The 144,179-nt window shown below is 39.0% G+C and overlaps 3 protein-coding genes across 6 annotated transcripts; all 3 read right to left on the bottom strand.

The window, feature by feature from the left end:
• Positions 1-12,836: 12,836 nt before the first annotated feature.
• LOC148879495 (LOW protein: PPR containing-like protein) lies at positions 12,837-15,298 on the bottom strand. Its single transcript, XM_088961034.1, has one exon. It carries the CDS (start codon positions 14,864-14,866, stop codon positions 12,839-12,841), a length of 2,028 nt encoding a protein of 675 aa, XP_088817160.1. The 5' UTR covers positions 14,867-15,298; the 3' UTR covers positions 12,837-12,838.
• A 1,526-nt stretch (positions 15,299-16,824) lies between these two features.
• LOC148879494 (pre-mRNA splicing factor SR-like 1) lies at positions 16,825-35,956 on the bottom strand. Of its 2 annotated transcripts, XM_088961031.1 has the most exons (5): positions 35,778-35,956; positions 35,059-35,447; positions 34,666-34,746; positions 27,989-28,060; positions 16,825-18,785 (listed from the first exon to the last, which is right to left on the bottom strand). In XM_088961031.1, the coding sequence occupies exons 2-5, from the start codon at positions 35,344-35,346 to the stop codon at positions 17,889-17,891; spliced, it is 1,338 nt and encodes a 445-aa protein (XP_088817157.1). In that variant the 5' UTR covers positions 35,347-35,447; positions 35,778-35,956; the 3' UTR covers positions 16,825-17,888. The 2 variants fall into 2 exon arrangements, with proteins under 2 accessions (XP_088817157.1, XP_088817158.1); XM_088961032.1 differs by lacking the exon at positions 35,778-35,956 and having other exon boundaries at positions 27,989-28,148.
• Positions 35,957-57,602: 21,646 nt separating this feature from the next.
• Positions 57,603-121,905, bottom strand: LOC148879493 (Sec23/Sec24 protein transport family protein). Of its 3 annotated transcripts, none has more exons than XM_088961028.1 (13): positions 120,888-121,905; positions 120,409-120,582; positions 103,920-104,081; positions 77,945-78,096; positions 73,690-73,765; positions 73,429-73,604; positions 73,252-73,333; positions 65,645-65,722; positions 64,784-64,945; positions 64,394-64,657; positions 62,435-62,539; positions 59,760-59,908; positions 57,603-57,979 (listed from the first exon to the last, which is right to left on the bottom strand). In XM_088961028.1, the coding sequence occupies exons 1-12, from the start codon at positions 121,608-121,610 to the stop codon at positions 59,768-59,770; spliced, it is 2,295 nt and encodes a 764-aa protein (XP_088817154.1). In that variant the 5' UTR covers positions 121,611-121,905; the 3' UTR covers positions 57,603-57,979; positions 59,760-59,767. The 3 variants fall into 3 exon arrangements, with proteins under 3 accessions (XP_088817154.1, XP_088817155.1, XP_088817156.1); XM_088961029.1 differs by having other exon boundaries at positions 57,603-57,986; positions 120,888-121,875; XM_088961030.1 differs by lacking the exon at positions 57,603-57,979 and having other exon boundaries at positions 59,395-59,908; positions 120,888-121,873.
• Between the last annotated feature and the right edge of the window lie 22,274 nt (positions 121,906-144,179).

Below are 144,179 nucleotides of genomic sequence, written 5' to 3'. Positions count from 1 at the left end.
ACCATGTTATCAGGTTTGTATTTAGTTAAATAAATAAAGAAGAAGGTTCTGGTATGTCTGGATTGAGAAGTGATGGAGAAGAAGAAGAAGAGAAGAGGAAGACGAACAGAATAGGGCAGAAACAGTCTCTATCAAGAGAGACAGCTGCAGCCCAATATGTTATATTCAAAAGAAAAGAAAATTACAGTAATACCCCTGTAACTCTAATATATGAACAGAGACAAAACTGAACCTAAAAAGGAAATGAAAAAGACCAAACTACCCCACGAAGACACTGTATTTTAACAGATGGTAAACTGCTTTTCCCTGTGCATAACTACCCTCCCAGATGGAAAATCAGCCAAAACATTATGGGACAAAATTGCTCATTCTAATAATGACATTTTATAGGCAAAAATGGTCACTGTTTATCTTACCTGGGAAACACTTTTGATCAAAATAATGTGGATAAATACAGTTACCAAGAAAAATGGATTCCTGAAAAGATGAACAGGCATAAATGTGATAAGACATGACCCAATCCTTTAGAGCATGATTCAATTATAAAATAACACTTCTCACATGCCAAACACCCAATCGAACAATCACCAAAAGCTCAAAATATGCAAAGATGCTGAGACAAGCCCAAATCCCAAAATCCACCAGTTGGCCCATATAATTCTACCTTAATAGCTTCGATCAACCAAAGAAAACAAGATCCAACAACCAAGCCCCAAACACCTCTACCAAATTCAAGAACCCAAAACATAGTCACTATGGAGATTGTAGGTTTACAGTAAGATTGATTAGTTTTCTTTACTAGCTTTTAACTTTCAAAAGGTATTTAAGACTTCTGTGGTTCTTATCTGATTGTTTCAATGATTTTACAGTATTTATCGTCACATACATGAGATGGATATAGCTGTCTCAAGTATAGAGTTAAATGAATATGGTTTTAGCATTTTTCTGAACATGGGAATATACCATTTTCTACCTCCAATTCTCATACAGAATTTAGTTCACTGCTCTGGACCAGCTGTTTTCTACTGTTCAACATGTTTCTATTTGGGGAATATAAGTTCCTTGCAAAGAAGAAAGAATCACCTATTCATTCCCTTCAGGTCAACTTCAGTGAATTCCAATTTCAGAATCAGTTCCAGTGATCCCAATATTAGAGCTGCAGAACTGAAATACAAAGACCCAAATCTTGTAAAAAGCAGGCTTTCATAAAATAAGAGAAACTACTTCAGAAAAAAAAAAAAATCCAAGGTGCAGTGTTGACTATGGATTTACCTGATGCGTCACTTCCTCAGCTTGCTGAAATTTCACATTTGGGGTTGGCTTGACTCGCTGCAGTTGTAACTTATAAGAGACAACAAAATGAATCAATTACAACAGATTTTGGTCTAACCACCTTTTGGCTCTCAGTTTTGTAATTTATTGATCTCAAACATCAGATGTTTCAACATCTTGATGCCATTTGCATATTTATTTATCTTCCAATTGCCCTGAATAATAAAATGGGGTGGAAGCGTAGGATCATCGGGTAAGACTGTATTTTTCTGGAGAGATCTCCCAAATGAGAATTGTTAGTGTCGACAGTATAGGGGCAGTTTGGTCTTTTTACTTATGTTTAATATGAGGTGTAATGTTAAATTAAGTGGTGTGCTCCATACTCAAGTAGGGGCACAAGAATTAATTTGTTTTTTATATAGAAAACTATAAATTCAACCTGGTCGACTAGAGGAGGGATTTTTTCTCTCTAGGTCAAACCAGTCTTTCTTCTCTCTTCTTCTCTTCTCTCTTCTCCTCTCTTCCTCTCTCTTCTCTTCTTCTCTTTCTCTCCTTTTCTCTTTTATTCTGAAACTGAGAGATATACAGGTCTGAAATTTATCATGGTATCAGAGCCAAGTTAAATCAGTTCAGATCTGTGTAGTCTTCTGTGCACCCCAGTTCAGTAGTTTGCAGATTTCTCTTAGGTTTCTTGGAGTTTGACAAAAAGGCTGAAAAGGAGTGATCATTTTTTTCCTGTGGAGGTTTTAATGCCTCCGATTGGTTGTGTTGTGGTGGTTTCAAGTGGCTGGTAGAAAACCCTCTAATCAATGGATTGAAGAGGGCTGCTACAGTAGTTTGTGGTTTAACAGTTTTGAGGTTCACTTGTGTGGTTCAGATAGGTGGGTTGTATGAGGATATAAAGGGAAGTAATGTCTGATGTGCTGAAGACCTAGTATCAGATGTGTGAAATGTTGGTGTGATTTTTTTATTTTATTTTTCTTGACAGTGTGGCCGGACAGAGATAAGAGGAAGAAGAGAGAAGAGAAGAGAAGAAGAAGAGAAGAGAAGAGAGGAGAGAAGAGAGAAGGTTTGCAATGTAACAGTACTTGCGGTGCCGGTGTTTATTTTACTATATATAGGGCGACAGAAATAACAAGGGAAAAGACCCTTGTGCCCCTGAGTACAATAACAGACATAACAGAAATAAAAAAACGAAATAAAAAAACACTTTAATTAGCCAAACAGGCCCTAACATCTGCAACTAAGTTATTTTAACATTATTCTAACACTCCCCCTCAAGTTGGAGCATAGATGTCAATCATGCCCAACTTGTCACACAAATATTTGTGCAAGTTGCTCTTTCGAGCTGACATATGGTGTGCACACTTCTCCACCTTCAAGTTTCTCTCTAATAAAATGCTTGTCTACTTCAATGTGTTTCGTCTTATCATGCAGAACTGGATTAGCAGCAATATTGATGGCAGCTTTATTGTCATAGTAGAGTGACGTAGGATTGCTTACTGCGAAACCCAATTCACCTAACAGATTACTTATCCACATGATTTCCGCAACCCCATGAGCCATCGCTCTATACTCTGCTTCAGCACTGGATCTAGCCACCACACTTTGTTTTTTGCTTCTCCATGTGACAAGGTTTCCTCCTACAAGGGCACAATAACCACTGGTAGACTTTCGGTCATTGACTTCTCCTGCCCAATCTACATCAGTATATACTTCCACTTTTAAGAGACTATGTTTCTGGAACAACAAACCAGCTACAGGAAACTTCTTGAGATATCTCAAGATCCTCTCTGCAGCCTCAAAATGAGTTGTCCTCGGTCAGTGCATGGATTGACTAAGGACACCCACTGCATAGGAAATATCAGGCCTAATCATAGACAAATACAGAAGTCTCCCCACGAGTCTCTGGAACAACTTTACATCTTTCAAAAACTCTCCCTGACCGTCTCCTAGATGGTGATTAGGTTCAATAGGTGAATCAGATGGTTTTATCCCCAACTTGTCTGTATCTTCTAGTAGATCTAGTACATACTTCCGTTGGGAAATAAAGATGCCCTTGTGAGAGAGGGCAACTTCAATTCCAAGAAAGTATCGTAAGGGGCCTAGATCCTTCACCTCAAATTTAGTGGCTAAGAATTTTTTTAGTCTCTAGATTTCAGCCTCCCAATCTCCTGTGATCACTATGTCATCCACATACACAATAAGAGCTGCAATTTTACCTTCACCTCTTTTCACAAATAGGGTATGATCTAACTGGCATTGTTTGAATCCCATCTGTTGGACTACTAAATGGAACTTACTAAACCAAGCCCGAGGTGATTGTTTCAACCCATATAGGGACTTTTTTAACCTGCACACCTTTTGTTCATTGCCTTTGGCACAAAACCCTGGGGGTTGGGTCATGTACACTTCCTCTTCCAAGTCACCAATTAAGAAGGCATTCTTGATGTCCAATTGGTGAAGATCCCAGTCAAGATTTGCTGCCAAGGAAAGGAGAATCCAGATAGAGTTCATCTTCGCTATTGGAGCAAAAGTCTCTACATAGTCCACTCCATATACCTGTGTGAAGCCTCTTGCTACCAGTCTAGCCTTGTACCTTTCAATAGTTCCATCAACTTTGTGTTTCACTGTGAACACCCACTTGCACCCCACTGGTTCCTTCCCCTCAGGAAGATATACCAACTCCCAAGTACCAATTTTGTGTAAGGCATCAATTTCTTCCTGCATTGCATCTGTCCATTCAAGTTTTGACAAAGCTTTTGCCACGGTCTTAGGAACGGGGACACTATCCACAGAAGAGAGAAAGGCATGGTACGAAGGTGAAACATGCTCATAGGACACAAAATTAGGGATAGGATGATTAGTGGTACAAGATCTAATACCCTTTCTCTTAGCAATAGGAATATTAGGATCAATGGTGACAGGTGAATCAACATTTAAAGGAGCAATGGGAGCAAGTGTACTTGGCTGATGAGACGGATCTGCCTCAGGTGAATCCGATGATGTTGGTTGCATAGTGTCCGGCTCCACAGCACTTGAACTCTGCTGGCTCTTATGGCGATGATGAAAAACCCGGAACGGAGGAGGATCAGGTAAAGGAGGTAGTTGAATCTGAGTCGTTGCCTGTTTCTCCTCAACCCTACTCTCCCCCTGAGGAGAAACCGAGAAGAACGGTTGACTCTCAAAGAACGAGACGTCAATGGAAACATAGTACTTGCATGCAATGGGATCATAGCAACAATACCCCTTTTGAGATGAAGGGTAACCAAGAAAAACACAAGGAATAGCCCGAGGGTCAAGCTTACCACGAGTAGGTGACAGGTTGTGGACAAAACAACGACACCCAAAAACACGCATCGGAATGGTGGACAGCGGGGCTGTAGGGAACAAGAGCTGATGTGGGGCCTTATACTCTAGTAGCCGAGAGGGCATGCGATTGATGATATATGTCGCACACAATACTGAATCCATCCAGAACTGTTTTGGCACATTCATATGAATCAGCAAGCCACGAACAACTTCGAGAAGGTGACGGTTTTTTCGTTCAGCCACACCATTCTGTTGGGGTGTCCTGGCATAAGAGCTTTGCTGAAGTGACCCACTCGAAACAAAGAACTTCGTGAGATCACTATGGAAATATTCCTTTGCATTGTCCGATTGGAAGATATGAATTTCCGTTTGGAACTGAGTGAACACCATGCGTTGAAAATCTTTCACAATTTGTGGCACTTCATCTCAAGATCGCATAGGGTAAACCCAAGTGTATCGAGAATAATCATCAATCAAAGTAACAAAATACTTATAGCCAGCTGCAGTAGGTAGAGTAACAGGGCCCCAAACATCAGAATAAACAATATGAAATGGAAATTCAGATCTTTTATTTCGTAAAGGTAAAGAATTTCTACAATGCTTACTCAACTGACAAGTTTGACACTGTAACTGACTCACTGACAAGGGCTCAAACAACTTTGGGAACATAACTTTTAACGACTCAAAATAAAGATGACCTAAACGACTATGCCATAAATAGGCCTGACTCTCACTCGACGAACTTGTGGACTCAGTCGCCACTAGACCAACATTATTCTCCAACACGTAGAAACCATCCACCATGCTTCCTCTACCAATCGTCTTCCCCAAGGTCAAATCCTGAAACACACATGAAGATGGAAAAAAGGTGACTAAGTAGTTCAAAGAGTGAGTAAGACTACTAATGGATAGCAAATTAATAGGTAATTCCAGAACATGCAGGACATTAGGAAGAGTAAGGCCAAGTGGGAGAGATATGGTGCCTCGGCCAGCTATGGTAGAAAAAGAACCATCAACCAGTCTTACCTTATCTCTCCCAGAGAGAAGGTTATATGTCTGGAACAAATTTGACTTAGGGTCATGTGATTTGAGGCTCCGGAGTCAATAATCCAAGGTGAATCAGTAGTATGAGATGACACATGGAAGGTTGTGGCATTACTTGATGTAGACGCAAATGAGGTAGGAGTAGGCCCAAAATCCACCTAGCGGAGAGTCCTACCATACAATTCCAAATGTTCAGGGAAGGAGTTGATAATATCTTCCTTAGGGTCAGAACCGGGATGTCTCTCCTGAGTTACGGAAGGACTAGTCTCTATCGATGCCATATTAGCTGAGTTATACCTTTTTTGATTCAACTGGCCTGGTTTCTTGCCCTAATCCGGTGCTGACTTCTTACCCAAATCCTGTGCCCATTTAGGTTTTCCATGGAAATCCCAGCATGTATCTTTCGAGTGTCGTGTCTTTTGGCAGTGAGTGCACCAAAGCTTGCTTTCATCTTCTAATTTTTTCTGAGTGTCACCCCTTTTAAAGCCACCTCCGACATTTGTATCTGAATTTCCCCGGACCGCTAGGGCACCTGACTCCCCTTCTACACCATTCATCACACTTCTTCTGCTTTCTTCTGACTGCCATACACCTCCTGGACTGATGGCAAGTCTTTACTACCCAAGATCTGTACCTTGATGGACTCATATGATGAATTCAGCCCTAGGAGGAAGGCAAACACTCGTTGCTGTGATACAAGTGGCTTATAGGCCTTCGCATCTTCATCACACTTCCAATTCACATTCTGATATTGATCAAGTTCTTTCCATATTGATGTCAAATCAGAACAGTACATCGAGAGACTCCTCTCACCCTGCTTGCAAGTAGAAGATTCAGCTTGTAGTTGATATATCTTGGCATAGTGTCTCTGTTCTGAATAAGTGGACTTCGCTTGTTCCCATATCTCACAAGCAGTTTCAGCCCACATAAAAGTCTTCTTTACTTGTGGCAGCATTGAAACCAAGAGCCAAGACATTACCATATTGTTCTCTTGGTTCCACCTATCATGCTCAGCACTTCCATACTTCAGTTCCTTTACTCTCCCATTGATGTATCTTATTCGCCCCCTAGCAGTGATGTAGAGTTTTATCCCCCTAGACCACTCAAGGTAATTCAGACCATCAAAGGGAATGACAGCCATGGGAAAGCTCATATCCATTCCCCCACTCACTCCATTGTGGCTCCCTGAGATCTCTGAAGTAGCAGAATTCTCAGTTGACATGGTCAAGCAGTTAATTAGTCCCAAACATCGGACTTAGGACCCCTCCTTACTCCACAAAACAATGCTCCACTCAGTTCACACCCACACACTTGGGTTTACCAACCAGATTGAGCACAAACAGTACCAAATTCCGGACAAAAACTGAGGTAATATTCGGCAGATTTCAGACCTGTATAGTTTTAACAGTCCCCACCTACCAGAATTCCAGAATACTTTATACAAGAGGGCATAATCATACGCAATGATATTGGCAAAAGTCAGAATGTCTAACAGCCACTAATCAGCAGGAGAGATCCTTCTTACTTATAGTCAACTCAAACCATTGAGAAGACAGGTCATCCTTGACCTACAATTTTCTTAACACATGAACAGGATCACACGATCCAAGAAAACTAGGGCTACACAGGTTCGACAGCATTCAGCTGCCCCAGATTCATAGGGTTTTCACTTGGCACATGACCAAGGAGAGTAAAGAAGAGAAAAATAGGGAGATCTGCTCTTTGGGTTGATCGATCTTCTCTTGACAGTAGGATTGGTCGATCTGCTCTCTTTTAATCAGCATTCCCGCTCTGATACCATCTTGACAGTGTGGCTGGCCAGAGATAAGAGGAAGAAGAGAGAAAAGAAGAGAAGAAGAGAAGAAGAGAAGAGAAGAGAGGAGAGAAGAGAAGAAGAGAGAGAAGAGAGAAGAGAGGAGAGAAGAAGGTTTGCAATGTAACAGTACTGGTGGCGCCAATGTTTATTTTACTATATATAGGGTTACAGAAATAACAAGGGAAAAGACCCTTGTGCCCCTGAGTACAATAACAAACATAATAGAAATAAAAAAACACTTTAATTAGCCAAACAGGCCCTAACATATGCAACTAAGTTATTTTAACATTATTCTAACAATTTTATTTATTTATTTATTTTTGTGTGTGTGTGTGTAGTGCCGAAAGTTGAGAACAGTGGTGATTACCATTGCTGAAACCTGTGACAGTGAATGTCTCAGCAGTGGTTAGCCATAGGAGTGGAACAATGATGGTCATTCAGCTATAGGAGTGGAACAATGATGGTCATTCAGCCATAGGAGTGGAACAGTGGTGATCATTCAGCCATAGGAGTGTAGTGTGGTGATCAATGGTAAGTGATGGGAGTCAGCAGTGAACATAAGTCTGTTATGATTCCCCCTGATTACTTGAATGTGTAAATGGCCTCCATCAAACTAAATGGAGAGAATTACGTGCCTTGGGCCAAATCTATTGAAGTTTTTCTCAAAGCTAAGAAGAAAGTCAAGCATGTGAGAGAAGACAAGCCTTTAGTTGACTCTCCGGAGTACAGTGATTGGGAACAAGAAGATGCACAGATTATGACTTGGTTATGGAACAGCATGGAACCTAAGATTAGTATGAACTTCATGTTCTTAGACACAGGCAAGGAGATTAGGGATCATGCAAAGAAGCTTTACTCAGGACAGGACAATACCACTAGAATATACCAACTCTATGAAGAATACTTTAATTTGCAACAGGGTAATCAAAGTCTTGAGGGGTACTATGCTAATCTAAGGACCTTAGGAATGAGTTAAATGTGTATCACCCCCTTTGCATCTGATGTCAAAATTCAGCAACAACAGAGAGAGCAGCTTGATGTGACCAGATTTTTTAGTGGGATTGAAGTCTAAATATGAGCCGGTGAGAGCACAGATACTAGGTGGGTCTGCCCTCTCTTCCCTTGAAGAGGTGTTTACCCGTCTACAAAGGATTAGCATTGGACCTACGGAGAATCCCACCATTTTAGATAGGTCTGCTTTTGCAATGACAAGAGGGGGAGGTCGTGGTGGTAGAGAAGGAACTTATCAGGTTCAACCAGGTCATGGTGGTGGTGGTGGACCCATGTACAGTTGTGGTGGTGGATGTGTTGGAGGTCGAGATTCAGGGGGAGCTCGTGGTAGAGGACATAGTAATGGTTCCAAAAAGTGTACACATTGTGGTATAGAAGGACATACTGTTAATTTTTACTATGAACTACATGGCCCACCTTCAACCTGCCATCATACGGTGTCTAGTGGTGGTATGGCACAAGAGATTCAACAAGCCGATAAGACACCTTCCACATCTATAGATGCCTCCGGGCAAGAAATGATGAGTATTCCACGTAATGAGTATGAGAAGTTGATCCAGGCTAATTCTCAGCCGAGTACAGCTATGCTTGCCCATTCAAGTATGGCTTGTCTGGCATCCAAAACGCCCCATTGGATCATTGACTCTGGAGCTTCCAATCATATGATTAGAACTCCAAGTGTGTTCTCTTCTCTTTCTTCATCATCTACAACCCACATCGTTACCCTTGCTAATGGTTCCACTTCTTTTATATGTGGTATTGGTAATATTAACACTGGTTTAGTCTCTTTGTCTTAGTTTCGTATGTTCCCAAATTCCCTTTCAGTCTTATGTTTGTTAATAAATTGACCAAGTCTCTCAATTGGTCTATCACTTTTTTACCCCTTATCTTGTGTTTTTCAGGATCTCCAGACGAGGATGAAGATTGGTGGACATGAAGCTGGTGAGTTGTATTATATTGATGGTGGTGGTGGTTCATCAACGGCTCTTCAGTCGTCTCTTTCTCCTCTACAATGGCACTGCAGACTTGGTCATCTGGCTCTTAAAGCTCTTAAGCAACTTGTTCCAGCTTTGAGTCGTCTTTCTACTTTGGATTGGCAATCATGTCAGTATGGGAAACATCATCGCATTCCCTTTAGTCCTAGAGTCGATAATCGTATGTCGAGTCCTTTTCTTTGGTCCATTCGGACATTTGGGGTTCTAATAAAATAGTGTCACACAATGGTTACAAGTATTTTGTTATCTTTGTCAATGATTATTCAAGGATGACACGGATTTATCTTATGAAAGAATTGAGTGAATTATTTTCTACACCTTTTTAGCAATATTTAGAACATAGTATTATTCATCAAACCTCTTGCTCTTACACCCCTCAACAAAGTGGGGTAGCTGAACGGAAGAACCGCCATATCGTGGAAATTGCTCGGTCCTTGTTACACCATATGAATATGCCCAAATGTTTCTGGAGTGATGTTGTGCTTACATCTCGCTTCCTTATTAATCGAATGCCTATGTCCATCCTAAATGGTCAATCTCCCTTCTCTATTTTGTTTCCTACGTTGTCTCCTTTTCCCTTCTCTTTTCGGGTTTTTGGATGTGTGTGTTTTATTCATAATCTTGGTCTTGGAGTGGACAAATTAGATGCATGATCTACTAAGTGTGTCTTTCTTGGTTATTCTAGGACCCAGAAAGGGTAGAAGTGTTATAATCCCAAATCTTGACGTTGCTTTGTGTGTCCCGATGTTACTTTTTTGAGTCGGTTCCATTCTTTTCTGGGTCGGATATCTCTTCTTCTTCTCCTCTTCTGCTTCCAGTTCTTCTTGAGGACCCCATTCCCCTTATTCCAGTTGTGCCTATCCAGCAAGTGTATACGCATCAACACAGACCGGATTCTTTTGCTTCCAGTTCTTCTTCTTCTTCTCTTTGCCTCCGGTGCTAGTTCCCGCTGAATGACCACATATCCAGCAAGTGTATATGCATCAACATACATCGGCTCCTCCAGCTTCTTAACCGTCGACGGATCCGACAGTTGTTTCCGCAGCCCTATCACACACTACTTCTGACCTTGACCCTCCCATTTCCCTATGGAAAGGTAAACATAGTTGTACCCTTCATCCTATCTTTAATTACGTTTCTATATCTCACCTTCCCCTTCCCATCGACAATTTGTTTCGTTGTTGTCTTCTGTTTCCGTTCCTAAGGATGTTCAGGAAGCCTTATCTCTTTCGGATGGCATCAAGTAATGAAAGATGAACTCTCTGCTCTGGCTCGTAATCATATGTGGGATCTCACCACTCTTCCTCCTGGTAAGCATGTTGTAGGATGTAAGTGGGCATACACTGTCAAGTATTTACCTGATGATAATGTTGAGCGGTTAAAAGCTCAATTGGTTGCCAAAGGTTATTTACAGTTATATGGTTTTGTTCGTGTTATGATCTCTCAAGCTGCTATGTATGATTGGCCTTTGTTTCAACTTGATATCAATAATGTGTTTCTGCATGGTGATCTTCTTAAGGAGGTCTATATGGAGCAACCACTCGGGTTTGTTGCTCAGGGGGAGGATGGTAAGGTGTATAGGATTAAGAAAGTTGTTTATGGACTTAAACAGTCTCCTCGTGCATGGTTTGGCAGATTTAATGAAGTAGTGAAGAAATTTGGCATGAAACAATGTTAGGTCGACCACTCAATTTTCAGCTATGATTCTGGTATTGGGAAGATTTTATTGGTGGTATATGTAAATGATATTATCATCACTAGCAGTGATAGGTTCGGGATTGATAGGATGAAGACCTTTTTGCATGATCAATTCCAAACAAAGGACCTTGGTAAACTAAGATATTTCTTAGGGATAGAAGTAGCAAGGTCCAAGTATGGTCTTAACTTGTGCCAAAGGAAATATGTCATTGACCTACTAGAGGAGACAGAGTTGTTAGGTGCCAAACTAGCTGAAACACTCATGGAATTGAATGTCAAGTTGAGTAGTGATGCAGGTGAGGAGTTTGAAGATCCCTAGAGGTACAGGAGATTAATGGGTAAGCCAAACTACCTAACCATTACCCGGCCAGATATTTCATTTGTATTTAGTGTGGTGAATCAGTTTATGCAGAATCCCCGAGTTCCACATTGGGATGCAATTCTAAGGATTGTAAGGTATTTAAAGGGAGCTCTTGGTCATGGCTTGTTATATAAGAGTGGGGGAAATTTTGAAATAGAGGGATACACTGATGTCAATTTGGCTGGTTTTGTATTTAACAGAAGGTCCACTACAGGTTATTGTACCTTTCTTGGGGGTAATCTGGTGACATGGAAGAGTAAGAAGCAAACAGTGGTGGCAAGAAGCAATGCAAAAGCTGAATGCAGAGCCATGGCACATACAACCTATGAACTAGTGTGGTTGAGAAACCTTCTACAGGAGATAAGGTACACAATTGACACTCCAATGAAGCTTTATTGTGACAACCAAGCTATAGTCCACATCTCTTCCAATCCAATTTTTCATGAGAGAACAAAACATATATAAGTTTATTATCACTTTGAGAGAGAGAAAGTTCTTAGTGGGGTGATAAGTACAGTATATGTTAACACAGGAATTCAATGGGTAGATTTGTTCACCAAAGGGTTGAGTCGGGCAAGAGTGGAGTACATATGTAACAAGCTTGGATTATATGATATATACTCACCAACTTGAGGGGGAGTGTTAGTGTTGAACAAGGTTCAAAATATTGATACGTCGGTAGGGGCATATCGGGTAAATCGATACTATTTTTTTTACCTTTTTTTATTTTTCTTCTGAAACCGGTTCAGTGGGGCCAGTTTAGGGCTCCTCCACCCCTTGAACTGGCCAGACCCCCGAGTGGCATATCAGAGGGGTCCCAGAACAATACGTGTCAATATTTTGAACCTTGGTGCTGACAGTATAGAGGCAGTTTGGTCATTTTACTTGCATTTAGTATGAGGTGTAATATTAAATTAAGTGATGTGTCCCATACTCAAGTAGGGGCACAAGAGTCAATTTGTTTTTATATAGAAAACTATAAATACAACCTAGCCGACTAGAGAAGGACTTTTCTCTCAAGGTCAAACCAGTCTTTCTTCTTTCTCTTCTTCTCCTCTCTTCCTCTCTCTTCTCTTCTTCTCTTCTCTCATCTCCTCTCTTCCTTTCTCTTTTCTTCTTCTCTTTCTCTCCTTTTCTATTTTATTCTGAAACTAAAAGATATATAGGTCTGAACTTTATCAAGAATAATTGACGGTAGGTCCTAACTCCTAATTCACTCAGCACAGCTAGTTGAGTAAACTAACCTGACCATTTTTTAAAATGTTGCCAAACTATCCCAAATGAATTGACATATTTAAGATGATGGAGTTCCAGAAAAGGGCCACGATTTTATAGGAACTTTCTAAGTCTTTTATTTGTGTTTAATTGGTTCAATTCTGCATCCAAATATGATAACATTGAGTAAATAGCTTCAGCTTCAGAATGAGATGTATTTCCGGAAGTGAATATGTGCACTCTGTTTCCCACATAGACCCAACTGCAACCAGCAAGCTTCTTGACCTCCCTTGTCTTCATCATCTTCCTTATCCTCCCCATCTCGCTCCATTTCCCCTCTGCAGCATAAACATTGGCCAACTGCACATAACGTGCTCCATTATCTGCTTCAATTCGTAATAATTCATCCTCAGCCTCTCTCGCCAATACAGTGTTTCCATTCATCCTGCAAGCACTTAGAAATGTCCCCCATATCACAGCATCTGGTTCAACAGGTATTTTTTTCATCAATGCCATTGCTTTGTCTAACTGGTTGGCCCGCCCATAGAGATCAATCATGCATGAATAGTGATCAATTTCAGGTGACAACGCAAAATCATCTGTCATGCAACTGAAGTATTTCTCCCCTGCTTCAACTGATCCAACATGACGACAAGCAGAAAGAAGACCAATGAAGGTGACTGCATCAGGTGTGATACCTCCCTGCAGCATCTCCCTGAACAACTGAATGGCTTTTCCTTCACACCCATGGTGTGCGTAACCAGCTAACAATGCATTGTATAGGACACGATCTCTACTAGAAACTTTAAGAAAAATATGTTCTGCATATTCTATTTGTCCACACTTGGCATACATGTCAACCAAAGCGCTGCTTAACTTCTCTTCCATTTGAATCCCTGTCCTCAGTATGTAGCCATGAACTTGCTTCCCAGGATCCAGAGATGCTTGAATTGCACACGCACTAATCACATTGACAAGGATCAAAGCATCAGGAACCACAATTTCTTTCTCTTTGAACTCCCTAAAAAGTTGGAGCACAGCTTCACATTGCCGGCACTTCAGGTACCCAGAGAATAAGGCTGTCCAGACAACAGAATTCTTTTCGGCCAATGTATCGAAATGCCTCCTTGCATCCACCATGTTCCCGAGAGAAGAATGCCCCACAATTAGCGAAGTTGTTGTATAAGCATTTTCTGAACCAGTAACATGAACTGACTCTGCATACTCTGTGTTCCCGCACTTACAATACACATCCACAATCCCGCTATTTATGAATGGATTCGAGCTCAACCCAGCCTTCAAAACCCAAGCATGAACTTCTTTTCCATTCCTCAGACTCCTCAAACTTGAGCAAGCACTCAGAACACTAGCGAAAGTATGCTCATTCCAGCTAATTCCATTTTCTTGCATCTGAACAAACAATTTTAAGGCCTCTTTTCCGTAACCATTTTGAGCGTAACCCGAGATGAGTGTGTTCCAGGAAACCGCATCATTTAATTCGGGAGCTTTCCGGAATAGATCAATGGCCATTTCCATGTCCACTTCTCTACAACAAGCTGCAACCATGGCATTCTTAGAAACCAAATCCAACACCCCACATCCATTAAACAATTGACAAGCTTCAAAGAAGCACCCACACTTGGAGTACATATCGATGAGAGAGCTCACAGCAAATCCACTAAAATCATTAGCAGTCTTCACCATATATGCATGCAGCTGGCTCCCATACAATGGGGCTACCAACTTTGCCGACAAGTTGAGCATGGTTGTAAGTGTGAACTCATCGATCCTGAACTGCAGCGCCTGCATTTCAGAGAAGAGTTCAAGCGCTTGGGATTCAAAACCATTGACACTTACGTAGCCGGAAATCATGGAATTGTAGGTAACAGAATCTTTATCGGAAGCAGAGTCAAATAGAGCGCGGGCCTGTCTCAAGTCTTGATTCTTAATATAAGCATAAATAATGGCATTCCAGGTGAAAACGTTTCGTTCGGGCGTTGCATCAAAGACATGGCGGGCTTCCTTTAAACGGTCAACTTTGGAGTAGAATTGGATGAGTTGGTTGTAGATGAAAACCGGTGGAGGGAGACCATTTTTGATAAGTTGGGCGTGACGTCTAAGTGCTGCTTCTAGCGGTTTCATCTGCTACGTTGGATTAGACAAAGGTTTGCGAAGAGAGATCGTGTGCAAGGATGGAAGCATTATTTTGCTGGGAGGGTTCTTTGCCTGTGACATATGGAACTTGGAGAGTTGGAGTAAGACTTACTGTAGTTGCAGGTAGCAAGGCAACCTGCGAAAACCAAGTATTCTATGCAGGATTTCAGGCTGCAGCGCACAGTAAATTACTCCTTACATTTTTTGTTTCTTTTCTGGATTGCGTTAAACCAATGGAATCTCGCATCTGCAATTTCTTTTTAAACCTCCACTTACATCTCACAAATACTTAAACCAGCAATATGGAATGGAAAAGACTGTTGGGTAGTGAAAACAAAATGTTCAACAATATACGAAATCATTCAAAAGCCAGCGGAATTGGTTAGTAGTGAAGTGTGGGTCTCATTTTTAGTAATTTACCTAGGAAAATTTTAATACTTATCAAGTGGGCAAGTTGTGTAATTATGGAGGGAAAATTGGCTAAACTGTATAAAATTAAAATATTATGAACAAAAAAGAAAATTATCATTTATCCATCTAGCAAATAAAAATATGGATATATATACCCATCCGGTAATACTACTTGAATAATTAATTTATCACCAAACAAATGGGACCTTTAAAAGTAACTCCATTAGGTGATAAAACAAAATGAAATAGACTAAAGAAGTATTTGACATCCATGTCGTTACTCCAGAAAACAATGGCACGTCATTACCACATTAGGTGATAAAACATTAACATGTTTGGAACTGCTTTTTCATAAAAAATGGTGATCCAAGTCACATCTTGGAAATCGAGAAGGTGCAGTTTGGAGCAACGCTGAATTCAACATTTTCTCAATTTACAGTGATGTAGACTTCCTATAATGGATACTAATGCTGAAAATAAATATGGAGCACTGGTACCAAACAGAAGGTATTGATGTTGCCCCAGGAAATGTCATACCCTGACAACAACGTTTCCAAACAAATAAAGACACTGTTGCTTCCAACCCACACATATACAGTACTGTTTTTTCAACAACACACCATGTGCGTAGACTAAGAATAGCTCCAAGTCTCCACTTGGCTATGTGCATAAAGAACCATAAGCAATACAGAAAATGATTTATTACAAGTTAGGGGCTATAAGGGCAAGGGATAGACAAAAAAGGACATGAGCAAATAGTCAAAAATGGTTAAGTGTTAAGAATTTAACAATGTATATAGCATTAAATAGAATTTAATGGACTTGCCAAACAAGATTCATGTAGAATACCCCATATAGTTGGGCTTGGATGATGATGACTTAAAGTTTCCCTGAATTTTATTTTCATAAAACCTTGAATTTTGACCCCTCAAAAATATGTTTCCTGATGTTTGGGGTAAAATATATTTGCTGACCCCTTTAAACTATACTTACCTTAACCAATTCGATTAATATGACATAACAAGAAGTGTTGTCATGCTATTAAAGGATTTAAAGGTATGTTTGGTTCATAGAAATAGGGGTCTAAAATTAGAATTGGAATAGGCCATTCCGATTTCAACTGTTTGGTTGGATGGAATCAGATTACAATTCCCCTTTTGTGGTGAGGTGACATTCCCCCATTTGAGGGAATAGTCTTTCCCTCCCCCTCCTTGGGAAATGAAATCCATTCCACCTAATTACAATTCCCATTTTGATTCTTGTTTGAATTAAACAGACTATGGGAATAGATCATTCTGTTTATGATTTCAAAGGATTTGGATTCCAATTATGATTCCAATTGTGAACTAAACCAACCCTAAAATTTATAATTTGTCCATGGATGATGTTGCATTAAAAAATTATAGAAGTAAATATAAAGTACATAATGAAAAATTAAAAAAGCAAAATGAGAAATAATTAAAATAACTGAAACAGAATGCTCTCTCTCTTGGTCTTTAATTTTAAGTTCCTCCTTTTTTTTTGGGGGGGGGGGGGGGGGGGGTACAAAGGGAAATGTGAACTTAATCTACGAAATACGCAACCCAAGCAATCTTACAGTGCTAGGTAATCCATGGCCCATGCGCACGTGGGAGATGTGGGTTCACATGTCTGGACTCATTTATGAGCCAGTCTGCTACTTGATTTCCTTCATGGTGGTACAACTGCACATACGAGAATGAGATCGATAGGTTCTCCTCCAGTTGGGATTCTCTCGTAATCTCCATGGAACTTGGATGTCATGTAACCACCCTTCAGCAATCAGCACCTCACCTTCAATGATGAATCTTCTGCCACCATTCGCCCATTTAAGAATTTCATCTTTTTTACCCATGACCCAACTATATATGAGCATTGAAGTGATTCATATTAATTTTCTCCTATCCTTATTACTCAGAACATAAAAACATTTTTATTTTTGCACGTCATAACGACAAGGATGGATCACAGACGTGCATCTTTTTTCACATTTTGGAAACGTTTGAAATCACACAGCGGAGCTATATCAAAAGTTTGAACTGCGTGACAAATGACGACGCAGACTAGAATTTCCAAATGTAGAGGACTGATTCAGCTTGAAACCATGATAATACCAAGTATACTGTCAACAACTACCCACCAAGAAAGGAGGATGCATGCATGGCTAGCCCCCAAGGCCCTAACCGCTTGCTGGTAATTAAGCCAATAAATTTATATATAAATGAGACCAAGGACGCAGAAGCATCCTCAAATAGGAATATGGAATCACTACGCTTCTGAGAATCGAATCCCCACAAGTTTAAACCCTGTTCTCTGCATAAATGTGCATCCAGTAAATTGGAAACCCTGCTCTCTCTGCAAAAATCAAGAGAGAGCCATCCTCGCCTATGAAAATTATGACGCAAATTTTATGCAACTTCAAAAGTACAATTGATGCAGACGTCAACAACTAGAGTCGTCATTTTGCACCTCATCACAATGATCCTTGGAGTAGTATCCATGAGATTGAGAGCTCTGTAGTCTCTCTCTCTCTCTCTCCCCTAATCCAAATATAAGAAAAGAGCATCCCCCACCCAGGCTGCTACTTCCAAGTAGAACCACCTAGTCTAATTACTTCCTCTGTACTGCTATCCTTAGCGCCCCTTTCAGGTCCATTATATGCTTTATGATTGCCTGTGTCACCATAAAGATCTCTCAACTTGGCCAGATTGCTAGAAGCAGATGTCTTCTCCTTGTTTGCATCTTTGAATGGGCTTGAACGATCGACGCAATCTTGCAAACTGTGGCTTCTACTCCTGCTTTTACTTCTACTCTTGCTTCTGCTTCTACTTCTACGAGAACTAGATTCTCTGTGCCTACTTCCATCGTATCTGCTTCTTTCAAAGTCTCGTCTGCTACTTTCTCCTTCTCTGTCAGCATATCTGGACCTGCGATAATCTCTACTCTCATGACTTCCTCGTCGATCATATTCATGCCTTCTGTCCCTGTCCCTCCCTCTGTCCCTATCCCTGTCTCTCTCTCTGTCCTTTTCCCTGTCCCTCCCTCTATCCCTATCCCTATCCCTCTCCCTCTCTCTGTCCCTGTTCCTGTCCCTGTCCCTGTCCCTGTCTCTGTCCCGGTCCCGGTCCCGGTCCCGGTCAGTATGGTCTCGATCAGACAAATCACGACTGTGGCTGCGGCAGCTGCTGGGAGACTTTCGCATGTCATCCGCACTGTTTCTGTCATGAGAAAGTGGTATGGTCCGCCGAACAGGTGAAGAGTCCCTTGTGGATGCACGATGAGGGGCACGCTGACCAAAGGAGACTGAAAGGGCAGCTTTCACAGAGGGTGGACGACGGGCCGTATCATCAGATCCATGACGGTTAGATTCCCCAGTGACTCCAGAGTGCTTGGTAGGAAGCTTCATCTTCTCAAGGTTGGTAACCATCTGCCGCATAATAGGCACAGGGATGCGAGGGAAAAGTGTATCGAAGTAGTACTGCAGGAAAAGATGAACAAGTCAGTCATTTCATTTTCAAGCAAAGTGAATACGCCAAAATAAGCATAATCCAGTTGATGATATTGGTAAGAATTAGAAAAGTACAAACGAAAACGCTTCCAGCTTTGGGCCTTGCAGGTTTAAAGTCGAGGACATTCGGAATGGAAAGTTACATCAGGTTGCTAACCAACACCAAGCACTTAGATGTTAGCCAATGCAATATGAATATGAATCATGAATTGTTTTATGTAATTTAAAATGAAAATTACCAGTACCATTAGCTAGCTATCACATTGTAAAGGTTTTAGCACCTCCAAGACAACAAATATTTTGTAACGAGACATCCTAGAACAGGTCCCTATGCTTAACGACTCCACACTCTATTGATGAGGAAAGTTTGAACCCAAAAGCCTCTAGCTACATGTCCAAAATAAACAATCCCCTTGACAAGGTAATTAAATCTGAAACTTTCGTCAACTAAATTCAACCAAGTTAAAAAATCCAATAAATGTTGGAAGTTCAGAGCATACATAGAAAAGGAGAAGACACGTTGACAGCAAAAGATAACTCCGCTTTAATGGATGTCCCTCACACCCTCAAAATAAAAGAAAATTGCAAAATACACAAAAACAAAAATCAACCAGCATGATATTTCAGCTACGGGAATACAAGAATTTTCACTATAGATTAATAGGTAGGGTATTCAAGAACCATGAAGGTGAGAAATTAGCACTCTACTGTGGTCCAATTGGCAACAATCAATTAGAGATGAGTAGTAATGTTTACTCAAGGGTTGGGGCTAGCTTTGTCCAGGATATATTTTATTGAAACTTGAAGGAGACTTGAAAGTATCAAAGTAGTAATTCGTTGGATCAAGGATGGTTGTACCTTCACTCTGTTGTGAAGGCACAACATTAGTATATTCACTAACTAGGGAACCTGGGGTAGGTTAGCAATTAGGGGTACTGTGCTTTTATACACTGTTTTCTTTTATTCTTTTTGATAAAGAAGGGAAATAAAAAAGGATTATGTAAATCTCAGGGTTGCACAACCCCACAAGTTCATGCTACAAATGTGCGACATCCAAAGGGATTGAATCGGTGCATGTGACTTGGCCTTGTAGATAATCTCTAATCCATTACTCCAATCCTTTCTTCTTGCATTGTCAAGCTAAGGTATCACACTTCCATGGTGGTTGATTAATATCCAATCAGCTGCTTGGTTACCTTCCCTCAATGAGTGGGGTGTAGATAATCTCCAATCCTTTCTCCTTTCATTGTCAAGCTAAGGTATCACACTTCCATCGTGGTTGATCATTCCCCAGCAAGATGATGATTCCAGAATTACCTTCAATCCAAACTCTTCTATACCCACTCTACATCGCCATCTCATGAGACTTGAACGCAGCCCAAAAAACTCCATTACATTGATAGTTGATCTTCCAATGGTACCGGCAATATCTTTGATGATCCTTCCATCCATGGTTCTCATTATGCATCCATACAAGCACTGACCATCTCCCCTAACAGAAGCACCAAAGTTGATCTTGATCATTCCTTCAGGGGGGGGGGGTCCACTTACATGTTAACTTGGGCTTCTTGCCCATTGACCCATTGACTTACATGTATTCATTGAGAGCTTTCATTGCACCCTCCACAATCTTAACCGGTCCATCAAACTTCTATTGGTATTTTTATTGCATCTGTGCTTCCAAATGTACCAAGTTAAGAGTCAGATTTTTCCCAGAAATTTGGGAAATCCTTTTGAGTGGTGCTCTCCTCCATTGCTTTCCACCATTGAATGAATGTCATGTTTTGGTTTCTTGGGGTTGGCATTGTGTCCTCTACTATCGTTCAAACTAGCCTTGCCATTTGACAAAGTTTTGGGGCATAGCTGGCTGGCATTCAGTGCAGCTGTGAAAACACCTCTTGTATTATTATTGGAACAACTCCCGGTGTGAGATATCACATTGTTCGAGGAACCCTAGATGCTGTCGGAGTAAAGGATTGTCAACAAGGGCGTTCTAGTGCGTTGTAGATTCTTATCCAAGACTTGTATCATTTGATGATACCATGTGAATCGCTAGAAACATGTGAAGTGTATGGCTAACCCAATAACGAAAGAGGAATTACTTTGATTCAACTATCTCCTTCTCGACTCGCTTGCTTGAATCGTAGATTTCGGAAACCAAGTAATCACATAATATACCCAGTGATTTTTATCTCTTTTTTGAGATCCAGGAAGAAGAACCGATTCAATAAATCTATGGAATTCCCAAAGTAATTTTAGTTCTTACTCTAAGTTTTCTTGTAAAGTCTCTTTAAACTGTTATTAAACAAAAACAAAAAGCAATGAAAATGGTTCTAAATATCTGGAGTCAGACAAAAGAACTGGCATGAACCAACATGCATGTAAACAAGATAACTCTAATTTCAATGTGCAAGTGAACATAACCAAAGCATGTTAGCAAATAATCAATATCTAAAACACTAGTCTTTGTTTTTTGATCAATAATAACACTACTCTTGTTTTCACATCTGAAAGCGTGACATTCTGTGATCCATATGGCGTAGACAAGAAAGAAACTAAAAAAAATCAATAAATAAAAAGTTGAAGAAAAAAGAAGGTACATGCACAAAAGGGCACGAGATGTGTGAGTATATCTGTATTCTGAACAAATGTTATTCCTCTTTTCAGTTGGAAACCTCCTGAACTGAATACAGCCTGAAGAGAACATACAACCATCCAAGAATAATTCTCAAATCAACAAATATTTATACCAATCATGAGTAAAGTTAATTAGTTATTAATAGATGACTACATTTGGTTAAAATTTAATCAAAGAAGTGGCAAAACTATTAAAGATGCAATGAACATGTTCAACTTATAAACACTTATTTTTAAAACTTATATAATGATTGCAAATTCATCTGAAAGAAAGATTTAAAAACTTATTCTTGAAACAACTATCAAGGTCCATTCCACCAACTCTGGTTTAGTGTAGAAAGAATGACTTGAAAAAATAAAAAACAGCAGAGAGAATAAAATCGGCACATGATGATAATGATGACTCCTATTTTAGTCCACAATAGAGAAGAAATGGGTTAAATTTTATGTAATTAAAAGAAATAAATATTCAGCTTAAGTGTCTTTCTCTCTCTCTTTTTTTCACGGGGGAAGGGGGTAGCAAAGGATAGGATGAATGCAGGAAAAAACAAATAGAATAATAAGAAAGAAATTGATCTTTTTTATATTATTATCTAAAGTTGCATTGAAATATACCAAATTTTTTGGTAGGAAGATTTAATTTTTAAAACCAAAATTTAGAAGGCCAAAATTGAAAGAATTGTGTAAGAGCTACTAGGGAAAGGTACGATCTAATCAAACTCCAGTCCTTATTCTTCTCTTGTTCTCCTAATCAAGAAGAATGGAACATGGAGGTTTTGTGTTGATTATTAGGCACTCAACCATATAACAGTAAAGGACCAACTTCCAATACCCATGATAGATGAACTATTGGATGAATTGAAAGTTGCCACAATCTTTTCTAAACTATACCTTCAGTTCGACTATCACCAAATCAGGGTATATCCCTAAGATGTTCATAAAACTTCTTTTTGCAACCTGCCCTTTTTTTGAGAAAGGTAAAGTATAATTGTAATAATAATATGAACAAAATACATCAAGATGCTATATTCAGGGACCCTAAACACATGTTCCCCTCTGACCTTGACCCCCCACCCTGCTTTACAAAAAACTGTCATGTACAAAAAAGGATTCAAAACCTACACCCTTAAACAACCTATGATCAGCCAGCCATGAAAACAACATCCCAAAATTTTCTGATAAATACCATCAGCAGAAGAACTAGACTTGGTTTTGAAGATCCTTGCATTCCACTCTTGCCAAATACACCAAAATACCACCACCGGGGTTATATTCCATATCCTGCACTGCAACCCGCCCTTTTTTGGCAAGACAAGGTGCACTACTTGGTTCAAATTGTAGAGAGAGGCCAAGTTATGGCTGACCCCAAAAAGATGATCAACATGATCAACTGGCCCAGGCCCACATCAATCATGAGTCTTCGTAGTTTCCTGGGCCCTATCAGCTACTATTATCATTTCATTCACAACTATGAACTCATCGCAAGCCCACTCACTCACTTAGTTACTCTAAAGGAATTCATTCTCCAGGACTCATGAAGCCCAACAGGCTTTTAATTCTATGGAGGAAGCAATTTCTACACCACCCACATTGGCTCTCTCAGACTTCTACACAAGATTTTGTGATCAAATGCAGTAAATCTAAGTCTAGAATTGAGGCAGTTCTCACACAACAAGGACAACCTATTTCCTTTTACGTCAATGCCTTATCTCCTCGGGCCAAACGTAAGTCTACTCATGACAAGGAGCTGATGATTGTCGCCTTATCCATACAGACGTGGTGCTCTTACCTGTAGGGAAGGCCATTTATTATTAGAACAAACCACCAGAGTCCAAAGCATCCTGGAGCAGCAAGAACACAATCCAAAGCGGCAAAGGAGCTTTAAAAACTACTAGGATTTGATTATAGGGCCAAGTAAAAGCTTTGGCCATCCAACGAGCTTAGTCCAACCTCTCCCCATCCCGGACCTCGTTTTGGGATGATGCGACCATGGATTTCATAATTGGGCTTCCCATGGTGGCTGGCAAGTCTGTAATTCTAGTTGTAGTGGACAAACTCACCAATACAGCCTCTTTGATACCCTTTCACATCCTTACACAGCCTCTTTGATTATAGGGCCAAGTAAAAGCTTTGGCCATCCAATAGAGTGGCCTATGCCTTGTCCAGAGTCCATGAGCTGCTACTTCTCTCTGAATATAGGCCCATCTATCCTCTTCTTAAGAAGCTGAAAAGGAGGCCCATCAAGATGTTGTGTAACATAGATCCACGATAGAGTCTAAGATGATCCCTCAACTACGAACAGGTGCACGATAGTCGGTGAACATCGCTCTTTAAGAACCGCTTGGTGGTGATAGCTAAATCTGTCCTCTTGACCAAGTTGTCATAGCTCTTTCATGAATCTCCTATTGGAGGATATTCTGGAATCCTCAGAACCTACAAGTGAATTGTGAAATTCGACTATTAGACCAGGATGAGAAAAGCAATACAAGACTAACCCGCTGTATCACCTAGACACCTACTAGTGCTATGGGAGGATATTAGAACAGGCACACTATAGTCGGTGAGCATCTGTTCTTTAAGAGTCACTTGGTGGTGATAGCCAAATCTCTCCTCTTGACCAAGTTCTCATAGATCTTTCATGAATCTCCTATGGGAGGATATTCTGGAATCATCAGGACCTACAAGTGAATTGTGCAATACTACTATTAGACCACGATGAAGAAAGCCATACAAGACTTCATAGCCTGTTGCGTCGTCTACTAGTGCTGTAACTATGATATACAAGCGCCAACGAGCTTAGTCCAACCTCTCCCCATCCCGGACCTCGTTTTGGGATGATGTGACCATGGATTTCATAATTGGGCTTCCCATGGTGGCTGGCAAGTCTGTAATTCTAGTTGTAGTGGACAAACTCACCAATACAGCCTCTTTGATGCCCTTTCACATCCTTACACAGCCACTCAAGTAGTTCAGATAATTCAAAATTTTAAAAAGGTTACATGGATCCCCTTGATCCATATTGACAAACAAGAACCCAGGCTTCATGCACCGGTTCTTGTCATACAAAAAGGCACATTTGAAGGCAATAATCATGAACAAAGGAAAAAAAAATGAAGAGCTAGGGACAATAAAACAAATTGTGTAGCATATAGCAAGTCTGCATATAATGTTACTAAAAAAGATGAAATCAAATAATGACCTATATATATGTCAAATGCCTCCTCTAAATTCATGTCAGTAATTGTTGTTATAGATTCCTACCAAAACTAAGCAAATAAGAATCCATCTAATTATGCATACGAGACAAAGGACCTACAAGCAAGGATTGAAATATCGATACAATACGTCCAATATGGGGTGCATTGTATCGGTATCGACCATACCCGATATGAGATACGCTACGATTGGAGATGTATCCTGCCAGTCATGCATATTGGGCCGATACAGATGTGCATCGATCAGTATTTAACCGATACATAGCGATACACCATGTCCTACTAAAAAAATGACAATATAGGGATTCGAACCCAGGTCACCCAACGCGCAGAGTGCCTTAAATCAACCCTTAAGCCACTAGGCCATCTTGAGTCTTATGCTAATAAGTTAAACAAAATAACTTTTATTAAATTTAGTATCTACATGTAATTCAAATAAATAATGCATATATATGTTTAACAACTCCAACTAAAAATTAAAAAGAATAATATTCAAAGTTAATATTTTATAAACTAATGAAATAAATAATCTATCAAATCCACATTAAATCAAAGATGATTTTAATCTCAAGAAACCTATATAAATAAAGCATTAATAATAGAATAATTATTTTATAATATTAAATAGAATCTATCGAATATACTAATCAACATTTATATCCAGTGATTTAAAGGCACATCAGAGACGTGCCTAGGCACACAAGCAACACGCGTTTTAGGATATGCACCTCGCCTAGGTCCTAGGCACAACCCTTTCAAAAGGTGCATGCCTGGTGTGCCTTGCACCTCAACCCAGGTGTGCGCCTTTTGAAAATTCCACGCTTTTTTGCCTTTTTTTTTAACCTAGCATTTGCTAATGTTGTTCATTCATTCATTCTAATAAAAGATCTTCTTAAAAGGCACACCTGAGACGCGCCTAGGCACACAAGCGACATGCGTTTTAGGATATGCACCTCGCCTAGGTCCTAGGCACAGCCCTTTCAAAAGGTGCACGCCTGGTGTGCCTTGCACCTCAACCCAGGTGTGCGACTTTTGAAAATTCCACGCTTTTTTGCTTTTTTTTAACCTAGCTTTTTCTAATGTTGTTCATTCATTCATTCTAATAAAAGATCTTAAAAAGCAATTAAAATTATAAAATCATTATTTTTGTGTGAAAACCCTTGTTTTAAAAGTGTAAGGCACAAAAAAGGCACAAGGGCCAATTTGCGCCTGAGGCACAAGAAACAAGGCGAAGCGCACGCCTTTTTAAGAAAGGCACAAAATTACAAAAAAAAATCTAAAAGTTCAAAAAAAAGCCAAAACAATTTAAAAAAATGCAAAAAGTTCAAAAAATATTAAACATAATATTAATAAAAAATATAAACTTAAGTTTTAAAATAAATGTTTTAATAAACCTATTATATAAAATTAAAATACATAAACATAACATGTAAAGCGCATTAAAATGAAAATTTAAAAATAAAAGCAAACATATAAAGCATTTTCAATCATGTAAAACCCACAATCTCTTTTTCTCCTTAATTGCATTGCTTCAAGTAGCTAATGTGATGTAAAACATATTGCATTCTTGATTCTCTGAGTCGCCTTTGTACTATGCCCCTCGAGGCAAGCCTGAACAAGTCTATGTTAGGGTCTGAAATTCTTATTTCTCATATAAACAAAATAATGATTTTATAACTTTCATTGCCTTTTAAAAAGATATTTTATTGCAATGAATGAATGAACAACATTAACAAATAGGGGGTTATATATTTTTATATTATATATTTGTATAAATTATTAATTGATATCTTAATTTACATTTGATAATTTAATATTTGTTGACTTTTTTGTTAATGTAAAAAAGTAAAAATAGTAAAATAGAAAATAATTGATATAATAATTAAAATATAATATGTGTATATATTATGTGTCTTGAACTCTTGATTGATGCATTATCAATAAAATTGTATGATATTTATACACCCCACCATATTAATTGTAATATATTTTTCATATACACCATTAAAATATACATTTCCTATGTATTTACACATTATTTGTGTTTGATTTAAAATTTAGATTTATTAATGTATTTATGGAATTTATGTGTTTTCCCTAGCATATCCAAGCATTTCTATATTTTTCGTCCCTATCCATGTGTTTACAAAGTGCATTCGTGTCTGTATCCATATCCAAGTTGTCCAATTCAATACCCGATACCAATACCTTGATCCTTGCCTACAAGGCTTAGAAGTCCACCTTGTCTCACAATTTAAGTTTCTCTATATAAGGACCAACTATGATCAAGGTTATATCCCCAATCTTCCATATCTTTTGCCACCATTAGAGAACTTAGTTAAATTGAGGAACAAACCGTGGATAAAATATTTAGATCATAAAGGTGGTTTCAGCATTTTCAAAGATGCTGAAGCCAACAGTGAAGATTTGCAAACCTAAATCTAATGGTCAGGCTCTTTATTTTCTTCATGAACTTTATTGTAACATGTATTGTTTATACCTATCCTCAAGTGACAAGAAAAGATTTTCTAGCTTATTCCTTGGCAGAAAAGAAGGCCTTTGATAAATGCATAAAGCAGAACAAAGGAATACATACCATGTTGCAAATGGCGTGGTTAAATTAGTCATGTGTATGGAAATTCCAAGGGTTTATCCAATAATCATGTGGCTCAACAGAAGTTTTGAATGCACTAGCAAAGATTACTTTACACGTAAGAGGAAATAATTAACAACAGCTCATACCAATTGATAGATGATAACACCACACTATAAGTGAATTACTTGATATGCGAAATTTTCAAGCCAACTTGCAATGCAAACTAATACTAAGATAAAACAAGCATATCATAAAGACTAATATACATATAAAAAAGGAATTAATATATGGACACAGAAATAAAGATGTCGTGTCCCTCGTAGGAAGTGATGGTACCCATCCTAATTGAGGCCATAGATATGGCAATATTGACTTTATAAAGCTTATGATGTTGCTAATCCCATATCCAAAGTCCATCAACCCTAACTAAGGGAGAGAGCATTTTAAGAACTAGACCATAGCAAGTCACTTCTATACAAAGATTGCTTTTCAATGAGCAATAGTTAAAGATAGTTGAATATGTTACATGGAACATAAAAATAGGAAGATTCCAAGTGTTGGAGTATTACACCTCACAATATTTCCACCATAGCAAGTATGGCAAACAATAAAAAACAAATCAACCTTTATAATATAAACCTAATGCAGAACAGATAGAAAAGGGCAGGCATAGTAAGCAGACTTTCCCATGATACATGAGCATAATTAAGTTAATAAAAACTGACCTGTCCAAGAAGCAAATCCCGCACATAGGCACCCATAGTTGTTACTCGACCATTTGATCCTGGAGAGAACTCCTGAAGGGTAATACCACAATCATATTCTTTTTTTTCACTGTTGCAAGGCATATAGATGATTCCAGGCAACAGTGGAGTGCCTAGTCACCTAGGAAATAAAATAAAATACTAAATTATAGATCAGCTTCCTAATTTTATATACCAACCAGAATTCACATAAATTGAAAAAAAAATATATCTTCTTTACTATTAACACTTTGTTCTCTCAAAAGATGGCAAATCATCATGTTTGATCTTAATCAGATCAGACTGACTAAAGAATGTGACCATGGCATCCTAGAAAACTAATATCAGACTGAAACATCATTTTAATATGTAAAACCAAGTTGGCATTATGGTGTTTTGGAGAAGAAATAAATGCAAGACTTTTCAAAGATAAGTCTAGGTGTACAGAAGACATCATTGAAAATATATCTATCAAGGATGCACACTGGGTCAAAACAATGGAATTTAAGCCATTTATAACTGATGACATCATTAGAAACTAGAAACATGATGGCCATCATGATGGCCAAGTGGATAAATTTTAGAACAAGAAGCGGCAGCTTCTGCAATTTGGGTTCTGGACCAGAATTTGAAGCCTTAGGAGTCTGGACCATCTTCATGGATCGCAGCTACTTAGTGAAATGGGCCTCCAAATTGTTGGCTCCATTGGAAGATCCATTGCTGGAATCAAAATTGTCTTTAATATCATAATTATGTCTAGTTTAGTAGTTTGCAAATGCATTTAGTCTTATGTCTTGTAAGTTGTGGAGTTGTAGTAAGTTGTGAATGCATTAAATGGTTAGTATAGTGTTAATTGTGTTAGTCAAGGAGTCAAAGTTGTCATTTTTTTATAATAACAGGGAAGGAAATTTTATCAAAATAAAAAACCACAGATTACAGCCTGGTGTAGAGGTTACACCACAAACCATTACAAAAACCTTTCTTGGATCTCAATTGCACAACAAAAGGAAGACCCTAAATCTGACATGGAAATTTGAGCAAAATCTGTTAAAATGAGCACCCAATCAGTGACAGCCCTTCCTATAGACTCCACCACCTTTTCTAGCCCACTAGCCCACACTGACTGTATTCAAAAACTCTTCTGTTTCTTTCTCTCCAAATGGACCAGCATACAGCAAACGGAATACAGCTCCAAACAATTCTGGCTTTTTTGCTTCCATTGAAGGACAACCACTTGGAAAAAATTTCAGCCAGAGACTCGAGGAGGAACAGCTGCATACCAAATAATGCTAAGTAATATCTCCAGCACATCTCAGCCACACTACACGAAAAGAACAGATGAAAGACTGTCTCCTCACTTTCTTTGCACATATGGTATATGTTTGCTGGTCAGTGGTAAAGACACCATCCATAGCCACAACCATGTAAAAGCCTCCACCCTAGATGGAACACAATTTCCCCACACACCTCCACAGCCCCCTTCCCCCATCCGGTCTTTAATCAAGGCTAGATAGAAGGAATTCACCAAGAATTTCCCTTTCTTGCATTCCTTCCACCACAGTTCATCCCTTGAGGAACTAGAGACCTTTGATTTCTCCAATACTTCCAACAGCTTTACACATTCCTCCACTTCCCTATCCCAAAGGGATCTCCTGAATTTCAGGCACCAAATCACCTTGTCCCCCCTCTTCTCAAAGAAGTGGCTGATGGGAACATCATGGTCAACCAACCTGTAAAGTCTGGGGCAAATCCCACACAGCCTCCCCACTCCAAACCAGTCATCCTCCCAGAATGTTATTCTGGAGGCATCCCCAACAAAGTAACAGGTGAGATCTCTAAATTCTTGGTTAAACTTCATGATACCTTTCCAGACACTCACCCCAAAAGAAGCTGTAACTTCTCTTGATTCCTACCCAAAGCCAACCACCCCATATTTCCCAACCACCACCTCCTCCATAGGGAATCCTTCTCCTTTTCTAATCTCCACAGCCACTTGCCCAACAGGGCCCTATTAAACTTCTGATCCCCAAACCCCCGTCCTTCTTTCGTCTGCAAACTAGGAGCCAGCTCACCAGACCTCTTCTATTGAGCAAACTGCTTCTTTGGTCAAAGTTGTCATTGCTACTGCTGCTGTAGAAAAAATCTATATAAACTGAACAAAATCCTGCAGTCAACTTCAATTTTTGGACTGTCATTTCTGGTTTCTGCAATCGTTGTGTATTCATCTTTGCATCTTTTATAGCCCAATTGTACTGTCTTGTGGGTGAAATTTTCTCTTCCAGCTTGTACATGAGAAACTGTCCAGTTTTAACATTAAAAACCTGCTGCAACTTTGTCTCACCCTCTAGACCATTGTTGGTTCATTGGAAAACCTGAGAAGTGAGATCATACCAATTTCAGGCTTGGAGGCTGAAGCAGTAAGAGGTGCAGGTTCTGTCCACAAAGAACACTGCATCAAAAATAGGTGGTTGATTGATTGATCATTGGCTACAGTGGCTTAAACAGTAATATGAAGCTAACCACCTAAGGATTCATAAAGATGAACTCTGATGGCCGCAAGCCAAGGGAATCAGGCCCTCTTGATGTTGGGGGAGTCTTCAGAAAGTGGGAAGGAAATATACTAGCTTTACTCTAGGCCTGCTGAGATTGGTAACTCCGACAGGGTAAAGTTGTTAGCTGTATTGGAGGAACTGAAAGGGCAAAAAGCCTAAACTATAGGGTTCATATAATTGGAAAAAGAAAAGCCTCATGCCTCAGCGTGGCTGAAGAGGAATCAAGAGAGTGCTTACAAGTACAGACATGCAATCAAGAGACAACAGAGTTAAAGAAGGAATTGAGAACCACTGTCATATGAGTACCTAGATCTGCTAATGGACTAACAGATGGTTCTTATAGACCTTCAAAGAGCTAGGTTGTTAGACTTCTTATCAAGTAGAGTGTTGAGATGGTTAACAATATTAGAGAAAGCAATAAAAAAATCCAGCTTGGAGGTGGTGTTATTTACAAATCCCCAAGAAATCAAGAATACAAACGTTGTCACTTGTAAATTGTGGAAAAGTGACAAATGGAGGGATATTTATTTTTCTTTTTCTTTTTCTTTTTTTTTTTTTTTTTTTGATCAACAACACAGAAAAAAAATTCATTAATTAGAAAAAAAAAATCAGGTTACAACAAAGAGCTGTGAAAAGAAAACCAGCTTTAGAAGCTGACCCAATCCAAGATTACATTTGAGCCCAAAAAATATGTGTTTTATGTACCCCTTGCTTGGCTAAGCTATCTACCAAACTGTTGGCAGTACTCCTCACCCATCTCACTTGGATTGACATGTCCTTTGATAGTCATTTAAATCTCCTGAATTCATTCCTCCATTTTCATGTCACCCCTTCCCCCTTATGCAAGCACTTTACCACAGTTTTCAAGTCACCCTCAGTAATAAGCCTACTAATACCCAGTTCATTTGCCTTCTCAACCCCATAAACTGCAGCCAAAAACTCTGACCTTGCCATATCACCTTGCTCCACAGGACCAGAGTATAAAGCAGTTATGCTCCCCTCTTCATCCCTAATGGCTCCCCTATACCTGAAGGAGCACATTGTTGGTGGTAGGAGATATGCTGAAGTATGTAACAAATGCCCCATAGAAGTCAAGGAAGAGATATTGGCATACTGCAATCAAAGAAGTATACGAAAGATGACATGGTTTTTTTATATCTTGTGAAGGGCTACACAACAGGGGGTAGCCTATCCCCAACCATAACCCCCCCCACCCCAACCCAGGTGCAGGTGGGATTCGATCCCAAGTCTCTGCTACAAGCAGCAGGAGACCTTACCAACCAGCTGGTTGGCACCTTGCATGAAAGATGACATGGTTAGAATGCAAGAAGCAGAGAATTCCTGATTTATGATGACTATGAAAATACCATTGAAGTAGAAGATGATTTAGGTAATGAAGTTCAAGGTTCTTAGTTGTGGTAAGCATGGAAGATCGTATCTACATCTACTGGTAGTGGTTCAAGTTCTAGTGCTTTTATCTCTAGTGGATTAAGTCCCAAACCACCCATAAGACAATAAAAATCCTATGGTAATAGCAAACAAAAAATGAAACAAGCCACCATTACTGATAGTCTGAATGCCTGATACGTATAATGAGAAGGGAGAGAGCAACTTTGCATATACATTCCTAGATGATTTTACCAAGCCATATGAAATTAAGCTAACTTTATGTGACAGGTGCATCATCAGAATCCAGGTATTTCAGGCATAGGAGGTGTTTTCAGAAATCATGATGGGTGTGCTACAGCACTATATTCAGGACCCATAAGACTAGGGGATTCCGTAAAATCTGAACTACTTGCCATTCTACAAGGATTGAAGTTGGGCAGGTTAAGTTCAAAAACATAGTGCTGAAAGTGGACTTGAAAGCAATAAAAAGATGGCTACAGGATGAAAGTGCAAGGAGCAAAGCAGTATTGGTACACATTGAAAGAGAAAATGGAGATCATTTTCATTTATATTGTATGTAAACTGAAAAGTATGGGGCTGAGTAGTTGCAGGCTTGCAAGCTAGCCCAACAAAAAGGGGTTGCTTGAATAGCATTCTTTCATTAAAATCAATAAATCTTCTAAAGCTACCAGTAAAAAAATAGTTCATCAAAAGTGCCATCAGGTTCCTAGAAGGCTAAGGCTACAAAAAAACGATCAAAGGGATAATCCAAATGCTGGAACAGAACATTCAAATAATGAGGCTGACTCTGAAGAATGGAACTCCTGGGTAACCCTGTATAAGGTTATATCCAGACTAATGAAAATCAAAGAAGAATGAGGGAAAGATTACATTAAAAGCTTTTTTCTCACCAAGGCCAAGCTAATTATAAATTCAAGAGTACTAAACCAGACCCAGCTTTAGGCTCCAAGAGAAATTAAAAGAAAAAAGTAAACTAAAGAAACCTTCCTGTCCCATTAATTGTGACTCAGGTATTTTCAGAGGAACAAGGAAGGAACCATACATAAGAGTCTGCTCCTTTGTCCGGTCTGCAAGGAGTACCCTTCTTTTTGAGAAAAGGAAACTTTCATTAAAAGAAGGGAAGGATATACAAGATGTATATGATAATGATCAATCAGAAGCAAAACAACGAAACAATAAGCCTTCCCAACCCATTAAAGAGGATGCTCTATATAGCTGTACAAAAAGTCCCTGCCCACCCCAGATTACACAAGAACATCTGCTACTGAGTTCAAATTCCTTGGAATCCACCTGAAGACACAATGGATTTGAGATTGAATAACCCTGATTTCATTAATCTGATGAGAGAATGTCCAAGGCCCCTCCTGATGATTTAACATCCAGTTTATGACCACCTTTGAATCACTTTCCACCACAAACGAAGAGATGTTCAAGGATTTTACACACCTCAGCCCCGCCAGCAAGGCCTGTACCTTAGCTTCAACCGCTTCAGCCTCTCCAATGGAACCACTGTAGGCCCAAACTTAAGTGCCTAGAGACGTGAAAATTCTGCCACCTATACCAGCCTGACCTCTGTGATTAAGTCTACTATAGAAGCTGCCATCAAACGGGAGGATGAAGTTTGTAGGAGGTCTGCAAGGAGTTGCCTCAAGAAGCCTCTGAAGGATGTAGGCCCTAATGCTTTGCTCATTGATGGAATCCCATATATGGGTAGGCCAGTGGGAGCTTTATCGATGGGCGTAGGGTTTTGATCATTAAAATATTTTCCTTTCTGCAGTTTATAGAGGATGCTTGAGTTTCCTGCCCCTCCCTCTAGCATAGTTGTCAAGGCGACGCCCAGGCAGATAAACTAATTTCTTTTCATTATTTTCTTATTTGTTATGGTTTAATCAACACAAATATTGCTAACTGCGGTATTGAACCCTCAAAGACTTCAGAATTTGAACCAATAAGTAAGGGAAAAACTTAAAGTTTTGTCTAATCAACACATTTCTTCCTCCACCTTTTTTTCTTCTTTTCCTATAACAAAAATAGGGGTTCAGTCCCCATATTTTTTTAATTTTCTTTTCTTTCTTCTTTTTCCTCTCATAAATATGTTGATTTTCTAGACATAAACACCATCTTTCCTTAATAACTATCCATAATTTTCATAAGAAAATTATGGATAGTTATTAAGGAAAGATGGTTATGGAACCTAGGGAACTACCTAGGATATGTATTTTCCACTTAAAAAAAATCCATTGCTTAGGCGACAAGGTGCCCCCTGTCACTTAGCCTCGCCTTAGCGCCTTGAAAACTATGCCCTCTAGCAAAGGGCATATTGGGTCTTTGGTTTGCTTGTTTGGTGAGATGGATCTGGTCAGTTTCCAACTTACCATATATTGACACTTGTTGTTTTGTTGTACCAGTAGCACCTCTATGCATCTTCTCTCTGGTGTTCTGTTAGTTTGGTCTAACAAGGATATTCTTATGTTTTGTTCTATGAGATGCTTTCATGGTAGTTGTCAATTTGCAATTTGGGATTAGTGGCTTTACGCATTTCAGAAACCTTTAGTGTCTAATGGAACCTACTGAAATGGATGGCATACAATGGCACCATAAGTTCTAAGAACACCCAACAGGACAGGGCCACAATGAACACATACAAAAGTATACTGGAGATAAAGTCCTTGTTGATAATGAAAGGGATAAAAATACCTCTTCATCTTTGACATAAGGTTCAAACCATCCCCATAAAGTTTTTGGATCTGCAGCATATCTCAAGTAGAGGAATCCAACCTGCAAAACAGCATCTGATATCAGTGCCAATATATTGGAAGCTGAAAGTTGGAAGTGAACCAAACATGTCAAGTAAACAGGTAGATTAAGAAAGTAGAAGGTGCAGTTACAACTGTAAGCAGCACCTAATTCCAAGGAACTTCCTATGATGGCATAGAGGTCATTCATCGAATATTCATGATAAAATTATTCAGTCAATTTGCAAGCAAGCATTCATGTTGAACAACTTTTTCAAGGAAATAATAATTCATACAAATTATGTTTGGAGAAACATACGTTGCAAATGCAAAACACATGTAAGAAAAAGCTTACAGCTCTAATATAAGGAGAATCAGGGTGCTTCAATAGGCCATGCATTTGCTTTACGGTAAGCTTCATTGTGAAAAACTTGTATAGAAGACAAAATGCAGTTGACGGGCCTCTACAGTTCCCAGTCATCCATGGCTCGACGTGGTCAACTTGATTGTAGATCTCATCTATGACTTCATGGTAAGTCTTCAATCTGTAAAGTTCTTTAAAATAATCTGAAGAAAGAATATTCACACACAAGACCTTCTCTAGCAAAGAATCGATTGGTTTCCCTGAAGTCTGAATCTCCATAACGTCGCAGTTTAATTAGTTGAGTCCGGTCCTCTTCGAAACCCAACTCAGAGAAAACAAAAACAATCAACAACAGCAGACCCAAGCGTTGTTTCCCACTCCTACAACGTGAAGCCAATTGTTGAAGAAACAGAATATACAATACATTAACAAAGAGAGATAATGAAGCAACCCCAAAACCAGGAGCTAAGAACACATTAAAAAAAGAGAAACCCTAGATTATCAAATCAGAACAGCACCATCGGCAAAATCCATGAGAATGAAACCTTGAAAAAGTATAGAGATAGAAAACTGAGAACATTGAGAGGATGCAACAAACCGGAACCCTAAATAGAATAAAGCAAATGATTTTTAATCTTTGGAAAAAAAAAAAAAAAAAAAGAGTATCATCGGTTGAGATCTAAAGGCGAATAAGAGAAGATTCTGCCTACCCTTCAAGTATATAATCTGGTTGTTTATCGAATCCTCGAGGCTTCGCGGGAAAAGAGGCACCGAAGGAAGATGAGGAAGGTCGAGCCAAGCGGTCGTAAGTAGTACGAGCCCTAGAAAGTTAAGTTCAAACAGGTTATCTCAATTTCTTCTTCAGACTAGAGACGCGACCAAGAAATGCAACCCCAATCAAAGATAACTGAGGCTAAAAAGGGAATTTCATTTTTTTTTTTTTTTTTTTTGAACCGTTGGGAGCGATGGGCTCTGAAGTTGCGAATGGCTGGGGACGGGCCATACGTTCATGTAATCTAGTCCAGGCCTTTTTGTATAGATTAATGGGCGCTCTAGATTAATCCAATCCTGGCTTGGGACGAAGGATCTGAGGCCTGCATTACATTTGGCAGGAAATAAGCCCATGGTAAATCCAATTCAGCCCCGATACCTTGTACTTGAATCCATTTCTGTGTGCCAATCCATTGTATTTACTATTTAGGGCTGTAATCGGGTCTTAATAGGGCCAAATCCAGTCACTTCCGAATTTCAACCGAATAATCGGTTATTGATACTTTAAATCTCGACCCCAAATCGATTCTGTTCGGATTTGGGTTTAATTGAGGCCCGCTTTTAATAATCCCTTTCGGATCAGGTTTTAAGTCAACAAAAGAAATGCATCTAGAGGTGTAAAATAGGCCATACCATGTCAGCTCATGGGCCATTGTGTGCTGCCCTCCTCAGGGATAATTTAGGGATTGGCCCGGCATGGCCCACAGCCCAAGCCAATGTAGGCCCATGCTGTATTGTGCCATAATACGGGTAGTAGGCCGTGTCGGGCCGGGACATGAGGTGGGCCTTGGGCATGGGTCGAATGAAGCCAAACTTTTTATTGACAATTTTTATTTGTTTATCTTTTTACTAAGTAAAATTAAAATATTTAACTTTCTTTGTTAACTATTTGAAAAATAAGAAATCTAACAAGGAAATGAAAAAAAAAATACTTAACCAAATAATAAGTCAAAGAGACTTACTCAAAGTAAATAACAAATTGGAAGAAAAATAAGAATTTTATTTCATTTAAATTTGAATAATACAAAGCATACAATGGTTGGATGAATGAAATATGAAAATTGGAAATGAAATAAATTAATAAAATATAAAGAATATAATATAGTTAGAAATTGAAAATAACAATTATGTTATTAAAAATATCAAATAAATTAAATAAAATTAAAACAAAGTTTACAATAATTTGGGAAAAATGCTATACAACTATTGATTTTACAAAAAATCTCGACTTCACCATTTTCTCCTATTGTTCTTGACTTTGATCATCTGCTTCAAGTTAAACATCAGGTGCAAGGATTAAGGTATCGATACGATACTTCCGATACGAGGCGTATCATATTCGTATTCATGATCATGGATACAGGATATGCTACGACTGGATATGTATTCCATGAGTCATGCGTATTAGTATGATATGCCTTTGTATTGGGTCGTATTGCACCGTATCAGTGGATAACATCTAATATAAAATGTCTATATTTTAAACCATGATTTTGACATAAATATTTAAATTCTTGTTTTCTTGCTCCATAACTTTTAATATATATAATACATTTTCTAATTTTAGAAATATGAGTATAAATAATATTTAAAGCATCCTAAATACATAAATATAATATGTGACATGCACCATTTGATATGAAATAATTACCATTTAAACATGGTTTTAATTGAGATTTTAAAATATTTATTGATGAATCATTATTACAAGCATTATCAAAACTTAAAGAAAATAATTTATTATCAATTCCACAAGAATGTAAAGTATTTAAAATACTTGCAGCAATAGACGACGAGTATGTGGTCATTTAAGCCTAGTGAAACATAAAACTATTGTATTTAAAAACCAATTTTCAACAATAAAATGACCAATAACACAAATATAACTTATGTTTAATTTAGAAGTCCAAATATTAGAAGTAATTGGAACTTTAGAATTAAAATTTGATAGCATATAAATTAAATTTTGTTTATATGAATAAAAAATTTTAAAGCATACGATCTAATAGTATTTCTAAAAACATTTTTAAATTGTGGATTTACAAAATTACATAACCATTTTAAAGTTTAGTATCTTTAGCTAACAAAAATGGTTGTTTAGCATGTACAATGTATTTTGCTAATTCTTGCCTCATTTTTTATTGAGAATATTTAAAAGTACCAACCCCCCGGTCCAATTTGTGTTTGTGTTGTTTATTTCCCTTCTTCTTCTTCTTCTTCTTCTTCTTCTTCTTCTTCTTCATAGGTGAGCAAATATTTGCCAAATGGGCAGTACCACCCTTGCTACAATAGCTAAATCATTTCCTACATTTTTTGTAAACAGTTCTTTTTTCCATTCCCCTGAACCTCCTACATTTTAAATATTTTCCAAACCGGGCTAATCAACTTAGTGCCATTCTTTTTCTTTCCCCTATTATCAGTATTAGGGGTGGAAGTTCCATCAATATCAATAGCATTCATATTGGTGCTAATACTATCATGTTGCGTTTGAATATCATCGAAATTGAACATATTGGGGAATTGTTTTTGGGAGAAGTCGGCCATTTTATTTACATTCTTAAAAAATAAAAATTAATTTAATTACTTTACCCGGGTTGCTAGTTCAGAATCCCAACTTGATTTCAATGGTTGAAGCCTTTCAACTCCAAGAGTCCAAACCTCCCGAATTGCAAACTTGAGAGTTGAGATACTTGAATTGTTGAGCAAGCCTTCTTCTTGTTGAAACTTCAATAACATTGAGAAATGGAGAATAAAAAAATATATGAGAGATTGAGAGATTGAGACTTGAGAGGGTATGAAAATTACAGATGAGATTAAGAGAATTGTTGAATTGGTGTGATGAGAATGGTGGAGGATATGACTATTTATATGAATTAAAAATAATTCAATTGCCCAAAATACCCTAAAAACTAGTCATTTTTAATTATTGAGAGGGGTATTTTGGTCATTGTAAAGTTATTTATCAATTTACCCAAAATTTCCCTCAAAACTAGTTGTTATATAGCTGTTGGGGGGCATTTGTGTCATTCTTTCTCCTCCAAAACTAAAATACATAAATACCCCCTATATAGCTATTTATAGTTGTTGGGGGTATTTATGTGAAAAAAAAACCCAAAAAGATAAAAGTAGCCATTAGGGCGGCTAATTCATCGGATAGGCCGAGCGCAGCCCACCACGGGACCGTGGTCTATATTGCATTGGCACATGGGCTGTGGGCAACACGGTGTGTGCCGGCCCGTAGACCTAGAACCGCAGGCCCAGCACGGCTTGGACCATCATCGGGCTTAGCACCTCTAATTGCATCAACAATGACAAAATCTTGTTTTTTTTTAATTACTTTTTTGGGTGCTGGCCTATAGGGATGGTAATTATGATTGTTAAGACAATGAGAAACACATGTTCAGACATTAGTGTCACTTGGTTATTATTGATAGGTTGGTAGCTTGTACGGTTGCAAACGGATCGAATCAAATTCGGGTGAGGGTATATCCAAATTGATTCTATAAGATAAAAAAACACCCAAATTCGATTCGAAACCATTGGATATTCTAGTTATCCTGTTTGAATGCAATTCGATAAATACCAAATATGCAATTTGAATTCAATTCAATTATGAGATACAAGAAGATTGATTAGTATTATCTACATAGAAAATTCATATAATCTACTATATATTATAAAAAAATGGTGAAAATATTGTTTGACAAAGAATAAGGGGGAAAATACGAGCTTTTCAAATAAATAAAAAAAAATATAAGAATCAGGGGTTGTTTGGTTCGCAAGAATATGGGTCTGGTCCGTCTGGAATTAGAGTTGCAAATCGGGTTGGCCCGAGTTGATTATTTATACTAGGGCTTTGGGTTGGGCCCATTGAATTTTTAATAAAATCACAACTCTAATTCACAAAAGTAACACCCTTATCTGGAATTAGAATTGGAATGGGTGATTCCGATTCCAACTGTTTGGTTGAAAGGAATTGGAATCCCATTCCCATTCCTACTGGAATGACATTCTCGCATTTAAGTGAATGGCCATCCCTCGTCCCCTCTTGGGAATAAAATTTCATTTTAGCCGATTCTAATTCTTATACTGATTCTTGTTTAACCCAAACAGATAATTCCAATTCCAGCTCCAATGGATATCAATTCCAATTCTGACTATGAGCAAAATGGACCCTCTATATTATCTACAAAGAATAGGGTAACACAAGAAGATTGATTAATATTATGAAAAAAATGTAGTTTTTTTAATTCATTTAGCACCTTGTAAATTCTACCGTTCTGCCAAAACAGTTGCAGTGGTGAGCAGTTGACGATGGATATTGGTAGTGAGTTCAGCTTTGGTCAGTGCAACACCCATTCCAATAGATGAAAGATTGCAAGAGGCTGTTCGTATGGTGTGAGAACGAGCTTGTATTGACCAAAGCTGAAGTCATTGGTAATGGCCCATTTATGATAATCAATACTCAAACAACAATCCAAATATGTATGGTAACAAATAGTGTACTTGCAAAATTTGTTTTTCTCATCTCCAACTCTGCCTGAGCACTATTGATCCCATCCTATTTAATTTTTTCTTCCCATTTCCCAAGCCCATCCTACCCCAAACTCGCCATTACATAAGTGAAATGTGACTGCCCGTTTGATAAAAAATGGTGTGATAGGATAGTTGTAGAGATGCCAGTAATGGGACACAAGGGAGTGGTTTGAATCCTCTCTTAACCCTTTCTACTTTACATATTATATATTGTTTCTTATAAATCATATATTTATTAGGGTTTGACTATAATAACACTAAAATAATTTATAACGAATTAACTAATATCATAAAAATTGAAGTGAATCAAATGTTTTTTTATTAAATTTTATTAGGGGGCTTTGTTTGGTCAAAGCTTTTTCAATATCAAGCCTATGCCTTTGTATCATAGACTCCCCCATACTTAATAATATACACATAAGTTTATAATCAAGCAATGGAAGTGAGTACTTGTTTTAAATATATTCAAGCTTGAATATATCGGGTATCCTAATGACAAAACCCAAACCCTTCCCAAAATCCTTTAAGGTTTTAATTTAAAATCTCAAAGATGTCCCACACCCTATAGGTTTTGATAAATAAGTCATATTAGGGTTAGGACAAGTCAATGACCCAAAAATTCTCACAAATTTCCATCCTTGGGCCCAAAAAGTCATAAACAAGTTCAAAACAAAATAGATACATTAATCTTGAAGATTAAATGTACAACATGCTCAAAAATAGATATTTATACTATATTTTAAAATGCAGTTGTCTATGTCAAATTCCTCATATTGCTTCCAAATCCTTTTAGAATTATGTGTTTTTTTTAATTAAAAAAGGTAAAAAAAAAGAATATAGGGTTATTTAAGCTCATCCATAACCAATCAAGTTAATAAACAATTTAACATGGGCACATTTTTAACACCAACTATTGCATCACATGGGGCTCATTTAGCACTCTTGATTTGCTACCCACTACTTGTTCCCACATCTATACCCATTGAACACCGCCATTGTATATTGGAAACATCTCCCTATGAATGAAAAGGTAGATATTCCTAATGTGAAATTGTTGTGTCCTTTGGGTTGAGATGTGGGAACAAATAGTGGGTGGCAGATCCGAGCTCCTCATTTAGTACACAATTAAAAACGAGATTGGATTTGCTCCTAACACCAACCTCACAATAATTCATTTGTGCATTGGGAATACTCTACAGTTCCTATACATGTGTTATGTCATTCTTGGGAAGAAAGAGAAATGGGCATTGAAAGTCAAGTCTGGATCCGTTCCTCATAGTGTGTGCCTTACACCAAGTTCAAAGCATGTGCATGTCTTGGCCACACATCGGGAACATCCCTCGTACTTGAATTTATTACTCATGGGGAGATATTCTTGATACAGGGTGGTATGTGAATGCGAGGTCAGTATGAGGCACACTTTTTGAGGAGAAATCCCAATTCTTGAAAGTTAGGATTTTCTCCCCCAAAGAGGAAATCGGATTTGGTGCTCATAAAATGATGTTCACAATGTTTGTGCCTTTGTGGTGATCATAAATTTTGTGAAAATTGAACCCGCTCTCTCTAAAACGTGCACACTCTACACAAATTTGGTGTTCATACCACCCTCACAATAGTTTAGTTGTGAATTGGAAGCATCTTTCATGAATGAAAGCATAAAGTATGAAGATGTTCCAAATGCACAATTGCAAACTGGTGTGAGGACAATGAAGATCGATTCTGTGAGGACAAAATCTGATCACGGTTGGGATGTGTGCTGGGCCTGGGCACACTCTATGGAGACCAAATATGCTCCTCACACAGGGCACCTCACACCAACCTCACACACACACACATCCTACCATGTATTGGGAGCATCTTCCGTACTTATAAGTTGTTATTCACGGGAAACGTTTCCAATGCACGGTGGATGTGCTTGTAAGGCGCCCATGTGTGAGGAGCAGATCCCATTCACACTCTATGGTCATTGATGAGAGAGAGGGGAAATGCTAGGGTTTACAGATATGGGCTAGCGACCTAGCAGGAGGGAGGGGACACTACAAAAACTAGGGTTATGCTACGGAAAGAAAGAGATAGAGAGAGAGAGAGGGATAGGGATAGGTTAGCAGAAAACCCTACTGAAAACCATTATTTCATTTCATCATCTGGTTTTGTTTCGAAAGACATTAGGTTGGTTCTGGACATGGACTTGGACAAAGGGTATTTACATCATTTTAAGAAATGACGAACCATAATTTATCGTTTAAAACTAGCAGAGGGGGCCTTGCGTTGCAATGGCTCGCTCATAAACTATCAAGCTTGAGCTCGATTCAAATTAGAGACTTGAGCTCTATTTCGAGCTCGAGCTCGGCTTGAGTCAAAAGCTCAAAAGTTCGAGCTCGACTACCTTTCATTATAGGTGTCTAAAGTAGCCGAAATCTCCCTCAATTGTCGAGGTGCCAAATTGAGGTCTCCCTTAGCTGCTGAAGTGTCGAGCTAAGGATTCCCTAGCAAGAAAGGTTCAAAATATTGGTCGATATGTATCGATCTCTAAGGGGGTCTGACTGGTTTAGGGGGTGGAGGAGCCCTAAACCGACCCTCCTGAACTGGTTTCTGAAAAAAATAAAAAAAGTAAAAAAAACAATATCGATTCGCCCGATATGCCCCTATCGGTGTATTGGGCGTATCGATATTTTGAACCTTGCTAGCAGGTGAGGTATTGAGCTAAGGTTTCCCTTAGTTGACAAGGTGCCGAGCTAAGGTCTCCCTCAGTTGTCGTGATGCTGAGCTGAGATCTCGCTTAGTGACTGAGTTCTGAGTCGAGGTCTCCCTTAGTGGTTGAGGTGTCATCTAAGTTGAGCTTGATTCGAACTAGAGACTTGAGCTTGAGCTCAAAAGTTCAAGTTCAAGCTCGGCTTGGCTCAAACTCGACTACCTTTGATTGCAAGTCCCCTAGCAGCCAAGATGCTGAGCTAGGATGATTCTTTTAAAAAAATTATGAAACTTTACCTTGTTTGATTGGGAAAAATGAAAGAATTTTAATCTTTAGATTTAATCCCCATGTGTTTTGAGAAGTGAGGAATCCAATGACAAAATTTGTCTGAGTTTCTGGGTTTGGGTTTGGTCATGAAAAGAATCTTTTGCAATTGTAGGGAATCTTTAGTTTTTTTTTTTTTTTTAATTCGGTGGGGGTGGTTTTCAAAGTGTGTTGGTTTAGGGAGGGATTTTTGAGATGGTTTGGAAAATCTGGGTGATTTGGTTAGGGTGTTTTCAAAATTAGGGTTTTTGAGGATCTAGATTTTAAAGATGGTTAGTTTATTTTTGGGGAATTAAGGTTTTGGATGATTAGTAGAGGAATCAGAGTTTGGGGAGAAATAAGTGGGTTTTAGTTGAGGATAGAGTTTCTCAAGCTTTTAGTGTATTTAAATGTTCTGGGATTTTTTAGTTTTCTTTTAGGTTATTGGGTATATGGGAATTGGTTAAGGTTTTAGAAGGGATTAGGAAGGTTGTTCAAATTAGAAATCTTGGTTTTCACATTCCTACTCCACCTTTGGCCTATGGGTATTTATGGGAGTTTGAGAAAATGGTTTCAAATTATTAAAGCACTACATTGTGATTATTGTAGATAGGGATGGATTCAAGCCGAGCTGAGCCAAATAGTATGAGGCTTGAGCTCGGCTTGCCAAGGTTGTATACGGCTCGAGCCAAAAACTCATAAGCTCGAGCTCGATTTAAGGAAAAATATTTTATAAAAAAAAAAATATTTTTAGTCGCTCTATAAATTAGGTGGTGACTCCTTCACCTCCCCCTTTTGAAAATTTATTCCTGCATATCTAGAGATAGAATAGAATGCAACATGTGGTAGGAGGTGGATTCAAGCTGAGCTACGTTGAATATTTGGCTATTTGAGCTCGGTTCGGTAGAAAAACATGAGGCTTGCGTTTGGGATCGAACTCGATTCGAGCTAGAATCATGAGTTTGAATTTGGTCAACGTAAAAGCTTCTATGTTCGAGCTTGGCTCGATTTGAGCTTGACAGTGAGCCATACTTCATATAAAAAATAAAAGATCATATATGTAAAAAATTGTATATATAAATAATTAAAAAGCATATAAAAGATTATATATATATAAACAAATTACACATAAAAATTATTTCCTATTATACATATAAAAATAGCAAATGAGAGCTTGGAGGAGTTTAATAGATCTATCAAAAAAGGGGTGATTTGTAAACTGGATTTAGAAAAAGGCTTATGATTTGGTGCATTGGTCTTTCTTGATGGAGGTGATGACCAATTTTGGTTTTGGGGATAATTGGTGCAGATGGGTTTTGGGTTGTATCAGGAACTGCCATTACTCCATATTGGTAAATGGGATAGTGATCGATTTTTTCCCAGCCTTGAGAGGGATTAAGAAAGGAGACCCCCTCTCTCCCTTTTTATTTACTTTGGTAACTGAAGTTCTAGGGAGACTAATTTATAGAGAAGATTATAGGGGCTTAATCAGAGGTTGGAGAGTTGGGAGGGAGCTTGTGCCACTCACACAATGGCAATTTGCAGATGACACCATGCTCTTTTGTGAAGCAGGGGACCCTAATAGGATTAGAAACTTGAAGCTCATCACTATACGACTTTTTGAGAAAATGTCAAACCTTAAGGTGAATTTTGAGAAGAGTTGTATAGTTGGGGTAAATAAGGGCGAGGGAGAGATCTTTGAGGCTGCAGACATCTTAGAATGTGCAATAGCAAACTGGCCCCTTAATTACTTTGGTTTGCCATTGGGTGATAACCCTCAGAAAGGTGAGTTTTGGTTTCCGGCTGTGGAGTGGTTTGAAAAGAAATTAACAACTTGGAAGAAAAATTATTTGTCTCTTGGAGGGAGAACCACTGTAGTCAGGTCTACTTTAGCTAACCTTCCTATTTACTTTTTGTCAATCTTTAAGATTCCGACAAAGGTGGCTAGTAGATTAGAAAAACTAGTGAGAGACTTTCTCTGGGAGCCGGGGGAGGAGAAGAAGGATCATAGGGTGGGGTGGGAGATGGTCTGTAGGAGTAAGAGGGATGGAGGTTTGGGTATCGGGAATTTAAGGAATAAGAACTTGGCTCTTTTGGGGAAATGGCTTTGGAGGTTCTCATTCGAGAAGGACAAACTTTGGGTGAAGATAGTGGAAAGTATTCATGGGGTTGCAGCAAATGGATGGGACTCTGGGATTCTGGCAAGGAGTACAAGAGCATCTCCTTGGAAAGTTATTCAAGCTATTATACCTTTGTTCTCTCCATGGATCAGGTATGACTTGCACTTTGGCAATCTCATTAATTTTTGGGAACATGTTTGGATTGCGGACTCCTCCATAAAAGACCAATTCTCAAGTTTTTTTGCTCTTTCCACTTTTAAAAATGAACTTGTGCTTCATTCATTGTTCCTTCTAATTCTATTTTTGGGGTCGGCTGGAACTTGGGCCTACGAAGAGATATCAGGGACACAAAGCTTGATGGTATCTCATCACTGTTATCCATTCTTGAAGGGGTGTTCCTAGATCCAACAAAGGTAGATAGTAGAATTTGGACTCTCACCCCCTCTAGTTCTTTCACTTGTGCCTCTTTCTTTAGTGGTCTCACACATTCTTCTTCTCCGGGCTTGTCTTTCCCTGTTAAAGAGGTGGGTGTCATCCTATACCTCCAAGGTTGAGAGTTTCTGTTGGGAAGCCTTTCTTTGAAGAGTTAACACAGCAGATTTACTTGAAAGAAAAAGACCCAATAGTTGTTTTTGTCCTCACTGGTGTGTCCTTTGTAAAGCTGATGGTGAGTCTGGAAATCACTTACTAATCTCCTGTTGGTTCACTAACATCATTCCCCCCCTTCGAATGTGCAAAGCCTATTCACATGTATGCTGTTACGACCAACAAAAAGGGCCATGTTTATGTGGAGGTGTATAAGGGCTGCAGCAATCCGGAATAGGAGGAGTAATAAGAGATGAACAAGGGAAGCTGTTAGGTATGTATTCTGGACCAGTTGGGGTGGGAGATTCTTTGAGAGCTGAGATTCTTGCAGCTCTTGAAGGGGTACAAAGAATCAAAGATATGCATATTAACAAGTTGATCATAGAAGGAGATTCTGACCCAATACGAAAAGGGGAAAGATAGCTTATTTGCTCAGGGGAAAAACCGTTATGATCACAAACAATCAGGTTATGGTGGACAGACCCAACATGTCTTCCACAAGAAGGTAAACTGTCAATGAATCAATCCCAGCAGTGCAAAATTTTAGTCTTTTATGCTCTTTAGCGAACAATACTGGGAATCCTTCTACTTTGTTTTGTTTTCTAACAATAAGAAGAGTTAATTTGTCTCATCACTTTTTTTTTTGGTAATTAAGGAATTTTGTTAGTAGCAACTAGCAAGTGTGGTTATTCAAACCACTTTTTGGAGTTCTGGTTGCCCATATGTACTGATTTAGGCTTATTTTCTTAGATTGACATTAATCTTGATTTTTATTTGTAAAGTAGTATTTGATATTATATCAAAAAACATGTTTCTGAAACGTCAGTTTCATTGCCGAGGATTGGAGATTGATTTCAAATAATCCTAAAATTTTAATTTGTTTGCCAAGGGAGGGCCGCCTCCCTTGATATGATGTGTCAAGTGTTATAACTCTTGATCATGATCCTTTAATCCTACACACATGTAAAGCAAGCATGTGCATTTGGTTTTAGAAATCTTACAGGAATTTATTACCATTGCATTTTTGGATATTGTGGATGAACTTATTGAGGTGGATATTAAACATTGATGTCATGTTATGGTGAGAGAAACTTTTTGGACCAAACTTGCTCTGTTCTTTGACGATGCTAGGCCTGCAAACATGTTTCACAACACCCAATCAAGGTCAGTGTCTGTAATTTACATTGTTTTATCACATTTTTCTTTTTTGTTGTGTTTTTTTCCTACCCTTGGGCTAATGTTTGCTAGTCTTGCATTTTGAGATTGGTGGAGACAAGAAAGGAAAGACCAGTTCTCTCTTTTAAATGTGCCTTAAGGCATTACGGTTCTTTTCTTTTCTTTTTATCTTGCTCTTCAGAATTGCATTGTTGTTCTAATATATATACTTGTTATTAGGTTGGAAATTGTTTAGGATGTCTTGGAATTGGGGCTCGAAGTCTGGTTGCTTGACTTGGAAGAATTTCAACTATATCAGGCATGGGTTAGGGTTTGAGCCCATGAAAATTTGACAAATTTCTAACCCCAAGGTGCATCCCCTAGCCTTGTTTCAGTTTTCTACAAGACGTTTAGTTAATGAAATTTCTTAAATGATTGTTGAGTTTTTTTTTTTCTCGAAAAAAGTAACAATGAGCCATCCATTGATTACAAAAAAAAAAGAACAATTAGCTTATGATAGATGCATCTCTTTAATGGCAATTCTCTCCAATCACACTTGCTCCATTGATTCTTCTATTCCCTTTTTACCTAATGTTCGTCCTTATTTTGCCTCAAAGAGCGAAGTTTTTGTTGATGATAGATATTGGTGGGTTATCCCACTTATCTTCCTGAAAAATTTCTTTTCTTAGGCATCGTTTTTGATAATGCTGAATCCACTCTTATCTCTGAAAAACAATAGACGATTGGGATCATGTCTAAAAGTGGATCTGAACGCCACTTTCAGATCTGAAACCATAAGAGGTTACCCAACTACTTAATGTGGTCAGAGGCAATTCATAGTTGATAAAATGTCCTAAATGCCTTCCTATCTGAGTTAAAGCTTCAAGTCTCTTCCGATGCCCGCAACTCTACTAGGGATAATTTATAGGTAAAAACAATGATTTTTTAGTTTTTTTTGTCTTCCTTCTCCATGCTGGCAACTCTATGTCTCTACCAGTGATGGTTTTCATTTCTCACAATGTAAAAAGACAATGAATTTTACTAGCGACGATTTTCGTTTCTCACTTCGTAAAGCTTTCCATTAATGGCGGAGCTTAAGGAAAATTTTCTCCTGTTTAGACCCTTTGCCTCCAACCAATCGCTTTTCCAAGGCACAAATTTCCTAGGGCTGAAGAAGCATGGGCAAAGTATGCATCTCGGTGTCAATGCTTTTGGGAACTCTCACCTCATTTTTGTAGAACCTGCGACATCTACTGATGACACCGACGGTGGTTCCTTGTGGAAGGTGCATCTACCAACCATTTGCTATTTTGACTTTTTCAACGGCTGGATGAACTCTTCCCTTTGGATTAAAATGGTAAAGTCCACCATTTTCAGATGTTGAAGGATTGATCTATCTCAAACAACTTTACTTGCCTAAGCGTCCTTTTGTCTTTACACTTCGGTGCATGTTCGTGACTGCTTTCATGCAGTGGTTCTGGCTTATGAGGTGGGCCCTGCCTGCCCACTTGGACACTGATAAAGCCATGTTTCATGGAAACCCTTGAAAGATGGCTTTCTTTTGGCTAGAAATATGGCTTTCTACTTAATCTTTGTGCCAATTTAGGAGGGCTGAAGCATAGCGTATGCCTTTCCATAGTGGTTCCCACACAAACTGCCTATGACCATAAGCCATGTTTAGTGAAAAATATTGAGAGCCCAAATTGGCTCAGTTAGTCTTTGGAATAGCTACCACCTGCTTTTCATCCTCGTTGCATAGCTTATATAGAGTGCTACAAAGTATTTTTAACCAAGGATCAAAGTATTGAAAAGTTGGAAAAACAATTTAAATAGACGTATAACACACTGAGGTGTATTTTGGATAAAAATGGTTATGGAAGAAAAATCAAATTAAATGCAAGGACTAAGGTATCGGTATCGAGTATAGTATCAGGCAATTTGGATGTGGATACGCTTTGGAAATACATGGATATGAGTGAAAGATACAGAAACACTTGGATACACCAAGGAAATGCATAAAAATCACATAAAATACATTAATAATGTTAACCAAAAGCTGAATTATCTATGAATAAGATATAAACACATGAGAAATGCATACCTCAATAGGTTATATGAAGAGAAATATTACAATAAACAATACCGGGACTCTAGAACATTCAAGCATAATACAATTGTTACCACTCTTTCAATTTTATTAATTTTTGGGAATATTTATTAATTCGGTATTTTTATTTAAATAACAACTCTTTTTAAATAATAAATATTTTTTCATTTTTAATATATATTGCTTTTATTTTACATATAATTGTAAAATAAATCATTTAAGGTAGATAAAATAAATGATTTATTATTTTCAGTTTTTATTAAATTTTTGGGGAAATTAAATCTTAAATTATTCATTTCAATTTTTATAATTATAATTTTTTGTTTTCATTAACTTTGTTGGAAAAATTTATTTATTTAGTATTTTTATATAATAACTATTTTTCAAATAATAACTACGTTTTTATTTTCAACATATAATTATGTGTAAAATAAAAAATATAAATCATCTAAGGTAGATGGAATATATAATTTCTATAATTTTAGTTTTTATTAAAATTTATGAAAAAAGTTAAATCTTAAATTATTTATTTCTGTTTTCATAATACTATTTTTAATTTTTGTTAAAGATGAAAAACAATCTAAAAGTAGACAATATACAGTTTTGTCAAACTAGGCACGTATATGCCTCCGTATCGGTGTGTATCGAATCGTATCCACCGATATGACATGATACGGACCATATCCACTGACTCGTAGGATATGTATCTAGTTGTGGCATATCTTGTATCCATGACTATGGATACGGATATGATACGACGTATTGTATCGATACCTTAATCTTTGGCTACATGTAAACATAAAAGTACATTGTTGTGCATATAAAAAAATCTCTTTAATGGTCTCCATGGAAAAATATTATAATCTTTTTTAGGCTAACATATCATAATTCAATATGTGCAATACAAAATGATAGAAGATTCATAAATGATAAATCTAAGAAATAAATCATATTCATATACAAAAGACTTAAATTTTGATTTACATAGATTATATGCTTAACCACTAAATAATATTGGTAAATTAAATGGCTAGCCACGAATTATACACTTAATATTTAAAACTAGTGGTGGTGTTGTATTTCTACTTTTTTTATGTGTAGAATAGTAGAAAAAATTTATTTTCTTTTTTAGTTATTGAGTTTCAAACTTTCCTTTTTATATAGCTTATATATTATGAGAAGCACATAAACAAAGTGGCTTAGTTGATACCTTATTTAGTTAGTTGTGTTGGGTTGAGGCAATGGGTTGTTTCCCATTGTTTAGCCCTATAAAGCCAAAAAAAACTGTACTTAGCATGAGATTAATAACCAAGTAAAAAAATTCAAAATTGAATTGATTAAGATAACCAAAAACTTGCATTAAGTTCTTTTTTACTACATTTTACCATTGAACCAAAACAATCCATTAAAATCTATATTAAATTAAATTAATAAAAACAAAGTGAAAAACCTGAACCCATGGAAAGGAGCAAAATGGAGGGAAAAACTTGATAACCCAAGGATAAGAGCAATGATTTGTTTAGATTGGTTCATCCCATGTACTAGTGGGCAAATTTGGGTTTCTAGACATTAATTTGGGTCCAAGCTAAGGTTCATATTTAATGGGGAGGGAAGATGTTACAAACATTGGCTATTAAGGAGAGAGAGAGAGTAAATATGGATTTTATGAGAGGCAATAAAGACCCATGAGTTTTTAATGATTTAATATAAAAATAAATATGCACATGTATGAAAAAGGAGAGGAAGAAGAGGTACTGAGCTCCGTGGTGAGAGCATCCTCACCTCCCTTATTTCCTCTTTCTATTATATATATATATATATATAGAGAGAGAGAGAGAGAGAGAGAGAGAGAGAGAGAGAGAGAGAGAGATGCTTAACCACTAAATGCAAAAGAAAAATATTTAAGTGATTATTCCTACTAAAGCTATCATGTAATTGCATTTACTTTTCCCACTTATATTAATATTTAAGTTTAGCCACTTAAACTATCCAAAATGCAAATGTTAATATTTTTTTTGAATATTATTATTTAAGTTTAACCACTAATAACGTTTAAGTTTAAGTAGTTACATGCTTCATCCCGAGGAAGTAATGATGATCAATTAATCCAACTATCCTAAAAACAAATTATAAAGTATAAAAGATTCAATAAAAAAAGAATAAAAATCCTGATTATAAATAAAAAAAAGAAAAAAGCAAATAATAATCAAACAAATTTTCATTGTTTAATGTTAGACTATGATACCAAAAGGACATAATACCAAAAAACTTGTAACCAACCAACTATCAACTATATCATAAAAATGGTAATCAATTTCATCAAAATTCACGTGGGGATGGTTTGATTTGTCGAACATCTTCCTGTACCATATAGCATAGATTTTTTCTATTATAAATATAAGTAAATGAATTCAAATCTACTGCCCACAAGACACTACATTCCGTACAATAGAAGCATCTCTTGTATGCAATTGGAGATGTTCTCAATATATGACTGTAGTGTCTTATAGGTAGCAGATCCGGACTCTTAGGGCTGTTCGATAACATGATTGATTTTGTTTTTAAAAACAAAAAAAAAAAAGCTATATTTTGCAACAGCAAAATGGGGCTACCTTAGCGCTCATATACATAGACGAACAAATGCTTGAGTAGCACCCAGAGTTCCTCCAAACCCTTCAGTTGGGGGAAGTGGAGCAGATGTCTTAGCTCGGCAAATCACCACTGAAGCGGCTGGAGGAACTCTAGGTGACACCAAACGCTACTCTGCTCTGGGCCCTTCGAATTGTCTTGGCTTGGCCCCAGTTGGATGGTTTGGTCACTTACTGTTCACATATATGTAATTTATACATACACATGCAGTCTGCATAGTGTAGGTGAATCTCTTCAAGGTGAAGCCCGGTAGATTTGATTCCATTGAGAGGATGAACTTGGTCGTTCTTGTAGACTGTTTCTTTTCAAGTGCCAGGTTCATTGAACTTAGCCTTATTCGTAGCTTGGCTGGCAACAGAATCAATTGAGAGCTTTTCGTAACTTCTGTGATTTGGTGAATGCCAATAGAGCGTTCTCTCTCTATCTATTTTTTTTTTTTTTTAGATTTGGATTTGTTCATTCATCAAATCTGTTACTTTCTACTTGTATTGTCAACGTTAGCCTCATTCAACATTTTACATTTTTCTTCCTCTCAACAATTCAACTATGGGAAAAAACATTATATCACCAACTGATAATTGAGATTAGGGATGGCAATTTTCCCATTTTCCTGATCAGTGATTGCTGTGGAGATCCGCCCTGAATGGAATGGGAATGGGGATTTTTCCTGCAGGGACGGGGATGGGAAAATTTTCATCCCCATCGATGGGGACAGGGTAGGGATGGGGAGAGCCCTACGGAGACTCCAATCCCTGCCCTGTGTAATCCCCGTTAATATATATATATATATATATATATATGTATGTTTGAATTTTTTTTAATAGGATTGTAAGTTTTAATTATTTTATTTTTATTTTTTGATTGGCATTATAAAAAATCATGGGGAGTGGAGTTCCCTGTGGTGAGGGGGATGGGGATAACCTTGTCCCTGTTGACAGGGATAGGGACATGGATGGGGATGGGGAGTGGTTCTCCATCCCCACTTCACCCTACTGCCATTCCTAATTGAGATATGGGATCAAATCTTGTTGGGGGTAAAGAGGATGGAGATCCGAAAAAAAAAGAATATGATATTGAAAATATTTATAGCCAATCAATTGGTATCATAAAAGTGATAACAGTCAATGGGAATTTTGATTGGTCAAGGCTCTTTGGATATCATGTCTTTATAACAGTTGCTTTTTCTTTATAATATATTTGAACTCCAATTACAAAGCCAACATGCTTACCGATGATGATATTCAACATATGGACCAAGTGTTAAAAGAGACTGCATAGAGATTAAAGAAGCCAAAAAGAAAAAAAAAATAGAGATAGAGATTGCATAGAAGATTGCAAGTTTCTGCATTTGATCGGATGGTGGAGTTGTGGAGAAAAGTTTATATTCAAGTTGGTAAGACAGACTTTGTAACATAGTTTTGAAAATCGGATTGGACTGGACGGTTGGATCGGTTGACCTGGCAACCAGTCTGGCAACTGGTTCCGTTTCACCCAAAAAAATGTTGATTGGGACATTGATATGCTGATCCATGCAGTTGAATCATCAAATCAGATAACGGTTTTTTTATTTTTTTATTTTAATTATTAATTATTTTTAATTTTTAAATTAGAATGGGCCATCTACTCAAATTAGACGATTGAACCATTTGACCCAAGAACCAGTTTTTGGTCTTTTTTATTTTATTTATTTTTTATTTCTAAAAATCAAAATAGGCCATTCATTCAAACTAGACGATCAAACCGATCGCCAAAATGATTCCGTCTCCCATCCAATTTTAAAACCTTGCTTTGTAAAAAAACTTACCTAAAAGATCAGCTTGGCTAAAATTGGGATGAAAGAAGCTCCAATCCTTTTTACTGCTTATAATCGGATGATGTGGAAAATTTTAATCAAATTGATCCCAATTCTTCATAGATGGGACAGGTGGCAAATTACAGGAGATCAAGATTTGTGTACGGCCTAACTTATAAGGAGATCGGATCTGTTCCTCACACCTGGCGCCTCACACGCATATCCTATTATGCATTACGAACATTTTCCACTCTTATTATTTATTATTCATGGGAGATGTTCCCAATGCACGTGGATATATAAAATGCCCATTTGTGAGGAACAGATCGGTCACACTTATGAGACCATAAATGTTAAATGTTAATACCTTGTAGAGTGGTTGAATTGGAACATTTAGATGATGTTTGGTATGAAGAATAAAATCAAATGACGTGGCAAAACGAGATTGCAGAATTAACGAGCCAGTTGCTCAAACCAAACACCACTTGAAAACTCGAGTGTTGGTCTCCCTCTCCTAGTGGAGAGAACTTTGGCTCCTATTATTAAATTATAGGTACAATCACCGTTAAAATCATGAATTTAAAGTCATTTCACTCAGCATTTAAAAATTTTGAGAAAGATAAGGAAAAGTGGATTAATCATCCACCATTAAAAGCCACTGTAGTACGAGCGGATCCATGTAAAGGTAATGAGATAAGGTTCCATCAACAAATGTTATCCAATTAAGAAGAAAAATGACATTAACATTAAGGCTCGGTTGGTTTTTTGTTAAGTTGTTTATTCGGGTAAATGCATTTATTTAGGTAAATAAAGCAATGACCATTTTAGTCATAAAACTTCATTATTACAAGGGGCATTTTTATCTCATTCAAGTTGAGGAAGGGTGATTTGACCCGATCTATGAAACAATGACATGTGGACACTGACCCGACATAAGCGATAGCCCAGCATCGTGGTCCGGTATAGCTAAGTAATAGGCCCCTAAAGCAGCTCGCCACGACGTGAGCTCCCGGTTCCCCGAGCTACCTCCAAAGGAATATTCCGAGACAACTTCAGCTCGCAAACTAAGAAAACCAACTCGCCCGAACTCCCAAACAGGCAAGTCATCCCGAATGTCTACTATTGGCACTCCTAAAGTATTCCTAGATCACTACAAAGTAGCTCGCGAATGGGTCGCACGGACATTCCGCAGGAAGCTTCTATCTGACAGATTGTACCAGTCAGACTGCACCATATCCCCTACTGCTGACATAATCCCTGTCCTTTCGGTAGTTTGTACCCACGTCTCTCAGTAGGTGGAGCCGTGCTTGTCACTTTGGAGACGTGTCACTCGCCCAGGTAAGGAGTTCATCCCAACGGCCACCTGCGCAGCCCTGGCAGGTAACGACTGTGGTAGGGGATCCAGTGGCGGTTATGCCCAATCCCCCAAGGAGTGCCCCTATAAAAGCCCTCAGGGCAGAAGAGAAAGTTCTTCGGAGAAATAGACCAAAAAATCTCTTGAGCACAGGAACACTGCAAGACCTAAACTCTTAACCCTCATTTTTTCCTTTCACTCCCCATACATAGTACTAACTTAAGCATCGGAGTATTCCCATCGGGTAAACCCCCGGGAATCCTTCTTTTCATCTTCTCAGGCCCCGCTCGTTGCCAGCAAAGAGTCAGTCAGCGGTCAGCTAGGAGTGCCCAGATCACGCTACATCATTTGGCGCCGTCTGTGGGAATTGCTTCAAAAAGCCTTTCTCTCTAAACTTTTTTAGTCCTTTCTTCTTCCTTGAAATAGTCCAATGCTCATGGCCTCCTCTAGCAACGTAGGACGAAGCACGGAGATAGATAACTCTAGGGAACACCCCCAGCTTCCTACTGTCTGTATCGGACAGTTCATTATCCCCCTCTCAGCGGACGGAATCCCCAGCTTAAGTGTGCCTCTCACAATGGCACCTGTCATCGCCCCACTTCCTGCTACAGATGGAACAACATTCACCGAACCTTCGGTCGTGCTCCCAGTGGCCAGCCCGAACCAGCTGGAGGACCTGGTGCAGTGCATGAGGGCCATGCAGGCTCAAATGCAACAGTTGCAACAACTTCAACTCTATCAATAGCAAGTACTGCATCAGGTCTCCCAGTATCAATACCAGCAGCAGTTCCCTCAGCTGCCCCAACCTCAGCTTCAGTAGCCTCAGCTCTCGCCTAAGCACCTAGCTTCGCAGCAAGCCAAATCTCGCCACCAGAATGAGCACTCCAGCCTAGGAGAGGCCCCCAAAACATCCCAAAAAATAAGGCCTCCCCCCACGACAGACGGGAGAGACCGGCTACCCCGATCTCGCCGCGGGCGGATAGGTCCGGAGGACCCCGGCTGGGCAGGTCTACGTCGCCCCGACAGTCGAAGCTTGGAACCCTGATCCTAGAGAACCGGTTCGAAATCCTAGTAGCAGACTCTAGGCAGGCTCCTTCTGTCCGTAGCCATCACTAGCGGACCGAGCTACCCTTGGCGCAAACCGTCCTAGATAGCACGGAAGTGAGCAACACAAACATCGAGCCCGTCAGGAAGCAGAAGCGCCGACGCCGAGCTCGTTGATCTATCACCCGCGATTTGCCCGAGTTCATGGGCAAAGAAGAGGTAGGCTCGGCCGAAGCCAAAGCTCCCCTTCTTTCAGTTCCGTCCCCCTTGTCTTCCAAACTTCTGGTAGTCCCGATGTCCAAGGATGGGATTAACCTTGTTCCTGTTGGCAGGGATAGGGACATGGATGGGGATAGGGATAGAGAATTAGGACTAAAATGGTGGAATGTTTTCTCACAACTATGAACTATGATTACACAACACATGTTTTAAATCTTCGTTCTTCACAGAATCTTGTGTGATTGTTGATGACGATGATGAGATGAGACTGCTTCCACAAAGGGTCATTAGCAGATCCACATAAGTCATTGCAAGCCATGTTTTGAGGATAAAGACATGCCACTGAATGGCAATTCAGATCTCCTACCAACAAGACACTAGAGCTCTACATTGAGAAATGAGAACATCTCCCCATGAATGGTAACATGCAAAATATGAGAGAGATTCTCAATGTACAGATGTAATGAGGCATGGGTAGGAGATCCAAACTGACTGAATGGGCTAGATTAACTAATCCGGATCTCCTACCCACAAGAATCCTGCCCACATCTACCCCCATCAGCTTTCGAGCGTGATGACAATTGTGCATATCCATGAAAACATTCAGATGGTCGGGAACATTTCTATTACCCAATATTCGATATTAGCTAGCATTCTTTCAAGTGGGATAATGGGATCCAGACACTATGACTGGGAGGGTCACCAATCCTCTCAAGTAGAGCACTGGGAGTGGAAGGGACACAATCCACATCTACAGGTCTATACTTCGCCGTTGATTTGGATAGTTCATGTCGTGAGGCTTTCAACATTGCATAAAAGTGAAATCGGATGGAGCAGTCGGTCATCACATAGGCAATTCAAATAATCCCCCCAAGTTGAATTATATAAAATCGTTCAGACTCAGTGCCTTAACAAATCCATATGGTGATATATTATAGATTATGTCCGAACTCCTTATATTTAGCATATCGGTGACCCTGAAAACTGATACATATACGTCGATATGCACAAATACATTGCGACAGTTTGAACCTTTCATACAGGTATTGCGAGGTAGTATAGTGCTGTCTTCAGTGCTGATGATAGCTGATAAACGGGTTTCAGGCATATTTAACTATTGTTATTTGGGGAATCCAGAACTCCACTTAATCAATTTACAGAAAAAAAAAAAAAAACACTCCACTTGATCTAATTTCAGAGCAACTATGTAAACCAAATGGCGGTATTAAGAAAGGGGGCTATATTGACTCCACTACGTATGCATGCATGCCAAAGAGATGTGTGCATTAGTCTTTACTTCTCATGATAAACATGGTTTTATTCAACTGAGACAGCATAAACCGCTCACATCTACATCTCGATCTCCAGAAGCGGCCCCCCTTGGAGGGGTTACAAAAAGACAAAAAGTGTACATGTCATCGTCAAATCTTTTCTTTAGTGACCCAATCTGTTGCTTGATTGGATTCATCCATAATGTATGTGATCAGCCTCAAGTGATGGAGGCGCTGCATCATTTCTTTGCATTCCGTGAGTAGGATGTCCAGCCAACAATGTCGGGTATTCTGAGCCTGTAGCACCTGTATCACTGAACACTGAAGTAGAGTCAGATTTTTGATCATGAAAGCCAACGTTAGAAGCATAACGTAGTCCTTGATGAATGGACCACGGTACACAAATCAATTGGTTCTGTCAGGCTAGCTATATGCTGTGTAGTATCAACGATTTCCACAGAAGGTGGTGAGATGATGTCTTGTATGGGTTCGCTCAAGAAGGGCTCCAGAAGAAAGTCATTTTTCTTGTAGGCTTGGTGTATAATGCATGCGTTTAAGGCCAAGGCCCATGAGTGAGAGTTTCTCTCTACTATTCCTAGATTGCAGACGATCAGACGAAACGAAATTGTGCCAACTGCCAAGAAGCCAATTGAGGAGATTTGCCTCATCTGATTTCACAGAATTTGCATCCATTCATTAATAAAGCTTCACCTCGATAGATGGCAGTTAGACACCACCACATGGTTCTTCCTTGATTAATCAATTGGGTGGGGGTTCTACTCAAAGATCCTCCTAGGTCACCAACCTTACAAATACATAAATCATGGATCAAGACTTTGAGACTCGTTGAAGACAAACCAGACTAACCACGGAAAGTCATTATTCCCTTCATTGATCTCATCATCTTCGGTTGGTGGCCTTTATGTTGATCTCCATTTGGTCTCAAATGATCAACAAGTTCACAGTATGCATTAAAAGACCATAGTTTTAGGTATCACAAGAGTTTCGGAAAGATAGTTTTAGGAGACTATCAGGTATTCAGGTTACACTTGGGAAGTGTTGGGATATGCTGGTTAAAAGACACCTAGATGTGATAGGGAAGACTACATAAATATCACAAATAAATCTAGAGCACATTCTACAGCTCAATTGGCTAAAAATAAGATTTAAACATAGACTAACAACTTCTATGAAGTAAAGTTGCAATAATATACCAGACGTTAAGCAATTTTACTTTGCATTTGTATGCAATTAAACTCTACTTAATTTATATATAGATGCCTTCACATAAACCAAAATGCACATGAACCCAGTATTATAAACTTACAAGCATAAACTAACATATTATAAACTTGAATGGTAAACATACATTATAAATTTATAATCTACAAGGGGAACAAAAAACTCATAAATCAAGTCAACATAATTTGCAAAATATTTAATTCTTAAACATTTTTACAATTACTGGCATAAAATTTTTAATTAATATCTTCCACCGTCACCTTGTAAACAGTATGTCTTTTGTTAAATACAAGGGCCAATATTTTACTGAAAGACCCTGGGGAAAGTTGGGCTGGGTTAGGTTGGTTTTGGTCAACTCTAATCCAATCCGAGTTGTTGAATTCCAAACCCTAACCCAAACCCAACCCAATGATTTTGGGTTGAGTTGGGACCAGGCTAACCAGGCCCAAGTTGCACCCAAAGCAGAGAACACATAATATTCCATAAATTTGTCAACTGAAGGAAAGCTGAATGAGATATACCCAAAAGGTAGCAGAGAACACATAATTATCCATAAATTTGTTTTACTAAGGAATAAATACAAACCGCCTCTTGTGATCTTAAACAGCCTTGATATCAAACTTTAGGGAAAGCTCAAGAGATTGTATAGTGAAATTAAAAAAATGAATATTTAGAAAGGCAAAAAGGATTCAGAACATACAACTTTTGTACAAATGGTGGTGCTCAACCCAAAGCATAAGTCAACCAAAATAGGTGAAGATACATAGTTCATTTAAGAAAGAAGGATACACTCCAACTTACTGTACAAAGAAAACAATGAGTTGTACATAAATGGAGGTAGCCTTCTCATACCCGAATTACTATTGAACTGCTAGCCTCTGAAGATGATCCAAGAAGACCTCAAAACTGACATCATCTGTGAAAATGATATCCCCTCCTGGTGGAGGTGAGGTAGAGTTGTATGTGGCTGAAGGATTCAATTTTGCCAGAAGAAAGCGGGCCTGCGTTAATTCACAGTATTGTTAAACAAATACTAACACCAATACCTACTTTTTTTGTTTTTCTTTTCATATTTTTTATTTTTGGGTGGGGGACAAGGAAAATAAGCACAGGTACTAGTGCAGAGTTTGATTGAATATGAATATATCATAATTCAGCAGCAACATGTACAACTCAACTATTCAGGTGTTTATTCTGTCACATGCATGGTTTCAAATGTACGAAAAAGCAGAACCAACAACAACAAAAACAGAGGGTTCAGAAAATGAGAAAAAAAAAACAATTTTATAGATAAGAAAATATAACATATAAGACAACCATAATGACCATAACCACAACCTATATGCCAAAGATCATTATAATGCAAATATGCAATTATGTTCATGTATCCTAAATGATGTATCATATAAATTTAGAATCACTTAGAAACCAATTGTAAGATTTTTGTAATCCTTGAAACCTCTATTCTGACCTTTATGTTTTGAATTTAGCATCACATGCCCCCTCTACTGAAAATGTTACCATTCAGTAGAAAACCAATAGACGTAGCAAGTATATTCTGAACATAACCTTGTTTAATTATAGGCCAAGGAAAAACTGTAATATGTTCCTAATGGTGTGATAAATGACAGCTCACAGGCTTCCTTGCAAGATATGCCTCTTCACTGATACTGATGTTTCAAAAAATAACAGCTTTTCAACAAGAATTCAATTATTCAACACAATGACCCAAGGGTTTAGTCCCCTAAAAAGGTATTGGGTTTGAATTTCTAATACTAATATGCCTCCACTAATGGGCAGGTAGAATGTGAACAATAAGAGTGTGGTAGATTGCAAAGTGTGTAATCCTTGGATAGGTAGTCCTTGGCCACTTGCAAGGCATCCACAGAAGACAGGGTATGAAGCATGGGTTTTATTGGTAGGAAGCAATGTTAAAGAAGGATTCAATTACAAGTTGCAAAGCTTATTGTCTTTGTCACAATCTTTATAAAAAAAATCCTAACAGGATTGGATATGGATGAATGAAGCAGTAGTGTGAGAGGTACAGGAGAAAGAGGATGGAGTCAGAGATTAGATTCTGTAGGGGGTCTCAATTCGGGGTTTTGATTTGTTATCGAGTTTCATATGCTGCCTTGGTTCTTTTTTTACCATGTTAACTGTCCATTTTTTGGTGTTAACTACCAACAAGTGACCTCCATAAAATCTCACTCTAAGTCTAGATGAAGATGAAGACTTCACCCACTGGAGATGTCATCCATAGAGAAGGGGTCAAAAACTTTCAAGGATTTCACCAAATGCACCACTTTCATGAGATACTTTCAATTAAAGATTCTCTAGACCATGCCTTTTTTTTTTGAGAAGGTAAGGTAAAATTTTATCAAGAGAAAAATATTCATGGTTCAAGAAGCCACCTGCCAGAGCACTACACAATAGCTCCGCAGAAGCAACACAACTTCTCTAGACCATGCCTTATTGAAGATTCTATTATTCTAAATGTCCAAAGTACCATTCTGCTTCTGCATTCTCTTAGGTACAAAAATGAGGCTTCAAGTATCATTGCCCTTGGCTTAAAGGTCTTTATGTGGCGGGGTTTGCAATTTGGAGTTTGTGTTTGGTTTTCTCCTCATCTTTGTTAGAGGTGTAAAGTGGATGGCCCGCACAAACTGGCACAGGGCCGTCATGGGCCGTGCTGCCTTCCCCGATGAAAAATTTTGGGGTCGGCCTAGCACGGCCCACGGCCTGGGCCTGTGTCATGCCGTGGGCCGAGCCTTGGGCCAGGTCGGTCTGTGCATCGGGCCAAAGCTATTTATTTTAAAAAAAAATTGACAAAAAATTTAAAATTTTAATTTTATATGAATTTTGTGTATAAAATTGCTTATATATGCAATAATTAAATAAATTAGTATAATAAAATTAAAAAAATATTTATTTTATTAATATATTATATACTATATTATTATATAATTATAATTTATATAATATTATATAACTATAATATATATATATATAATATAAAAAATATATAAATATATAAAATATATATGGGCTATGCCGCGGGCTGGGCCGTGCTTGCACGCGGACGGCAGGCCCGGCCCAGCACGGCCTGTGGGCCTTCGTGCCATGCCGGTCCAAATTCGTGTCGGGCCGGGCCACGCAGCTCGACCCAATTTACACCTCTAATCTTTGTTTCTCCTACCTTACTTTTTTAATGTATAAATCTCTAATTAAAGGTCCATTAGCCAATGTTGGTCCAAGATATCTGGGATCTTTTGGGGGGGGGGGGACCAGATTCATACCTAAATATTGGCATTTTCTTGCACACAAATAGCAGATCTTAGATTTGAACACTACATTATCACGCTTGTCGCCCAAGATTTTACCATTTCAATAGGCAATGAACCCTTGAATAAACCTTTTATTATCAATTAAAAGGATGATGATCCACAATCTATTGTATATAACTTAGACATTTAAATATTTATTATTGACACTTCATTGGTAAAGACAAGTAGAGTGAAAAAAAGAACCTGGGAGCCATGTTGATCACAAACAACTAATCGAGCAACTGGAAATCGCTCCTTGAGTATTGCATCTGCATCATCACGGGGAGCTTGCAACAATTGTGCAAATGCCTGCAATATGCAGCAATTTAAAATATCAGAAAGAGGAACTGAATTTCCTTGCATCACTGCATTGTACAAGCCAAACTATGTAAGATAACAAGTTGACAATCATATTAGAGTCAACCCTACACAACATGTGGCTTTAAAAGGAACAAAATGGGGTGGTGATTGTGAGCTCTTGGTTTAGAAGTTATCACATAATTAGTCCCTTGTTCAGATTGGATTGCAAACACAGAAAACATAGAAACAAATGGCATTCACTCCATTTATAAGAAACCAAACAGCTTAATTTGCAGATATAAATGCCTTCTCCAAGAAAAAAAGTACCCAAGATTTGAACATTTTCCCAAGAACGGGAGATGTGTTGAGGTTATCACATCTTTTTTCTCAAGAAGCACTTCTCATAAAAACAAACAACCAAATTAGGTTTCCATCTAAATATGTACTCCAGAGGTTAGAGTTCATAAAAAGAGATAAAGATAGATGAGGGCTTGCATTTTTTTTATCAATAACAACACTTCATTACTTAATCACAAAAGTAATTACAGTGAGGAAGATAAACTTTCTTATCTTCCAACTGGAGCTTAAACTCCCAAGAACAAAAAAGAAAAAAAAATTACACTTGTGCCCAAAACATTGACTCCCTCTTGACTCCTTGCTTAGCTAATCCATCAACAAAAGAATTAGCTGATCTTTTCACCCAGCTGATCTTAACTTCCATCTCTTGAACCAGCCACCTAAATTTCCTCCTCTCATTACTATACATCCATAATCTGCTATTTTCTTTATTCAGTCACCCTACCACCACCTCCGAGTCCCCTTCGATGATGATTTTTCTTATATTCATCTCCTTAGCTGTTTGAACTCCTTCCAAAACTGCAAAGATCTCAGCCCTGAGAGAGTCAACCACTCCAATTGGGCCGGAAAACACACCTTCAATCCCCAATTGTCCAGGATTCCCCCAACTACTCCTATCAAAGTTTAGTTTTAAAAAGCCAGCTGGTGGGGGAGTCCAAGACACATACAAGACTGCTTTGGTCTGGGTGCAGTTAGCAATCTCACCCCACTTCCTCAACAAATCATCCATTGTGAAGTCTGTAAACAGCTTTGAAGATTTCAGCCACTGTACTACCCTTATATGGATCAGTTCTCTCTGTTCTTCATTGCTTCTTTTTACTTCAGAGAAGATTCTGGAATTCCTTTCCTCCCATATAGCCCAACATACTGCAGCCCTCAAACATCTCCACATGGTCCTTCCCCTTTTAATTCGGCACCTGAAGAAGGAAGGGGAAAAAAGGCTTTGCAAATTTGATGGAGGATTCCATCTACACCCAAAAAGGGATAGTGCCCACACTCAAATGGATTTGGCAAACTGGCAAGTCACCAATAGGTATAAATCAGTCTCCCCATTTGCTTTACAAAAATAGGTTTGTCTCTCCTCTTTGAATTAATATGCGAAGTTATCCCAACAGGACTAAGGAAGTGAAAAAGAGAAAGGGTTACTAAAGCATTTTATGTGAATCACCAAATTTCCTCTGATATCATTTCTACAGATACAGTTACCATTTAAGATGGCTTGAGATCATTTCCACATTCGTTAACATATGAAATATGCATGGAGCCTTAACTAACTTTCTGTACACAACAAAATCACTTTACTAGCGGCAAATGTGGTGTAAATAGATGCATTTATAGCATTTCAAAAGCCTGCTTGAATTGCAAATTGTCCCTGAACTGCTTTAGGACCAAAAGACTGGAACCCATGATGACAGTTCAAGCATACTTTCACCCAGAAATAAGTTCTGCCATGCTTTTCATCTATACAGAAGTTGTTCTTTATGCATGCAAATTTATGGTATTTACCTTATGTTCTGCTTGATCTTGGTATCCAGCTTTTCGCCATTGAGCAATAGTCACTCCATGAAAGATAACAACAGTAAAATATGAGTCCAGTAGTAGGATCCTATCAGCACCTATGGCAGCCACATCAAGGAGAGCTGGTTCTGGGCCCGTATGGAATGAATAAGATATCAATGACGGCTGAATCATGACAACTGAATTGGAAACATTTTCTCGGTTTAAGATCATTCTGAAGTATGCTGTTTCATCTGGGCTATTGTTAAAAACCTGCACAAAATGGATAAGCTGTTATTACATAGAGGATTATGCAGGTATAGTACTGAACATAAACATAGAAAAGTAAATCCAAAGAGAGCCTAAAATATGCAAAATTAGCTAAAGACGGTAATATACCTGGACAAACTGAGAACGTCGCAAATGGAACATAAATTGTGGAAATATTGAAAACCGTGGAGATAAGCTAAATGAGGTTGGACTATCTTTTTGATAATCACCAAATCGAGAACATAGACGTATCAATGATCTATCCAGCCATCTGATAGGGTCAAATTCAGCCTGCTTGGAAAGAAAGTCCTTCAATCACTAATGAGCACCAGGACTATGGTTGCAATGATCAAGTAATGATTAGTTCAGGAACAAAGTCCAGTTCTTTTTCCTCAAATGAAACAACCTCATTCAGTTTTATTTGGGGGGGGGTCATATCATGATGATGTATGTGAATTACAACATCGGGGTTGGGTAGCTACAGATACCCTAACAAAAATAGGTTCACAGCTTGCAGATTGTACATATCATTCCTTTTATCAAATATTAATGAAATTTCAATGCTAACAATAAAAATAAAGCTACATCTCCACTTTCCGCTATTTTTTTTTGAACCAATTAACAGAAAAAAATTAGAATACCATGTTAAATAATTATTTTGCAGGAAAGAGGCAAGAATTACAGGCATTGCAGTGAAATTGCAGAGAAATCCCATATTAATTTGTAAAAGATAAACATACTTCTCAAAGGATCCTAAATTACTACAAGCATGCCTACTCAAGCATATCCCGTATAAAACAATGACAAGGAGCTTGTAGGCACTCAATCACCAAAACTATAAGACTATTTTTATTTTTTTGACAATTAAACAATCAGAATATTTCATTACTGAAAAAGTGAAAGTTATGCAAGCTAGATTTCTAGGGTATTAATTCTAATATCCAAAACAAACTATTTACTTTATAGGATTCAACAGTTGGTTTATAATACCTCAGTTTCCATTTTCGAAGAAACTAGGCGTGCCATAACCACTGCAGCTGCTTCTTGGTCAAACCCAGCAATTAATTCCTGTAAAAGGGTTGTCAATTGCATATTGAATTCAAATCTTAACAATGCTGGAAATTTTAACTTAACAAAAGGAAAAAGACTACAATCTCAGCTCTCATAGTTTGTTATATGTAACAAGAACCTCCACAAGTATTTTTACTATTCTGAATGACTGTTAAATTAACCACAACATGGTAATAGGCCAGGTGAGGTGCACCCCACAAAATGAGCCTCACTGCCATACACCTTTTAAAACACAGCCACATAACCTTATTTACAACTAGCTTTCAGCCACTACTCCCTTTAATGTGGTTATACAGAGATTAACGAAAAACATAAAACAGGGCCCTCTAGCCATTTGTGATCCCAAAGGTGTACAAACTTGCCTGTCCAAATATCAGGGTATAACATTGTTATGACATTCAATGTACCCTAGAATAGCAGACTAACATCCACAACCATAAAATTCCAAAACCTCCAAGAGTTTCCTTCCAACTGCTAATTGATAACATCCATATTAGATGACAACACCCATTCTGGCTAATTCCTTATTCTTTTTAAGAGTAAAAGACTAAAGAATTTATTAGAAATCAGTAGAGAAGGCAGATGAATAAAACTCTCAAAAAGGAGAGAAAAATTCTAGATCTGTAAAAGAAATGATTGGATAACCATAACATGCATAATGCTCAACTAACAAGAGAGATCTTTTATATCATTGTTTTGAAGGTTCATTTCTGCTTTTTGTGTATTATACCATGTAATGCTTTTTAATTATCACCATAGAACAGATATTTTTCCGCTTTTTAAATAGCAAGTATACCATACTATATAACATATAATATATATTTTGATAAAATTTTTAATAAAAATACTTTAATTTGTCGATTTTCTTATCTTATAGTCTCTCCCATTATTTATTCTAGAGCTTTGAATTTTAGTTTTACTTTTTTCAGAACAACAAGATAGGGCCATTACTAGAAAAGGAGGGTACAAGAGCAGAATTGTCAACCCCTGAAACAATTCAGAAAGATTCAAAATAATTTCCAAAAGTGACCAGAAAAATAATACAAGCAAACAAAACAGAATGCCACTTGGAAAAAAATCTCATGTTGTTGGGGGAGAGTTGGCTCCCAACATAAAGACCCTCTCCAGCCCAATCCCATTAAGCAGAAGGAAGGCTCCAAATATAAAACACTCCTCTCCCGTCTCCGGCCCAACTGCAGCCTCCTCATCTATGATCTATCAAGGAATTAGCTGATGTAGAAGGAAGGCTCCAAATATAAAACACTCCTCTCCCGTCTCCGGCCCAACTGTAGCCTCCTCATCTATGATCTATCAAGGAATTAGGTGATGTAGGGATCCAGCTGAAGGTGTTGAGCTCAAAGCCAAGGACCCATCCTCTCTCATGTAACAACATGAAAACACTGGAGGATCCACACCACATCGACTAAGCATTCATCTTCCTGTTGGTTCTATTTCACCCTCTGCAAATTTGCTCAAAATAATGGAAAGTATCACAGCAATCAACAGCAGTCTGAATCAGCCATCAGACATCAACTGTGGGTGTACCAATCATAAGGCCCTCACCTGCAATAAGAGATTTGATATCTCTTTCCATGATCTACATAAGAACAAGAATTGCAGCTTCAGTACCTCTGCATTTTACACCAATAGCAACTCCTCTCAGTTTGATCAAAACTGGTATCCAGATTCTGGCGCAAGTAATCATATGAGTCCCAACCTTCACAACATTCAAATCCCAACTGAATACGATGGTTGAGATCAAATAAAGATAGGAAGCACTTCAGGTTTGAGCACATTGGAAACACCTATCTTTCTACACCTTTGTGTTCTTTTCCTTTAAATAATGTTCTGCATGTTCCCAATCTTTCTAAGAATCTTTTGTCAGTTTTTCAGTTTTCAAAAGAAAAATGATTCTTTCTTTGAATTTCCCCCAAAATTGTTTTCTAGTGGAGGATCATTCTTCAGGGAGAGTTCTTCTTCAAGGGACCAATAGGAACAGGTTGTACGAACTTCCATTTGACAGTAGGGTCTCCCAACATAATGGACATTTGCAATCTCTTGTAGGTGAACAGGCATCTTTTGGTCACTGGCATTCTTGTCTTGGTCATCCACCTCTCAAAGTACGTCGCAATGTCCTTAGTTGATTTAGTTTACCAGTGTTTACTAATAATGATAATGCTACTATTTCCAATGCATGCCAGTCTTCCAAGAGTCATCTGTCTCCTTTCCCCTTTAACTGTCTCCAAAGCTCCATTGGATTTAATATTCTCTTATGTGTGGGACCCTGCTCCTGTTACCTGTGTTAATGGTTATAAATATTATATTATTTTTGTTGATGATTAATACACATTGGCCTTTTCCTCTTGTAAATCTGATTCTTTGGATTGTTTGCTACGTTTCAAGACACTTGTTGAAAATCAATTTTCTACCAAAATTAAGCAATTTCAATCTGATTGGAGAGGTGAATTTTGTTCTCTGTTAAGCTATCTTGACCGCTTTATTCAACATTGCCTATCATGCTCACATACTCACGCCCAGAATGGGTTTTGTAGAATGTAAACACTGGCACATTATTGAGACTGCCGTTTCTCTTTTGTCAGAGGCCTCAATCCATTCACCTATTAAGATGATGCAGTTCATACAGCTCTACCTTATTAATAGAATGCCTACGTCATCTTAAAAAATATTTATCCTCATGAAAATTGTTCAAAACTACTCCTAACTATTGTTCTCTCAAATCGCTTAGGTGTCTTTGCTATCCTTTGTTGTGTCCTTATAATAAACATATATTTGATTATTGCTCTCACCCTTGTGAATTTTCGGGTTTTAGGCCTTCTTGTAAGGGTACAAGTGTCTCCGTCTATCCTCACACTGAGTGTATATCTCCTGGCATGTTTTTGATGAACAGGTGTTTTCGTTTCATCACCAAGATTCATCTCATTCTTTTGCAGGTTCTCCACATGTTGGCATGCCACACCTGCCTTTCTCTGGCCCACCTTCATCTGGCCATGTTAGCTCACCACCATGTAGCCCACCTCTTCCGTGCCAGTTTCTACTAATCACAACATGGAGGGTGCTTCCTGCAATTGATGTAGTCATTGATACTGTGCTGCCTACACCTAACCCCTCTTCCAAGGATACTACTGTTGACTTATCCCTTAATACCAGTCTTGCTGCTCCTACAATTGATAAGTTTGCTACCTCTACCTTGACTAGAGGTGATTCGCTTCCGTCAAAAATACGCAGCATTGGTTTCATCATGTAGACTATTGTTGCTCTTTTTGACTCCTTTGAGTCTTCTGATATGGGGTGTATCCATCCAATGGTGACTTGTTTCCATCTAGACAAAGAGCTTTGTGTGCCACCAAGCATCCACTTTCCATTACTCTTCTTCATGATGATGATTTCTCTGAACCCACATGCTTGAAAAGTTTCATGCTCTCCTTAGAAATGGCACTTGGTCTCTTGTTCCTCTCCAGCTGAGTACGAATGTGATAGGAAATAAATGGATGACTAAGATCAAGAGGAAGGCAGAGTACAATGTGGAGTGTTATAAAGCTCACTTAGGTGCAAAAAGTTTTGCTCAACAATCAGGAATTGATTATAGTAAGACTTTCAGCCCAGTTGTTAAGCACACCATGATTATGTGTGTTGTCTCTCTTTCTCCTCAAAAGGATGGCCTCTCAGACAACTAGTCATTTTCTTTTTATCAACACAACTAGACATTCACAATGCTTTCCTCGGATGTGGTATCATAAACTTGCTTTACATTTGATATAGCTAGGTTTTCAATCATCTAATGCCGACTCCTCTCCCTTTCTTTACAATCATAGTAGTGTTTTACTACTGCTACTGCTGTATGCTGATGATACTTTGCCTACTAGAAACTCTTCTGCAGCTATTCATTCTCCTATTTGTCAGATTAACTCTACTTTTGCTTTAAAGGATTTGGGTCCTCTCCATTGTCCTACCAATTAACATTGGAAAGCTTTGAAGCGTGTACTTCGATATTTGAAAGATACGGTTGATCATGGCCTCACTTTCTAACCAGTCCAGTTTCCAGCTTCAAGCATTTTCTAATGTTGATTAGGCTGGGTACCCAGATGACAAATGGTGTGGATTTGCAAACTTCAGCCTCGAAACAAGCCACTATTGCTTGTTCTAGTATGGAATCTGAATTTCGCTCTCTAGTTGATACAACTGTTGAGATAGTGTGGATTTAGTCACTTCTTACTCAGTTGGCTTGTTCACTTCCTTAATGCCCAAATTACAGTGTGACAACACTGGTTCCACCCATTGCTTCCAACCCAGTCTATCATGCCCGGACCAAACACATTGAAGCGGATTTTCACTTTTTTTTGAGAGAAGGTAAACTATAATTTTATTAATATGAACAAAAAGTGTACAACAAGATGATGTACTCGAGAACCAAATAAACCTGTCCTCTCTGACCTTGACCCTCCACCTGCCTTAAAAAGATTGTCATATACAAAGAAAGACTCAAAATCTACACCCTTAAATAGCCTATGACCAGCCAACCATGAGAACATCTTTCCCAAAATTTTCTGATAAATAGAATCAGCAGAGCTAATCTTGTTTTTGAAGACCCATGCATTCCTCTCTTGCCAAAAACACCAAAACACCACCACTGAAGTTATATTCCAGATCAGTTTTCCTCTTTTTCCACCCTCCAACCTCCTACAAACTCTTCTATTGATCCTGGGCAGCAACTTCACACTTCAAATAAACAGGAAATTCTGTTCCAAATCCCATAAGAGAAACTACAATGCAACAAGAGGTGATTCACTGTTTCCAACAGTCCTTCACATAGTGCACAGCCAGCTGAATCTATCAATAAGCCTTTCCCTAAGAGGTTGTCCATTGTGAGTATTCTATTAAGGTAAGAAATCCATACAAAGAAAGAGATTTTTTATGGCACATTTTTACACCAGGTGATATGAACTGGGAGCAATTGTCCTTCTGCATTGCCCATTGCCTTATAAAAGGACTTGATGTGAAACTTTCAGTCTTCTTCCATTTCCAAACTCTTCTGTTGGACCTAGCAAACTCCACCTCTGTGTTATACAAAATCCATAGCAATTCCAGCAACTCATCCACTTCCGAATTATTTAAATTCCTCCTTAACTGTGAGGCCCAAACCGCATTACCATCTTGCATCTGCAAACAGTCAATAACTTTGACTCTTTGTCCACTGCCACTTCAAGAAGGCAGAGAAACTCTCAGACAGGGACCTCTTTCCACACCAAACAACCTTTTTTTTTATCAATAACACAATTCATTAAATAATCTCAATAGTAATTAGTTAATTACAAAGAGGAAGACAAGGAGAAATAGAAAAAATAAAATTACAACTGAGATCAAAACATTGACTCCCTCTCCACCCCTTGTTTAGCTAACCCATCAGCAAAAGAATTAGCTGATCTTTTTACCCAACTGATTTTAACTTCCATTTCTCGAGCCAGCCATCTAAATTTCCTCCTCATATTGCTGTAATTCCATAAGCCACTGTTGTCTAATTCAGCCATACTACCACCACCTCCGAGTCCCCTTCAATTGTAAGTTTTCTGATATTCATCTCCCTGGCTTTCTGGATTCCTTCCATAACTGCATGGATCTCGGCTCTAAGAGAGTCACCCACTCCAATTGGGCCTGAGAACATGGCAGAAACAACCCCATTCTCATCCCTGAAAACACCCCCAATCCCTGATTGTCCAGGATTCCCTCTGCAACTTCCAAAATTTGATCCGCTTCCCATTTCCTATTTTGAATTTCACTCCTTTTGCAAACATATTATATGTCTTTCAATTCCTTTACAAACTGAGAACCTGTAGTATTGATTTGGAGCTCCCAGGTCCCACCCCAAATTCCTTTCTCCATATTTAACCTATACCGCTCTTTTCCATAGCCCTCCTTGATTCTCCCCAAACCTCCAAAACCATTTCCCTAGCATAGCAACATTGATATTCTTCACCCTCTTAACACCCAGCCCCTCTGGGATTGGGGCCTGCAAATTTTGTTCCAGTTCACTAAATGGTATTTCTTCTCCTCTTACCAGCCTCTCCAAAGAAAATCCTTTATTTTCTTTTCAATAATAGCTTCCATTCCTGCTGGAATTGGATACAGAGAGAAGGTACATGGAGAGGGAAGATAACACACTTTCGTTGTACCGTAAGGCAATCTTCACCTAAATAGAATGTTTATTTGAGAGGTCTCCTTGAGATATCCTCTTACTATCTTCATTATTTCTATTTTTATGTAATTCTACATATCTATAAATTTTCTCAATCTAAATGAAATCATCAAGTTATCCTTGCTATTGGCATGTCATCCCTCTCTATTTCTCTTTACTTTCATTTCACCTAAATTGGTGTCATATCTATAAATATTCTTTCATTTTGCAATATTCTCAATCAAAATTGAGCTTCACTGCTTCTTGGGAAGGAGAACCACTGATACTGCATACCTATCTGTTTCTCAAACTGGTTTTCAAACAAGCAAGCTGCATTTAAAAATTTACATGTATTTTTGTGAGTGGCTTCCAATAAGGGAAAACTTAGCAATAATACATCTTTTTCTGATCAGCAGAAGATAACTTATTTTATTAGAGTCAATTAACACAGTAGATAGTACAATTTGATGACAGGGATGTCATCCCCAAGAAACTTTCAAGCCATAGTCACAAAGAAGTCCCAAAAAAGCTAACAGGTTCCCAGCAGCCAAAGTTCATTAGGTTACAACTTTGCACAAAACAAACTAGGTCTATCGACTCCTTGCTTTGCCAAAATATCTGCCAATCCGTTGCAGTCCTTCTTATCCAGCCAAAAGTAAAGTTGAATCTCTTTGCTAAGGTGTCAATTTCCCTAAAAGCATGTCTGTATTTCCAAGGAGCTGATCTGAAATTCTTGGACCAAGAGATGACTAACTGAGAATCTCCTTCGACTTCCAATTTCCTTACTCCTGTTTGTACTGTAAGCCTCAATTCATGTAAGAGAGCCATAATTTCAGCCTGGACTGAATTTCCAAAGCCAATTGGTCCTGAAAACAAGGCCACCACCACTCATTTGTGGTTTCTAAAAGCACCTCCTATTCCTGCCCTTCCTGGATTACCCAATGAGCTACCGGCAACAATGCGACATCTTACAAAATGATGATCATTCTATGAGAATTACATACATAGGAAGAAAAAAAAAACATAAAGAAAAAAGTAAGAAAAATGGTTGTCATGATGTCTCTTTACAAAAAAAAAAAAAGAAATCCTAAGGCTATGAGATTACCCACAGTATAAAAAAAAATATCAATGAAATACTGGAAATTGCATAATTCCAAGTTCCAAGGATATCATGCATATACCATCCTCCTACACATGCCTTGTCATGCCAATAGGTACTTTGGCTAATAGGAAGGATCCAGGACCATAGGAGTGTAATGAGCATGATTTTGTTTTTCTACCTGTACATAGAATAAACAAAAAATCACATGATAGATTTCACTAAGAAAAATCTTGCCTGTATGCTGCCAGGTCCAGCAACCCATCTCCTGGAAAGTGTTGTAGCACGAAGTCTCATTTGGCCATTGTTATGCTGATAGCTGAAGCACAATATCTGTACTATGTCAGACAAGTTTCATTGATACTAGACAATTCTAAAGGTCATAATTCAATACTGCAGTCGCAGAATCCATACTAAGTCAAAAATTGGAGATAAAATTGATTGCTTGTGGGTTGTCCAGTAGCATCTGTGCTGTCCTTTTTCACAATTTCAAATAGCAAGCATAAAGTTGTTGTTTTATCAAGGCCACACATCTTCCAAGCATTGGTATTTCCTTGACCAACAATTGTTTCAGAGCATAGAGGGCCTTTCTGTGGAAGTCACCAAAAAATTTGTACAAAACTTAGAAAAAAATGCAGAACACAAAAGGGACCAAGAAGATGGTTTAAGCTATACCTTCTCAAGAGATGCACAAGGTCCAATAGTGCCTTGAATTTTGATATCCTTGGAGCAGTTAACCTCAAATATACCACTGAAATCAAGATTAAATTAGTGACCAACAGTTAATGATTCTTCACTTCCACTGAAAACATGTTTTTTAGAAATTATATGTCAAAGCTAGTTGGAAAAAATACATAGATCAACACACAAACACATACAAAGGCATTAAAAAGCAATTTCCTTGATTTTGCTGCAACAAAATTACATTACAAAGTTGGTATTCTATATATCATACAGTCAGCCATGCACTGAAAGCCACCACCATATGTGAGTTGGAACCTCCAAGAAGGGGTCATGTATACAACTACTTCAATGCCAATCAGTCAAACAATTAAATGCAAGAGGCTTAATTGGATGATCACCTCATACAAGTGGTTCATCTAAGAGCTACACTAAAAGAGTTTTAAAATTTGAATTGTTAACAGAATTGAAGGTGAATCCAGCCAGAAGTTGGTGGGAGTGGGTAATACTCCAAAGGAGTTTCTAGAAGAATGTGCAACTGTATTGGAGAGTAAGATTCGTAAGTTCCCTTTCACATAGGGCTACCATGGAGGCATACTGCTTCTCATTAATTGGATCAATACGCTTTCTAGGTAATTAAATAACTAAGGGAACTCACCTAATAGCATTTAGAGCTTAGATCAGTAAGGATCAAGGATATGGATGAAACACGACATCTAAACACACAAAAATCGATAGGGAAAGGAGTTGGGGAACAACAATGAAAAGGAGACTTAAAGTTAGATGGCATTTAGTTAACCAAATAAGTAAACCATGGATACCATTCAGCCCAATACCAATAAGGAACTTTTGTAGAGAACAAGAATCCTCAAGTATCCTCCATAAGGTGACTATTCTTCTTTTTAGCTATAACATTCTATTGCGCTGTGTAAACACAAGATTTTTGGTGGTTAATTTCCCATTGGTGCAAGTATATGCTAAAACACTTCTCAAATTGTCTTGCTCCATTATCAGAATGCAGAACGAAATATCTTAGTTTGTTCTTCAAACTGAGTTTGAATCATAGCACAGATTTTTTACAATGTCCAAAAGTTCATCCTATGATTTCAACACATACAACCATGTAAAGCACCTTGCAGATAGTCATCTATAAATGTAACAAAATACTAAATGCCACCAATATCCATAACAAGAATGGTACTATAGTTGTCAAAAGTGACAAGGTGCCCAAAGAAGGTCACCTTGTTTAAGCACCTAGCTATTTTCTATAATGGCACTATATATATATATATTCAAGATTATAATAACAAAGTAGGCAAGATTGCACTAAATTATTCATATTGTAGATTTATATACTGTTTCTTTTTATTATTTTCTTATTTGTTGTGGTTCAATCAACACATGTTGGTGTATGCTGTCTTGAACCCTTGAAGACTTAAGCAAGGGAGAACTTAAAAATTTGTCAAATCAACACATTCTTCTTCTACCAGTTCTTTTTTTCCTTTTCCTAGGACAAAAACAAGGGCTCAGCCTCTATATTTTCTGAATTTCATTTTTTCTTTCTTTTTTTTCTTCTCATGGATACGTTGATTTTATATGATGAGTCTTAGCTGTAACATGATTTACTTTGGGGGATAGAAAACGGGGGACAAGTCACCACTTGAGGGTGATGGGGGTGCTTGGCACTTCAATATTCATGTAAATACATCCAATTCTTTTTCAAATCAATTAAGTTGCAGTCTACCAATTAAAAAACTATATTGATTTTCTATTTGAAATAAGAAGTTCATACTTTTTATGAACTTCATTGATAATTACTACTGAAATAAGGTTGCTGATTGCTATGGAAACTAGGGAATTACCCTAGGATTCAAGGTTTTTATTTCAAAACCTATTGATTTTCTATTTGATGCCAAGGCAACCACCTAGGTGACTAGGAGACAAGGTATCAACCAAGCCATTTGCTGTTCTTCTAGCCCTATTTGAATCTGACTCCTATTTCTTTTGCTAGATGCCTAACCTGTCACATGGCTATTTTGTGATTCCAAACTCACAAACTATCCTATTTGAATCCTAATACTTTTGCCCTCAAAGAATCTCCATGACCAAATGGTCCCAAGTACAAAGCCACAATTCTGCCTTCATGGGTTCCGAATGCCCTACCTAATCCAGAAGGCCCGGTGTTGCCACTACAGCTACTGTCAAATTTAAGTATATTATATTCTGGTGGAATCCACACCTCAAATCTTATGACCCTTTGCTAATAGAAGCTGCGACCACTATCCACCCTCTAATAATGTCATCCACTAAATAGTCTTTGAAGAATTAAAAATTTTTCACCCAATTTGATACCTTCACAATTCTTCCTTCATGGTTTTCTGAATGCTCCACTTAAACTTCTTATTTTCTATTCTGAATTTAGACCAGCAATGTGGCAAGAAGTTCAAATAACCAATTTAATTCTGAACTCTATCCTCTTAATCCTTCCATGATAGAACCTGGCAATTATTTAACTCCTCTTCCATGCATTGAGCAGTGGAGAAATGTGCAGACAATCTTTTCTTCCCCTGACAAAAACTAGCAATCTCTTGGTGAAGTTGATAAATCCTTGCAATATATATATATATATTTGCTATGTCAAGATACAGGAGAGTGCAGCTTATATGAGGTTGCATTGACTTCACTAACCAAGACATGACTGTAAAGTTTTCTTGTTGCCACTTTTCACAAGGCAGGATTTGTTGTTTCTGGTTTTTAAATCTTTCCTGTCAAATATCTCAACTCTTCACATCCTCCAATATGCATCTTTACAGATTTGGACCATTGCAGGAAATTAGAGCCATCCAACCTGATAGTGGTGATCAATAAAGTGGGGTTGCCAAAGGTAGCAGAAAGGTGGAACCGGTTCCTAAAACTTCTACCATGCCCATACTTTCACTAGATTGGTTTCCAATAGGCATGGTTCAACATAAGGACTTCTCACAAGCAGCGATAAGCAAGAAAAAAACTACAAGATCACAGTACAATCACTGTCTAGAATACCTAAGATCAACTTAGTGAAGCAATGGAGTAGCAAAAGTAATCAAAGAAGGCACCACATGTTTCAGCCCTGATGACCTCTTGTCCACTTTCTTAAATGTAACTCTTTTCGGGGGTCCTTAAAGGAATTTTTTTGTATAAAATACTATTGTACAGAGGACCATACTTGTATATTTTTTTCTCAGTTAATATAAGCTTATACTTCACTTTTCTCAAAATAAAATCATGCTAAATACTTAAAACTCCATAAAATATTATAGGAGCCTCTGCAGCATTACAAAAAAGATTTCTGATTAAAAAACTTGAGGTCCTGCATAAATAACTTCCGGTGAAATTGCACCAACCAGTTTCCTCAGATCTGTAACTTTTGGAATTTTCACCATAAATAGTATAAAAATCCATAGCCAATCCAATCTCCATAGAAAACCTGATGAATAATCCTTGAAAGCAAACTCTACCAAGGTCAGGAATTTTTTTTATTCATCAAATCACAGGCCTGCTACTGCCCTTCTGACATCACAAGGGATCAACTCTGTTTTGTTTGATCAACATGCACAGGAGAGAAATAAATATTCTGATACCAACTTAGAAAATTTGGAGATTATTCTATGAGAGAGAATAAACAAGAAGATGAAAATAAGAGAAGTCAAGACTTTGAGAGAAACAGAAGACTTGGGCTCTCACGCCCTTCTAACTTAATATATAATTATGTTATATACCTTCTCAAAGAAAAGAAATTACAACTGTAATCTCAACCAATAAGTCAAAGATGGATAAACAGCTTTAAAATTCTCAAAATATTTCTAGTGCATCCAGAATTCATTATGTCCAAAGAGTTCATGTGGTTCTAATTTCTGGTCCACATTGAAAATGGTGACAGATTTATTTGTTCTTTTTTACTTTTTAGTTGTATTTTCAAGGATTGGGTCATTGGGTAGTATGTCATCACTTGTTCTTCTCTTGTAATTTTCTTTTTGTGTTAATACATTTTCATTTCTATTTACCATCAAAGGAATTTCAGAAGATTATTAGCCGTTCAAACATATGACAACTTTCAGAATGCATGTTTTAATAAACAAGTTGGATAGAAAATAGAACTTCCTTTATTTTATTGCTGGGGGAGGGGGATGCAATGAGGTGAGTTTGGGCTCCACAAAACAGTCAGTATCAAGTCCACATGAAAAATACAATAAGCTAGAGCAGGCCTTACTTAAATGATAAACCAAGGTTAAAGGAACTTGATTCAGTTGACTGAAAAACACGTTTAAGTGAGTCCTTGAAAACGTTATGACCAAAGCTTTCTGCAAGCACAACAAGCCCCCCAGATCTTTCAACTGCAACTTTAAGTTCAGCCAACCCGACCTGGCACATATAATACCAATATGCACAAGAACTACTCAGTTGCAGTAATGAATTTGTGACCACAACAAAGGAAAAGATAACAAGTAACTATGGCAGGATATTTTCCATTTCAGATAGAGTATACAGAACCAATCTCATAAGAATCTGCAGAAATTTAAAGTTGCATGATTAAAATGTGAATACGAGTTAAACAATTGCAAAAAGCACTGAGCAATCAAGATACAACAATTGTAAAAATTGAGGAAAGCTAAGTAATATCCACTATCCACTAACCTTTTTGATCTCCCACTGAAAAGCATAGCTTGGGAATAGATGAGCAGAATATGAATTTTTCAAGGCAATCAATGAATTCAAATGTCCATGAAGAAGCACACACATGATCCATGTTGCGTTTCTTAGCTTGTTTTAATACAAAATAAGATAGATTGGTGTTACATTAGCATCACAAAGGATGTCATCTCTTCTTTTAGAAAGGTATTCCAGGAATCTTCAGGTGGGCTTGTCAATTAAACTGGAGCAGGCATGTAAGATAAGGATCTTATAGACTCATGTCATCTCTGCAACAAGACCAATTAGCATGTAGATGATGTCATGATGCATGGACTGTTCCTTAGCTTGTCTTAACATACAGTAAGATAGTTCTGGTGTCATTTTAAGGATGGTATTCTAGGCATCATTAGTAAACTGGGGAAGGCATGTAAAATGAGAATCTTTTAGACATATCGTTTCTGCAAAAAAGTTGATAATGAAGCAACAAGTAGTTTTACTTGATGTAAAAAGAAGAAGAAAAAGTGATGTGATGTACAGGCAACAGGAAATGGGCCATCAGCTTTCTGTTCAATGTTAATATAAAGGACATAGAATGATAGAAATACCCCTACAGCAAAATACATATAAATTCAAAAGACTCCTCAAGCTGAGCATAGATATTGATCATGTCCAGCTTGCCTAAAATACAATCCACTTGACATTTAACAATCCCTTTGGTAAAGAATACTATCTTTCCTTAGCTAAGGAAAGGCACGTACATTAACAATTTGAAAGTATGTACCTGGGCCTAAGCAAGGTGCATACCTTTAACAATACTACAAAGTCAACTTTAGCTTTCCTTCTCTCTACTTTAATTTCTCCATCATGGCCCCCAACAAACTCCATAGTCCAAAGTCTTCCTTTTCACCAACTTCTTTAAGGCCCTCCTCTGCCAACTCACCTTGAATCTTGATGTTACAATCCCCACCTCCAAATCATTAACCTTCTCTGAAGATCTTACCATTGACTGATCATTGTCATTCCCAAAAACTTCAAGGGAGTCATCTGATTCTACCAATGCAAGAATCATGCCCACCAACCATGTCTCTGGCATTCTCAATTGACTCCACCACAATTTGAAGTTTGCCAACACCTGTTTGCCATTAGCTTTGCAGAGAAAACATCAATTAGGGGCTAAACAGTTATTAGGCCTTTTTGTAGCAAGTCTAGAGTATTAACTTTCCCATGGAACACTTCCCAAAAAGAAGCACTAATTCTAGGGGGAATTGATCTGCAACAAACATCTTTCACTTCCCAATAAAACTCTAAATAAAGATGCAGAAGAGAATGAACCCAAGGTATTAGGAATCCAAATATGACCATTGGGCTTAGAAGGACCCAGGAAGGACCCAGGAACACTCTCTCAAGCATTTGAAGGAGATTGACAACACTAGAGCTTTTGAGTCCCCAATTCCCCTTGTAAAGCTCAAGTCGTAATCCAATCCATTGACAGAAGAAGAGGGGACAAGAAACTTAGAAAAAAGTTCCTATTTTAGATTGGAGATTGAGAACAATGTAGGAAACAGATCCTTTAGAGAAGACTCCCCCATCCAAACATGTTCCCAAAAATAGATATTATTACTGTTTCGACTGTTGCTACAGTACCCCGAACCAGCAAGAAGAAGAGAAGGAAAAGAAGGGACCGTCAAATCTAATAGGTAAATCCTATCAGTCGACCCCTTAATAGTAATTAGTCTCTAATAATTTCTACAAAGACTAAATTGCCCTTACTTAAGTGTCGGGCAGAGTGTCTCTAATAATACTACCACATAAGCATACAACTTAACAAAGATAAGAGGACTAAACTACCCTTATTCAGCTCACTTTAACACTCCCCCTCAAGTTGGAGAATATATGTCATATAATCCCAGCTTGTTACATAGATAGTTCACTTTCCCTGAGCTTAGAGCTTTTGTAAACAAATCTGCCCACTGATCATTTGAGCCCACATGTTCTATGCTTATCTCTCCAGCAAGAATCTTCTCCCTCACAAAGTGGCAATCAACCTCTATGTGCTTTGTTCTCTCATGAAAAACAGGGTTGGATGAGATATGGAGTGCAACTTGATTGTCACAGTACAATTTCATAGGTTTATCCATGTGGAATCCAATTTCTTGTAGGAGATTCCTCAACCACACTAATTCACAGGTAGTGTATGCCATGGCCCTATACTTGGCTTCAGCACTGCTTCTAGCCACAACCGTCTACTTTTTACTCTTCCACGTCACAAGATTTCCTCCAAGAAATGTGCAATAGCCTGTAGTAGATCTTCTGTCATTCACTTAGCCTGCCTAATCTGCATCTGTGTACCCAACTACTTCAAGTTTTCCTCCTGGTTTATACAATAGTCTACGGCCTGGAGCTCCCTTAAGATATCTTACAATTCTAAGAACTGCACCCCAGTGAGGTATACAAGGGTTTTGCATGAATTGGCTCACCACACTGATTGCAAAGGAGATGTCGGGTTTCGTGATAGTCAGATAGTTCAGCTTCCCCACTAGTCGTTTATACCTTCCAGGATCTTCAAATACTTCCCTTGTATCACTGCTCAACTTAACATTTGGTTCCATAGGGGTCTTGGCCAGTTTTGCACCTAACAGTCTTGTTTCTTCCAGTAGATCAAGAACATATTTTCTTTGGCACAGATTTACACCTTGTTTTGACTTGGCAACTTCTATGCCCAAGAAATACTTCAATGTCCCAAGGTCTTTTGTTTGAAAATGATTTTGCAGAAATACCTTTAGTTTGTCAATCCCCAATTTGTCACTGCCAATAATAACAGTATCATCCACATAGACCACTAATAAAATCTTTCCAGCTTCTGAGTCATAGCTGAACACTGAGTGATCAACGTAGCATTGCTTCATTCCAAAACTCTTCACCACTTCACTAAACTTCCCGAACCAAGCACGCGACGATTGTTTCAACCCATAAATTGCCTTCTTCAATCTGCACACCTTACCATCCTCCCCCTGAGCAACAAACCCAAGTGGTTGCTCCATATATACCTCCTCCACAAGGTCACCATGAAGGAAGGCATTTTCGATGTCAAGCTGAAACAGAGGCCAATCATACATGACTGCCAAGGAAATTAGCACACGAACAAAGCCAATTTTAGCCACCGGAGAGAATGTCTCCATGTAGTCCACTCCATACAACTGTGAGTAACCTTTAGCAACGAGCCTGGCCTTTAGACGCTCCACACAACCATCAGGAAAGTATTTAACAGTATACACCCATTTACACCCCACAATATGCTTACTAGGTGGGAGAGTAGTGAGCTCCCACGTTTGAGTATGTTGAAGAGCAGAGAGTTCCTCCTCCATTGCCTGCCGCCACCAAGATGAACTAAGAGCTTCTTGGACATTGTTAGGTACGGAAATAGATGAAAAAAGTGAAACAAACTGACGATGTGAGGTGGAGAGGCGAGATAATGAAACAAAAGTGGAAATGGGATGGAGAGTAGAACTTCGTTTACCTTTCCGTAAGGCAATGGGTAGGTTAAGTTCTGAGGGTTCAACAACAGGAGCCATGACAGGATCCGCAGATAAGGTAGAAGCTGGAGGAGGGGCCGGTGTTGTTTGACGTGTATACACTTGCCGGATCAGTGGTCGTTCAGTGGTGATCTGCACTGGATGAGATGATGAGTCTACTCCAACAGCAGCATCCGAAACTGGATCACTGACAGGAAGAGGAAGAGGAAGTAAGGGTGGAGACAAAGGTGCTTCAGGTCCTGAGAAGAAGGGGACAGACTCAAAAAAGGTGACATCAGGACAGACATAACACTTTCAAGTAATGGGATTATAACACTTGTACCCTTTTTAAGTCCGAGAATAGCCAAGAAAGACACATTTAATGGAGCGTGCATCTAGCTTGTCTATTCCGGGACTCAGATTGTGGACAAAGCACATACAGCCAAAGACACGAGGAGTTAATGGAAATGGAGATAAAGTGGGGAACAAGATAGAGAAGGGGGACCGACCACGAAGAATGAAGGAGGGCATCCGATTAATGAGGAAACATGCAGTGAGTACAGCATCACTCCAAAACCGTTTAGGAACATTCATATGATGAAGAATAGACCGAGCACTTTCAAGGAGCTGACGGTTCTTTCGTTCAACCACCCCATTTTGTTGAGGAGTGGATGCACATGAGGTTTGATGAATAATGCCATGTTGTTCTAAATACTGTTGAAATGAAGTAAGAAAGTATTCACGACTATTATCTGAACGAAGGACTTTGATTGGAACACCAAATTGTGTACGTATTTCAACATGGAATTTTTGAAAAATGGAAAATAATTCACTTCTTTCTTTCATTAAGTAAATCCATGTCATCATTGAACAATCATCAATAAAAGAGACAAAATACTTGTACCCATTATAAGACTATTTTGATCGGGCCCCAAACATCTGAATGAACCAAAGAAAAATGACTCAACATACGACTTTCAACTTTAGGACTGAAGGAAACACAACGATGTTTCCCAAACTGACATGACTCACACTGTTAAACTGACAAATGACTCAAAGACGAAACTAATATCTTGAGTGCCTTGAGAGAAGGATGTCCCAATTGGCAATGCCATTGTAGAGGAGTAAGTGAAGTCTGAAGAGCAATTGAGGATCCACCACCATCAAGATAATACAATACACCAGCTTCATGCCCCCCACCAATCTTCTTCCCCGTCTTGAGATCCTGAAAAAAAACAAGAGGAAGGAAGGAAAGTAACAGAATAGTTAAGAGTCTTGGTTAATTTACTAACAGACATAATATTGAATGGAAACTTAGGTACATATAGAACAAATGATAAAGAAAGAGAAGCCATGTCAACATTACCAACACCACAGATGGGAGATGAAGAGCCATTGGCAAGTGTAACAGTTTGTGATGTGGAAATTTCAAAAAGAGAAGAGAACACACCTGGAGTCCCGGTCATGTGATCAGAGAATCCAGAGTCAATAATCCAGGGAGAGGTTTTAGATGACATGCAAGCAATACCTGATGGGCAAGAGTAGCAGTGGTATGTTGTGAAGTGGTTTGAAGGAACCGTTCATACTCATCATGCGATACAATCACCATCTCCCTCCCAAAAGCAGATGTAGATGTGAAAGGAGTTAGGTTTGCTTGTTTACTGTCACTAATATCAACCTCACCAGCTACAACATGATTAGCCCATTTAGAGGGAGGGCCATGTAGATCATAACAGAAATTCACCATGTCCTTCCCTGCCACAATGAGTACACTTCCTTGCAGAGTTACTCTTTCCTTTGCCATGGCCTCCTCGGGAGGCATGTCCTCCCCCTCTTGTACCATGTCCACTTCCTCTAGCTGTCACAAGTGCTGATCTATCAAACTGTGTGGGATTCTTTGTCTGTCCCAAAGAAATCCTACGAAGCCATGCAAATACTTCCTCAAGAGTAGGAAGGGTAGAGCTCCCTAATATAGGGCTCTAACTGGTTCATACTCCGATTTCAACCCCACTAAGAATCTTGTAACATCTAGTTGTTCCCTCTGTTGTTGTTGAACTTTAACATCTGGAGTGAGGGGATGATAGACATTGAGTTCATTCCTTATATTCTTCATGCAGGCATAGTACTCTTCTAGGATTTTGTTTCCTTGTTGCAAATCAAAGTATTCCTGATAAAGTTGATATACCTTTGTAGTATTATCTTGTCCGGAATACAGCTTCTTAGCATGTTCCCATATATCCTTAGCCGTATCTAGGAGTATGAAGTTGGCACTAATTTTGGGTTCCATACTATTCCATAGCCAGGTCATGATTTGAGCATCCTCTTGTTCCCAATCATCAAACCCTAGAGAGTCAGCTGATGGTTTATCTTCTTTTACATGCTTCACTTTCCTCTTTGCCTTGAGGAAAACTTCCACTGATTTGGCCCATGGAACATAGTTCTCCCCATTCAGTTTAATTGAGGTCATCTATACACCTAGGTAGTCAGAGGGAACCACCACCCTAGGTTTCTGATCATTATACCCATCTCCCATTGTTGCCATGGTACTCTTTCACCGTTGCCTCTAAACCTGAATTCTCAGCTACAAACTGGGTGCTGTTATTAGGAGTTTAATGTTCCAGCACCTATAGCAGCCCCTAAACACAATAATAGGTACACAAGCCTTGTTCTTGTTCACACTACTACTGATTTCACAACACCACAAACCACATAAACATCAATTCAACACTTACTAATCACATGCAAGCCCTCTTACAACCACTCAATAAAAATTGTGCATCACAAGCACCACAACATAGTCATATCTGTTACACCCGGTACAGACCTGTTTAACACCTTTAAGAGGGCACTACACGACCACAAGGAACTTGGCTAGGTCACTGCATTACACTTTACACCACTCGGCCAATTACAGCAGCCCTTACACCACTCGGCAACTTACAACAGCCCCTACACCATTCGGCTACTGTACACACAACCTGTTCTTGGGATTTTCTCCAAGAACTAGGGCAACAATAAACCTAGTTCTCTAGGTTCTGATCAGTACTAGCAGGTTCTTGAAGATTTTCTACCCAGAAATACCAGTAGCACAAGGAGAAGAAATAACCGACCTTCTTTCGAGAGTCTCAACCAACCATTCACTGCTGAGGTCGTTTTTCTTAATGAAGAAGGTTACGCGCAGCAGAGAGAGACGAGCTAAGATGTCTCAGACCTAGGACAAACCAATTTTCTCCATTAACAGCCCAGATACGAAGAAAGAGAGGTCACGAACACTGCTGAGATGTTTCACGAACTGAAGTAGGTCAGGGACATGGCTCTGATACCATGTTTGCTGCTACAGTAACCCGAACCAGCAAGAGGAAGAAGAGAAGAAGAAGGAAAAGAAGGGACTGTCAAATCTAATAGGTAAACCCTATCAGTCGGCCCCTTAATAGTAGTTAGACTCTAATAATTTCTACAAAGACTAAATTGCCCTTAAGTGTGGGGCAGAGTGTCTCTAAAAAAACTGCCACATAAGCATACAACTTAACAAAGATAAGATGACTAAACTACCCTTATTAGGCTCACTTTAACAATTACCATAATAGACATCATACTTGATACAATTTAGAAAGACTTGGAGTATACTATGAGTTGCCTTCCAATATTATTACCATAATAGACATCATACTTGATACAATTTAGAAAGACTTGCAATATACTATGAGTTGCCTTCCAAGGAGAAGTCCATGTGGCTCTAGAAAATAAGCTAGTGTCCCATCCATTGTCCATCAACCCATGAATGCTAACTACCACTCTATGTCATAACTTATCCCTTTCTAAAGGCAATCTCCACAACCATTTCTGTAGTAGAGCCATATTCTTCTTCCCCACATTCCCTATTCTTAACGCTTCTTGATGTTTGCTTCTACACGCCACTTTCCACTTTATTAAGTGACCCTTCCTCCCCTCATTTGATTCAAACAAGAAACCTCTCCTTATCTTCTCAATCTTTTTTGCCATCTCCTGTTGGATCTTAAAAATGACAAATCGTAGACAAGAAGATTGCTAACATTTTTTTTTATCAATAATCACATTTTATTAATTAATCACAAAAATATTACAAGTATGAAGATAAACTTTCTTATCTTCCAGCTGGAGCTTGAGCTCCCAAGAAGAGAAAATGGAAAAATTACACTTGTGCCCAAAACATTAACTCCCTCTTGACTCCTTGCTTAGCTAACCCATCAGCAAAGGAGTTAGATGATCTTTTCACCCAACTGATCTTGATTTCCATCTCTTGAACCAGCCATCTAAATTTCCTCCTCTCATTACTGTACACCCATAAACTGCTATTTTCTTTATTCAAGCCACCCTACCACCACCTCCGAGTCCCCTTCAATGATGAGTTTTCTTATATTCATCTCCTTAGCTCTTTGGACTCCTTCCAGAACTGCAATAATCTCAGCCCTGAGAGAATCACCCAGTCCAATTGGGCCTGAAAACATGGCTAAACACACCTCCAATCCCCGATTGTCCAGGATTCCCCCGACTACTCCCATCAAAGTTTAGTTTTAAAAAACCGGAAGGGGGGGGGGGGGATCCAAGACACACTCATTACTGTTTTGGGCCGGGTTCAATTAGCCATCTCACTCTACTTCCTCAATAAATCATCCACTGTGAAGTTTGTAAACAGCTCTGAAGATTTCAGCCACTGCACTACCCTTATATGGATCATTTCTCTCAATTCTTCACTGTCCCTCTCTACTTCAAAGAAAATCTTGGAATTTCTTTCCTCTCACAAAGCCCAACATACAGCAGCGCTCAAGCATCTCCACATGGTTCTTCCCCTTTTCATTTGGCACCTGAAGAAGGAAGGAGAAAAAAATACTTTGCAAATTGGGCCTGAAAACATGGCTAAACACACCTCCAATCCCCGATTTTCCAGGATTCCCCCGACTACTCCCATCAAAGTTTAGTTTTAAAAAACCGGCCAGGGGGGGGTCCAAGACACACTCATTACTGTTTTGGGCCGGGTTCAATTAGCCATCTCACTCTACTTCCTCAATAAATCATCCACTATGAAGTCTGTAAACAGCTCTGAAGATTTCAGCCACTGCACTACCCTTATATGGATCATTTCTCTCAATTCTTCACTGTCCCTCTCTACTTCAAAGAAGATCTTGGAATTTCTTTCCTCCCACAAAGCCCAACATACAGCAGCGCTCAAGCATCTCCACATGGTTCTTCCCCTTTTCATTTGGCACCTGAAGAAGGAGAAAAAAAAGACTTTGCAAATTTGATGGAGGATTCCATGTACCCCCAAAAAGGGATAATGCCCACACCCAAATGGACTTAGCAAACTGGCAAGTTACCCATAGATGAAAACCATTGGTTTCCTCCATAAATCTAATCACATTGAAATCCCCACCCACACACCCAGGCCCATCAGGCCCATCCCAGAGTCCTCCGATATCAGTCAAATCCTCCCACAATTCCTTCTTCTCTCTATAATCATTTGGTCCATAAACATTTGTTAGTACCACACATATCCATCCTCTTGCTGCTTAAACTTCAATGAAACTGAATATTTCCCAATTAGTTCTCCCAATTAGCTCCCCATGATGGGGCAGCCACCCGATTGGTAAAGTTCATCAACCTCAATTGCTTCAAAAATCCCAAGAATCCTCTCATCTCCCGTTGAGCCTTTCTTGCCATCTGAACTGTTTTTCCTCTCCTCTTCTATGTCCCCCTGAAATAAGCCCACAATGTTCATTAAGCCCATATCACCTTCATCGTAACCTCCATCATCCTCCACGCTACCAATACTGGTACCAACGACTGAGCTATAGTCCGAGTCTTCACTCTTGTCCCTGCACTGAATCCATTCTGTGTCCAAACTAGCTTCTTCTTCACGTCTTTCTCTTACGAATCTGGGGTTTGGTCTCATTGCGGAGCACTCACGAAGCTTGGAGCAACCTGATCTTGACGACACAACCATTGCAAGTCCCCCTGTCCACCACTTTTCCGCCGCTGCATATTCTTCTCCGCAAGTCTCCCCCTTGTAGATGATGATAGACCGAAAGGACGGTCTATAGTTGGCACCCCTTCCTCCCTCTTACCCCGACCCACGTAACAATTTAAGTTATCACGTGGGTTGCTTAAATTGAAACTCGGTTTAGAATTTGAACCTCCCTTAACCCCCACTGGTTCGGACAAGCCCTATGTTTATGGCTTGGTCCACTTATTTCCCTTGCCACATCAACATAGGATAAGTTCCCCGCCCCAAATACTTTTTTCAAAAAAAATTGAATTAATTACTCTTAATGGCTGGCTTATCGCCTGGTTTACCCACGTCAGCTGATTTAGCTCCATTTTGGTTTTCTCTTGAGACTTTTCTTCTTCCCCCACTATTCTTCCTCCACGTGTTCACCACCCTGCCACCTCTTCTTCATCTTCAACCTTTCGACTCATTCCCCACCACACCTACTCGACTTCAGACGCCACCCACACCCTGTACCAAGCTCCACCTGAGCAAACTTCAAAAAATCTTGGTAAGAATTGCTTGATTCCGGCGACTTGCAGCTCCACTGCCCCCAGATTTCTTTTGTTAGCTGCCATCAGCACCCCACCAAGGCTTCGAACAATCTGCTCAAGAACAAAGTCCCTCCATAGATTGAAGGGGAGACCTAACAATTTCAGTCGAGTGCATCCATCTTTCACCTCCACCTCGTTACAGATAGGGTTCCAGTTTTGAATCTGAATGAGGCTTTCGTCTACAACCACTAGAGGTGTAAATCAGGCCAGGCCGCCCGCGGCTCGGCATGACACGATGGCTAATGGGCTGTGCAAGGCTCGGCATGGAGGTTCGTGCCGTGCTGGGCTGGGGGTTCGAGGCCCATGGGCTGGCATGGCACGACACGACAGCACGTGCCATGCCACCCACGGCCTATGTGTCGACATAGCCTAGACCATAGCACGACACGACCCACTAGGCCCGTAATGGGCTGCACTCGGCCCGCTCGGGAATATAGCCATTGGGCCCCCCTCCCAAAAAGGCCCAATAGCTAATTTCAGCTTTTGGGGAGGATTTACAGAAATACCCCCCAACAGCTATAAATAGCCATATTAGGGGGGTATTTCTATATTTTGCTTATGGGGGTTGAAAAAATGACATAAATGCCCCCCAACAGTTATATAACAACTAATGTAGGGGGGCATTTTCGGTAAAGTTATAAGTAACTTTACAATGACCAAAATACCCCTCCCAACAACTAAATAACAGATAGTTTTTTGGGTATTTTGGGCAATTGAATTACATTCAATTCCTATAAATAGCCCTATCCTCCACCATTCTAATCACACCAATTCAACAATTCTCTTAATTCTCTCTCTCTCTCTCTCTCATACTCATACATTCTCAATTATCTACAATCTGAGAAATTCTGATTAGCTGATTGTCTGATTCTACAATCTCCAATTCTCAAGTCTCAACTTTATCGAAGTTTCGACTTTCAACAAGAAGAAGGCTTGCTCAACCAGCTCAAGTATCTCAACTCGGGAGGCTTGGATGTTGAAAGGCTTCAACTATTGAAATCAAGTTGGGATTTTGAACCGACAATCCAGGTAAGTCGAATTAGATTAATTTTTATCTTTTTAGAATTAAAAAAAAAATGCCCAACCTTTCTCAAAACCGATTCCCCAACATGTTCACCATGGATGACATTCAATCGCATCACAATAGTATTAGTGTTAGCACTAATGCGTTTGATGTCAATGGAAGTGGAACTCTCACCTCACCCCCAATAGTAGTAGTACTATGGGAAAAAGGGGGGCTTCTAAGCTGAGTAGCCTGGTTTGGAAAATTTTCAAAGTAGAGGATATTGAGGGAAAGGGGAAAAGGGTCGTTTGCCAAAAATGTAGGAAAGACTTTAGTTATTGTAACAAGGGTGGTATGGGTCATGTGAGAAGACATCTGCTCACACATGAGCGAGAGGAAGATGAAGGGAGAGAAACAACCCAAACACAAATTGAGAGGGGGACTAGTTTTGGTACTTTTAAATATTCACAAGAAAAAATGAGACAAGAACTTGCTAAGTATATTGTACATGCAGAACAACCATTTATGTTAGCTAAAGATCCAAAGCTAGAAAAATGGTTGCGTAGTTCTGTAAACCCACAATATAAAAAGGTTTCTACGAATACTATAAGAACTGATGCTTTAAAATTTTTTTATTCATATAAACAAAATTTAATTTCTCTGTTAGCAAATCTTAATTCTAAAGTTGCAATTACTTCGAATGTTTGGACATCCAAATTTAATATTAGTTATATTTATGTTACCGGTCATTTCAGTGATGAAAATTAGCTTTTGAATAAAAGAATTTCAAGTTTTACTAGGCTTGAATGGCCACATAGTGGCCCAACTATTGCTGCATACTTTAGTTTTGATAATGCTAGCAATAATGATTCTGCAATAAATATTTTAAAATCTCAATTAAAACCATGCTTAAATGATAAATTATTTAATATTAGATTTGCATGTCACATCTTAAATTAATGTATTCAAGATGCCTTGAATATTATTTCAAAAATTAGAAATTGTATTATATATATAAAAAGTTCAGGGGCAAGAAAACAAGAATTTAAATATTTATGCCAAAATTATGGTTTAAAATATAAACATTTTATATTAGATGTAAAGCATAGGTGGAATTCTACCTATGCTATGTTTGAAAGTTGTATATCTCATAAACAAATTCTTTCTGATTTTTATAATCTAAAAATGCCTAATGATATGATATTTGAGGAAGAATGGGAAATGGCAGTGTCTGTATAAGATTTTTTAAAACATTTTTATGATGCAACAAATGAATTATCTGGAATTTATTATTCATCTAGTTGTAATTTACCGTATCAATTAATGGTAATTAGTGATTGTTTTGCTAAATAAAGAAATAACCCACAATTTCAATGTATTGTTGAAATTATGGAAAATAAATTTAAAAAAAAATTGGGAGAACATTTCTCCCCTTTATTGTTTAGCTACAATATTAGGCCCTAGGATTAGGAAAGATGGTTTAGATATTTTACTTGAAATATATTATAAAAATATGAATATTGATATAGGAAATAAAAAATAATAATAATAATTTATTATTTGAAATGTACAGTTTGTATGAATATGAAGTTGTAGGAAATATGTCCATCTTCTTCTTCTTCTCTTTCCGACTTTGAGCCCAATAGTAGAAGAGAAAAGCTTTTTTATTCAAGGCAAAAATCTGCTAGTTCTACAACAAGTTCATTTATTGAACTTAATTTTTATTTGCAAGCAAATTTTTCTAATTTAGGTGGAGTATCAAATAATTTTGATATTTTAGGCTGGTGAAGTGAACACTCGAAAAATTATCCGATTCTCGCCACCATGGCACGTGATCTACTAACCCATCCGGTGTCTATAGTTCCATCGGAGTCTTGTTTTAGTGCAGGTACCAGGGTGCTGAATGACAAAAGAAGCTGTATGAACAATGAGAGTATAGAGATGTGCATCTGCTTCAAAGATTGGCTAGATGCAGAAGATAGATTACAAGACAAGGGAGGGCATGATACAACACTAGACATTTCACCCGAAGCAGATGATGAAGGTCATGAATGATGATTCATGAATTTGACTACTTTTAGAATTTTTCATTTTTTTCAATTATTGTAAAATTTTTACATTTTATTTAATTTATTTGATACATTTTTTTTTAATTTTTTAACAATGTCATTTTGTATTTTCAATTTGTAACCATATTGTATTTTTTATATTTTATTAATTTATTCCATTTTGATATTTCATTCATCCAAGTATGCAATGATCCAATCATTGTATTTGTAATTCACTAATTTGTACCATTCAAATTTAAATGAAATAAAATTCCTACTTTTCTTCCAATTTGTTATTCCATCATTCTTATTCCAATTTGGTTAAGTATTTTCTTTTCATTTATGTATTAAATAACTTAGATTTCTCATTTCTTAACTTTTTAAATAGTTTCTAATTCCTAAAGTTCATAGGAAAGTTCAAATATTTTAGTTTTACAATTTTATTTAGAAGAGAAATCAAAATTTTCAAAAAAAATAAAAAATAAAAAAACAGTGCAGCCTGGTTCGGCCTAGGCCCATGGCCCGCCCTATGGCCCAGCCCGACATGAGCCCGCCTGGGCCTGGGTTGTGGGTTGTGCCGGGCCGACCCCAAAAATTTCCACTAGGGTGGAGGGCATGACTCGTGCCACTTTACACCTCTAACAACCACTCTGTTGAGGCTCAGCTCTTGGTCGCCTACATCAAGAACCACCTTCCTTTCTGCAATGGGAAATAAACCAGCTTTGTCCTTCAGGTCTACTTCCTTAGCTACTACCGTCAGAACCTTCTACCAATCCTTCACACTCCTATCAGCCATTAACACCATTCGTTTTCTCCATTTGTCCACTCCATCACCCACCAATATTCTCCGATGTACAGAGGAACAAGCAACCGCCACACCAGGTGCGGTAGTACCTATGACCTCTATACTCCCCCTTTGTTCCAATCACATCCACCTTCTCCTAGACCTTTCGGCCAAGGTCTTTGGAATTCTGGACAACTACCTTCTCACCTTTCATCTTCTTCCTTTCCACAGCCACAAGAAAAAATTACAAAACAGCACAAAAGGTAAGAGTTTCTGTTCACCCCTTGCCTAACTAGACCATTTGCTAATGAATTTGCACTTCTCTTTATCCATGTACAATGAACTTCAATGTCCTTAGTGATCCACTTGAACTTCCTCTTTTCATTTGCTGTAGTTCTAGAGCTTAGAGTTGTCCTCTTTTAACCAATTCACCACAATTTCAGAATCACCTTCTATAATCAATTTTTTAATACGCATGTCCTTGACCCTTTGTATCCCTTCAAGAGCTCCCAGAATCTCAGCCCTCAAGGAATCTCCCACCCCAATTGCACCAGAATACATAGCTAACATATTCCCTTTTTCATCTCTTATCACTCCCCCTATTCCGAAGGGCCCTGGATTGCCCATGCTGCTGCCATCAAAATTCAGTTTGGTAAACCCATGAGGTGAAGGTGTCCAACAAGAACTTGAGGTCTTCTTAATTGAAACTGAATCTACAATCTCCTTCCAATTTCTTATCATCTCATCAACTGAGAAATCTGTAAACAATTCCAAAGTTTTCAACCAATGTATCACCCTAATGTGGATAGTCTCTAAGACTACTTCCAAGCTTCTCTCCTTATTTGAGAAAATGTTACTTTCTCTCCTCCCAAACAGTCCAACACACTGCAGCCCTAACACATCTCCACATGACCTTGGCTCTTTTGGTTGGCCAGTTAGGCAAGGAAGTGAATAAGCTTTGCACATTCAAAGGGGGAGTCCACCTGCACCCAAACAAAGAAGTAAACCATTCCCAAATAACTTTAACAAATTGACAATAAATTAGTAAATGGTATCCAGACTCACCATTAGATTTACAAAGGACACACCAGTGAGGAGGCAAATAACTATTTGGTCTTTTTCTTTGAAGTAGGTCCCATGTATTAACTCTTTCCAGAAAGGCTTCCCAATAGAAACTCCCAACCTTTGGAGGTATAGGTTGACACCACACCTCTTTAATAGGGAATGACAGACCAATAAGAGAAACGGGTAAAAGGGCCTTAAAGAAAGAGGCACAAGTGTAGGAACCCGAGGGAGTGAGTGTCTAGATTCTATTATCTGACTTTGATGGCTCAAGGAAAACCCCTTCAAGAATGGATAATAAGGCTAAAATACATTCTAACTTTGTGTCCCTGGCATCTCTTCTCAAACTCAGGTTCCAGCCGAAACCAGAAGGTGAATTAGAAGGTACAAGGAGGAAACTGGTTCACTTTTAAGGGTAGAGATAGCAAAGAGGCTAGAAATTTTCAAAGAGGAATCCCCAACCCAAACATGTTATTAGAAATTCATGAGGTACTTGAGTGCAAATCATACCTGATCCATGGAGAGAACAAGGGCAATATAGCTTGAATAGTTTTCCAGGGAGATGCTCTTGTAGTCCTTGCTAAGATCCTAGAGTCCCATCCATTGTCTGCCAATCCATGAATACTTCCCACTACCTTAACCCAAAGTCTTTCTTTCTCCAATGAAAATATCCACAACCATTTCCCTAGTAAAGCTAGATTCCTAATCCTTATGTTCCCAATTCCTAGACCTCCCTCCTTCTTACTCCTACACACCACCTCCCACCTAACCCTATGGTCCTTCTCCTCCCCCAGCTCCCATAGAAAATCTCTCATTAGTTTTTCCAGCCTGCTAGCCACCTTAACTGGAATCTTAAAGACTGTCAAAAAATATACAGGAAGGTTAGCAAGTGTAGACCTAATTAGAGTGATTCTTCCTCCAAGAGAGACAGTTTTTCTTCCAGTTGGCAAGTCTCTTTTCAAACCTCTCCACAACAAGAGCCCAAAAATCACCTTTCTGAGGATTATCTCTCAATGGTAAACCAAGGTAGTTTAAGGGCCAATTAGATGCTACACACTCCAAAATGTTTGTGCACTCACATACCTCCCCTTCCCCCATAATGACTCCAACTATACAACTTTTCTCAAAATTCACTCTAAGGTTTGACATTTGCTAAAAAAAGTTGTATAGTGAGCTTCCGGTTTCTAATCCAATTGATATCCCCTCCACAAAACAGAATTTGTGTCATCTGCAAATTGTAAGTGTGTGAGTGGTATGTTTTCTCTTCAACTCTCCATCCTCTTATTAAATCCCTAGGATCTGCTTTGGAAATTAGTCTCCCCAACACTTCTGCAACCAATGCAAACGAAAAGGGGATAGGGAGTCTCCTTGTCTAATCCCTCTCAAAGCTGGGAAATAGTCCACCACTGTCCCATTCATCAAAATGAAGTAATGACAATCCCCAATGCAGCCCATCACCCATTTGCACCAAATGTCTCCAAACCCAATGTTAATCATCACCTCTAGTAAGAAAGACCAATCAACCAAGTCATAAGCCTTTTCCAGATCTAATTTACAGACCACCCCTCTTCTCTTGTATCTCTTAAAGTCCTCTAGACTCTCATTTGCTACAAGTATCTGATCTATTATCTGCCTCCCCTTCACAAAAGCTCCTTGATCATTGGCTATGATTGCTAGGAGCACCTTCCTAATTCTAAAGAACAACACCTTAGTGGTAATCTTATAAAGGCTATTAACTAGACTAATCGGCTTGTAATCCTTCGGATGACTTGCATCACTTTTCTTGGGTATCAATGCAATGAACGTGAAGTTTAGCATCGGGTTAATCACTCCTCTGGTATGGAATTCATCGAATACTAACCTTAGATCTTCTTTTAGTAACTCCAAACAATCCTGATAAAAAGCCATCGTAAAACCATCTAGGCACAATGCCTTTGATCTATCCATTGAAAAAACTGCCTCTTTTACCTCTTCCAAATCAAATTTCTTTTCCAACCACTCCCTATCTTCCCTCTTCAATGTTGTCCATTCCAAACCTTCAAGCCACACCTTGTTATTTAGGGGCCTTCTAAATATAGACCTAAAATGATTTGCAAGTGCTCCTGCAATTTCTCTTTGATTGGTGACTGGTACCCCTTCAATCTCCAAACTTGAGATATAATTTCTTCTCCTACCACTTGCCAAAGCATGAAAATCTTTAGTATTCCTATCCCCCTCTTTCAACCACTTACATCAAAGATCAGCATATGATTGTATACAAGGCTAGACCTCCAAACCTATAAAACTAAATTTTTTAAGATAGCTTCAAACTATACATTGATTTCTTTAATCAATGCACTTTTCCTTCATCTCTAAGAACATGAAATCTAGGCAGAGGTAGGATATATACCTCTTTTAATAGATCCTCATTCAAATTTATCAAAAAAAAAAAAAAAAATTCTCATTCAAGAAAAACTTTTTGACATCTAACTCCTAACAAAGGCCAATAGAATGCTGCAAATGATAGAACTCTCAATTAGGGAGAGCAAATCAACTAGTCATCACTTCATTGCTTGGATAACATTGAAGAGACAGATTTTAGTGAAGACTTGAGCCAATGCTTATGAGTAGGGTGATAATGGGCCAGATTGGGTTTTTCACCTATGATAAGAGCTATAGACTAGGCCCCAACCTGGCCTGGCCTAGCTCGAGTTCCAGGTCTATAGCTTTTATTTGTCAAATATTAAATATATAGTGTATAAAACTGATAAAAAAATTAATATATATATATATATATTAGTGTATAAAATTTACATTATATTATTGTATAATATGAATCATAGGTGTCATGTTATACTATTTATATGTACAATAAAAATATAAGGTGATGTGGGTCTCTACAGATTGGTAGTCTATTTGACCTTACAACCTTCAGATGGCCCAAGAGAAGAGGTAAGGTCATGTGTAGTTGTGCCAGGGCGGCTCTAGTGTGGACAGTTTGGGAGGAAGAAATGCTAGAATCTTCAATGACAAGGAGAGAGATGAGAATGCGGTTTGGGAATGTATACTTAAGAGGGCTACAAATTGGGTTAAAGCTTCGGACTTGTTTTCGCAATTTTCATTTGATGACTGGTTGCAAAAAGCTTTGTTGTCATGGAGAAGCCTGTGTTCTTACATCTTCTTTCCTTTTTTGGCTAATGGGACCATTCTTTTTTATTGTAATTTATGTACAGTATCTTTTGTTTTATTCTTTCTTGTAAGACAAGGACATAACTGCCCTTTCCTTAACATTGTATTCTTTCTTATATAAGTTAAACATTTCTGGGTGTGTGATTCAAGAGACAACACACCCTTTTATTCTCAGCTTTTCCTTCTTTGATTTGATCTAAGTTGAGATGGTACCGGAGCCATTTTGACCAAGCGGTTTAGTGTTCGATCCTCATAACCCTCATCATAATTAAATAAGTTTAAGCACAAGGTATGGGTGGGCCTGTGCTTGTTCACGCTTCAAGCCCAATGGGCTTTTGTGTGAGGCGGTGTGTAAGAGAATATCAACCTATTCAGGGACCTCACCTAACAGCTTAAGCTTTTAGGTTCAATGGTTCTTTGAGATGGTATCAGAGCCATTTTGACCAAGTGGTTTAGTGTTCGATCCTCGTTACTCCCATTATAATTAAATAAGTTTCAACACAAGGTATGGGTGGACCTGTGTTTGTTCACGCTTCAAGCCCAATGGGGTTTTATGTGAGGGGACATGTTAGAGAATATCAACCTATTTAGGGACCTCACCTAACAGCTTAAGCTTTTTTGTCGAAGCGTGAAGAAGCACATGCCCACCCATACCTTGTGCTGAAACTTGTTTATTAATAATGGGGGTAACGAGGATCAAACACTAAACCGCTTGGTCAAAATGGCTCTGATACCATCTCAACTTAGATCAAATCAGAGAAGGAAAAGTTGAGAATGAAAGGGTGTGTTCTCTCTTGAATCACATGCCCATAAATGATGGATAGTTATGTCCTTGTCTTACAAGAAAGAATAAAACAAAAGATAGTGTACATAAGTTACAACATAAAAGAGTGGTCTCAAGAGCCAAAAAAGGAAAGAAGATGTAAGAAGCATAAATCAGGGCCCGTTTGGCGCGTCTTTCCACGCGGTCTTTCGGCTGTTTACAAACCGGGAAAACCGATTTTTTGTCTATTTCTGTTTGGCGCACAGAAGATCTAGCCGCCGAAAGACGCAAAAAGCCCATTTTGGTCTTATTTCGGGAAGCTCCAAATGAAGCTTCTTGTGTCTTTTGCATTTTAATCTTGTGCAGAAAGACGCACGGAAAGACATGCATCTGCCAAACGTGCTTCGGGTTGCTCAGATCTTCATGCAAATGCTCAATGCGTCTTTTAACTGTCAGAGCTGCCAAAAGATCTTCCCAAAAAGACACGCCACACAAGCCCTCATTCTCTACATTTGGAGGCCCCTTAAAGGTGGTTTTATCAAGTTGAATATTGATGGTTGTAGCGTAGGCAATCCGGGACCCTCTAGTATTAGGGGAGTGTTAAAAAATGCAGGTCAGATTATTTCTTTATTCTCTGGTCCTATTGGTGTAGGGGATGTTGTTTATGCGAAAGTCCATGCAGTCTTATAGGGAGCAGAGCTTTCTTGAGAGTTGGGTTTTGATAGATTGCTAATTGAAGGTGAATCTAAACTGGTAATTGAGTGGCTAAGGAACCGAAGAAAGTGGCTTGGGCCTTTAGGGGGCTCTACAAAGAGTCAAGTGGCTAACCACAAGCATGAAGTGAGGTTTAGGTCTTCAGAACATTCAGGAGCTTTCTAGAGAGTTGGGCTTGCGGCATATGGAGAAGGACCATAGAGTTAAATGGGAAGTGGTGTGCGGAAGTAAGAAATATGGAGGTTTAGGTCTTGGGAACATTCAGGAAATAAACACTGCTTTTCTAGGAAATGGCTGTGAATATTTCCCCTAGAAACAGATAAAGTATGGACAAAGGTAGTTTAAGTATTCATGGGCTTGCCATTCATCAGGTATAATCCATGCTCTGGAAACTTGGCCAAATTCTGGGAACATATTGGGTTGGGTAACTCACCTTTAATGGAACAACTCCCTTCCCTTTGATCTATCTACTCGGAAGGGGAAGCCCATTTCATCCTTCTTGGTTCCCTCTAAATCCAGTGTTGGCTTTGGTTGGGATTTGGGCTTTAGAAGAGGACTTTGAGAGAATGAAATTTGTAGTGTTTCAGCATTGCTTCAAAATCTTGAAAAAGTAGTGATGGACCATTCAAAAAGTGATAACCAGATCTGGACCCCTTCTCCCTCTAGCTCTTTTACTTGTGCTTCCTTCTTTATGAACTCGATACAACCAAGTGATAGTTTGGGAGTGTGCCCTTTCTGTCAAAAAAGTCTAGACCACACCTATTCCACCTAGGATTGGTGGCTTTTGTTGGGAAGTGTATCTGGAAAGAATTAACACAAGTGACTTGTTGCAAAGAAAAAGACTAGCTGGTGTCTTTCTCCCTCCTGGTGCCCTCTTTGCAAGGCTGATGGTGAGTCCTGCTATCACTTACAAATATCTTGCCCTTTTGCTTCTTCAATTTGGGAATATGGTTTCTCTCTTTGCTTGGGTGCAAATGTTACTCCCCGCCAACTGTTCAAAGCCTAGTTTCCTCTACTCTTGTTAGATGGCCAAAGAAGAGGGGTAGAATTCTATGGCATTGTAAACGATTGTTTGTTGGACTATCTGGGAAGAAAGAAATCAAAAAATATTTGTGGCAATAGAATGGAGTAGGGAGGCAATAAAAAAAGCCATATCCATCAAAGTGGTCCATTGGGTGAAGACATTGAAGCTGTTTGAGGACATTCCGGCAAGTGAGTTGATGAGGAAGTGGAAGAAAATTGCTGATTCTGCTCCTCCCAAGGCAACTTATGGACAGGTCTGTCCCCACCTTTAAGATGCTTCATAAAGCTGAATTTTGATGACAGCAGTGAAGGTAACCCAGGACCTTCTAGTATTGAAGGAGTATTCAGAAATTAGGAAGGAAAAAATATTACTTCATTCTCTGGTCCAGTAGGGGTGGGTCATGGGTGATGCTTTAAGAGATGAAATTCTAGCTGTCATGGAAGAAATTCAGAAAGCAAAGGATCTGAATGTACGCAAGCTTGCGATTGAGGGAGACTCAAAGTTGGTCATTAGATGGCTGCAAAAGGAAGGGGATGAGGGTTGGTGGGAATATATTCACGAGAGGAGAAGAATTAGAAGGCTGCTACAAGGAATGGAGATTACCTTACAATGGGTGAAAAGAGATATTAATTCCTTGCTGATTCTTTGGCATAACAAGGGGTGGGAAGAAATCAATTATTTTGGACATGTTTGTAATCTTTTTTCTCTTTTGGGAGAGATAAGAGAACTTATCTCTCCTTTTTCTGCTGTGCACCATTCAATATTTTTTAATAAATGAATTTAATTCTGTTATCGATCAAAAAAAACAAAAAAAGATAATAGTGAGGTTTCAATGGAAAAGAAGATCGGCAAATGGGGTGGGAGATTGTTTAGCTAAGCAGTGGTGCACAAGAACCAGTTATTTTGAACCCAGTTGTAATTTGTTTTTTAGTTTTTTGAAGCTGCAATGCTGCATCTAGTGCCTCTTTGTGGGAAGCCTCTACTGTGTATCTTTCTTATTCTCTTTCGGTCTTAATAAAACTTCTATTACTAATAAAAAAAACATATATACATGTGCTTAAATTATGTATAAAAACATATATAAACATGCTCAGGCTGGGCCTGAAATATAGGACCTAATGCCAGCCCTGGTCGGCTGGGCCAAGCTGAAAATAATCACCCCTACTTATGAGTAGGGTTGCAAATGGAATGGATTTGATCCAATTTGAATTCGAACCCGATACATTTAATTTGGATTTGGATATCTGTTTAACAATAATCAGATCAAATCAAGTTTGAAAATAGGACTCATTTATTAATTGGATCAAATCCGGATATTCCTTGATCTGATCCAGTCCAATTTGACTATACATAAAATACCCTTTTCAGAATTTTAATTTTAAGTCCTTTAGGATTAAGTGGGATTTGGAAAACATATTTTTATTTATTTACAATATACATTTTCTTGTGTTGTATTTAATTTTGTAGATTCGTGCTAGTTATACATAGATCCACTAAGCTTCAAATTGAATTGGATTCAAATTTGAATCCATCTTTTACACATCCATCAAAGAATATCAGATCAAATTTGGATCTCTTAGATCTTACCAGATCAGATTCAGAGATACCCCTACCCAAATTCCATCAGATCTGTTTGTAGCTCTACTTGTGAGTTGGAAAAAAAAGGGTTTGACATCATCTTGGACCTGAATAATAGGGACTGGAAAGGATGTATCAAAGCCATTGTTCTTGAGCCCTATAGGTATTGGCAACTCCACATCCAAAAGAGCAGGACTGCTGGCAGTCTTACATGGAATAAGACTGGGAAAACTACTTAACAAGTTAACATCACAAATCTAATAATAGAAGGGGACTAAAAGGTGGTGGTGGGATAGTTGAAGAACAACACTTTGGGAACATGGCATTACAGAAGCACATTAAAGGAGATCAAAGCAATGATGAGAGGGCTGAGCATCACTATTTCAGTGGACATAGAGACCAGAAAATGACTTTGCTGATATGCTGGCAAAATATGGGGTAAAAAAAATTCAAATGTTCTGGAGGGTATTCTGAAATCTCATCTAGGGGCCAGGGAACTACTATAATCTGATGTTGTAAATAGTTAAGGGTGTATGGTCTGGTGACTTTGGCAAGACTATGGGTTTGCTGCATAGCAGTTGTGTGCATCTCTCTCATTATTAACATAAAAAAAGTTGTGTTACCAATAAAAAAACATTCCTTGTTGTAAATAGTTAAGGGTGTATGGTCTGGTGACTTTGGCAAGACTATGGGTTTGCTGCATAGCAGTTGTGTGCATCTCTCTCATTATTAACATAAAAAAAGTTGTGTTACCAATAAAAAAACATTCCTTGTATACAACGTGGCCACTTTGTAAGGAAATCCAAGAATGTACAGACAACTGTACAGTCTAGATATGAAACTAACATTAAAACATTATTTCATTTTTTTTTTTTATCAATAACACCAGCTTCATTATATTAAAAGAAAAGAGGGAATATGGATACAAGAGAAACAGAAAACAAAGGGAGTGCAAAGAGAAAAGATTAAAAACTAGCCCAAAATACAGACTCACTATTCACTCCTCGCTTGGCCAACCCATCTGCAAATGAGATGGCACTCCTCTTCACCCAGCTGTATTGAATCTCAATGTCCCTACCCAGCCATAAGAACTGTTTTTTTTTTTTCATTGTTAAAGTTCCACAAACCACTATCCTCTGTCTTCAACCAACTAACCACCACCTTCGAATCACCTTCCAGGATCAAACGGTTGATATTTAATTCCTTTGCTCTTCGAATTCCTTCGAGCGCTGCAAGGATCTCAGCCCTAAGAGAGCTACCTTCTCCAATAGGGCCAGAGAATAAAGCAATAACAATCCCTTCCTCATTCCTGACAATTCCTCCAATCCCAGAGGGCCCTGGATTCCTTACACTACTGCCATCAAAATTCAGCTTTATAAAGCCCGAGGGGTGAGGGGATCAAAATGGACAAAGAGTCCTCTTGCATCTAGCAATGGAAGCAATCTCTTTCCAGTTTCTTAACAAGTCATCCATAGGAAAATCTAAAAACAACTCCAAAAATTTTAGCCAATGGACAGCCCTTAAAAGGATTTGATCTAACAATTCTTCCAATGTTCTTTCCTTGTCGGAAAAAGTATGTGAGTTTCTTTCTTCCCACAATGACCAGCATACTACTACCCTAATACACCTCCACATAGTCTTCCCTCGCTTCTTAGGCTAACTGAAAAAAGAAGGAAAAAACAAACCTTGGACAGTCTCCGAAGGATACCAAGAACACCCGAAGCAGGAGAAAACCCACTCTCATACAGTTTTAGCAACCTTACAAGAGACCAGAGGTGGTAGCCAGATTCCCCATCAGCTTTACAAAGAGCACATCTATTAGGAAGTAGACAATAGTTGGGTCTCTTTTTCTAAAGTAAGTCTAAAGTGTTGATTCTTTCTAGGAAAATTTCCCAACAAAAAAAAAAAACAACCCGAGGAGGAATAAGCCTGCTCCAAATTTCCTTAACCGGAAAGGACAACCCAAAGGGGATAGGAGGCTGAGTTAAGGTTTCAAAGAACGAAGCACAAGAAAAGGTACCAGAGCTAGAAGGGGTCCAAAATCTGGTGCCTTCCTTAGCAGGGTTTAGGAAGACAATCTCAAGGGAGGCTAGCAAAGTTACCAAGCTATCCATGTCTGTATCCCTAATTGCCCTACACAGGCCTAGGTCCCACCCAAAGCCAAAAGTGGAGGCTGAAGGGACCAAGAAAGATGATATGTGTTCATTTTTCAAGTCTGATAGAGCATACAAGGAAGGAATTGGTCCTTTAGAGGAGAATCCCCGACCCAAAGTTGTTCCTAGAATTTTATTCGGTTACCAGAATTTAGACCATACCTGATCCAAGGGGAGAAAACTAGAAGCAGATTGTCAATGGATTTCCAAGGAGAAGCAACTGAGGCCCTTGCCAAGAAAATGTCTAAGAAGTTCCATTTGGTGGGGAGGGGGGTTGATTGATAATATTAACCTAAAATGGCAACAACAAAGCAAGACAAAGCATGGTGGAGCTTCAAGAATAAGTATAGCCAGATGCAACCTCAATTAGCCAATGCACAAACCAAGCAAACACAAACAATAGGAAAGAAAAAACTACCATGGTATCACTTTACAGAAGAAGAGAAACAACAAGCTTCAAGAAATAACAAGAGATAAAAATTCAAACATCACCAAGGATAATGTCCAACATAGACCAAAATATCCAAAAGTAGTTCTAGTTTTTCTATTACACATCATTCTTAATTTTTTATGTTGGTCTAAATACAAGCAATATCATCTATAATTCTGGAGTTATCATACATTCTTAAAAGTTTAAATTGGGAATATAGTTCTGTCATCTAATAAAATCTCTGCTAAAAAAACCCTAGTTGCATCTATAAGGACCATCTTGATGTTTGAAGAGTCTAACATGTTCCAGAGCTTGCATGTCACCAAAAGAACAGGAAGAGAGGAAAGAAAACAATACATCTTGCAAACCATAAAAGTGAATTGAGATTCAGAAGCAATAAAGGAGCTTATGAGCATTGAGCTATCAGCAAAAAAAAATCTAAATCATGTAGGTTCCCCACTTGCTTTAGATAAAGACAGATTTGTACAAGAGATTTTAACCATGTAAATCTATTCTGACAAAAAATATGCAAACAATGGTAAAATATAGTAGTGCATGTAAATTTATTGCACACACAACCTGTACAAGGGTACCATATTGTGTCGGATACATCAATTTTTAGTGTAAACTTCATATCCAATACTGTATCTAGTGATATCCGGGTAACACAACACACACATATCATCACCATCTCACCATTGTCGAACATACTAATAAAAGATCCAGAGAAATAAATACCTGGTCAAGAGCACAAGCAAACAAATCCAGAACGTGACCTTGATTTATAAGCTGCTTTGATAATCCGTCGTAGAACTTTACAGCCTTGTGGTAATAGGGAGCCGAATCTTTATCTAGGTCCTTGTGGGAACGAATTGGTTCAGATAGACTCTTAGATACAATCTGCAATTGGGTTAGACAAAGAAAAACTAATTAAGTATTAAACACTACAATGTATATGAATGCCCTATCAGCAGAAATTAGATTAATGGTATTTTGTATAGTAACAAATGTATTAAGAAAAGAAGATTAATAGTATTTTGTATAGTAATAACTGTATAAAGAGAAGAAGTAATAGTACCACATATTTAGCTGATTGACATTTCTAATGATAACTTACAAGACAAGTATGAAAAACACAAAACTTAGAGAAGCTTTTTCTTTTTTTTTTTTTTTTGGATATATCGATAAGCAATGGAACTTATTTATTTACTTGAGAAAAATGCAAAACTACAAGTCTACAAGTACAAAAGAGAGGATGCTTAAACATCCATCACAAAAAATGATGCAAGATACCAATCCTTGAAGATGTAATCCCAGTTCCTCTCAAAGACAACAATTCTGACTTTTGAGCAATGGTTAGTGGTTACACGCCTTCAATTTGCTAATGGCATCATACTATTTTGTGAGGGAGGAGTAGACCAGTGGGTAAAATAAGGTTGGTAGTGGAGCTTTTTGAGAAAATTTCCAATTTGAGGATAAACTCGGATACAAGTTGCTTAGTTGGGATAATTTGGAAGAGGGTCAAATTACATTCTATGTGGACTTTCTGGGTTGTTCAATCAATCCCTAGCCTGGCCAATGAATTACCTTGTTCTCCTTCTTGGAGCTAAGCCAAAAGAAAATAGTTTATGGAACCCTCTATTAGCGAGATTTAAAAAATAATAATAATGCTCTAATAAATTTCTTTTTACTTATCAAAAAAAAACCTCTATTAGAGAGGTTTTCAAAGAGACTGGCTGTGGCCTGTGTGGAAGAGAAACTGTCTTTAGGAGGTAGAATCACCCTTACCTGTAAGTTTTTAAAATCCCATAGGCAGTGAAAAAGAAAATAGAAAAGGTTATGAGATTTTTCCTATGGAAACCAAGGGAGGGAAGAGAGATCACTTTTTTATATACAAGCATCAATTTTATTAACTATAAATATTAGTTATGTACAGATTTTACAATCAACATTCAGAGGGAAAAGTAAAAACCATCACTCCCTCTACATTTCTTATAACTATGCACAGAAAAACGTTCCCTAACCCACTCCTTGTTTTGAGAACTAGCCATGCCATTCAATGATCCTTGTACCCATTGAATCGGTACTTGCATATTTCTTTTCATCCATCTAAATTTCTTGATTCCATTTCTGTAAATCCATAATATTGTCTCATTATTGACTGGCCAACTAATCACAACCTTGAGTCACCTTCTATGATTAATTTTTTAATCGCATTTCTTTTGCCCACTGCATACCCTGTAGCATTTCCATTAGTTCTGCTCTTAATGAGTCCCCTATTCCAATTGAACCCAGAAACAATGCAATGATGTGACCCCCTCTGTTCCTAAAAACACCCCAACTCTTGAAGGTCCTGGATTCCGCATGCAACTGCGGTCAAAATTAAGTTTAATGAATCCCCTTGTTGGCACCACCCATCTTCTGTGAGTTGCATTCTTTTTTTCTAAATGTTCATGCTACTTCCCCTCATTTTCTTATTATGTTGTTTATTGAGAAGCTTGAAAAAGTAGCCAGATATTTGATTCAGTGAGCCACCCTAACGGTTATACATTTAATAATTGCCTCATTAGTTCTCTCCTGTTCTTTAAAGACTCTTATATTCCTTTCTTCCCATATGGTCCAAATGAGTGCCACTCTAGTGCACCTCCACATAATTCTTCCCCATTTCTTAGGCCACATGAAAGCTGATGAACAAAAGAGATTATTCATGCTGAAGGAAGATTCCAACTGAATTCCCCCTAAGGTTGTGGCTTTTTATTAAGAAGTTTACCATGGGAAAGTAAACACCTTGGACAATTTACAAAAGAGAAGACCTTTCCTTCGTATTTCTCCTAATTGGTACATCCTTTGCAGATCTCAGAGTGAGGACTGTTACCATTTACTGATTTGTTGTTCTTTTATGGCAGAGTTATGGGATTGGCTCCTATCTTTGTTTGGGAGCAGGTGGAATTTGCTAGCAGAATTAAGATTGCTTTTTGATCCTACTACATTTGTATGGCAGCAGAAAAGAGGTAAAACTATGTGGAGGTGTGCAAGAGCTGCATTGGTTTGGACAATTTGGGAAGAAAGGAATGCTAGAATTTTCCAGAAGGAAAGGAACCATCAAGAGATTAAGGACTGTGTCTTGTATAGGGTTATCCATTGGCTGAAATCTTTGAACTTGTTCCACCAATTCTCCTTTAATGATATCTGGAGGAATTGGGCAGCAGTGGCAAGTTGTTCATCCTCCAAGACTAGAGTAAGAACAAGCTGGTCATCACCTCCTGCAGGTCTCTTGAAGCTGAATTTTGATGGTCTTATCAAAAAAAGAAGCTGAATTCTGATGGAAGCAGTCGAGGAAACCAAGGCCCCTCTGGCTTGGGTGGGGTTTTGAGGAATGGAATTGGAAATGTGATACTTTTCTTCTCAGGTCCTCTAGGAGTGGGAGTCTATTAGAGCAGAATTACTTGCAGACCTGCAAGATGTACAGTTTGCAGCTCAATTAGGGGTGGACAGCTAATGGTTGAAGGTGATTCCAAGGTAGTAATAAGCTGGTTGCAGAGCCCAGAGTCAGTAATTTGGTGCTTCAAGAATGAAACTAAAAGGTTTAAGATGCCGACAAGAAACATGTATCTAAGAATACAACGGGTGAGAAGATCAGCAAATACTATGGCAGATTGTCTAGCCAAGCAAGGGGCAGCTAGGGAACTTTTGTACTGGGCACAATTGTAATTATTAGTTTTTGTTTTCTTCTTTAGTGGAGAGATCGCAATTCACACCTCTCCAAGGGCTGCTTGAACCAGGCGTAGAGACAGTTTGAACCAGGCGCTTGGGGATCAGAGGTAAGCCTTGTGATTTCTATTAAGGGTGGTTTTGGTTGGACTAAGTTTTGGAACCTCTAGGAGGAGTGGCTAAAGTTTCTCTCTTTCTCCCCATTTTGTTGGGTTCTGTGAAACCCTATTTTTGGGTGGTTGAAGGGCTATTCTTTGCTTAGAACAGTAAATCTAACCTATTAAAACCCTAATTTGATTTTCGTTTGCATTTGTAAGGAGCAAACTGGAGGAGAGACTAAATATTCCACAAATTCCAGATTTGGACATGGGGGGTCAGTGGAGAATCTTTTTGGGGCTGTGACTACTGTAAAGTTAGATGGGACCAAGCCCGGTCTCAATCTATTAAAATACATGTGTGTAATAGAGTAAAATGGGGTTACATTACTGGGAGTAAGAAGAAACCGAAGGAGGATGATCCTACCTATGAAAGGTGGATGCAAGAAAACTACACAGTAGTGGATTGGTTAGTGAATTTTATACAACCACACATTAGTCAACATTACCTATGGATGGAAACTGCAAGAAGTGTGGGATGGTGTTACGGAGACCTATTCCCAAAAGCTTAATGTTGTTCAGGCCTACAAATTGAAGCATGATATGAATAATCTAAGATAGGGGGAGAAGCCCTTAGTCGTCTATTTCTCTATGCTGAAATCTCTTTGGCAAGAGATTGACTTGATGGAAACTATTGTTTAGGGTTGCACAAAGGATGTAGAAAATATATAGGAAGTTGGTAGAGAGGAATTAGGTCTTTGAATTCCTTACTAGACTCAACTTGAAGTATGATATTGTGAGGTAGGATGTTTTAGCATAGGATTAGGTGGCTATCTCGGGCATATGCTATGGTGAGCAGTGAGGAAAGCAGAAGACAAGTTCAGTCTGCCAAGCCACAAGTTGATCACTATGCCAATGCCAAGATTAAGCCAAAGGTTAACGCTAGGAAGAAATATGTTATCTGTGAATACTACAAGAAGCCTAAACACACCAAAGACACCTGTTGGAAGTTGCATCCAGAACTCATTCTTGCTAGACTAAAACAGAAAATGGTGGAAAAAGGTTTGAAACTGGAAAGGGGGGAAATGCAAATGTAGCCACCTTCTCACAAGGTGAACAAGGATAGGGTGGAGAAAAGTTAGTAGGGGAACAACTTGCAACTGTCAGGGCTGAGTATGAGAAGTATGACCGAATAATTAGTCATTTGGAGTCCACTACCGTAGCTCCTTCAGAGAGAGTTCCTTCCTTAGCCTATGCCCACTCAGGTATTCGTGCAACTGCAAATCATACTTCTATCTCAAGTACTCATAAAACCCCTCGAATAATTGATTCCGGTGATTCAGACCATATAACCAGCATTTCACAATTATGCACCTCTTACTAACTCCTTTCTAGCCGGGATAAGATATCCCATGCTAATGGTTCTCTTGCCCCTATCAAGGGAAAGGGAGACATTAAGACTTCCCATGCCCTGACCTTATCATCTATTCTTTATGTACCTAAACTTAATACCAATTTGCTTTTAGTTAGTAATTTGACTAAATCACTGAATTGCAGTGTGACTTTTTTCCCTTTCTATTGTGTTTTTTAAGACATGAAATCTCAGAGGTGATTGGGAATGGCCATGAGACGAATGGAATCTATCTGCTAGATGTGCCTGAGCAGAGCCAAGTACAACCTAATAGAACTACTTTTGTTTCTGAGTCCACTAGTCATATTATGTTATGTCATAGTCGTTTGAGTTATTTGTCTTTTTCTTCATTGAGTTGGTTGTTTCCAGAGTTAAAAGTCTGTCGAGTCTACATTGTGAGTCCTGTGAGTTTTTTTTTATTAATTCATTAATTATCATAATAAGAATTACAAAGAGGAAGACAAACTTTCTTATCTTCCAACTTCCGCTTGAGCCCCAAGAAAGGAAACAAGAGAGAAAGATAAAAAAAGAAAAAAGAAATTTAAATTACATTTGTGCCCAGAACATTGAATCCTTGTCCACCCCTTGTTTAGCTAACCCATCAGCAAAAGAAAAAGTTGATCTTTTTACCTAACTGATTTTAACTTCCACTTCTCGAACCAGCCATCTGAATTTCCTCACATTGCTATAACTCCATAAACCATTGTTGTCTTTATTCAGCCATCCTACTACCACCTCGAGTCCCCTTCAATTATGAGTTTTCTAATATTCATCTCCCTAGCTTTCTGGACTCTTCCATAACTGCATGAATCTCAGCTCTAAGAGAGCCACCCACTCCAATTAGGCCTAAGAACATGGCAGAAACAACCCCATTCTCATCCCTGAAAACACCCCCAATCCCTGATTGTCTAGGGTTCCCTTTGCTACTTCCATCAAAGTTTAGTTTTATGAAACCCGCAAGTGGGGGAGTCCAAGACACACTCATTACTGCTTTAGTCTCGGTACAACTAGCAATCTCACCCCACTTCCGCAGCATGTCATCCACTGTACAACCCTTATATGGATCAGAGCACTCAGATCTTCAGCACCTCTCTCTACTTCAAAGAAGATCCTGGAGTTTCTTTCTTCCCATAAAGACTAGCATACTGCTGCCCTCGGTCCTCTCCACATAGTCCTTCCTCTTTTTATACGCCACTTGAAAGATGTTCTCTACATCCAAGGTCCACACCTAACTTTCCTACCACCACCTCCTCAAAGATGTTCTCTACTTCTGCCACACCTAGAACTTTCTCAACCTCCTCCCTCCTACCTGAATCCACACAAAAACTACCAGCCAGCACTTCCACACGTTGCCATTGGACCATATCAATATTCTTAGCTTGGGTAGGTGTGTAGAAAACCGCGTTCGGACCGATATATCCTCTGTTGTCATTTTCTGACATGCTTCCTTAGTCATCCATGGCAAACCCTTTCCAGACTAGTGTTTTAAAAGGCGTGGGAGGCGTACGCTTGGAGGCGCAGCAAGGTGCTCCTCAAAATGCCCTGAGGTGTATGCCAGAGGCGCTGACACCTCTGAGGCGTTCACCTCTTGCGCTTTTTCCGTGAAGCGTGCTTGAGGCATACACCTCATGCGCCTCATGCACATTTGATATAAAACAACAGAAAAAAAAAGAAAAAAAAAAGGAAAGGAAAAGAAAGAGAAGAAAAAAAGAGAAAAGGAAAGAAAAGGAAAGGGAAGGGAAGAAAAGATAAGGGGAAAAAAAGTGGTATGCCCCCTGCCCCTTCGACTGGGGGGCGCAGCCCCCCTGACCCCCTTTTTGACAAGACCCCCCTTTGAACTAATGTCATGCATCTTTATTCTTCTTAACATAAAAGATTTTATTAAAAATAAGGAAAAAATGAGATCCCCCCTCCCTCTTCATCCTCCTCCTAACCCCCCTCCTCTTAAGGAGGCTTACGCCTCCTTGTGTTCAATAGGCTTATATAAAAGATTTTATTAAAAATAAAGAAAAAATGAGATCCCCCCTTCCTCTTCATCCACCTCCTAACCCCCCTCCTCTTAAGGAGGCTTACGCCTCCTTGTGTTCAGTAGGCTTACGCCTCTTGCATTTTGAACCATGCCACACGCCTCTAGGTAGTGGAACGCCTCGCATCATGCCTCCGCATTTTAAAACATTGTTCCAAACCTCCTCATTTCCTCCAGCCCGACTTTCTCTTTTTTACTGACCTCAATGGAGCCGCTAGAGAGAACTATATTCGATTGAGAAATCGAAGATGGAGTGCCAGCATCCTTTGCTAGAGTTGCATCTTCAGCTTATGCCACAAGTTACTCGCAACAAACAGGTGCAATCCCACCCGTGCTAGGGTTCCGGGCAATATCGCTTCCTATGCTCCCCTCCACAAACCTCATTGTGGCCTCCTTAGTGTTTTAAAAGCGCAAGGCGCAAAAAAGGTGCAAGGGTCAAAATTATAAAAAAAATTCAAAAAATGTCATAAAATTCCAAAAGATTCAGAATATAATATTAATAAAAAATATAAACTTAAATTCTAAAATAATGTTTTAAAAAACTATTATCTAAAATTAAAATACATAAACATAAGATGTAATTATGTAAAGCATATTCAAATGAGAATTTAAAAATAAAATCAAACATATAAAACATTTTCAAGCTTTTAAAACCTCTAATCTCTTTTTCCACTCAATTGCATTACTTCGCGTAGCTAATGTAATGTAAAACATATTACATTCTTGATTCTACAAGTTGCCTTTGTGCCACGCCCCTTGAGGCAAGCCTAAACAAGTCCACGTTAGCTCTTAAATTTTTAGTTTTCACACAAAAAATAATGATTTTATAGTTTTACTCGTTTTTTAAGAAGACATTTTATTAGGATGAATGAATGAACAACATTACCAAATTGGGGGTTCTTGGAGCTTCAAATTGTTTAGGCTTGCTTCGAGGGGTGTGGCATGGGGGGTCTGGGGGCAGAGCCCCTGACCCAACTTCTATGTTCAAAAAAGGCAAAAAAGCGTCAAATTTTCAAAAGGCAGATGTCCGGGATGAGGCGCAAGGCACATCAGGCGTGCGCCTTTTGAAAGGGCTACACCTAGGACCTAGGCGAGGCGCATACCCTAAAACGCACCTCGCCTATGCACCTAGGCGCGCCTATTAAATCAATGGGCCACCTTTTCCTTTTTTTCGAACCTGAAAGTCACCCATTCCCATCGATTTTCCTTTCCCCTTTGAGCTCTGACTGGAGAGGATTTGCACAATCTCATCCACCTTTTTGGACCTTCAAACAAAGACAAACTCCACCCGTTACACTTAAGACCTAAAGCACTGATCGACTTCCTTTCTTTTGAAATAATGGGTTTTCGAAAGTGGGCCCCAAATAGACCAATAGTTTACTCATCATAAGATAGCATTGAAACCCTTCCATCTCCTTCAACAGTCCCCGACCCCTTTTGTTTTAGGTCCACCACATGTCTTGCAAACTCTGTGCCACCTTTATTTACTTCTTCAACTGACTCCAAGTGGTCCCCATTACCCAATACCTCTATCAAATTCTCCCCCAAGTTGGCCCTCTTCACCTTTCCAATGTTGCAAAACTCAATCATCCCCATCCCATCAAACCCCACTAATCAATTTTGGCAACATTTATTCTAGAAATGCCCTCACCTTCAATCTATGGCTCTTCCTCTATTTAGAGCCCAATCAACTTCCTCATCTTCGAACCGGTTGATGTAGAAGGAGCCCTCCACTCCTACACAACCATGTTAACTATCAATCTACCAAGGTAATACCCCTCCACTAGCACTCTCAAGTCATACAGTTCTTCACCATAATGAAGCAATGGAGAAGTAGGAACAAAATGGACTTCCTCAACCTTGATAAGGATACATGTAGAACAAAGATTCCTCCAAGCATTGGTTCTTGAATCAACAAAACAAAAACTACCAAACATCTTCAATCTTCTTGAACGTTTGAATGCTCTAGGCGTGCAGAGGGATGCCAAAAACATTTATCCAGACATAACTTGAGGGCCCCAAGTTTCTCAGAGCCCCAACGAGACGGTTCCATCTTTCCAACCTTAATTCAGGATAATGTAACTGACCTTGTTCGCGATTGAGAATATCACGAGCTTCATCTTCACAGCTAAAAAAAAAAGAAAATAACCAGCATTGAGTCTCCTCACCTGGAATGGATTGCTTGGTTTCCATTCAGCAAAAGCCCAAGTCTACACCTCTTCCAAATCTGGTTCAGAATTGACATATCGTCCAACCAAACTTCTTTTAAGTAGCCAGAGCCTATTGATGGTTCCTTTAGTTGAACTCATGAACATTTCTCTCATTTTGGTTAACCCATCAAGCTAGATATGTGTAAATCTCCCTTTAAGGAGGAATGTCCAAAGACATGCGCATGATGGTGGACAAGTTGGGTGATGCTACTCAATAGAGAATGCTGTTTACATGCTTGAACCTTTTGTGCTAATTTTTTGTCTGAGTATGGTGATATCACGTATTTTGCAACTTCTTTGTTATCACTTGCTTTTGTTAAATCAAAGTTAATTTCTAAATCTGTTATTCCATCTTCCTCCTTAAATGGTTTTGGCTGGGGTTTGGGTTCAAAAGAGGCATTCATGATTTGGATCTCCCCTCTATAATTAACCTTATGCAAACCTTGGAAGGGGTATTTTTGGACCCCCTTAAGCATGACAGTCATATTTCTCTCCTAACCCTTCTGGTAGTTTGTCATGTGCCTCTTTTTATCAAGTATTGTCCTCTCTTCCTCCTCCACAACAGCATTTTTCCTATGAAAGAGATTTGAAACAAACCTATTCCTCCTAAAATTGGGGTGTTTCTTGGGAAGTCTTTCATGAGAAAATTAATACTAGCGATATTCTTCAAAAGAGAAGGTCTAATTGGTACCTATCTCCTTAGACCTGCTATCACTTACTTACCTCTGGCCCCTTGGTTACTAGTATTTAGGAATGGTTTGGGCCCTTGGAGACTGTCCAGCTTCTTACATGAGATCTTTGAGTTATCTTTTTTATCCTACAACTTCAGATGGATCCCAAGAAACCTAAACTCTTTGGCTGATGGTTTAGAAAAGTTGGATTTGGGAAGGGATTTTTTGTATAGTAAAAATACATTGCCTAACTAATCTTGCCTCCTTTTCATCTTTGAGGCTTGTACATCCTCTCATGTACACCCTTCATCCTTTTTATGATCAGCAAAAAAGAGCAGTTTTATTAATAATAGAAAGGTGTTACAACATCAATTAGCCTTGGCTACCCCTTACAACAGAAAAAAGAAAAATCCCAGGGACTCTGCTCCTCAAGGTTACAGACTTACAGCTGCGCCCAAAAAACATGGTCTCTGTTTACACCTTGTTTTGCTAACTAATTGGCTAGATTGTTGACTGACCTTGGAACCCAATGGATTAATAGCTGCATATCTTTTGACAATTCTAATATTTTTTTATCTCATTTCTGAACCACCTTGGATGCTGTTCTTTTCTCAGCCAGCTTAGAATCACCCTTCCTCCTTTTTGTGGTTAATACAAAGTTATCTTTCTTCTTCAAAAAAAGGGTAAATCTCTTAAACTACCCCTGCTGTATAGCGAATTGACACGTGATACCCTTACTGTTTAGCTATTGTCTTGCAGCACCCTTAAGTTTTCTGACAATTGACTAGCTCTACCCCTGCCGTTAATATCCGTTAATGTTCCGTTGAAATTCATACACACGTGACACCACGTGATGTATAATTTTTTTTCAAAACCCAATTTTGCCCTTTGTCCCTCTCCCTTCTTCACCATCCCTCTCCCCGGCGGCAGCTACAGTTAACCACTCTGCAACCATTCCACTCCTTGTTTCTCTGCCGCCATCGCCACCACTGTCGTCGTCTGTATCCGACCACTTTCGCCGGTGACTTCTTCAAATTTCCAAAATAAAACAGAGAAAAGGGAAAGAGATACTGGTTCATCAAAACCCTAACCTTTCAAACCCAGAAGCTCCACTCTATGAAGAAGAATTAAAGGGTGGTGTGGAGCAGCAATCCATTGCAGAAGTTGTAGCGGGTGACAATAATTTTGGTATCGTTGTCGCAAGCGATGGCGGCCACAGCAACTGATTTTCAATTCCGAATCCAGTACCACGGTTTCCAAATCTGAATCCAGTAGAACAGAACATGCGGTTTCCGTCTCCAGCAGCCCACAAGCTTAAGGTAACATGAGCTCTTTTGTCCACATCCACTATGATGAGAGAGAGTCGCAGTTCGCCACTTCGTCTAGTGATGAAACAGAGGTGAGAGGGAGATGGAGACCTTAGAACCTCGATTTTTAAGAAGCATATATTGTGATCATTCAGCCTGAAATGTTTGACGGTAGAGGCCATTTTAAAAGTTAAAAGAATATTCTCCGAACTGGTCGGTAGTTCCTCAACAGGTGCTCTCCGCCGATGATGCTGAAACCTATTACGTGCCTCTCATCATCCAGTATACCCAATCTCTCTGTACTAGTCACCACCGGTAACCCAAATATAACGTTGACCTCTCTCAAGAATCCGACGGTGGTGGGAAACTGGGACCCTTCTTTAAGTGAGCAGCTCTTGATGAAATGCTTGTACGTCTGCGGTTTATCGAATCGACAGACGACGGACCAGACTGTCCAGTGGAGCTTCTATATGTTGAGTGAGTAGAGATGAGCATTTGCTAACGCCGATACGATACGTGTGAAAGTCGTTGATGATCGGCTTCAGTTCTTTGAATTCTTCTGTCAGGCCGGTTGGCATCGTTGTATGGTGAGCTGTGTATGTTTGTTCTTCCTCTTCCGCCTTCCATACTTCTTCTTCCTCCATGTCTGCGATTAGATGGGACTCAGGAGTGGGGGAGCTGTGTATGTTTGTTCTTCTCCTTCCATACTGTTCACAATGCTTCTTCCTCCATCGTCTTGGGCACCTTCACTTGTCAACGGTAGTGATGAAACAGGGGTGTGAGGGAGATAGAGACCTTAGAATCTTGATTTTTAAGAAACATTGTGATCGTTCAGCCTGAAATGTTTAATGGTAGAGGCCGTCAGATTTGGGAGAAGAGTATATCCATTTATGGAATTGACAGAGGTACAGTAAGAAGATTCTTGCCCAGAGACTGCAGTGTTTCAGGAGAACCAGTTCAATGGAAGCCTCAGAACTGATTCTGAGAGGATGAACTCTGGTTGCAACTCGTTGAGAGGAACTTGAGATCCAGAGGGTTTTCTACCTGAGTAGCACGGATCATCGTTGTTTGAATCGTCATCATCCTTCGAATCACTACCATCATCAAAATAGGATTCATCCCTTTGCCTTCTCAATGGTGGAGGACACGAGTGTCTCTTCCTTCGTGGTATTTGCAGACAAGAAGCCAACGCCAATCAAAGTTCTCTGTTCGCCGTCGAGAAGACGATGAACGGAGATGAAGATGGATGAAGGATAAGCAGAGGAAGGAGAAAGAGAATAAGAAGAGGGGACGAAATTTGAGGAATAATGGAGGGCAAATTTGACATTTCGTTTCCTTCCGTTAGCACTTAACGGCAACGACAATTGTCAAAAAACTTAAGGGTACCACAATACAATAGCTAAACAGTAAGGGTACCGCGTGTCAATTCGCTAAACAGTATGGGTAGTTTAAGAGATTTACCCAAAAAAAAAAGGTATTTGGGAATGGTTTCTCTTGTTTGGGTGCAGGTGAAATCTCTTGCTGTGCATGGCTACTTCATTCTTACCATCTGGTCATCTACTTACAATCAGCCAAATAAAAGAGGAAGAACCATGTTGAGATGCAGTAGGGCAGTTCTTCTCTGAATAGTTTGGGAAGAGAGATATGCAAGGATATTCAAAGATCAGGAGAGAAGCAAGGAGGAAATAATTGAATGCATCACAATTTAGTTGGCACACTGTGTTAAATCAATGGATGTTTTCTCACCTTTCTCATTTGAGGATATCATTAGGAAATGGGGAAGTGGCTATAACCTCATCTAAAAATAAGACTCGATGGTATTGGATCCCACTAGAAAGGGATTTTATTAAGTTCAACTTTGATGGTAGTAGCCTTGGGAATCTATGGCCATTAGGAGTGGGATGGGTTTTTAGAGATGAAGAGGGTCATGTGATAGAAATGTTTTATTGTTCTCAGGTCCTATTGGGCACAGCTGTTAGCAGTAATCCAAGGGGTGAACAGGGCAAATGAAATGAAACTAAGAAAATTAACCATAAAAGATGATTCCAAAGTGACAATTGATTGGTTGTTGAATGGAGAGAAGATGCAATAGACTTACAAGAATGAATTGAAGACAATGTGGCTGGTTAGAAACATCCAAATGAAGATACAATGGGTACCAAGGTCGGCTAATAGTTTGTCTGATGTAATGGCCAAACAAGGGGAAAATAAGAAACAGTTGTTTTAGGCCCAGTTAAGGAACATATGTGGAGAGATGGGAGTTCCTTTTGTTTGTTTTTTTTTGGATCAACATGGAGAGATGAGAATTTATATGCTTTTATATGCTCTGTTTAACTTACATGTAAAATCTGTGCATCTCTGTTGTTTATAATTTTTTTTTTTTATCAACATCTCTGTTGTTTATAATCAATAAAGCTTTTCACTATCTATCAAAAAAAAAAAAAAGATCCATCAACGCTAAAACTGAACCATAAGAAGTTGGCCAATAGCCAGCAAGCACAGAAATCCTGGGAAGCTATAAATACATCACCAAAGATCCTCCTGTTCTTTTCTCTTGTAGCCCCTAAAATATAGTGAATGCTATCACATTCCCTAAAATGTTCTTCTAAGACCCAAAAGATAAGTTGGTGACTGGTGAGGCTGGGACCTGATTCTAAAGGAAAAGAGGCTGATCTTATAAGGAAGATCAAGGGGAGAGCAGATAGCTTGGAAGGTGAGGATGGAATGGAAGAAACGATCAGAACAACTGGTTGGCCAAGATATAATTGGAGAGTTTGTACTGATGTGCCTATTGGGAGGTTGGGAATGGAATTAGGTGGATGCAAACTTGATGATCAATAGAAGTTCAAATTAACAAGGAGTTCGGGTTATTCTCAATGTTCTGAAAATTGTAATCAACTGTAAATCGTAGAGAAAATTGAATCGTGAATTGCAAGATAATTTCTATTTTTTACAAATTTGTCAAAAAAATTAAATATACATATGATAAAAGGCTAAATATATATAAAAAAGTGTTTTATCCTATTTTTAAGTCATATCTACCATATATGTACTTAAACCAACAGAATTAAGGTGATACAATCAAGTTTAACTTGAAAGTCAAATAATCCACATACATGGCTCTTTATTCAACATACGATAGAAAATAAACTCAATACATGGACTTAAATAATGCAAACAAATCAATTTCTAGTAAAGTCTTTAAAACAAGTCACCCTTGACAAAACTAAATATAATCAAAACAAAATGACAAAGTAGAAAACTAATTCTTAATTTTTTTGATTTGAATCACAATGAACCCTTTTTGCAGAAAAGGATTCAGATGTAAGATTCAAATCAAAACCCTTGGGTTTCATGATACAAATCATAAATTATATTGTAAATCATAAGATTTTAACAACAGTGGCTATTCCTTTTAGGTGGTGAAGCTGAAGCAGAAAATTACAAAACGCAATAATATGCTTCAGCCCAAGGTTAAAAATATCGATAAGTATCAGACTGTACCGACTGATACATATCATATCAGTGACCTCCAGATATGCCCCTACAGTAGGTGTTTCAGGATCTGACCTGGTTCAGGAGGTAGATGGGCCTTAAACCGACCCCCCCCCCGAACCAGTTTGGAAAAAAAACTAAAAATGCAGCTTGATGCAGGCCAATACACCCCAACCGTATCAGCCTGAATCGATATTTTGAACCTTGCTTCAGCTACAAGCATTAACGAGCAAATATAGAAGAGAAAATAGAAAAGGAAGCAAGAATAACTTCTACATTGCTTACAAAGCAGCCATGGAGAGTCAAATTTAGGGAACCCTTGGAACTATATTCTAATAACCAAGCAGCCATCAACAACGGTTACAATCTTATTCACCATGACACACTAAACATATTAAAGTTGATAGACATTTTACCAAAGAAATTGTCTACAGAAGTATGTTTACCTTTCATACAATTTGAGTTTCAATTAGTCAATGTGCATACCAAAGGTATTGTCAAAACCAGAACTGTGGGTTTACTGGGTAAGCTGGGCGTGATGAATATCTGTGCACAACTTAAGAAACACCTATATAGGGAAATTATGGACCTTTTACTATTTTAATATATAAAGCACTCTTAGGGACTGCTTAATAACAAATGAAGATGCTGAACTAAAAAGCTTATTGCTTTGTCTTTTGGTGAATAAGTTTTTAAGGACATTGTGAGCTCCTGAATGGCTGAAACTGAAGTTGGGTAGATCACTATAACCTTGAATTTTTTTATTATTTAATTAATTTAACTAAAAAACAAAGCAATTAGTCTTTCATCTCAGCAACTTCATCCGTTATCAAATGGCTCCTTAGTCACCTGGGGGGTCACTCAATTCAACTGCCTAAACTATTCTCTCTTTCTTTTGCCTTCATTCTTCTTCTATTCTCTTTCTTTTCTCTCTATTTTCTTTTTTTTTTTTTGGATCAAGAACAAGAAACTTTATTAATGATATGAAACTATGTGAAACTTTAAGTACAAAGGGGGGGTGTAAAATCTCTTAACTCCCCACCAACAGAATACAATGGAAGAAAGTCAGAAGTTAGCCCAAAATAGAGATTCCCTATTCACCCCCTGCTTGGCTAATCCATCAGCAAATGAGTTAGCAGTCCTCTTCACCCAGCTGTAATGCAACACAATATCCCTACTCAGCCCTTTGAATTTTTTTTTCTCATTGTTATAACTCCACAAACCTCTTCACCCAGCTGTAATCACTACCTCCGAGTCACCTTCAAGGCTTCAAGGACCAAACATCTGATGTTAAAATCTCTTGCTCTTTGGATACCTTCCAAGGCTGCAAGAATCTCAGCCCTAAGAGAGTCCCCTTCTCTAATTGGGCCTGAGAACATGGCAGTGATAACCCCATCCTCATTCCTGAACACTCGCCCAATCCCAGAAGGCCCTGGATTCCTTAAGCAACTACCATCAAAATTCAGTTTTATGAACCCAGAGGGAGGAGGAGACCAAGAAGGCCTACGAGTCCTCTTACATAGGGCAGAGGAAGCTATCTCTTTTCTCTCTATTTTCTAACCATCTTTTCACAAAATATAACACCAAAGAACACAAGTTAGTTGATAGTGCTTAACTGCTTATAAGCATCTCAAAGGGGTGACCAAGGTCCCACAAAAGCAAGGTATGCACTCAGTCATCCCATGGATAAATTTGCTGTAATGTCTTCTCTTCTCTCTTTTAAATGGAGTTGGTTAACTCTAAATACTTACGGAAGAATTAAGAAGAGATTTTTTTTGCCCTAATTAAAAGGCTCTCCTAAAGCAAGCATAGGAATTCCTTCAACTATTTTCCTTTTTGTAGCACTTACTAGTTAATACCTATTGAGAAATTTGGAAGGAGAGAAATAGAAAAATGAAGAATCTTTAAGGTTTATTAGTAAAGAGACAATTGTAATAGTTGGTAGTTCTTAGTTGAATGGGTTATTTTCCTTATTTTGATAAACAAGAAGTAATTGAATTAAAAAGGGAAAAGCAGAGTTTGAGCTCTGCAAAAATCCGGAGTGGATATTTATCTTCTAAGAACTAGAGCAATCAGTAGGAATGATTTTGTAAGGAATTGGTCTCTTATTATTTCCTCAACGATCTAAGTTCTTGTAAATATAAATAAAAGCCAAGCTCCAGATTTCATGATGCACTGTGGAGATACCAAGCTAGCAGGAAGTGATAAAGAAAATGCAATTTTATAACGGGCTTAGCTTCCCTGATATAACCTAAGAAGAAGATGAAATACAACAATTATAAGAAGTCCAATACAACTTACAGCACCAGACCCTTCTGTTGATGGCCCCCCAATAAATGCCATGATTCTAGCTCCGGAACCAGGAACACAAGCTCCTAACAAACTGGCAGCCACACTCAATGCTGTGCTTGTACACCTTGTTGCCCGTTGATCTGCTGGTACAGGCCAAGGATCTTTCTGAAGTTCTTCCAAAACCTGAACCAAGAACCAATCCATCCAAATCAAACAAAATGTCACAGACCATAGTTATCAATGTTCAATTAACTAAGAACAAAATAACCATACACTCAGTAAGTAATATAAGTAATATCTATGTATTTGTGTTTACTAAGATTCTTTTTTGTCTTTATCTAGCTGAGATGTAGAACGATTATAAACTTTGAGTCTACTGGATGATAAAAAACTTGAACTACGATCAATGTTTTTTTTTTTTTTTCTGTAATAGAATTTTCCCAAAAAGCTTAAAGCTTTCCATGTTTAAGAAGGAGAAATAAAACTACCGAATTAAAAGCAAATTCACACTCAGATGCAGGCAATAAGAAGCGAGCTATGCTTTCGGCAGTGAGACCGTCCCTGGAACCGGCAATTACGCCGGTGATTGGCTTCGGCTTCTTTGCAAAGAAATTCATCTGCTCAAGAATCTGATCTTTCGATATCTCCTTGGAGCCTTTAAAAACATACGTCTTCGGGATCAACCCGAACCCTAGTTCATGCACATGAACGTAGGTCCCAAAGGTGATGAACCCAACAAGCGAATTATCCGGCAAAAGATCAATCGCCTGAGACAAAGCAGACTTCAAGAACCCTAGCTCCTCCTCAATGATGCAAGTATCGACAACGAACAAGAAGACAGGTGGAACAACAGTTCTCTCTGTGGGCGCCTCGTACTCAATTGTCGTGTACTGAGGAAAGAGCTCGGCAGGGAGATTATCTTCGGAGATCGAAGCGTAATGAGGAGGAAAATGGTTGCGTTGGAAACAGAAAGGACATATCCAGATCTTAGCCATATAATCGACAATGGAGAAAGGGTTTAGAACCGATCTGCAGGTACGGCAACGGAGAGGAGAGTAGGGAAGGACTGGCATGTTGGGGAAGGGTTTCAACGGCGTGTAGATCGCAGAGACTGGGACGACGCAGTTGGCTGCTTCTTGTTTCGTGCCAGGGAAGACGTTCCATGGCATGCGTATGCCGTCCTGGGCCTCCAGGTCAAGGAATTCCGCCATTAAAGAAGAGAATTGTTCTTTCTTCTGATGTTTGACGATTATCTGCGATCGGCGGAGGTGGCGATGTCAATTTTGGAGCGAACGGAGTGACGAGAGAGAGAGAGAGAGAGAGAGAGAGAGAGAGAGTATGTTTCGATTGTTTTGTGCGAAATATTTGTTGAATCCCGTGCCGGCTTGGAAGGCAAGCCTGGCAGCGACTTGAGTCTCAGTGGGGATGAACAGGCGCGGCCCGCGCCCAGGCCCGCATTAGCCCACAAATTTTTAGGCCGCTCTTGGTCCAATAAAATTATGAAAAATGCATGATTCTCTTTTTTCACCGTACAAACCAGCAGCAGAGTTTGAGTCTCATAACATTGCTTTTACTTGCACACGTGCATGACATATACTTTATCACATGGTTCTCAAAATGGATCGAACCAGGCAGTGGGACCAAAAAAACCGGAAATTGGTCAGGTAACCAGTTATGTTTCACCCTAAAACTGTTTTTTTTGTCAGCAACCTATTGACCCTGATGGTTAAACCATCAAATCGTTAACCAGAACAATATTTTTGGCCATCTTTTATTTTTTTATTTTTTAAGTTAAAATGGACTATCTATTCGAACCAGACGGTCAGACCATTTGACTAGGGAACTAATCCAGTTTTTAAAAGCCTTGCCCGCTAATGTCCAATATGTACTTGCAAAGCCTGATCCAATCCAATACAAGATTTTTTATGAATTGGGCTTTGGATTTTTGGCTTTAGGTTGAGATTTAGCTTGAAAATCTGGGCATTGCCTTTAAGTTTAGGTTGAGCTTGATAACCTGAATAACAATCAAACCTGGTGCAATTCACAATATTTATATGATTAATCCAAGCCTATACTCATGCAAAAATACAAATAAGTATACCATATTGCAAGGATTACAGCATATAGGATCAAGCAATATGGAATTATTAAATTTCATGATTTTGGAAAATTATTGAATTGTTATGTAATTTTAATTTTAAATTATTGAAATTCGTGAAATTTAAATATAATTTACACTATTTAATAAAAATAAATTATTTAATAACAATTTAGAAATAAATTTCAATAATTTTTCAAAAATACACAAATGTAAAAAATTTTCTAAATTTTTCATGAAATTACATTTTGGTAATTAACGATAATTGAGTGTACTTTTGGAAAAGTTCCTCAAATTGTAGTAATGCATTAAGATAAATTACCAGAATTTTGTAAAAAAAATTGAAACAGGAAATTTTTTATTAATTTATATTAGAAAAATAATAATTTAATTTTGGAAGAGAAATTATTGATTAACTTGTATTAGAAAATGAAAGATAGATTAGTGTAACTTTGTAAATAAACTATTTAATAAAAAAATATTTAGTAACAATTTAAAAATAAGTGTCAATAAATTTTCAATTATTATTTTTAGTAATACATGAAAAATTTTTTAAATATCAAGAATTGTTCAAAGTATTCAAAAATAGTCAATAAATTAATGATTATTGGTATTCTTAATAATACATGTGGGTTTTCATGTGCATCACACAAGTCCACGCTAGTGCAATATAAGAACATATTTGTTTGCATGATTTTAAAATTTGTACCTTCTGATCATGATTTTAAGCAAGTCTGGTTGTGAAATCACTGATAACTCTCTATACCAATAATAAAATACATGGGACCCATAACCATTTTAATTTCTCACTGTAAGCCCAATGTATTTTATCACTGGTGTGGGGGCATTACATACCATTGGCTCCACAGCCTACTAAAATAGCTATTGCATTGTGCTAATTTGAATTCCAATGAAACTATCACTATAAGAAAATACACTTATAGCTATGGACAAAACCGTAGCTACAAATGCAAAAAAAACAGTTGCTATAGATCTATAGCTACGGACTGGCTACGGTCAAGAAATGGTAGTTACAGTCGCGGTGGCTATAGGTAATGGCTACAGCTGAACGTATCCATAGCTATGACTAACCTATAGCTACGGTTTGTGCCTGTAGCTAAAGACTAACCTAAATAATTACATATGCATTTGTAGGTACAATTCTTAAGTTATCTGTAACTACAAATATGACTTTTTAACTATGGTTGTGTGATGTCCGTAGCTACAAAATTTGCATTTATAGTTACGGTGATGAGATATTGATAGCTTAAACTATGGATTTATAGCTACGGACCCAAGTTGCCTGTAGCAACAGACATCAATCTATAATTACGGATATTAATTGACCGTAGCTAGAAAAAAAAAAAACCTATAACTACGGATGTTAACCGGTCCTATCTAGAAAAAACCTATAGCGATGTTGTCGATAGCAGCAGAACAACAATCTATAACTACCGATGTGGACAGCTTGTGGGTACCTAAAACACCTTTAGCAACGGTTTTTGTGACTGTAGCTAAAACACCTTTTGCAACGGTATTTATTGACTGTAGCGAAAAACATAAAGCCTAAATCCTAAAATTTTTTCATTATTTTTTGAAGCATTAAATACAAGCACAACTAATTCATAATATAAGATGGAACTTGAATTAAAAGTTCCATTAAAGGTTCTTGAATACATGAATTATATCCCAAAGTGCTTTAACATCAATGCATTTGCTACAAATTTCAATGTTCTTGAATACATGAAACTCAATCCAAAATAAAATAAAAATGGCATGTAAAATTTGATCAAATATCTCCATCTACATGTGTGAAGTATCCTCCTTTACCATGTTCAACCTATAAGAAAATAAGTTAGAAATCACATTTTTTGAGATATAAAATCATACATGAAAATTTAATTAAGTATATATGGAATATAAACTCTTGCCTACTTTCCAAGCCTAATGTTAAGAAAATGACAAATGTAAGGATTGAGATCAAACACAACTTTTATGAATTCTGGATTTTCACTAAACACAACAGCGTTTATGAATTCCATGTGGGGCGGCCTAACCCGGAACACAAGAAGTTGTGTCCCGAAATCCCTTCCAAGCACTAATATGATAGAAGGAAAAGGCAATCCCTAGCATTTCAAGGTGTTTGAAATGAAGGTTGATTGCAAGATAGCACATACAACCACAAGCCGACAGACAAAAGCCTATAAAGTCATAAGCATTTTACAGATCATTCCTAGGACCTCATAAACCCCATCACAATGCTTCCTATTACAACTCCACTTCTTGCTAGTGCATGACTTTACTTCCTTGCCTTTTGGATAAGGAAATATAATACATCCATGGCTTTACTTCATTCTTTTATCAACCAAAGTGTCTAAGTTGTCATTTCTCATTTTATGCCTCCTTAAGCCAAAATATTGCTTTCAAGTTCTTGGATCTTTCTCCTTTTTTTTTTTTTTTTTGAGAGAAGGTAAAAGTATTTTTGTATTATTTGAAAAACAAAAACATACAAAAGATGTGTAAGGTCCCTTCTACAAAGAGTTTCTGTACATCCAATTGTTTAAAAAGAAGCAAACAACTAATCTTTTTTTAGTACAACATAAGTTTTTTTTTCTTTGTCCAAGACTACTAATGGGAATAGATGACCACACAAGTCTACCCATCTTGTTCATGCCCAAGATATGCCCTCCAGCAATTAGATCTTTGACAGAGATGCTCATGCACTAGAAATATGGGAAAGCTTTTATTAAGTGTTCCCAATTTCTGGAGTATCCGCAATTCATAATATAGGCTGTTATCTACTAGCCAATTCAGATTCATGTTGCATAAGAGGCATCATGTGTCAGCTAGGTTCATGCCTTTCCTCACCAACATTTCCTTAGACATTTCTACTCTGCAGCTACGCATGCAAAAAAACTTTATCTTAGAGGGTGCAATAGTCCCCATATTACTTTGAATGGAAAATCATGTCTATTGTCACTCTTCATCATCTTGTAAAAGGATTAACAGTGAACAGGCCTGACTTTTGTTTATTTCCAACTTCTAGAGTCCGGGCATTGGGGGTTCGTTCTCTGATTTTGGGGGAGGTGCAGCTGATCTGCAATTTGGGATAACTCTCAATCATTGAAATTCCTTCTGAAAAGGAGTTCCATGATATATGATCCCCAGCCATGAGTATATGTCAATTACCATTGCTTCTTTATTTGCATCCAAGAGAAATAAATTTGGGAACAACTCTTTTATGGGCCTCTCTCTGCACCATGTGTTTTAGAATCATAGAAATGGTTGTAAGTTTAGCAAAGCCCTTAATGTGCTTATTTGAAAAGTAAGTGCTTATTCTAATAAGTATTTATAAGGTTTGATGAAAAAGCATTTTTTTTTAAACAGGGATAGTATAGATATTTTTAAAATGACGTGATGGGCCAAGATAGGCTAGAAAGGACATAAGCACTTAAAAATAATACCAAAATTTGGATTTATCAAGCTTATTTCCTAAACATAAATAAGTGCTTATTGGTGCAGTCCTTATCCAATAAGTGCTTATTCAAATAAGCACTTATTTTTAAGCAATCCCAAACTTAGCTTAAGACCCAAAAGTTATAGACTATTAGTTTTTACATTATTATTTTGTTTCTGGGCCAGGGTAGACAGATAAAAATAGTATTAAAGGAATTGTGATTGTTGATTGCCCTGGAGAAAAAAAAAAATAAGGGGATGAGTGATTCGGGCACATCTCATTTTTTATTCAGATTTCAGACCCTTCATGATTGATAAAAAGAAGAACAAGATCACCCTATGATTTAATTCTTATCATTATAAATATTGCTTAAGTAATGTGGTTGGGAGGTTTCTTCAAGCACATCGCACTACTGCTTAATTAATTTAGAAAAAAAAAAAAAGAAGGATGAGGAGTTGGAGTACACAGAAAGGCAGAGATTTGTTCCTCACATAAAGACAAAGAGTAGGAAGAAGCAAAGATGACCAAGAGAAAAGTTCTTATAGTTGCAGGTACTGGGTATTTGGGGAGGAGGTTGGTGAAGGCGAGCTTGGCCCATGGTCATTGATGAGGGCGGATTTGTCCCTTCAATGATATTGCGACACATGGCACCTCAGAACAACTAGGTGATACCCGAAATCACTTTGGCAACAACTTGCCTTAGTCAAGTTGATGGTGTCCCACTTGGCGACCTGGCGACTTGCGAGATGTGATCATCGACAAATTAGGCATGCATATCCTAACACTCCCACGATCCTTGGAAGTTGGCCCATGTGCCGAACAATCCGGAGGGTGGTCAAGGAGCAAGTGAGCAAGTAGGCAAGTAAGCAAATTCTAGCTCTCATACTTTGTGATTTTTAACTCGCAGTCTACTATGAGAGCACTAACTTAAGCATCAGAGCGACCTCGTCGGGTTAGCCACCCCGGGTCCTCTAACATTTGGGTCCTTGCAAATCTCTAAAGAGAAACGAAGCTCATCAATCCAGCTCGCTACTAGGCTGCTCGGCACAACTAGGCTGCTCGGCACCTCACAGGTAGCTCGCCACCTGGTCAGCCCGGCACCTCATAGGCAGCTCGCCACTTGGTCAGCCCGGTACCTCATAGGCAGCTCGGCACCTGGACAACCCAGCACCACATAGGCAGCTCGGCACCTCATAGGCAGCTCAGCTCCTGGTCAGCTCGACACCTCATAGGCAGCTCGCCACCTGGTCAGTTCGGCACCTCACAGGCAACTCGGCACCTGGTCAGCCCAGCACCTCACAGGCAGTTCGCCACCTCATAGGCAGCTCGACACTATAGTCATCTCGGCACCTAGCTTGCCTAGCTCGACTTAGCTCGGCAACCAAAGTTTTCCACTTCGGCTTGAGTCATCGGCCACTTGGAAGCAAACCAAATGACAAGGTACTTAGCACAAAACATTCACACTCCACCAAAAATCGATTCATCAATTGGCATCATCTATGGGAAACGCTACAAAAAGCTTTCTCATCCTCTAAAAGGCTAAGTCCTCACTTTTTAGAAACTAAAGCTCTCGCTTTAGAGTTTTCATTTTTTATGAATTCAAAGACTATGTAGAAAGTTGATGGCTAACAAACTAAGCAGCTCTACCAAATTTATTTCAACTCGAATAAAGCCTCATCAGTCATCTTCGCGAGGTACCCTCTACAAAGATGAGCTCTTCGTGGCTTCCCCGGGAGTAGGTGGCCAACAGACTACATGGACGCCCCTGCTGGTCGAGCTTCCAAGGCTCCCTTGCGAGTTGGTGACCTAAAGTAAGTAGTGTTGCCCCCGTAGGTCAAGCTCCTAATAGCTTCTTTCAGGAGTGGGTAACTGACATCACTAACGAGGCTGATGCAGTGCAGCCGTAGCTCTAAGGAGCCGACCTGGCACAGGCGCGACCTGGCGGCCTAGCCCAGGCGTCGACCTGGCGGCCTGGTTTAGGCGCGAACTGGCGAACTAATAAAAGACATCGGCACTACAATAAGTCCCAGTTGCCTCTTTGGCATTGGCAGATAAGACCCAGTTGCCTCTTCGGCATGGGCAAAATCAAAGATCAAGGAGAGTGAACTACGAGTCACTCCTAGAGCCTAAGGGCTAAAATACCACATAAGACCCAGTCACCTCTTCAGCATGGGAAAAATCAAAGATCAAGGAGACTAGACTACGAGTCACTCCCAGAGCCTAAGGGCTAAAATAGCACATAAGACTCAGTCGCCTCTTCGGCATGGGCAAGATTAAGGAGAGTGGACTACGAGTCGCTCCTAGAGCCTAAGGGCCAAAATACCGAACTAGCCAAGACCTCCTCACCATATAAGACCCAGTCGCCTCTCCAGAATGGGAAAAATCATGGAGCGGATTGTGAGTCACTCCCAGAGCCTAAGGAATTGAGTCAATGCTTACGAGCTCATCGAATTATTCATTCCGAGCCAAAAAGAGAAATCTACTCCCTTTGCCGAGTTAGTTTCGGCTCGGGAGTGGGGGGGGGCAAATGATGAGGGCGGATTTGGCCCTCCAATGATATTGTGACACATGGCACCTTAGAACAACTAGGTGACACCCAGAACCACTTTGGCAACAACTTGCCTTAGCCAAGTTGATGGTGTCCCACCTGGCGACCTAGCACAGGCGCCAACCTGGCGACATGCGAGACGTGCTCACTGACAAATTAGGCATGCATATCCTAATACTCCCACGATCCTTGGAAGTTGGCCCACGTGCCGAATGATCTGGAGGGTGGTCAACGTGCATGGCGGTTACCTCCGAGGATCTCGGACCAGTTAAACACAACCTCCCAGAGATCTCGGGAGCAGTACGTGAGCAAGGCCTATAAAAAGGCACCAACCCCAATGACAAGGAGCAAGTGAGCAAGGCCTATTTTATAATTTTTTATTTTTATAAAATACTTTTTCTCAAAACTGAGCTTGAGCCTACTAGTATTCGGTTGGGCTCGGCTCTAACTACCCCAAGTTGAGGGGTCTTTCAATGATCATTAGAGTCTTGTCGATGCCATCAAGTTGGTCGATGTTGTCATCTGTGCAATCTCTGACATGCACATCAGAAGCCATCACATCCTCCTCTAGCTTAAGTTGGTGGATGCCATCAAACTAGCCGGAAATGTGATGGTATGTGAGAGCCTAAGGTTTTTATGTTTTACATGCAATGTTATTTTACTTGTCATGAAAAGAAAAGAATATCGATCCATTGTTCTTGTTTTGTGTCGGCAATGGCTATCGACAAGCATGAATTCCTATATATGTCTTTGGCCTCTGGCTCTTCTATTTTTCACAACCTCTCTCTGAATCTTAGCAAATGCAAAGCCATGCTTGTAGCTTACGTATATGTTTGGCATTCGATGCTGCACTTGGGATTTCCTACTCACTTTTCCTATCCACTCTCTACCCACCTAATTGGAGCCACACATCTCTATTATGAATTGAGAGATGTGTGATTGCAATTCACCATGATAGAGAGTGGGTAGGAAAAGTGAGTAGGAAATGTGGGCTTTCGATGCTACAGAGAAAACAGTGTTTTTTTTCTCTGTTTGGAAAAGTTGCTGCCAGGTAGGATGTTTCCTAGAGCAATAGTAACACTTTCTGTTTGGTACCATTGATCCATGTCTGTCCTTATTGGCAGACAACAATCTACAACCTGAAAAAACGTTAAATTTGACGTTGCACCAAACCACACATTCTCAATTTCTAAGGAAAACAATGCCAAACAATCAGGTGTTTCCTAGAGCTCCATTTTAAATTTCTGATGTGGCGCTAATGTATCACTATTTTCTGGAGCAACAATATTAATGCCAAACAGATGGGTTAACTACAAAGAAAAATGCTCTTTGTGTGAAACTTGAGACCCAACACATTATGTATGGGGAAATATCCAATAGTAAATGGAGGGTTATGGAGCTGAAATATTGTAAATATATGTATGGAATTCACCATTATTATTATTTTTTTGAAAGACAACCATCTGAATCAAATCTGACGCCAATCATCCTCACAAATTTTATCCTTACAGCTTCCTCACAAATACATGACTGTAATTGTTGTATGGACGTTGTGATTACCAATTTTTAAGAAGACGGTTTCGATCAGAAATTTAGTTTTTTTTGCTGGAAATTTGGGCCATGTTTGATTCGTTGCTATTGGCCTCATTCTTTTAATTCTTACGATTCTGAAAAAGAATGGGCAAGAATAATGAGATGCGGGTGTTTGGATAACCATTTCTTGCCACAGGACTCATTCTGAAAAGAATGAATCTTGGGTCTCGGGCAAAAAATATAACATATTTTGTGGCACGAAAAATATTCGTGCCCCATTTTACCAGCCCATTCTTTTTTGTTCAAAGTAGGGCTATTCACGGGTTGGGTTAGGTAGGTTTACGGGCGCTTTTCCAACCAACCCGACTTGGTCGATTTACTTAGAAATGAAACCGAAACCGACCTAGTACTAAGTAAAACCGACCTGGTTGGTTTGAATCGATTTGGGTTGGTTTTGTGAATGATTCTCTCAATGTGAACGGTAAAGGATTCAAGTCTAAGAAAGCAAAGGCTGGACGCCTGGAAATTAAAAATGATTTGATGGATTAAAACTGATCTTTTATATATCAGAAATTTTATATATAATATGTATATTTCTGAAATAAAGGTAAAATATATACATATATATATATCTAAAATATATATTAAAATTGAAATATATATAGCAAAATTGAAATATATAAGATATATATATATATATAATATTTGAAATATATTATATATCTAAATTGTGTGAAAACCAAAACCAAAACCAAACCGAACCATCGGTTTATTTTTTTGTAACCCAAAATTGACCGGTGCCGAAGAAAAACCGGCTAACTCGGGTTGGATTGGACCGGGTTGGTCAGTTTGGGTCTTGTTATGAACAACCCTGGTTCAAAGTGTTTGAAACTCGAGTCCTCGACTACCCTTGTCTTGACTAAACCTTTCATCACTCTCTCCCTCTCTGGTAAAATCAATTGGCTAAGATCGATCTCCTTGGTAGTGAGGGTAAGATCAATCTATCTTCTTCTTTTTCTTCCTGATCTTCTTCTTCATCTTCTTCTCAAGCTGCGCACAGAGGCTAAAGTGAAGCTAACTTGGATTCCTCCTCCTCCTCCTCCTCCTCCTCCTCCTCCTCCTCCTTCTTCTTCTTCTTCTTCTTCTTCTTCTTCTTACTCTATTTTTTCCCTTTTTCCAGGTCGACCACCAATTTGTATTCATCCCAAAGCTAACAGTGAAGGTAATGTTGCCTTTAATTTGTAGAATTAATTAATGGGTAGTATTTAGTCTCTCAGTATCCATAATTTAATGTTCAAAACCAAAATCCCCAAAATATTTAGGCGGAGCTTCAATTTTCAAAATATAATAGTTTTAAGCATTCGACATGTATTATAATTTGGTGACAAATTGCTGTAATAGTTTCAAGCATTTGGCATCTTAGCTATAGCTAAGTGTTCCAATTTAGTGTTCACCCAAACTCTTAAGTAACAGCCAGATGTAGCGTGATCTGACTGCTCCCTACTGGAGGGCGATCTGGCTTACAGTCGGACGGTGAGCTAGGTGGATCTGCAAAACAAGATCAGAGAACCCGGGGTGGCTACCCCGGTGAGGTTGCTCTCATGCTTAAGTTAGTAATCTGATGCGAGCTAAATAGTTTTGAGAGTGTAGAGAGCTAGAGAGCATAAAAATCACGCGTACCTTAAGCCATCGGGGTTAGAGCCTTTATATAGTCAAGTAGTTGTGGGGTGCACGAAAGAGTTCTGGGATATCTGGGATGTAGAGATAGAGTTCGCTCTACTTCCGAAGGAATAGTATACAGGTAAGGCTTATCTCGTTCCACTTCTGATTCCGGCGGAGTCAGGATAAGTCCTCATCGTGATCCTAGGAAAGTCAGGGTCTGTTAACTCATCGTGATCTCGAGGGATTCAGGATTTATTGGAGAGACCTCTAGAATTGGTTACGCGGGAGTCAGTTATGTGGTGATTCGAGTTGCTGGTTCCGAACTGGTACTTCGATCTTTTAGTTCTAAACTGGATTAAATATCGAGATGCCTCGATGCCAAGGTGAGACTTGCACTGAGGTGGGCCTTTGTGCCAAGGTGACTGAATACGTGAGCTCAACTGTTGTGAACTAAACTTGTTAGTTGAGTTGTCAGCTCTTAAGTTAGGTCGTGTCCATGTGTCCCCATTTTACTAGGTCGGGCTTGAAAGGGATGGTAGAATCCATCGTATGGATGCCAAAACTGTTGCGGAATTGGTGGATGAATTTCAAAAATTTCCTACCTACCTTCCAACTGGGAATCGCATTCACTGATTTTAGAATCAAGATTCAAGGATCCTATTTGAACCAGAACCAAACCAGATCTGAACCAAAAGAGAAGGGAGAGATTATACCTGATCTAGAGAAATAATATCTCCCAAAGTTGGTGTTCATGCCTAAAGAAGACACCAAGATCTACACCTGCTGAAGATGACACAACAACTATGGAACATAACCAGAAGAGTGTGTCCTACACATTGAATCCTTCATGAGAATCCTCTAGAAACAATGAGCACCGAACTGAATCAGTCTTTCAGCAAAGGCTGATATCAAGAACTCTTTCTTGATCTTTCTCTCACTAAGAAAATGAACTACATTAGATGGTGGCGGCTACTAAAGGAGAAGGCTAGAGAAGAAGATGGCGAACTGCTTTTTCTTCTGTAGGGTTTTTGAGATCCTATCTCAAAACTGCAGAGTGTACTCCAAAATCCCTAGGGTTCAAATTCTTGTAATTCGAAATCAGGCTTTTTCCTCCTCTTTCTTAGTGATTAAGAAAGCCTCCTAATCATAACAGGAGTTGCCCTTATCCAAATCTATATTTGGATTAGGACTCTTCTTAATCTTATCTATAGATTAGATAAGCTTTTGGGCATAACCTAATCTCAGATCCGCCCCCTTAAGTGATTGATCAAATCAGCCCAAATCGAAATGGGCTTTAGGCCCAATAAGAATCAAGTGCTCAATAGTCTTCCAAACTGCTGCCCAGTTGGGCTTCTTTGTATGGCGTGGGACCCAAGCATTGATCTACACACCATCCACATGGGTTCGGCCCAGCCCCTGTTACAAGGCCCAACCGAATTCACAAAAGAGCTTAGTGAACCCCTTGAGCCCATCACATAGACCCTATGGGCCCAACACTTACACTAAGTGGTCCCTGGGCCAAGGCATCTTATAAAAACCCAATGAATGTGGGTAGGTGAAAAATTAGCCCATCAGGTATTATACCAAATGGCCTTACACTTAACCTCTCAACCCATAATGATCAAGCACTGCCCCACAAGAGAGGACCTCTCCATCGGCTACAAGGAATAGTGTTGCACTCTCTACTCACATGGATCATGGGAATTAAAACCATTTGCAAATATTTTGAAACCATACTTAGGTATATAAGATATAAATTTTGCAAAACAAAATTCCAACGACTGAAATCAACTGCCGGCAGTTTGGTTTCCATCAGAGAGAGTGCATCCCCGATCATTACCTTTGTCCGACAAAGGGGCTGATCCCGTCACTATGATCACCCACTCAGATGAATTCTCAGACTATCCCAACATACCCAGGTTTTGACCCCCGCTAAGGATCTCACTGATTGACATATCAAAGACAGCCCAATCCGACATAATCAGGTCTAGGGGTCAGGTGTAATTTTCTAGTTTTGCCCATCAATCTCCAAAATCCAAGGCAATACTAGAAATCTGGTACGGTTCAAGGGTTCAAGTAATCCTACACTACATGTGCCTTGGGTCTCACCTCGGTGGCTGAAACAAGCCACCCCAATAGTTGGCAGCACACCAGTGCCAGCCATGATAAGATAAATCTCCCAGACTTATCCAATAGCTGTGAACATTTAAAACAAATACAAGTCTCATTAAGTGTCTAGTTTTAGGGTTTTACATAGAAGTATACCATACAACATGAATCAAACATGTACTTCATTAAATAATAAATGTACATAAAAAATGATTGAAGCTAAGGGCATACAAAAACTGTCCAACAGCTCCCATTTACACTTAGGTCCAATCTAGTACAAGCCGGAGTCCCATACTTTCCACGTGTTTCTCAAACACCTTCTGTGTGAATGACTTAGTTAATGGGTCTACCACATTATCTGCTGATGCTACTTTCTGATTCAGGACATCCCCTCTACCAATGATCTCCTGCAGTATATGGTATTTCCTTTCGATGTGCTTTGACTTCGAGTGGGACCGAGGCTCCTTAGCCTGTGCGATTGCTCCATTGTTGTCACACAACAATGGGATGGGTGATATGTTGGACGAAACCACTCCTAATTCATGAACAAACTTCTTCATCAACATAGCTTCCTTGGCAGCTTCACTTGCGGCAATGTACTCGGCTTCGGTTGTGAAATCTGTCGTGAACCCATGTTTGTTGCTTTTCCAACAAATAGCACATGATCCTATCGTGAAAACATACCCAGATGTAGACTTTTTATCATCCGGATCCGACTGGAAATCAGCATCAATATACCCCAGAATTTGTAGTGAACTACCACCGAATATCATACAAAACTTTTATCCTTCGAAGGTATTTGAGTATGTTCTTTATAGCAGTCCAATGCTCCTGCCCTGGGTTGGCCTGGAACTTGCTTACGATACTCACTGCCTGAGCAATGTCAGGGCAAGTGCACAACATGGCATACATGATGCTCCCTACGGCTGAGGCATAGGGAATGCCTTTCATGCCCTCAATCTCCTCAGAAGTCTTGGGAGACATCTTCTTTGAGAGAGTGACTCCATGCCTAAAAGGAACGTTTCCTTTCTTGGAGTTCTCCATACAATACCTTTTGACAATTTTGTCAATGTAAGCAGCTTGGGATAATTCAACTATCCGCTTCGACCTATCTCTATAGAGTCGAAGACCTAGTATATTCTTTCATGGAGAACTACTACGAAAGCCACACCTTGACCGAAGTCAACATTCCTACATCATTCCCAATGAGTAGAATATTGTCCACGTATAACACCAAAAAGGTGACCCTATCCCCACTGGACTTCCTATAAACATAGGGTTCATTTGGATTCTGCTCAAAGTGAAACAATTTGATGGCAGAGTCCAAACGGATGTTCCATCTCCTAGAAGGCTACTTAAGTCCATATATGGATCTATTAAGTTTACATATCATGTGTTCCTGACCAGCAAGAATGAAGCCTTGCGGCTGCTACATGTAGATATCTTCGCTAAGATCTCCATTCAGAAATGCGGTTTTGACATCCATTTTCCAAATCTCGTAGTCATGGTATGCTACTACAGCTAGCAGGATCCTAATGGATTTAAGAATGGCCACAGGCAAAAAGGTTTCCTCATAGTCGATGCCTTCTTTTTGAGTATACCCTTTCTTCACCAAGCGAGCTTTGTAGGTCTCAATCTTGCCATCGGGGCCCTTCTTTCTCTTATATATCCATTTGCAACCAACTGCTTTTACCCCGAATGGCGGATCTATTAGAGTCCAGACTCCATTGGCCTCCATCGAGTCCATCTCAGCTCTCATGGCCTCCACCCACTTCTGGGATTCTATGTCTAACATAACTTCCACGTAAGTCACGGAATCCTCCTCACTAGTCAAGGCTTCCACCAGGTAACTATTCTAGTCATAATCATAACGGACCGGTGTTCTGGATACCTGGGTGGATCTTCTAGGTTGGTCACTACCTGAAACCTACGGGACATCGCCCACTGATCCTGAGCTCTCCTCATCAAGAACTATTTCCTGGCGATGAATGTCCAAGATATAATCCGTCTCTAAGAACAGGGCATTTCGACTACAGAACACTTTCTGCTCACTTAGGTCATAAAAAAGATAACCCACTAAATCCTTTGGGTAGCCTACAAATAGGCAACGACTGGTTTTGGATTCCAACTTGTCCTTACTCGTTCTTTTAACGTGCGCATGACGACCCTAAATCTTCAAGTGTCTGACACTTGGTTTCTTTCCGATCCATAGTTCGTATGGAGTTTTTGGAACCGGTTTGGTTGGAACCCAATTCAACACGTAAATTGCGGTCACTAACGCATACCCCCAAAAGGATGTGGGCAATTCCGTGCGTGTGAGAAGTGACTGGACCATGTCTAGCAATGTCCTATTCCTCCTTTCTGAAACACCGTTAAGCTGGGGGGTTGTAGGAGGAGCCAACTGTGAGATAATCCCATTTGAAAGGGATGGTAGAATCCATCATATGGATGCCAAAACAATTGTGAAATAGGTGGGTGAATTTCAAAAATTTTCTACCAGCCTTTCAATTGGGAATCACATTCCCTAATTTTAGAATCAAGATTCAAGGATCCTACTTGAACCAGAACCGAACCAGATCTGAACCAAAAGTGAAGGGAGTAATTATACCTGATCTAAAGAAAAAGATTTCTCCCAAAGTTGGTGTTCACGCCCAAAGGAAGGAACCAAGATCTGTTTCTACCGAAGATGACACAACAATTATTGAATAGAACCAGCAGAGTGCGTTCTACAAATTGGATCCTTCACAATAATCCTATGACAGAGAAAACAAACTGTGACAGATGGATGGCGACTGCAACAGGAGGGAGCTAGAGAAATAGATGGCGAACTTCTTTTCTTTTCTCTAGGGTTTCTGAGATACTTTCTCATAAAACTACAGAGTGTGTTCTGTCTCCCTAGGGTTCGAATTCATGTAATTCGATTAGGGTTCCTTCCAGTTGCTTAGTATTTAAGAAAGGATTTCCTGATCATATCAGGAGTTGTCTCCTTATCCAAATTTGTATTTGGATTATGGCTCTTCTTAATCCTATCTACAGATTGGATAAGCCTTTGGGCTCATCCTAATCTCAGATCTGCCCCTTAATAATGACTGATCAAATCAGCCCAGATTGAAATGGGCTTTAGGCCCAATAAGGTTATGTGCTCAAAAGTCTTCCAAACTACTGCCTAGTTGGGCTTCTTTGTATGGTGTGGGACCCAAGCATTGATCTACACACCAGCCACATAGTTTCGGCCTAACTTCTATTACAAGGCCTGGCCGAATTCACTAGATAACCCAATAAACCCCCTGAGCCCATCACATGGACCCTATGGGCTCAACACTTACACTAAGTGGTCCCTGGGCCAAACCATCTTATAAAAACACAAGGATTGTGAGCAGGTGCAAGATTAGCCCATCAGGTATCACCCAAAATGGCCTTACACTTAACCTCTTAGCCCATAATGATCAAGCACTATTCGACAAGAGAGGACCTCTCCCTCGGCTGCAAGGAACATTGTTGCACTCTCTACTTACATGGATCCCAGGAATTAAAACCATTTGTAAACAATTTTGAAACCATACTTAAATATATATCATATATATAAATTTTGCAAAACAAAATTCCAACGATTGAAATCAACTGTCAGTAGTTTGGTTTCATCAAAGAGAGTGCATCCCGAATCATTACCTTTGTCTGACAAAGGGGCTGATCCCGTCACTATGATCACACACTCAGATGAATTCTCAGGTTGTCTCAACATACCCAAGTTTTGACCCCCGCTAAGGATTTCACTGATTGGCATATCAAAGACAACCCAATCTGACATCTAGTGTAGTACCATAATCGGCTCTAGGGGTCAGGTGTAACTTTCTAGTTTTGCCCATCAATCTCCAAGGTCCAAGGTAATACTGGAAATCTGGTCCGGTTCAAGGGTTCAATTAATCCTACACTGCATGTGCCTTGGGTCTCCCCTTGGCGGCTGAGACAAGCCACCCCAATAGTTGGCAGCACACCAGTGCCAGCCTTGCTAGGATAAATCTCCCTAGACTTATCCAATGGCTGTGAACGTTTAAAACCAACACAAATCTCATTAAGTGTCCGTTTTTAGGGTATTACACAGAAGTATACCACACAACATGAATCAAACATGTACTTCATTTATTTACATTAAATATCAAAAGTATATCAAAACTGATTGAAGCTAAGGGCATACAAAAACTGTCCAACACCATTGGCCTTCAAGTAGTCCCTGAATTCGTTAGAGAGATACTCGCCAATTCGATCTGATCGAAGGGCTTTAATTTCTCTCACTAACTATTTCTCGACCTCTTGTCTAAACTCTTTGAACTTTTCAAAAGATTCAGATTTATCTCTCATTAGGTACACGTAACTATATCGTGAGAAATCAATGGTAAAGGTGATGAAATACACATGTTGGTTGCGGGTCCTAACACTCAGGGGACCACATACATACTATGTATAAGGTCAAGTGTGCTTATACATCTTTTAGGCATACTGTTAAATGGCCTCTTTGTCATCTTGCCTCTAAGGCAAGGCTCACAAGTGGGAAGGTTATCAACGGTTAGAAAACCTAAAGGACCATCATTTACCAATTTTGTGATTCGGTCAATATCGATGTGGCCAAGTCGCTAATGCCACAGGCATGTGGGACTAACTATGTCACGAGTCCTTTTCTTGGGGATTTTGACCAACATAGTTTCATTTAGGTTAGTTACTAGAGAATGATGTAGAACATAGAAACCGTTCTTCAGTTCCCCGCATGCAATGAATTTGTTGTTCCTTTTGATAGTAATCATATTACTAAAAGAGAGTGTATCCATCCACACAGTTTAGAAACAAAAATAAAATTTATTCTTAGATTTTGTACATAAAGACAGTCTTTCAGTACAAGAATCCCTTCTCTAAAATTTAATTCTACGGTTCCTATCGCCGTAGCTGCAACACTTGTAGAAGTCCCCAAGTAAAGTGTCACCTCTCTTTCACTCAGCCTTCTGCTTACTTTGAACCCCTGTAGTGAATTACACGCATGAGTTGAAGCCCCGGAGTCAACACACCAGGACACAGAAGTTACTAATAAATTAGTTTCCATGACACAAGTTTCGAAAGTACCTTTCTTAGATTCCAAGTAGGCATGACAATTCGTCTTCCAGTGGCCAACCTATTTACAGAAGTGACATGCATCAGATGCCTTGTCTTTCTTTTGTTTCTTAGATTTGGTGGCCTTTTCTAGGGTTTTCTCTTTGCCTTCCTCTTCTTGCCAGATTTTCCAGCTTCAACAAGCATGGCTATCGACTCATCCTTCCTTATTAATTCCTCAGCTCTTTGCAACATATTGCTGAGTTCTTGGACGTTGACATTCAACTTGTTCATATTATAATTCATACTGAACGGGTTGAAGGACGGAGGTAGAGAGTTGAGAATAGCATCGTTTTGTGTGACCAAATCTAGCCTGGAACCAAGGGCCTCCAACTCATTTATGTAGCCCATCATCTGAACACAATGGTCATGCACTTGCTACCCCTTAGTCATCTGCATGGTCACGAACTGTTTCAAGACCTTCTGTCGAGTAGAACGATTCTGCTCTTCGTATATAGTCTTCAGACAATCCAATATGTCTTTAGCGAGTTCGATATGATCGAACTGCCTCTGTATCGGATTGTCCAAAGAGGCTATGATATAGCAGCGGGCCAAGGAGTTTTTATCCTCCCATTATTGGTATTCTCTCCTTCGTGCCTCAAAAGCCCTATCCCCCGGACGATCTGGAGCAGGATTTTTAGCCACCTTATCCAGTTTTTTCTAAAGCCAGGACCTTAAGCTTGTTATCGTCAAGCAACTTAGCAAATTGTCTATTTGCCATCTTCTGGTCAAACAACAAAATGTTAATCAATAACCTTAGTTTGATTCATTTTACCTACGTAGATATGACTTTTAGTCCATGTTCCATTTTTATTTGTTCATCTCTGAGATTTCCCTCCTATCTCAGTGACGGAGATGGCGAAATGTCTCTGGAAATGTGGGAGATCACATAGGGTGCATGGGGCCAAATGTTTCAGCTACATAACCCCACCACCTTTCTATGACAGATCACATCCACTCATTATATGAGTTTCCTTTTGGCCTCTGTCAGACAAGGTTCAGAGTCGTTTTCAGGTAAAGCTTTCTATCCAGTGAGTGCTCACCCATCATATTCAGGTTATGCCAAGGTACCGTGAGAGAGTTCCTATTTTCTGGTGAAGCCACTCCCACATCGGTCTATGACGCCCTTATCATCTTATGAAACACTCTGACAGACCCAACAACAAATGGATAACCCAATTTTATGGTGCGTTTCCTCATTACTGAAGGACCCATCATCGTGCTAATGATGGAAGGCCTTTAGAGAGTCCATCATATGGATCTCCCTATCACATGCACTCATATTACCAGAGGGAACAAAATTATGCCCTAGTTCTAAATTAGGTCAAACCAAACTAGCTCCCACTGACTTTCATAAAGTCAGATTTTTGGTGGGCCTAAATCGGCTAGGGTTTCTGCACGCTTCCCTTTCCAGGGTTGTGGGGCCCACCAAGCAAAGAGGGGTCATCCAATGACCTTAGGGGACACCATGGCAATGATGTGCATTCAGCCATGGTGTGCGCAAGAGACACTAACAAAACATCATGGGCGAAATGCTTATGGCCCATGTTCGCAGCACATCAAACATCCACACATCACATGATATGGAAGAATTGATCCAATCAATCACTAGCTGTAAAGCCCATTAATCAGCCCAACAAAAACACAATATTAACAATTAATATCATCTAGGTATATGGGTTGAATAGCAGTTAGCAGTTCGGCCCATATATATTTTCTCACAAAAGTGGGCTTTTGTAGTTTTAACTCCTTAAAACTGGGCTTGACAGGTTGGGTCGAATTAATCTCTACAATTGAACATCAGATTTGGGCCTGCAAGTGTGAGAAATCTGGACTGAAAATAGTCCCATTTTGAACCCTAGATTTGGTCCAAACAGATTTGGTCCAATCTGGTCCGAGATGGTCCGAAACTGATTTTCAATTCAAGAATTAATTTAGGAAAGATCTGAAATTAATATTTCTGATTTTTAGACAATGATAAATCAGACATGGACTGTTTGCACCACCTGCAAAACAGAGGTTAGTCACTAGGGTTGCAGTTTCATATACTGCAAAACGCAGAATGCGATCCCTCCATCTGCAAATCTCCAGCGCCACCATCTTCTTCAATCAAGAAAATAAAATAAAACAGAAATCCTATTTCTATTAATTAATTACATCATTGATTGAATCCTATACATTCAGTCTAGAAAAAAAATTATTTTACAGACCGAATTAAATAGAAATTACAAAAGGAGAATGCGTAGACAATCTGCGTCAAATCTACACTTCGATCTCAATGTATGAACATTCCATTAAATCAAGAACAATTCTAAATAAATTTCAGATTTAAACAAAATTAATTTCAAATCAATCGCCCTCAACAAGAACCAGCAGAGTGTGTCCTACACATTGAGTCCTTCACAAGAATCCTCTGGAAACAATGAGCACCGAACTGAATCAACCTTTCAGCAAAGGTTGATATCAAGAACTCTTTCTTGATCTTTCTCTCATATAGAAATCGAACTGCAGTAGATGGTGGGGTTGTTGAAGGAGAAGGCTAGAGAAGAAGATGGTGAACTGTTTTTTCTTCTCTAGGGATTTTGAGATCTATCTCAATACTGCAAAATCCCTAGGGTTCGAATTCTTGTAATTCAAAATCAGGGTTTTTCCTCATCTTTCTTAGTGATTAAGAAAGCCTCCTAATCATATCAGGAGTTTCCCTTATCCAAATCTGTATTTGGATTAGGACTCTTCTTAATCTTATATGCAGATTAGATAAGCTTTTGGGCTTAACCTAATCTTAGATCCGCCCCTTAAGTGACTGATCAAATAAGCCCAGATCGAAATGGGCTTTAGGCGTAATAAGAATCAAGTGCTCAATATCTTTCAAACTGCTACCCAGTTGGGCTTCATTGTGTGGCGTGGGACCCAAGCATTGATCTACACACCAGCCACATGGGTTTGGCCCAGCCTCTGTTACAAGGCCCAGTCGAATTCACTAGAGAGCCCAGTGAACCCCTTGAGCCCATCACATGGACCCTATGAGCCCAACACTTACACTAAGTGGTCTTTGGGCCAAGGCATTTTATAAAAACCCAGCGACTGTGGGCAGTTGCAAGATTAGCCCATCAGGTATTATCCCAAATGGCCTTACACTTAAGCTCTCAGCCCATAATGATGAAGCACTGTCCGACAAGAGAGGACCTCTCCATCGACTGCAAGGAACAATGTTGCACTCTCTACTCACATGGATCTTAGGAATTAAAACCATTTGCAAATATTTTGAAACCATACTTAGGTATATAACATATAAATTTTGCAAAACAAAATTCCAACGATTGAAATCAACTGCCGGCAATTTGGTTTCCATCAGAGAGAGTGCATCCCTAATCATTACCTTTGTCCGACAAAGGGGCTGATCCCGTCACTATGATTACCCACTTAGATGAATTCCTAGACTGTCCCAACATACCTAGGTTTTGACCCCCGCTAAGGATTTCACTGATTGACATATCAAAGACAGCCCAATTCGACACCGAGTGCAGTACCATAATCGGGTCTAGGGGTCAGGTGTAACTTTTCAGTTTTGCCCATCAATCTCCAAGGTCTAGGGCAATGTTGGAAATTTGGTCCAGTTCAAGGGTTCAAGTAATCCTACACTACGTGTGCCTTGGGTCTCACTCTATTGGCTGAGACAAGCCACCCCAATAGTGGCAACACACCAGTGTCAGCCTTGGCAAGATAAATCTCCCTAGACTTATCCAATGGCTGTGAACATTTAAAACCAACACAAGTCTCATTAAGTGTCCAGTTTTAGTGTCTTACACAGAAGTATACTACACAACATGAATCAAACATGTACTTCATTAAATAACAAAAGTACATCAGAAATGATTGAAGTAAGGGCATACAAAAACTGTCCAATAGGGCCAAATCACCCTTCATCAATTGCCCCCCACACCCCGAGCCAGGGGTCTTGACCCGGTGCGGGGAGTTCATGACGAGTCTAGGTGGATTTGGCACGAGGTCTAGGCGGCTTGTTGGGTGAATCGTTGGTCGGACCTATTCGGCCACCTGGCTCAACCAGGAATAACCCAGGTCGCGTCTAGTTCACGCGCGAAGTTACGCCATCTATAAACTCCGCGGACATCAAAACACGCGCTAAATTGATTTCAACCTTGGGGTCGCATAGCTGGTTTTCCTAGGAGCTGTTGGATCACTTTGACGCCATCTATAAACTCCGCGGACATCAAAACACGCGCTAAATTGATTTCAACCTTGGGGTCGCATAGCTGGTTTTCCTAGGAGTTGTTGGATCACTTTGATCTCGACCATTGATTCTCGGACACAACGGCTATAAATAGGGGGCCTGAGACTCTTTTGCTTTGCCATAAATTCACTAGCCTTTGGTCTGAGGTCGCGCTCAAGTTCGTTAGCTCGGTGTCTCTTCAGTTCGGTGTTCTTCCGAGATCATCTTCCTCTCCTCGGTCTTTCCTTTGGTGAGTTTTCCCTAACTCTCTTTTCTGGTTCCATATCTTTCCATGTTAAGCTTTAGTTTTGATAGCATTTTAGATGGGAGCGGTGAATCCGCTAGAGCCGAGGTGGGTACCTCGGCTCTGGCCGGTCTTCGTCCTACCGAGGAATTTACTTCGGGTCAGGATGTGGTCCGCGGTCCTTCCGAGGTGGACTCACCCTGGGGGGAACGAGAGGCCTCTAGTGACCTGGCTTCCACCTCGCATTGAGGTCTGGTGCCAAATATCTTTGGCCCGTCAACGATGACGATGGACAAGCTCTTGTCCTTAGTATCCTGGTACAAGCTTCTAAACAACTTAGTCTACAGTATCCCCCTTGGCAACTTCCCTAGCGAGCACGGTCATGATGAGATCATGATCTTCGAGGGACAACTTGTAGCTGGTCTTCGTCTTCCACTTCACTCCTTAATTATCGAAGTCATAAAGCTTTTTAACATTTCCATAGACCAGCTGCACCCGAACTCCATCCGTAACGTAGTAGGAACTATCTCCCTTTTCCACGACTACAACCTTCCTCTCGACCTTGATATCTTCTCTTCCGTTCTTTTTATAAAGAAGAACTCATCCAGTGTTCTACCCGAACACAAGCGAATTTTCTACCTGTCCCCATGTCCGGGCTATAAACTTTTGCACGAGCTCCCGAATAAGGTCCCTGCCTGGAAAAGGTATTACTTTGTGGTCCACAACACTGAGGGGTGGCCTTTCCCAACCCCCTGGAGG

This window comes from Nelumbo lutea, chromosome 1 (assembly GCF_056320005.1).
Source record: "Nelumbo lutea isolate HS-2025 chromosome 1, American lotus-T2T, whole genome shotgun sequence".
NCBI classification, from domain to species: Eukaryota; Viridiplantae; Streptophyta; class Magnoliopsida; order Proteales; family Nelumbonaceae; genus Nelumbo; species Nelumbo lutea.
This window is presented reverse-complemented; position numbering and strand designations above follow the sequence as displayed.

Excerpts from the sequence above, each read along its gene's own strand:
- LOC148879495 (XM_088961034.1), bottom strand. The coding sequence starts at position 14,866 with ATGAAACCGCTAGAAGCAGCACTTAGACGTCACGCCCAACTTATCAAA.
- LOC148879493 (XM_088961028.1), bottom strand. The coding sequence starts at position 121,610 with ATGGCGGAATTCCTTGACCTGGAGGCCCAGGACGGCATACGCATGCCA. Across the intron at positions 120,583-120,887 it reads GTGAATTTGCTTTTAATTCG|GTTTTGGAAGAACTTCAGAA; the intron begins GTAGTTTTATTT and ends TTCTTGGTTCAG. Across the intron at positions 104,082-120,408 it reads CAACAGAAGGGTCTGGTGCT|ATTGTATCTAAGAGTCTATC; the intron begins GTAAGTTGTATT and ends ACCCAATTGCAG.
- LOC148879494 (XM_088961031.1), bottom strand. The coding sequence starts at position 35,346 with ATGGAGATTCAGACTTCAGGGAAACCAATCGATTCTTTGCTAGAGAAG. Across the intron at positions 28,061-34,665 it reads CTTATGTCAAAGATGAAGAG|GAGTTCTCTCCAGGATCAAA; the intron begins GTATTTTTATCC and ends ATTACCCTTCAG. Across the intron at positions 18,786-27,988 it reads GGGATTTGCTTCTTGGACAG|TACTACTTCGATACACTTTT; the intron begins GTCAGTTTTTAT and ends CTTTTCCTGCAG.